Below are 144,179 nucleotides of genomic sequence, written 5' to 3' on the forward strand. Positions count from 1 at the left end.
TCTGCTCCTCCTGCTGACCCTAGGCTCTAACACCGCCAGTTGGTGCCCAGAAGTGCAAGCTGCACAGAGAAAAACACCAGCCAATGTGTCAGTGGGGTTCAGCAACGCCAGCTGTTCCCCTGCTGTGTAGCCAGCAACGTGTCCTGCAAACACCACGCAGACACAAAGCTGCCGCCAGTGCAGGCTTCGACCTACACTCTGCTCCCTCTCCTCCTGCTGTCCCTGGGCTCTAACACCGCCAGTTGGTGCCCAGAACTGCTGGCTGCACAGAGAAAAACACCATCCAATGTGTCAGTGGGGTTCAGCAACGCCAGCTGTTCCCCTGCTGTGTAGCCGGCAACGTGTCCTGCAAACGCCACGCAGACACAACAACTGAAATTGAAGGGAACCTGTCCCCCCCAGGCGTTTGTATGTATAACAGCCACCTTGTACAGCAGTAATGCTGCATTTGTACAAGGTGGCTCATTCAGTTATTCTCCTTGCACACGTCAAACTCAACACGTATAAAATGTGTCCCCTGATACCATTACACCGTCCCTGAGGTGTGACTTTCCTTTGTAATGTCACGCAGCAACCCCCTTGGTAGCGCTGCCCGTCTTCTGACATCATTGGTTGGCTGGCTGCGCCTGTGCGGCCGCCCTGCCCGACACAACGCCCCTCGGTGTCTTATTTCTTTTGACTGAGAGGGTGTGATTGATGGGCATGAGCAGTGCATATGTTTGCCTGTCACTCATCTCCTTCTGCCTTCTTCAGACTGTGCGGCTTCATGGCCATGGCATGCGATAAGGGATCAGCTGACGCCGCACAGTCTGAAGCAGGTGTAAGGACACGAGTGAGAGGCGAACATATTTACTGCGCAAGGCCATGAATCCCAGCCCCGCAGTGTGAATTAATGAAAAGACACTGCGGGGCTGGGATTCATGGGCATCGCGAACCGCACCGGCCGACATGAAATGATGTCAGAAGATGGGCAGCGCTAACAGCGCAGGGCCAAGGGATAACACAACAGCGCAGACTCCTGTACGGCAAAATGCGACGCTCAGGAGGCCGCGCCAAGCACCAAGGTGGTTTTTTTGACAGCTGTGTTGCGTCTCATTAAGAAGGGAACTCACGCCTCCAAGACAGTTTTGACTGTATAAGGGGCTAAATTTTATACGTGTTTCATTCAGCGTGTGCAAGGAACAAAATTAAAAGAGCAACCTTTGACTTGTGCAGCATTACTGCTGCACAAGGTGGCTCTTCTAGTTTGTAACACCTGAGGGGGGTTAAAGGTTACCTTTAAAATTGGTTCAATTAGGCTTCGGCCTACACTCTGCTCCTCCTGCAGACTCTGGGCTCTTACACTGCCAGTTGGTGCCCGGAAGTGCTGGCTGCACAGAGGAAAACACCTGCCAATGTGTCAGTGGGGTTCAGCAACGCCAGCTGTTCCCCCGCTGTGTAGCCGGCAACGTGTCCTGCAAACGCCACGCAGACACAAAGCTGCCGCCAGTGCAGCCATCGGCCTACACTCTGCTCCTCTGCTCCTCCTGCTGACCCTGGGCTCTAACACCACCAGTTGGTGCCCGGAAGTGCTGGCTGCACAGAGAAAAACACCAGCCAATGTGTCAGTGGGGTTCAGCAACGCCAGCTGTTCCCCTGCTGTGTAGCCGGCATCGTGTCCTGCAAACGCCACGCAGACACAAAGCTGCCTCCAGTGTAGGCTTCAGACTACACTCTGCTCCCCCTGCTGACCCTTTGCTCCAACACCACTCTTTGGGGCTCTAGGAAGAAAATCTTGAATAGGTCCCCATCCTGGTTCCAGTACTGTCAGCTGGTTCCGGGTAGAGCCTTTGGCTTAGGTGCCTCCTTCTGGGTATCCGAGTTCCACCAATGTCAGGTGGTCATTGGTAGTGCTTTCAGGCATGGGTACCTCCTGCTTAGTAACCGGGTTCCAGTAACGTCAGCTGGTCCTCGGTAGTTCCATTGGCTCTTGGACCTTCGGCTACCCATCCGGGTTCCAGTACCGTCAGCTGGTTCTCGGCAGTGTCTTTTGCTCCTGTACCTTCTGCTCCCCATCCTGGTTCCAGTACCGTCAGCTGGTTCCGGGCAGAGCCTTTGGCTTAGGTGCCTCCTTCTTGGTATCCGAGTTCCACCAACGTCAGGTGGTCCTTGGTAGTGCTTTGTGGCACGGGTACCTCCTGCTTAGTAACCGGGTTCCAGTAACGTCAGCTGGTCCTCGGTAGTTACATTGGCTCTCGGACCTTCGGGTAGCCATCCGAGTTCCAGTTCCATCAGCTGGTTCTCGGCATTTTCTCAACCTTCTTGTACCTTCTGCTACATTTCCAAGTTCAAGACCCTAAAGACAACGACCCGGAAGACCACCCCTAAGATGACGACGACACCAGAGACGACAACCACTGAGATGACGATGACCCTGGAGACGATGACCCTGAAGACCACCCTGATGACGACGACGACGACCCCGGAGACGACGACCCTGGAGACGACGACATGGAAGACCGAGAAGCAGAAGAACAAGAGGCTGCAGAACAAAGAGCAGAAGAACATTAAGCATAACACTAAATATCAGAGCAAAAGATATTATCTAAATTATAAGCAGAAGAAGACTAAGCAGTGTATGGGGGTGAGTCTGTTCCTCCTCGTGGTGCCCCTGGATAAGCCTGATGCTGCAGGCCAAACTGAACGCGGACAAATGTAACTCTTTTGTGACAGGCAGAACGGAAGATGTAATCTTAAACTTTTATAGATAACAACTACAGGAATGTCGGTCACAAATAAGAATATGATGAAGAAGTAGAATATGAAGAAGAATAATAGTTGAATAAAAAGAATATGAAGAATGTAACAAAAAAAATAATAGGTAGAAGATGAAGAAGAAGATGAATAAGGTGAAGAAGAAGTTGATGTCAAAGATGTTGATGATGATGAAGAAAGTGTGGGAGAAGTAAAAAAAAAGGCGAAGGGCATGGAAGTTGTGAAACATCAATATCTAACAAAATAAAAAAATTCTTAACATAGTCAATATCTTTGTAACTCCGAACATCTTAAAAAAAAAATTAAATTCCTGCTATTCTCTTTGATTGGGCTAAACCTCTATGCCTTTAATGTCTCCGCCACCTCCCCCAATACATCCTACATTATTCTTAGTTGTTTTCCTTCATGTAGAATGAACCTGCAAGGAAAGAAAGGGTTTATTTTAATTCCGATATTTTCGTCCCATTGACTTGCATTGGTATCGGGTATCGGTATCGGCGATATCCGATATTTTGCCGGTATCGGCCCATCCAATCCGATACCGATACTTTCTGATATCGGAAGGTATCACTCAACACTACTCACCACACATCTAGATAAGTTCCTTAAGTGGTCTAGTTTCCAAAATGGGGTCACTTGTGGGTGGTTTCTACTGTTTAGGCACATCAGGGGCTCTCCAAACGCGACATGGTGTCCGATCTCAATTCCAGCCAATTCTACATTGAAAAAGTAAAACGGCACTCCTTCTCTTCCAAGCTCTGCGGTGCGCCCATACAGTGGTTTACCCCCACATATGGGGTATCGACGTACTCAGGAGAAATTGTACAACAACGTTTGTGGTCTAATTTCTCCTGTTACCCTTGTCAAAATAAAAATTTGGGAGCAAAAAGATCATTTTTGTAGAAAAAATGCGACTTTTTATTTTCACGGCTCTACGCTATAAACTTCCGTGAAGTACCTGGGGGTTTAAAGTGCTCATCACACATCTAGATAAGTTCCTTAAGGGGTCTAGTTTCCAAAATGGGGTCACTTGTGGGGGGTTTCCACTGTTTAGGCACATCAGGGGCTCTCCAAACGCGACATGGTGTCCGATCTCAATTCCAGGCAATTCAACATTGAAAAAGTAAAACGGCACTCCTTCTCTTCCAAGCTCTGCGGTGCGCCCAAACAGTGGTTTACCCCCACATATGGGGTATCAACATACTCAGGAGAAATTGCACAACAACTTTTGTGGTCTAATTTTTCCTGTTACCCTTGTGAAAATAAGAATTTGTGGGCAAAAAGATCATTTTTGTGTAAACAAATGCGATTTTTTATTTTCACGGCTCTACTTTATAAACTTCTGTGAAGCACTTTGGGGCTCAAAGTGCTCACCAAACATCTAGATAAGTTCCTTAAGGGGTCTAGTTTCCAAAATGGTGTCACTTGTGGGGGGTTTCCACTGTTTAGGCACATCAGGGACTCTCTAAACGTGACATGGCATCCGATCTCAATTCCAGCCAATTCTGCATTGAAAAAGTCAAACGGCGCTCCTTCTCTTCCAAGCTCTGCGGTGCGCCCAAACAGTGGTTTACCCCCAAATACGGGGAATCAGCGTATTCAGGAGAAATTGCACAACAACATTTATGGTTAAATTTCTGTTTTTACACTTGCGAAAATAAAAAAAATGGTTCTGAAGTAAAATGTTTGCAAAAAAAAGTTAAATGTTCATTTTTGCCTTCCACATTGTTTCAGTTCCTGTGAAGCACGTAAAGGGTTAATAAACTTCTTGAATGTGGTTTTGAGCACCTTGAGGGGTGCAGTTTTTAGAATGGTGTCACACTTGGTTATTTTCTATCATATAGACCTCTCAAAATGACCAAAATGACTTCAAATGTGATGTGGTCCCTAAAAAAAATGATGTTGTAAAAATGAGAAATTGCTGGTCAATTTTAACCCTTATAACTCCCTAACAAAAAAAATTTGTTTCCAAAATTGTGCTGATGTAAAGTAGACATGTGGAAAATGTTATTTATTAACTATTTTTTGTGACATATCTCTCTGATTTAAGGGCATAAAAATACAAAGTTTTGAAAATTGCAAAATTTTAAAAAAATTTACCATATTTCTGTTTTTTCATAAATAATCGCAAGTAATATCGAAGAAATGTTACCACTAACATGAAGTTCAATATGTCACGAAAAAACACTCTCAGAATCAGCAGGATCCGTTGAAGCGTTCCAGAGTTATAACCTCACAAAATGACAGTGGTCAGAATTGTAAAAATTGGCCTGGTCATTAAGTACCAAATTGGCTCTGTCACTAAGGGGTTAAATATCATAATTCTCGGAAGCACATCATCCTGTGTAAACATGTGCTGCAGAGAACAATGCACCACTCCATTTTGGTTTAGTTTTTTTTTTCAGCACTGGACTGATGCTTTTGTTGTAAGGTCACGTCCTCCAGTCTTATACTCAACTTCCGGCATCTTTACTTTTTTTCAGCATCGCTCCGGTCCCTAAGTGTCATCTTGTGCCCACAACTTCTGACTGGCCGGAAGTCAGGAGCTTTGTCAGAAGCTCTCCATGAAAGTCTATGAGAGCCAGAACAAGATTCTCATAGACTTGTATTGAGTTCTGACTTCTTGCTCACTCCAAGAAACACTATAGCAACAAACTACTGGAGCGACAGCGATAGAAGGGGAAGTTGGCAGAGGAAAAATATAAGGGCAGGGGGCGTACATAGAAGTCATTGGGCTCCATAGCAGAAGTTCTAATTGTCCGCCCAACTAAATAAATAAATAAATAATTGCTGGGGCCACAGAAGAGAGTATCTCACAATTTTCCAGCCTTGACATAGTAATTTTCCTACTGCTGCAGTCCTAGTTTTCTCTTTCATTTCCCCCATAAAGTGTGATGGCAACAAAAGTGCCCCCCAAACACATTATGATACCCCCATGGTGAATTCCTCCACATGTACAGTATAATTACCCTACTGTACCCCACCTCAACTCCCAAGGCAAAGTGTAGTGACCCCAACACAGTATGATCCCCCAACTGTAACCCCCCCAAGCAATCCATGCAGTATAATGGGTCCCAACACCTCTCCACACTATATAATGGCCCTCACTAGACACACACAGCATGATGGACCCCACACAAACCTTCATACTATATAATTGCTTGCACACAGTATAATGGCCCCTACATAGCCCTTCAAATAATATAATGGCCCTACATAGTCTTCAATATAGTATAATGAGCCCCATATAGTCCTCCATATAGTATCATTCGGCCCCATAATCCTCCATATAATATAATGCACTCACTCTCCATGGTCCTCCATACAATATAATGTACTCTCTATGGTCCTCCATACAATATAATGCACTCCCCATGGTCCTCCATACAATATAATGCTCTCCCCAAAGTCCTCCATACAATATAATGTAATCTCCATGGTCCTCCATACAACACAATGCATCCCCCATGGTCCTCCATACAAAATAATGTACCCCTATGGTCCTCCATACAATATAATGCACTCCCCATGGTCCTTCAAGCAATATGATGCATCCCCCAAGGTCATCCATACAATATAATGCACTCTCCATGGTTCTTCATGCAATTTAATGCACCCCCATGGGCCTCCATACAATATAATGCACCACACATTGTCCTCCATGCAATATAATGCACTCCCCATGGTCCTCCATGCAATATAATGCACTCCCCATAGTCCTCCATGCAATTTAATGCACCCCCTAAGGTCCACCATACAATATAATGCACTCCCCATGTTGCACCATACACTATAATGCACTCCCCATGATCCTGTCCTGAACATGTGGTGTGCAGCGCCGCACATCTCAGAACAGCTGGCGCGCTGAAATTACATCATTGCGCACACTGCTCTGACATGTCAGACGCCAATGTCAAACAGAAATCAGTCCCAGGAGCGCTGAAGGAAACTCAGACAACATATGTAGTTTACCACAACGCGTTTCGACGGTAAAACACCGTCTTCTTCAGGTGGGAGTGCTTTTACTTATTTTTATGTCAGACGCCAAGGCAGAATGATGGGGGAGGAAGTGTCTGCTGACGAGCGAAGGGGGTGCCTGGTGTGGGCACTGACATCTGGCCTCCCCCGGCTCAGAGGTCCCATCGCAGTCACGTGGCCTGCCTCCATTAAAGGTACGCCACTGTATAAGAGTAGGGTCAGTGACCTTAGATTTAAACCACCACTCCAGTATTAAAGTAAAAAAAGCTGCAGTAGTGCTTTAAATAACTGCTGATTGGCTTCGTATAGCAGATTGGCGGTTGTTTAAAGGCAGAAATTAGCCAATGTTATTGCTCCCTTTCCTATTGGTAACTTATAGGTGACATCTTCTCTGATTAGGGTTCTTCTCTTTAAAATAAGTGATATTATAATGTTCCTGAATAAATATGATCTCCCATGCTGTGCCCTAAACAAGTCTTACACTGTGCCCTGGAATAAACAATTGCCTCTTACTGTGCTCCCTTCACAAAAAAATGACCCCACATTGTCTCTCTTATGTTACATAGTTTATAATGTCCCCTCCTATAATCTATTCCCATCATACTATTCCCCTTTTTTTAATATGACTACCACAATACTGTATGCTCTGATGAACTACAACCACTGTTCTTATGAGTTATACCCCAAACACCTTACTGCATTTTGAACTATGACCTATACAGTGTTTCACCCAATGCTGACCCCTCACTATGCCTCCACTCCATATTGATCCCCCACTTCACACTGTCCCCCCCACTCCATGCTGAACCTCATCTTTACACTGTCCTTCCAATAATATCCCTTCTCCATACTGATCCCTTTACTGCCCCTCTGTCAGAGCATCTGCATAGAATCCTTCCATACTGTCCCATCTTCCAAAAAGACCCCATCGCTGACCCATTTCTATATAGAGCCCCCTATGCTTCCCCATACACCCCCCTATACTGTTGCATGTCCACACAGAATACTCCTATATTGCCCCATCTATATACAGAATCACCCCTATACTGCCCAATCTCCATACAGAACACCTCTTACACTTTCCAATCTACATAGGGACCCTCGCTGTACTGCCCCATCTCCATACAGAATCCCCTATACTGCTCCATCTCCATATAGAACCACCCTATACTGCCCCATCTTCATATTAACCTCACTAATACTGCACCATCTCTATATAGAACACCCACATGCTGCCCCATCTTCATATCAAACTGCCCTATACTGCCCCGTCTCCATTTTTAGCCCATTACACTGCAGCATATCCATACTGACCCAGCTATTCTGCCGCATCCCTATACTGGCCCCTTTCCATATTAAGCCCCTCTTTGCATTATATGCCCATATCTTCAGCTCTGCGAGTGCTTATCATCTCCCAGCTGCTGCTCCCACATTGTTGAGTCCTTTTCAGCGCAGACACTGGAGACACTGTATCCATGGGGAGCCATGTCATCTGCTGGTGTAGATCCAATGTGTTTTATCAAGACCAAAGTCAGAGCAGTTGTCTACAAGGAAATTTTAGAGCACTTCAAGCTTCCCTCTGCCGACAAGCTTTTTGGAGATGGAAATTTCATTCTCCTGCAGTACTTGGCACCTGTCCACACTGCCAAAAGTACCAATACCTGGTTCAAAAACAACAGTATCACTGTGCCTGATTGGCCTGCAAACTCGTCTGACCTTATCCCCAGAGAGAATCTAATGTAATGACTCTATATAATTTATGAGTTTCGCTTTTTATATTGAAGAACTGCTCAGTACAAATGAGTACATCCTCTTTGAAAAGTAAAACTTAAACATTTACCTGAATTTTTGTAATTAAAGTTTATATTATTAACTTTACTTTCATGCTATGTGTTAAAAAACGTTCAATGAAACTCAGTCAGAAATTGTTCTTGGATTCAGTGAGATATTGATTAAAATCTTACTTTTTAAAAGGGGGATGTACTCATTTATGCTGAGCACTATTTACAATCTCTAGACATAATTTAGTTCTCAAATATGAGATATTTCATTGCAATCTAAAAAAAAGCTAAATAAAAGCACTGTACATGTAATATATAAGTATAGCAGGTTGTAAAATAAAATATGAACAGTTGTAAAAAAAAGCCAGCAAATTGCAAGCAGTTGTCATGAGTCTGCCAGACCTCCTCCCCTTGTGGAGATAAGTATCGCAGCACTTACTGGAACTGTATTTGCCAGATAGAGCACACTGAGAACTTTTACAAGTCTTATTTGCTTGACGATGCTGCCTGTCTTTTATACAGAAACATCTGGAAACAGTTATACAGAGGTAAGTGAATACTGAATAAACCTGACAAAGCAATGGAGAGAAAGTAAAGGGTTGGTTAAGGTTAGAGTTAAAGATGAGCAAGCAAAAATAAGCAGAAAAAATGTAATAAACAGAGGAAGCAGGAAGTGAAACACAAACTGAATAAATTTTATGCTGGTAAATGCCTCTGTAGTTAACTTCCAGAAGTACCTGCATAAAAAAAGCCATTAGCATTTGCCTTATTAATATTCCATTTGAAGAAAGGTATAAAAAAAATAGATTTGTGTGGATGCACATTTAGGTTTGGTATAAATCTAATGTATATATATATATATATATATATATATATATATATATATATATATATATATATAAATATATATATACATATATATATAGCAGCACGGTGGCTCAGTGGTTAGCACTGCAGCCTTGTAGCACTGGGGTCCTAGATTAAAATCCCACCAAGGACAACATCTACTAGGAGTTTGTATGTTCTCCCCATGTTTGCGTGGGTTTCCTCCGGGTTCTCCGGTTTCCTCCTACATTCCAAAGACATACTGATAGGGAATTTAGATAGTGAGCCCCATTTGGGAGAGCGATGATAATGTATGTAAAGCAGTGCAGAATTTGAAAGCGCTATATAAGCAAAGCATACTAAATAAAATAATAAATAATAATAATGGAAACATGTCTCCCAGAAATGGTCAGTACTCATTATATAAAGTTCACAAAAAAGTGTACACCACTAATAGATGTATTCGTATATAAAGGGAAACGGAGAAAGGAGGGAAAAGAATAAGAACTTTTGGGAAATTGGGAACTGGCGATCAGTTTGACAGTTTGAGTCTCCTTGACCAGTATAGGGAAAATGACTGTAGTCTCCTATAGGGTGGTAATACAGTCATAAAATTGTCAGAAACTCCTCACCAAATTTTCAGGGCCTATGGAGAGTTATTGGGACAGTTGTTACACAGACATAATCATGATTATAAATGTACCCCTATTTTGAACCACCAAGGCGCTAGCGGCTCCTTTCAATTATAGACAGTAATAGAGATTAAAGTGTGATATTAATATCTGTCACCCACCCTGATCATTATATTTTGTTCTATTGTACAGTACGTGTTTCCCCAATACTGAGCCGCTGCTGCCGTATGTGTCCCTATTACTGCCCCTGATACCCCAATACTGAGCTGCTGCTGCCGTATGTGTCCCTATTACTGCCCCTGATACCCCAATACTGAGCTGCTGCTGCCGTATGTGTCCCTATTACTGCACCTGATACCCCAATACTGAGCCGCTGCTGCCGTATGTGTCCCTATTACTGCCCTGATACCCCAATACTGAGCCTCTGCTGCCGTATGTGTCCCTATTACTGCCCTGATACCCCAATACTGAGCCGCTGCTGCCGTATGTGTCCCTATTACTGCCCTGATACCCCAATACTGAGCCTCTGCTGCTGTGTGTCCCTATTACTGCACCTGATACCCCAATACTGAGCCGCTGCTGCCGTATGTGTCCCTATTACTGCCCTGATACCCCAATACTGAGCCGCTGCTGCCGTATGAGTCCCTATTACTGCCCTGATACCCCAATACTGAGCCTCTGCTGCTGTATGTGTCCCTATTACTGCACCTGATACCCCAATACTGAGCCACTGCTGCCGTATGTGTCCCTAATACTGCACCTGATACCCCAATACTGAGCCGCTGCTGCCGTATGTCCCTATTGCTACACCTGATACCCCAATACTGAGCCACTGCTGCTGTATGTGTCCCTATTACTGCACCTGATACCCCAATACTGAGCCGCTGCTGCCGTATGTCCCTATTGCTACACCTGATACCCCAATACTGAGCCGCTGCTGCCATATGTGTCCCTATTACTGCACCTGATACCCCAATACTGAGCCGCTGCTGCCGTATGTGTCCCTATTACTGCCCTGATACCCCAATACTGAGCCGCTGCTGCCGTATGTCCCTATTGCTACACCTGATACCCCAATACTGAGCCACTGCTGCCGTATGTCCCTGTTGGTACACCTGATACCCCAATACTGAGCCACTGCTGCCGTATGTGTCCCTATTACTGCACCTGATACCCCAATACTGAGCCGCTGCTGCCGTATGTGTCCCTATTACTGCACCTGATACCCCAATACTGAGCCACTGCTGCCGTTTGTGATCCTGTTACTGCATCTGATATCCCAATACTGAGCCGCTGCTGCCATATGTGTCCCTATTACTGCACCTGCTGTGTGGTTCTCTGTGCCCTCTAAATTCTAAAGCAACTCTCTACAATATAGTAATGCCAGGTGCAAGTGCCCTAGAAAACAGTGCCCATATTTTGCCCCTAGAAAGTAATAATGCCCTGCGTGCCCCTTTGATAGCCACAGTAACCTGAGTTCCCCTATAACAATAAGTGCCCACTTTACATTTAATAAAGTCCTGAGTCTCCCCCAGTACAGCTCCCCTTTACACAGCATGATGCTCTCTTTATATTATATATTACGTGGGCTGTGTTATATACTACGTGGGCTGTGCTATATATTATGTGGGCTGTGCTATATAGTATGTGGCTGCTTTATGCTATGTGGCTACTATATACTATGCGGCTGCTATATACTAAGTGGCTGCTATATACTATGTGGCTGTGCTATGTACTATGTGGCTGTGCTATATACTACTTGAACTGCAAAGCATCAGTGCTAACTTATGAGTCACTGTGCTGCCCATGCTGCTTCCTATATTGTATCTTTTATGGCCAATGTGAACATGCGTTTATGTGCTGCACGTATACCAACTCAAACGAAGCTCAATTTTTGTGTTTTTTCTTTGTATTTTTGCATTCTGTGCAAGCTGGGGTGTGACTTCCCTTTCCTGAGCTGGAAATTACATTTAAAGGCTTCCCTGTTGTGATTTTGCTTTTTGCTCCCTCTAGTGGTCATTAGTGATTTGACTCTGGAGCGTCTGTCTTTTCCTATATCCTCACCTGGGCCGTTAGTTCAGGGGCGTTGCTATATAAGCTCCCTGGACCTTCAGTTCAATGCCTGGCATCGTTGAAATCAGAGCTAATCTGTTGTGCTCTTGTCCTCTGATCCTGGTTCCTGTTTTTCAAGCTAAGTCTGCTTCTTTGCTTTTTGCTTTTGTTTTGTTTGGTATTTTTGTCCAGCTTGTTCCTATCTGTATCCTGACCTTTGCTGGAAGCTCTAGGGGGCTGGTGTTCTCCCCCCGGACCGTTAGACGGTTCGGGGGTTCTTGAATCTCCAGCGTGGATTTTTATAGGGTTTTTGTTGACCAGATAAGTTATCTTGCTATATTCTGCTATTAGTAAGCTGGCCTCTCTTTGCTGAACCTGGTTCATTTCTGTGTTTGTCATTTCCTCTTACCTCACCGTTATTATTTGTGGGGGGCTTGTATCTTGCTTTGGGGTCCCTTTCTCTGGAGGCAAGAGAGGTCTTTGTTTTCTTCTCCTAGGGGTAGTTAGATTCTCCGGCTGGCGCGAGTCATCTAGCGATCACCGTAGGCATGATCCCCGGCTACTTCTAGTGTTGGCCTTAGGAGTAGCTATTTGGTCAACCCAGTTACCACAGCCCTATGAGCTGGATTTTTGTATCTTGCAGACTTACACGTTCCTCTGAGACCCTGTCCACTGGGGTCATAACAGTATGCCAGGCCAGTATTAAATGTTTAATGCATTGCAGAAGTGGGATTATAAGAAAGAAAATTTTGAGTTTTTTTCCCTCTCTCATTTTTTTTTTTTTCTTTTCCCCTTTACCTCAGAGTGGCTTAAGCTTGCTGCAGACATGAATGTCCAGACCTTGATTACAAGTGTGGACCAGCTTGCCGCTCGTGTGCAGGGTATACAAGATTATGTTACCAGAAATCCTAGGTCTGAACCCAAGATTCCGATTCCTGAACTGTTTTCAGGAGACCGATTTCAGTTTAGGAATTTCAGGAATAATTGTAAATTATTTTTGTCCCTGAAACCTTGTTCGTCTGGAGACTCTGCTCAACAAGTAAAAATTGTTATTTCATTCTTACGGGGTGACCCTCAGGATTGGGCTTTTTCGTTGGCGCCAGGAGATCCGGCATTGGCTGATATTGATGCGTTTTTTCTGGCGCTCGGTTTACTTTATGAGGAACCCAATCTTGAGATTCAGGTAGAGAAAGCCTTGCTGGCTATGTCTCAGGGCCAGGACGAGGTGTATTGCCAAAAATTTCGGAAATGGTCCGTGCTGACACATTGGAACGAGTGTGCACTGGCCGCTAATTTTAGAAATGGCCTTTCTGAGGCCATTAAGAATGTTATGGTGGGTTTTCCCATTCCCACAGGTCTGAATGATACCATGTCCCTGGCTATTCAAATTGACCGGCGGTTGCGGGAGCGCAAAACCGCAAATTCCCTCATGTTGTTGTCTGAACAGACACCTGATGTGATGCAATGTGATAGAAAAACCGCAAATTCCCTCATGGTGTTGTCTGAACGGACACCTGATTTGATGCAATGTGATAGAATCCTGACTAGAAATGAGAGGAAAATTCATAGACGCCGGAATGGCTTGTGCTACTACTGTGGTGATTCTACACATGTTATCTCAGCATGCTCTAAACGTATATCTAAGGTTGTTAGTCCTGTCACCGTTGGTAATTTGCATCCTAAGTTTATTCTGTCTGTAACTTTGATTTGCTCACTGTCATCTTATCCTGTCATGGCGTTTGTAGATTCAGGTGCTGCCCTGAGTCTTATGGATCTCTCATTTGCTAAGCGCTGTGGTTTTATTCTTGAACCATTAGAAAATCCTATCCCTCTTAGGGGTATTGATGCTACGCCATTGGCAGAAAATAAGCCGCAGTATTGGACACAGGTTACCATGTGCATGACTCCTGAACACCGCGAGGTGATACGTTTTCTCGTTCTACATAAAATGCATGATTTGGTTGTTTTGGGGCTGCCATGGTTACAGACCCATAATCCAGTCCTTGACTGGAAGGCTATGTCAGTGTCTAGTTGGGGCTGTCGTGGTATTCATGAGGATTCCCTGCCTGTGTCTATTGCTTCTTCTACGCCTTCGGAAGTTCCGGAGTACTTGTCTGATTATCAGGATGCCTTTAGCGAGTCCAGGTCCAGTGCATTGCCTCCTCATAGGGAATGTGACTGTGCAATAGATTTGATTCCAGGCAGTAAATTTCCTAAGGGAAGACTGTTTAATCTGTCGATACCTGAACATACCGCTATGCGTTCATATATCAAGGAGTCTCTGGAGAAAGGACACATCCGTCCGTCTTCTTCCCCTCTTGGTGCGGGATTCTTTTTTGTGGCTAAAAAGGACGGATCTTTGAGGCCTTGTATTGACTATCGGCTTTTAAATAAGATCACTGTCAAATTTCAGTATCCTTTGCCGCTGTTGTCTAACTTGTTTGCCCGGATTAAAGGTGCCAAGTGGTTTACCAAGATAGACCTTCGTGGTGCGTACAACCTTGTGCGCATTAAGCAAGGGGATGAATGGAAAACCGCATTCAATACGCCCGAAGGTCATTTTGAGTACTTGGTGATGCCTTTTGGGCTCTCTAATGCCCCTTCAGTTTTTCAGTCCTTTATGCATGACATTTTCCGGAACTATCTGGATAAATTTCTGATCGTTTATCTGGATGATATTCTGGTTTTTTCTGATAATTGGGACTCGCATGTGGAGCAGGTCAGGATGGTCTTTAAAATTTTGCGTGAAAATTCTTTGTTTGTCAAGGGCTCAAAGTGTCTTTTTGGTGTACAGAAGGTTCCCTTTTTGGGGTTCATTTTTTCCCCTTCTGCTGTGGAGATGGACACAGTCAAGGTCCGAGCTATTCTTGATTGGACTCAGCCCTCGTCAGTTAAGAGTCTTCAGAAGTTCTTGGGTTTCGCTAACTTCTACCGTCGTTTTATCGCTAACTTTTCTAGCATTGTGAAACCTTTGACGGATATGACCAAGAAGGGCTCCGATGTGGTTAATTGGGCTCCTGCTGCCATGGAGGCTTTCCAGGAGTTGAAACGTCGGTTTACTTCGGCGCCTGTTTTGTGCCAGCCTGATGTCTCGCTTCCCTTTCAAGTTGAGGTGGATGCTTCAGAGATTGGAGCAGGGGCCGTTTTGTCGCAGAGAGGCCCTGGTTGCTCTGTTATGAGACCTTGCGCCTTTTTCTCTAGGAAGTTTTCGCCTGCGGAGCAAAATTATGATGTGGGCAATCGGGAGTTGTTGGACATGAAATGGGCATTTGAGGAGTGGCGTCATTGGCTCGAGGGTGCTAAGCATCGTGTGGTGGTCTTGACTGATCACAAAAATCTGATGTATCTCGAGTCTGCTAAACGCCTGAATCCTAGACAGGCCCGCTGGTCATTGTTTTTCTCCCGTTTTGACTTTGTTGTCTCGTATTTACCAGGTTCAAAGAATGTGAAGGCCGATGCTCTTTCCAGGAGCTTTGTGCCTGATGCTCCTGGAGTCGCTGAACCTGTTGGTATTCTTAAGGATGGTATTATCTTGTCAGCTATTTCTCCAGATCTGCGACGTGTGTTGCAGAGATTTCAGGCTGATAGGCCTGATTCTTGTCCACCTGACAGACTGTTTGTGCCTGATAAGTGGACCAGCAGAGTCATTTCCGAGGTTCATTCCTCGGTGTTGGCAGGTCACCCAGGAATTTTTGGCACCAGAGATCTGGTGGCCAGATCCTTTTGGTGGCCTTCCTTGTCTAGGGATGTGCGGTCATTTGTACAGTCCTGTGGGACTTGTGCTCGAGCTAAGCCTTGCTGTTCTCGTGCCAGCGGGTTGCTCTTGCCCTTGCCTGTCCCTAAGAGACCTTGGACACATATCTCCATGGATTTCATTTCTGATCTTCCGGTGTCTCAGGGCATGTCTGTTATCTGGGTGATATGTGATCGCTTCTCTAAGATGGTCCATTTGGTTCCTTTGCCTAAACTGCCTTCCTCTTCCGATCTGGTTCCTGTGTTTTTCCAGAACGTGGTTCGTTTGCACGGCATCCCTGAGAATATTGTGTCAGACAGAGGATCCCAGTTCGTTTCCAGATTCTGGCGATCCTTTTGTAGTAGGATGGGCATTGACTTGTCGTTTTCGTCTGCTTTCCATCCTCAGACTAATGGACAGACGGAGCGAACTAATCAGACTTTGGAGGCTTATTTGAGGTGTTTTGTCTCTGCTGATCAGGACGATTGGGTGACCTTCTTGCCGTTAGCTGAGTTTGCCCATAATAATCGGGCTAGTTCCGCCACCTTGGTTTCGCCGTTTTTCTGCAACTCTGGTTTCCACCCTCGTTTTTCTTCGGGTCATGTGGAACCTTCTGACTGCCCTGGGGTGGATTCTGTGGTGGATAGGTTGCAGCGGATCTGGAATCTTGTGGTGGACAACTTGAAGTTGTCACAGGAGAGGGCTCAGCGCTTTGCCAACCGCCGCCGCGGTGTGGGTCCCCGACTACGTGTTGGGGATTTGGTGTGGCTTTCTTCCTGCTTTGTTCCTATGAAGGTTTCCTCTCCCAAATTTAAACCTCGTTTTATTGGTCCTTACAAGATACTGGAAATTCTTAATCCTGTGTCCTTTCGCCTGGATCTTCCTGTGTCGTTTGCTATCCACAACGTGTTTCATAGGTCCTTGTTGCGGCGGTACGTTGTGCCTGTGGTTCCTTCTGCTGAGCCTCCTGCTCCGGTGTTGGTTGAGGGCGAGTTGGAGTACGTGGTGGAGAAGGTCTTGGATTCTCGTCTCTCCAGGCGGAGGCTTCAGTACCTGGTCAAGTGGAAGGGCTATAGTCAGGAAGATAATTCCTGGGTGGTCGCCTCTGATGTTCATGCGGCCGATTTAGTTCGTGCCTTTCACGCCGCTCATCCTGATCGCCCTGGTGGTCATGGTGAGGGTTCGGTGACCCCTCACTGAGGGGGGGGTACTGTTGTGATTTTGCTTTTTGCTCCCTCTAGTGGTCATTAGTGATTTGACTCTGGAGCGTCTGTCTTTTCCTATATCCTCACCTGGGCCGTTAGTTCAGGGGCGTTGCTATATAAGCTCCCTGGACCTTCAGTTCAATGCCTGGCATCGTTGAAATCAGAGCTAATCTGTTGTGCTCTTGTCCTCTGATCCTGGTTCCTGTTTTTCAAGCTAAGTCTGCTTCTTTGCTTTTTGCTTTTGTTTTGTTTGGTATTTTTGTCCAGCTTGTTCCTATCTGTATCCTGACCTTTGCTGGAAGCTCTAGGGGGCTGGTGTTCTCCCCCCGGACCGTTAGACGGTTCGGGGGTTCTTGAATCTCCAGCGTGGATTTTTATAGGGTTTTTGTTGACCAGATAAGTTATCTTGCTATATTCTGCTATTAGTAAGCTGGCCTCTCTTTGCTGAACCTGGTTCATTTCTGTGTTTGTCATTTCCTCTTACCTCACCGTTATTATTTGTGGGGGGCTTGTATCTTGCTTTGGGGTCCCTTTCTCTGGAGGCAAGAGAGGTCTTTGTTTTCTTCTCCTAGGGGTAGTTAGATTCTCCGGCTGGCGCGAGTCATCTAGCGATCACCGTAGGCATGATCCCCGGCTACTTCTAGTGTTGGCGTTAGGAGTAGCTATTTGGTCAACCCAGTTACCACAGCCCTATGAGCTGGATTTTTGTATCTTGCAGACTTACACGTTCCTCTGAGACCCTGTCCACTGGGGTCATAACACTTCCCCTGACTGGTGTCCATAGATTGGGACCCGGTCCTTTTGTCTGCCCTTATTCACACACTGAAGTCAACTTCGACACATGGTAAGGTTTTTAATATTAGACAGCGTAGGACCGTCCCGATCAGAGTCACCTTGAGGATGATGGGATGGCTTTCATGCTATTTTTGATCAAAAACAGTATTATTAAGAACTCTGTGTTATTTAAATGCACTTGCTTTTTACTTATTTAGTTACAGCAGGGTTTTTGCTTGTTTTGTGGTCAATGTGAACATGTGTTTATGTGCTGCATGTATACCAACTCAAACCAAGCTCAATTTTTGTGTTTCTTTCTATATTGATCGCCAGGACACTGTCCTGACGCACTTTTTGCCAGCGTATTGGCTTCTTTCCAGCCTCCTATAACGTCTGAAGAAGCCAATATGCCAGAGAAATTTGCATTAGGACAATGTCCTGGTGATCAATACAGGAACAGTTATGCTATTGGTATACAGAGACACTCTCCTTGTTATGCTGCCCATGTGCCACAGGGCTACCCCTTTCCTTCCCCTCTCCATTTCACTTCATATAAATAAGAATTCTAAAAATATTTATTAACTGACTGTTTTAAATATTAAAGTCCCAAATATTGTGATTGTGACTTTACCTACAAGAGCATCGCAATAATCATATCTCCAATTTGCAATAATTATTTTTCTATTAAGCTCATTTTATTTAAGCACCTATTTTACTAAGAAAAAAATCAATGTAGTCATCAATTTGCCACAACACTGTTGAAGGATATCTCGGGGTTAGAGGCTCCTTCCCTATTCCCAAAGCTAGGGGTGCCCAAGCTATACCTGTTCCCTGTATTACTTCTGATAGTGAAAATGCTGGGGAAATGTGCCTTACTGAGCTCCTAAATCAGCCCTTATCTATTCCCTTCCCCACCCAGGGAAATGGGGAGTTGTAGCATATAATACACAAACTGAACTAACAAGGAAAGACATACAGGGATAAATGAAAATACCAATCATGCTAATTTGCCCTCACAAACAACAGAGTGGAACATCAGGAAGTAAAGGGAGGGAAAACCAAGTAGGAGAGGTTGAGGATATGCACACAGACAATTCACAAGCAACAGTCTTCTGAACAACACTTCAAGTGCCTCCTCAAACAACCAACACCTCCAATTTCAGAACCAAGCAGTATGAAACACTAAACAACTGAGACCATCAAAGGAGGAAAGCTCCAGGAACTCTCAACTGAACAGATTAACCCCTGCATTGCTAGCAGAAACCTGGAGGGGACAATATGGTCTTCTGGCAGCTCTCTGTTGCGGTAAACCAGTGACACAATTTTTATTCTATCAGCTCCCTTGAAGCAATTTGAACTCCATTTCCATAGAATCTCGCCTTGGATTCAAGCCACAGTTGTCTTTTCTGGAAACATATTCTGTTCAGGCAAAAATAATTCCAGTCCCGTGTCAACCAGTGACACAAGTGGAATTTACAAGTGCCTGACTTACTTGATAACTGTAACACAGTGTCCACAGCTTGTTATGGGTTCTTACTGTACCTATCCAGTATAAAATGTCTCCAATAATATGCGGGGAGGAAAGGGAATACAGAGGTATATACACTCACCGGCCACTTTATTAGGTACACCATGCTAGTAACGGGTTGGACCCCCTTTTGCCTTCAGAACTGCCTCAATTCTTCGTGGCATAGATTCAACAAGGTGCTGGAAGCATTCCTCAGAGATTTTGGTCCATATTGACATGGCATCACACAGTTGCCGCAGATTTGTCGGCTGCACATCCCAAAGATGCTCCATACAAGGCAGGATGGATCCATGCTTTCATGTTGTTTACGCCAAATTCTGACCCTACCATCCGAATGTCGCAGCAGAAATCGAGACTCATCAGACCAAGCAACGTTTTTCCAATCTTCTACTGTCCAATTTTGATGAGCTTGTACAAATTGTAGCCTCAGTTTCCTGTTCTTAGCTGAAAGGAGTGGTACCCGGTGTGGTCTTCTGCTGCTGTAGCCCATCTGCCTCAAAGTTCGACGCACTGTGCGTTCAGAGATGCTCTTAGGCCTACCTTGGTTGTAACGGGTGGCGATTTGAGTCACTGTTGCCTTTCTATCAGCTCGAACCAGTCTGTCCATTCTCCTCTGACCTCTGGCATCAACAAGGCATTTCCGCCCACAGAACTGCCGCTCACTGGATTTTTTTTCTTTTTCGGACCATTCTCTGTAAACCCTAGAGATGGTTGTGCGTGAAAATCCCAGTAGATCAGCAGTTTCTGAAATACTCAGACCAGCCCTTCTGGCACCAACAACCATGCCACGTTCAAAGGCACTCAAATCACCTTTCTTCCCCATACTGATGCTCGGTTTGAACTGCAGGAGATTGTCTTGACCATGTCTACATGCCTAAATGCACTGAGTTGCCGCCATGTGATTGGCTGATTAGAAATTAAGTGTTAACAAGAAGTTGGACAGGTGTACCTAATAAAGTGGCCGGTGAGTGTATATTTTTCATTTTGACATTTATGATTGGATATTGTGTTACTTATATATTCCCTAGAAACATGTAGATGTGCAAAAATTGTGAGCACAATTACCCTGCAGGGCCACCGCAGGACAAATTAAAGGGTTGGTCTGCTACCTAAACTACCTCTGTTTACATCCTAACCTCTTTTGTAATGAGATTTATTATAACATATCCTATACTTCTCAGTATCTTCTTAATCTTTAAATGCACTTTTTTTTTACTTCACTTCCTGTGATGTTTCTTTGAGAGGAGTCTCAAACAGGACATCACAGGAGGCTGAAGCTGCACTCACTTCTTTGCAGCACTCATCGCTCCTTCTAGAACTGGATACCATCTGGAGGCAGTGCTGCAGTTTCTTACTAAAGTTTCTTGCATTGCCGTCCTCTGAAGATGTTCTGGATTAATGGACATAGCACCAGCACTCTGCTTCTATTACGGCCGCCACTGCTTCTAACTTCTAACACTGCTTCTAACTGTTCTCACAGTTTTATAGCACCGCCCTCAAAGGAGTTATCAGCTGGGGGCTGTGCTAGTGTTAGTCACTGCTTCCATCTCCACCCCTTGACAATGTATTTTCCACACTTAGGAGCAGCAACTGAGATAGAAGCAGAGTTCCAGCGCTGTGCTCAAATCTTCCTCAGATCCAGGAAGTCTTCAAAGGGTGGCAATACAATAAACTATAGTAAGTAACTGCAACACTGATTCCTAATGACATCTTGTTCCAGGGAAGTGAATGCAGCCCCAGTCTCCTGTGTCATCCAATTTGAGACTACTTTCAAATGAAACATCACAGGAAGTGAAATAAAAAACAACACATTAAGGGAATAGATAGATAGGGAAAAATGTACGATATTGTGTAGTACATCTCATTACAAAAGTGGTTAGAATGTAAACATACGTATTTAGAAAGGACATTTTAGGTTCCGGACCAACCCTTTAAACATTGTACAGTGCTTATTAAAACTTGTGGGTTGTCTCTGTAATACATGGTAGGATAGGTCCTCCAAGGAGAAGGATGGCAAACACCCTATACGCTGACCAAAAAATGCAGATCCTGGATAAAGAACTCCCTCTGTTCACTAAGAATTCCCTATTGAAAAATATTTCAAATGTTTCAAATATGTTTCTAAGTAATTATTTTATTGATCTATGTGACACATTTAAAAATGTGATAATAACCATTTATTTATTTTTTTTCACATTTCTGCTTTCTAGATCTTATAAGATTGAAATATAAATGACCAGAAAATGGTTAATTCATCCTGTCTGGTATTTTTGCTTTTTATGTGGTTTCCTCTTAAAATAGTATGTAATGAAGAAAATACTACTGAAGGTAAGAACATTTTCAGATATAGAATATCTCATGAAAAAAACAATGTGCAGGTACTCTGGTAACCAAATATTAGGGCAGGGCTGATCATGTATGGATTCCAGTAATGCTTCATGGTTGCTGTGGCAATTCAAGGCCAAATAACAGTCTTAAAATTTGTTCAAAACTTAGCGACATTTAGTTGGTAAAAATATTTTTTTTCATTCCTGTCATGCCACTTTGCATTAATTCCTGGAAAGCACCTGAAGGGTTAATAAACTACCTAATAGTAGTTTTGAATATGTTGAGAGGTGCAGATTTTCATATGGTATCACTTTTGGGGACTTTCCGATATACAGGTCCCCTTAAGTCATTACAAAGCTGACTAGGTCCCTAAAAAAATATCTTTTGCAAATTTCCTTGAAAAATGAAAAATTGCTGCTACAGTTTTAAAGCTTCAAATATCCTAACTATTTTGTGTGGTCTAATTATCTGAAATAAAGGGATAATCATTCAAAGTTTGAACATTGCTAATTTTTAGATATTTTTGTAAAATTTCTGATTTTTTTTTTTTTTAAATAAATGCCTAACATATCGACCTAAATTTACATTTCTCATAAAATATAATGTGTCGCAAAAAAACTGTCTCAAAATGATTGGCATATGTATAAATAATTCCAGAGTTGTTACCACTGTGGTAGAGTGGCTCACTCGGCTGAACACAGAGGTATAACCGGAACACTGTCTCTTTAAGAAAATGCTTGGTTTATTGAAGACAGCATAAACCAAGCTTGGGAAAGTAAAACTGCCCTCTGGGCAAAATATCAAAACAAAGAAACACAGTCCTTTTGCTAGCGGGGATCATCCTGCTCACAGGCAGCAATGTCCACGGTTCAGGTCTAGCACACCCTTCCCTGGAGTTCTCCCTCTCCAGGCAGACACTGAACACTCTGGCCTTAAGCCATTTAAGCCCAGACCTTGTGACTCCTCCATCATGTGACTGATCACATGATCTTGACATCACACAGGTCCTGTCTGGACTCTGGAGCATCACTGACGCCATTGTGCGCAGTGACACGTATCTCCCCTCCATCACTTCCCCAGTGACTCTGTCACAGCACATAAAGTGACCATGTCAGATTTTAAAAATTTGGCTTGATCACTAAGGGGTTAAAATGTAATCTTTTTCAATGTACATTTATGTTTGATAGAGATGATGAACGATAAAATTTGCAGAACACTGTTCCAGCAACCACATCAGTACTACTTGCTTATAACAAGAAAAAAGAAAAATTTAGTCAGCTCACTGTCCTCGACTCACTCAAGGGATCCATCCGGCAACCAGGGTCGCAACATAATCCAGATAAAAGATATATGACTGTCATGTCGGACGCTGTTCACACTAGGGCGTCCGATAGACAGCAGTAATTCCACTTATGTCCACTACACGCTCAGTGGCGTCGGCTAGATTTTATCCAGCTTGCTTGGGGTTAATCTAGCTGGTTATCAGGTTGGAGGCTGGGTCACGCTCACGGCCTTTAAATAGTCGCACTGGACTTCGGGCGTCGCCGATTATAGCTTGTGCTTTATGCCTAGTGATTCCGGTCTGGAGTGGTGGTCTTGTTGTAGGAATATCGTATCTGGTGGTGTATAATCCTTTGTCATATTCCTCCTTCCTATTTGTATTTGTTTTGCCCTGTGCACATTATAGCAGAGGTGTCAAACTGCATTCCTCGAGGGCCGCCAACAGGTCATGTTTTCAGGATTTCCTTAGCATTCCACAAGGTGCTGGAATCATTCTGTGCAGGTGATTAAATTATCACCTGTGCAATACAAGGAAATCCTGAAAACATGACCTGTTGGCGGCCCTCGAGGAATGCAGTTTGACACCTCTGCATTATAGTGTATTCCTGTGTGTCTGCGGCGTGGTGCATTTTTCAGTTTTCCCTGTCTGTGCTTTCTGTAGGGATTGGTGTGTGGTCTCTTCACTGAGTGGCGGGTGGTGGTTTCAGCTTAGGGCTGAAACAGGAGTCAGGGTCAGGCCTGGCGGCCCAGACATGCACACCTTTAGTGTAACTTCTGGGAAAGGGACAGACAGGGTATCCCTAGCCTGAGGGATATCGCAGGGGCCCGGGTAAGCTACCTTAGTCTACCCAGTTCCCCCGTGACAATGACATGACGATGTGCAATCCACCCTCAGAGGCCTTATTTGTATAAAACTTTCATTTATTGAGAAATCGTTAAAAAAAATATAAAAAAGCAGAGTTATATGCAGTCAGAGCTAACCAATGGACATCTAGAGCAACAAGTTTTGGCCTATAGCGAGGCCTTAGTCATGGTCCCAGAAACTCACTCAGCTTTTATGCACACACACTGATTACAAGCAAACAGGTCACAGGTGAGGATGTTACCTTTAGTAGCCAATTAAACCCATTTGTGTCACCTTCTGTGCATGTTATCAGGCCAAAATCACCAGGGTATGTAAGCTTTTGATCAGGGTCATTTGGATGTTTTGGGTTGTCATTATGATTTAAAAAGAGAATACACAGTAGTTTGAAAATAAGCGGCTTCACCCAACCACTAACCATGAGTGGAGAGAAAGTTTTTGTGTTATCATTCATATTCTCTGAAAAAAGGCCAAGAAAGCAAAAATTCTGCCGAGGTATGTAAACTTTTGAGCACAACTGTATAGCTGCACTTCCTGTTCGCACTTTAAATTAATGGCTGCTTAACCAGACTAAAGTGAAAAAATCCCTGGCCTGGAACGATCTAGTGTTGGGTGCTAGTGTGTGGGTGCTGGGTAATGTCCCCTCCTTACCCGAGAGCGGAGTACCACACCTCTGGCTGAGGTGCAGTACCTCTGTGGCGACTGGACCCTCAGGAGGGCCACATTAGTGTGCAACTCACATGGCATTAATGTGCCTCTGGCATGGCATTAGTATGCAACTCCCATGGCATTAGTATGCAACTCCCATGGCATTAGTGTGCAACTCACATGGCATTAGTGTACAACTCTGATCAGTGTGATGCATAAGTTTAATTTATGGACCCATAGACTTGAATTGTAAACACGAAAAGTAAATCCAGCACCGAAATTCAAGTCATGATTATATCATCCAAAACAAGTTGAATGTGACGTGTTCTAAATTCACCGTGTTTTTGTAAAGTGTGTTTTTATGGTGGCTACTTTTATGGAAAAGTGATATTTTTTTGCGGACATATAATTAGCATACAAAAACTCAGATATGAGAACAGCACTGTAAACTATACTGGCTATGTTTTCTATCTGTAAAAAACATAGACATGGATGCCTCACTTAGGCCACCATTGTACATGTCTTATTTCACACAGAGTTTCCTTTTTTCCATTATAAATGTTTATTCTCCCAAAAAAGCATTACTTTTGTGAGGTGTAGTCTGCAGTAACATGTACAGTACATCAGGCATGGGTCTGATTCTAAGTAGTGATGAGCGAGTGTACTCATTGCTCGGGTTTTCCAGAGCACGCTCGGGTGACCTCAGAGTATTTATGACTGCTCGGAGATTTAGATTTCATCACGGCAGCTTTGAATGATTTACTGCTACTAGCCAAGCTGAGTACATGTGGGGGTTGTTGTCCAATTTGTCCTGAGTACGCTGATACCCCATATATGGGGGGAACCACTGATTGGGCGCACGGCAGAGCTCGGAAGGGAAGGAGCGCCGTTTTGAATGCAGACTTAGATGGATTGGTCTGCAGGCGTCACGTTGCATTTGCAGAGCCCCTGATGTACCTAAACAGTAGAAACCCCCCACAAGTGACCCCATATTGGAAACTAGACCCCCCACGGAACTTATCTAGATGTGATGTGAGAACTTTGAACCCCCAAGTGTTTCACTACAGTTTATAATGCAGAGCCGTGAAAATAAAAAATCCTTTTTTTTTCCACAAAAAAGTATTTTTTAGCCCCCGGTTTTGTATTTTCCCAAGGATAACAGGAGAAATTGGTCCCCAAAATTGGTTGTCCAATTTGACGTGAGTACGCTGATACTCTATATGTTGGGGTAAACCCCTGGTTGGGCGCACGGGGGAGCTCGGAAGGGAAAGAGCACTGTTTTAGTTTTTCAATGCAGAATTGGCTGGAATTGAGATCGGATGCCATGTTGCGTTTGGAGAGCCCCTGATGTGCCTAAACAGTGGAAACCCCCCAATTCTAATTGAAACCCTAACCCAAACACACCCGTAACCCTAATCCCAACCATAACCCTAACCACACCCCTAACCCTAATCCCAACCCTAATCCCAACCGTAAATGTAATCCAAACCCTAACTTTAGCCCCAACCCTAAGCCTAACTTGAGCCCCAACCCTAACCCTACCCCTAACCCTAACTTTAGCCCCAACCTTAACCCTAACCCTAACCCCAACCCTAATCCTAACCCAACCCTAACCCCAACCCTAACCCTAACCCTAGCCCTAACCCTAACCTTAACCCTAATGGGAAAATGGAAATAAATACATTTTTTACAATTTTATTAATTTTCCCTATCTAAGGGGGTGATGAAGGGGGGTTTGATTTACTTTTATAGCATTTTTGTGGTCGATTTTTATGATTGGCAGCCGTCACACACTAAAAGATGCTTTTTATTGCAAAAAATAGTTTTTGCATCACCACATTTTGAGAGCTATAATTTATCCATATTTTGGCCCACAGAGTCATGTGAAGTCTAGTTTTTTGCGGGACGAGTTGACGTTTTTATTGGTATCATTTTTGGGCACATGACATTTTTTGATTGCTTTTTATTCCGATTTTTGGGAGGCAGAATGAACAAAAAACAGCAATTCCTGAATTTCTTTTAGGGGGGCGTTTATACCGTTCCACGCGTGGTAAAATTGATAAAGCAGCTTTATTCTTCAGGTGAGTATGATTACAGCGATACCTCATTTATATTTTTTTTTATGTTTTGGCGCTTTTACACAATATTTTTCTGCTGATGATGCTGGCAGCTTTTTTTTTGCAGGACAAGATGACGTTTTCAGCGGTACCATGTTTATTTGTATCTGTCTTTTTGATTGCGTGTTATTCCACTTTTTGTTCACCGGTATGATAATAAAGCGTTGTTTTTTGCCTCATTTTTTATTTATTTTGTTTGCGGTATTCACTGAAGGGGTTAACTAGTGGGATAGTTTTATAGAGTGAGTCGTTACGGACGCGGCGATACCAAATATGTGTACTTTTGTTGTTTTTTTATTATTATTTACATAAATAAATGGATTTATTGGGATTTTTTTTTGTATTATTTATTTGGGGATTTTTTATTTTTTATTTTTTTTTATACATTCTATTTTTTTTTTTTTACTTTCTAACATTGTCCAAGGGTGGGACATCACTATATTAGATCAAATCAGCGATCTGACAGGCAGTGCAGGAGGCTTTCCGGGTCCTGCTCTGAGCAGGCGCCAGCTAGCCACCTCACTTCAGGACCCGGAAGGAGCCCCGCGGCCATCTTGGATCTGGGGACTCCTTTCTTGAACACCGAAACAACGCAATCGCATTGCGTTGTTCCGGTGGGGAAACGCAGGGAGCACCTGTCCCTGCGCGATGCCCCTCTATGTCGCTGTCACTACTGACAGCAGCATCAGAGGGGTTAAATGCCCACGATTGGCGCTAGCACCGATCGTGGGCATTGCTGCGGGGTGTCAGCGGTCATATACAGCTGAAACCCGCACGCAATCGCTGAGGCGCTCATCGTGAGGCCACGCGATTGTGGCACCTTACTAGTACTGCGGTTTGCGGGAACTCAGTTCCCGCAGAGCAGTACTAGTACGGCGCATGTCGGGAAGGGGTTAATGGCAAATTTAGGACAATATGATTTGCATTTATTTATGAAAATATTGAAAATTTCTCAAAAAAAGTAAAACTGTTGTAATTTTCAAACTTTGAATTTTTATGCCCTTAAACCAGATAGTCATACCACACAAAATAGTTAGCAAATAACATTAACCGCATGCTTACTTCGCAGCAGAATCATTTTTGAACAATATTTTTTGTTATGAGGTTAGAAGGGTTAAAAGTCTCAGCAATTTCTAATTTTTCCAACAAAATTTACAAAACTATTTTTTTAGGGACCACATTCCTTTTGAAGTTTCTTTGTGAACTCTATGTGATAGAAAATACCCAAAAGTGACACCGTATTTAAAACTATACTCCTCAAAGTGCTAAAAGACCACATTCAACAAGTTTATTAACCCTTTAGGTGCTTCACCAGAAAGAAAGCACTGTGAAAGGAAAAAATGCAAATTTTACCTTTTCCTACCAAAATAAAGATTTAGCCCCAAATTTTGCATTTTAAAAATGGTAACAGGAGGAAAGGAACCATAAAATGTGTTGTGTATCTTCTCCTGAGTACGCCGATACCCCAGTTGCCAGGTCACTTTTGTAGAGCCATTAATGTGCCTAAGCAGTGGAAACTCTCCACAAGTTGCAACATTTTTGAAACTAGACTCTCATGGAATATATCTAGAGGTATAGTAAGCACCTTGAAACTGCAGGTGCTTCACAGAATTTTATAACGTAAGGCCATGAAACTAAAAAATCTCATTATTCCTACAAAAATGTTTCTTTAACCCCAAATTATTCATTTTTACAAGGGTAACAGGAGAAAATGGACCTCAAAACTTGTGCAATTGTCCAATACACGCATATGCAGTGTAAACCTACTGTTTGGGTGCATGGCAGGGCTTGAAAGGGAAGGAGCACTATTTGACTTTGGCTGGAATAGATAGCCAACGCCATGTCACGTTTGCAGCACCTCTGATGTGCCAAAACAGTAAATAGCCCCCACAAGTGACCCATGTTGGAAATTACTCTCCTCGAGAAAGTTATCTACAGGTGCGGTGAGCACATTGAAACGCTAGGCACTTCACAGAATGTTATAATGTTATGTCGTGAAAATAAAAAAAAAATATTTTTCACACAAAAATATTGCTTCAGCCCCAAATTTTTCATTTTCACAAGATTAACAAATAGAAATAGACCATACAATTTTCTGCAATTTCTCATGAGTATGCCGTTACCCCATACGTGTTTGAAAATTACTCTTTAGGCACATGCAGGGCTTGTAAGGGAAGGAGCACTATTTGACTTTTGGAGTGGTAAATTGGCTGGAATTAATGCCATGTCGTATTTGCAGAGCTATTGAGATGCCTACACAATGGAAGCCCCCACAAGTGACCCCATTTTGGAAACTACACCGTAAAGGAACTTATCTAGGGGTGTGGTGAGCATCTGGAGCACCCAGATGCTTCACAGAACTTTATAACATTTTTCCCTCAAAATGTTACTTTAGCCCCAGATTTTTCCTTTTCACATTGGTAACTGCAGAAAATGGACCACAAAATATGTTATGCAATTTCTCCTGTGGATGGAGATATCCTACATGTGGTGGAAAACTACTGTTTGGGCGCACAGAAGGATTTGAAGGGAAGGCGTACCAATTAAATACTAATAATAAGAATTGAAATTGAATTAAAAATTTGTGCTGGAAATTATTCACAAGTCTGTTTGCATTGGATCTCATAGAAATAAAAAAAGTGGACTTGTAAGAAATGTCACGGCATAGTTGCCAGAGATGCCGGGGCTAGGGTAGTCTCCTTCCCTACTCCTAAATATAGGGGTGCCCTAGCTATCCCTGCTCGCCAGACTGCTTCTGATGATGGAGACACTTGGACCATATGCCTTACTTGGCTCCTAAATAAGCCCTAATCTGTCCACTCCCCCACCCGGTGAAGTGGGGAGTAGCAGTTTATACAAATACACAAACCAGACTAAGGGCTCTTTTCCATTTGCGAGAAATACATCCGTGTCTCGCATGTGAAAACCAAGCTCTAGCCCCGGAACTCTGGAGCGGAGCGTGCGGCTGCATAACAACACAGGGAGCTGCTTTCTCCGCTCCGGAGTGCCGGCACAAGAGCTTGGTTTTCACATGCGAGACACAGACGTATTTCTCGCAAATGGAAAAGAGCCCTAACAGGGGAAAAAGTACAGGGATAAATGAGAATATTAATCATACAAATATGCACTCACAAACAGAGTGGAACTCCAGGAAGAAAAGGGAGGGAAAACTGTTGTGAATTTGCTTTTTGCTCCCTCTAGTGGTTACTAGTTTTTTGACTCTGGTTTTTCTGTCATTCCTTTTATCCGCACCTGGGTCGTTAGTTAGGGGTGTTGCTATATAAGCTCCCTGGACCTTCAGTTCAATGCCTGGCAACGTAGTTATCAGAGCTAGTCTGCTGTGCTCTTGTCTACTGATCCTGGTTCCAGTTATATCAGCTAAGTCTGCCTTTTGCTTTTTGCTATTTGTTTTGGTTTTGTATTTTTGTCCAGCTTGTTCCAAAACTATATCCTGACCTTTGCTGGAAGCTCTAGGGGGGCTGGTGTTCTCCCCCCGGACCGTTAGACGGTTCGGGGGTTCTTGAATTTCCAGTGTGGATTTTGATAGGGTTTTTGTTGACCATATAAGTTACCTTTCTTTATTCTGCTATCAGTAAGCGGGCCTCTCTGTGCTAAACCTGGTTCATTTCTGTGTTTGTCATTTCCTCTTACCTCACCGTCATTATTTGTGGGGGGCTTCTATCCAGCTTTGGGGTCCCCTTCTCTGGAGGCAAGAAAGGTCTTTGTTTTCCTCTACTAGGGGTAGCTAGATTCTCCGGCTGGCGCGTGTCATCTAGAATCAACGTAGGAATGATCCCCGGCTACTTCTAGTGTTGGCGTTAGGAGTAGATATATGGTCAACCCAGTTACCACTGCCCTATGAGCTGGATTTTTGTATTCTGCAGACTTCCACGTTCCTCTGAGACCCTCGCCATTGGGGTCATAACAGTTTGCCAGGCCTGTATTAAATGTTTAATGCATTGCAGAAGAGGGATTATAAGAAAGAAGATTCTGAGTTTTTTTGTTTTTTTTTTCTTCTTCCCCTTTACCTCAGAGTGGCTATGCTTGCTGCAGACATGAATGTCCAGACCTTGATTACAAGTGTGGACCAGCTGGCTACTCGTGTGCAGGGCATACAAGACTATGTTATCAGAAATCCTAGGTCAGAACCTAAAATACCGATTCCTGAACTGTTTTCCGGAGACAGGTTTAAGTTTAGGAATTTCGTGAATAATTGTAAATTGTTTTTGTCCCTGAGACCCTGTTCATCTGGAGATTCTGCTCAGCAAGTAAAAATTGTTATTTCGTTCTTACGGGGCGACCCTCAGGATTGGGCTTTTTCGCTGGCGCCAGGAGATCCGGCATTGGCTGATCTTGATGCGTTTTTTCTGGCGCTCGGTTTACTTTATGAGGAACCCAATCTTGAGATTCAGGCAGAAAAGGCCTTGCTGGCTATGTCTCAGGGGCAGGACGAGGCTGAAGTGTATTGCCAAAAATTTCGGAAATGGTCCGTGCTGACACTTTGGAACGAGTGTGCACTGGCTGCTAATTTTAGAAATGGCCTTTCTGAAGCCATTAAGAATGTTATGGTGGGTTTTCCCATTCCCACAGGTCTGAATGATACTATGGCACTGGCTATTCAAATTGACCGGCGGTTGCGGGAGCGCAAAACCGCAAATTCCCTCATGGTGTTGTCTGAACAGACACCTAATTCGGTGCAATGTGATAGAAAAACCGCAAATTCCCTCATGGTGTTGTCTGAACAGACACCTGATTTAATGCAATGTGATAGAATCCTGACTAGAAATGAGCGGAAAATTCATAGACGCCGGAATGGCTTGTGCTACTACTGTGGTGATTCTACACATGTTATCTCAGCATGCTCTAAACGTATAGCTAAGGTTGTTAGTCCTGTCACCGTTGGTAATTTGCAACCTAAATTTATTCTGTCTGTAACTTTGATTTGCTCACTGTCATCTAATCCTGTCATGGCGTTTGTAGATTCAGGTGCTGCCCTGAGTCTCATGGATCTCTCATTTGCTAAGCACTGTGGTTTTACTCTTGAACCATTAGAAAATCCTATTCCTCTTAGGGGTATTGATGCTACACCATTGGCAGCAAATAAACCGCAGTATTGGACACAGGTTACCATGTGCATGACTCCTGAACACCGCGAGGTGATACGTTTCCTGGTTTTACATAAAATGCATGATTTGGTTGTTTTAGGGCTGCCATGGTTACAGACCCATAATCCAGTCCTGGACTGGAAGGCTATGTCAGTCTCAAGTTGGGGCTGTCGTGGTATTCATGGGGATTCCCTGCCTGTGTCTATTGCTTCTTCTACGCCTTCGGAAGTTCCGGAGTATTTGTCTGATTATCAGGACGTCTTCAGTGAGTCTGAGTCCAGTGCACTGCCTCCTCATAGGGACTGTGACTGTGCTATAGATTTGATCCCAGGCAGTAAATTTCCTAAGGGAAGACTGTTTAATCTGTCGGTACCTGAACATACTGCTATGCGTTCATATATCAAGGAGTCTCTGGAGAAAGGACATATTCGTCCGTCTTCTTCCCCTCTTGGTGCGGGATTCTTTTTTGTGGCAAAAAAGGACGGATCTTTGAGACCTTGTATTGATTATCGGCTTTTAAATAAGATCACTGTCAAATTTCAGTATCCTTTACCGCTGTTGTCTGACTTGTTTGCCCGGATTAAGGGTGCCAAGTGGTTCACCAAGATAGACCTTCGTGGTGCGTACAACCTTGTGCGCATTAAGCAAGGTGATGAATGGAAAACCGCATTCAATACGCCCGAAGGTCATTTTGAGTACTTGGTGATGCCTTTTGGGCTCTCCAATGCGCCTTCAGTTTTTCAGTCCTTTATGCATGACATTTTCCGGAAGTATCTGGATAAATTTTTGATTGTTTATCTGGATGATATTTTGGTTTTTTCTGATAATTGGGATTCGCATGTGGAGCAGGTCAGGTTGGTCTTTAAAATTTTGCGTGAAAATTCTTTGTTTGTCAAGGGCTCAAAGTGTCTCTTTGGTGTACAGAAGGTTCCCTTTTTGGGGTTCATTTTTTCCCCTTCTGCTGTGGAGATGGACCCAGTCAAGGTCCGAGCTATTCTTGATTGGACTCAGCCCTCGTCAGTTAAGAGTCTTCAGAAGTTCTTGGGCTTCGCTAACTTCTACCGTCGTTTTATCGCTAATTTTTCTAGCATTGTGAAACCTTTGACGGATATGACCAAGAAGGGCTCCGATGTAGCTAACTGGGCTCCTGCTGCCGTGGAGGCTTTCCAGGAGTTGAAACGCCGGTTTACTTCGGCGCCTGTTTTGTGCCAGCCTGACGTCTCACTTCCCTTTCAGGTTGAGGTGGATGCTTCGGAGATTGGGGCAGGGGCCGTTTTGTCGCAGAGAGGCCCTGGTTGCTCTGTTATGAAACCTTGTGCCTTTTTCTCTAGGAAGTTTTCGCCTGCCGAGCGAAATTATGATGTGGGCAATCGGGAGTTGTTGGCCATGAAATGGGCATTTGAGGAGTGGCGTCATTGGCTCGAGGGTGCTAAGCATCGTGTGGTGGTCTTGACTGATCACAAAAATCTGATGTATCTCGAGTCTGCTAAACGCCTTAATCCGAGACAGGCCCGCTGGTCATTGTTTTTCTCCCGCTTTGATTTTGTTGTCTCGTATTTACCTGGTTCAAAGAATGTGAAGGCCGATGCTCTTTCTAGGAGCTTTGTGCCTGATGCTCCTGGAGTCGCTGATCCTGTTGGTATTCTTAAAGATGGAGTTATCTTGTCAGCTATTTCTCCGGATCTGCGACGTGTGTTGCAGAGATTTCAGGCTGATAGGCCTGAGTCTTGTCCACCTGACAGACTGTTTGTCCCGGATAAGTGGACCAGCAGAGTCATTTCCGAGGTTCATTCCTCGGTGTTGGCAGGTCACCCGGGAATTTTTGGCACCAGAGATCTGGTGGCCAGGTCCTTTTGGTGGCCTTCCTTGTCAAAGGATGTGCGGTCATTTGTGCAGTCCTGTGGGACTTGTGCTCGAGCTAAGCCTTGCTGTTCTCGTGCCAGCGGTTTGCTCTTGCCCTTGCCTGTCCCGAAGAGACCTTGGACACATATCTCCATGGATTTCATTTCTGATCTTCCGCTATCTCAGGGCATGTCCGTTATCTGGGTGATATGTGATCGCTTCTCCAAGATGGTCCATTTGGTTCCTTTGCCTAAGCTGCCTTCCTCTTCCGATCTGGTTCCTGTGTTTTTCCAGAACGTGGTTCGTTTGCACGGCATCCCTGAGAATATTGTGTCAGACAGAGGATCCCAGTTCGTTTCCAGGTTCTGGCGATCCTTTTGTAGTAGGATGGGCATTGATTTGTCGTTTTCGTCTGCTTTCCATCCTCAGACTAATGGACAGACGGAGCGAACCAATCAGACTTTGGAGGCTTATTTGAGGTGTTTTGTCTCTGCTGATCAGGACGATTGGGTGACATTCTTGCCGTTGGCTGAGTTTGCCCTTAATAATCGGGCTAGTTCCGCCACCTTGGTTTCACCTTTTTTCTGCAACTCTGGTTTCCATCCTCGCTTTTCTTCGGGTCATGTGGAGCCTTCTGACTGTCCTGGGGTGGATTCTGTGGTGGATAGGTTGCAGCAGATCTGGAATCATGTGGTGGACAACTTGAAGTTGTCACAGGAGAAGGCTCAGCGCTTTGCCAACCGCCGCCGCGGTGTGGGTCCCCGACTACGCGTTGGGGATTTGGTATGGCTTTCTTCCCGCTTTGTTCCTATGAAGGTCTCCTCTCCCAAATTTAAACCTCGTTTTATTGGGCCTTACAAGATATTGGAAATCCTTAATCCTGTATCTTTTCGTCTGGATCTTCCTGTGTCGTTTGCTATTCACAATGTATTTCATAGGTCCTTGTTGCGGCGGTACATTGTGCCTGTAGTTCCTTCTGCTGAGCCTCCTGCTCCGGTGTTGGTTGAGGGCGAGTTGGAGTACGTGGTGGAGAAGATCTTGGATTCTCGCCTCTCTAGGCGGAGGCTTCAGTACCTGGTCAAGTGGAAGGGCTATGGTCAGGAGGATAATTCCTGGGTGGTCGCCTCTGATGTTCATGCGGCCGATTTAGTTCGTGCCTTTCATGCCGCTCATCCTGATCGCCCTGGTGGTCGTGGTGAGGGTTCGGTGACCCCTCACTAAGGGGGGGGTACTGTTGTGAATTTGCTTTTTGCTCCCTCTAGTGGTTACTAGTTTTTTGACTCTGGTTTTTCTGTCATTCCTTTTATCCGCACCTGGGTCGTTAGTTAGGGGCAGGGGCGTAACGACCGCGGTCGCAGCGGTCGCCATTGCGACCGGGCCCCGCAGGTCAGGGGCCCCGGGCCGGCAGGTCAGGGCAGGGCCGGGCTGGACATCGGGCACTTCTGGCAAATGCCAGAAGAGCCGATGCCAGTAGTGGGCCGCTGCACTGTTCCTCCCCCCCCGCCGCCGCCGCCGCATTTAACTATACCGGCGTCTATGACACCGGTATAGTTCAATGCAATGATGGAGGAGAGCGTCACCTGACGCTCCCTCTCCCATCATTCCCCGCTCTGCCTCTGACAGTACACTGCGGGTGCGCGATGACGTCATATCATCGCGCACCTGCAGTGTCCTGGGCAGACTGCAGCCACCAGGAGCAGCGCGGGCAAAAGGAAAGGTGAGGAGAGTTTTTTTTTTTTCTTTTTCACCGGACTGTGGGGCCATTATCGGGGGGGGGGGGAGATGAGATGCGGGCTGTGCTCTATATACCCCTGTGCTGGCTGTGCTCTATATACCCCTGTGCTGGCTGTGCTGCATATACCCCTGTGCGGGCTCTGCTGTATATACCCCTGTGTGGGCTCTGCTGTATATATCCCTGTGCGGGCTGTGCTCTATATACCCCTGTGCTGGCTGTGCTGTATATACCCCTGTGCGGGCTCTGCTGTATATACCCCTGTGCGGGCTGTGCTCTATATACCCCTGTGTGGGCTGTGCTCTATATACCCCTGTGCGGGCTCTGCTGTATATACCCCTGTGCGGGCTGTGCTGTATATACCCCTGTGCGGGCTGTGCTGTATATACCCCTGTGCGGGCTGTGCTGTATTTACCCCTGTGCGGGCTGTGCTGTATATACCACTGTGCGGGCTGTGCTGTACATACCACTGTGCGGGCTGTGCTGTATATACCACTGTGCGGGCTGTGCTGTATATACCACTGTGCGGGCTGTGCTGGATATACCACTGTGCGGGCTGTGCTGGATATACCACTGTGCGGGCTGTGCTGGATATACCACTGTGCGGGCTGTGCTGGATATACCACTGTGCGGGCTGTGCTGGATATACCACTGTGCGGGCTGTGCTGGATATACCACTGTGCGGGCTGTGCTGGCACCCAACACCATGTTGCAGTGCAGGAGAATCCTGCAACAGTCCGAGGCGTATCTAGGGGAAGGGGGTGGGGGGGCGTCACGGAGGTAGGGGGGGGCCCATTTGGAAGTTCGCACCGGGGCCCATAACTTTGTAGTTACGCCACTGGTTAGGGGTGTTGCTATATAAGCTCCCTGGACCTTCAGTTCAATGCCTGGCAACGTAGTTATCAGAGCTAGTCTGCTGTGCTCTTGTCTACTGATCCTGGTTCCAGTTATATCAGCTAAGTCTGCCTTTTGCTTTTTGCTATTTGTTTTGGTTTTGTATTTTTGTCCAGCTTGTTCCAAAACTATATCCTGACCTTTGCTGGAAGCTCTAGGGGGGCTGGTGTTCTCCCCCCGGACCGTTAGACGGTTCGGGGGTTCTTGAATTTCCAGTGTGGATTTTGATAGGGTTTTTGTTGACCATATAAGTTACCTTTCTTTATTCTGCTATCAGTAAGCGGGCCTCTCTGTGCTAAACCTGGTTCATTTCTGTGTTTGTCATTTCCTCTTACCTCACCGTCATTATTTGTGGGGGGCTTCTATCCAGCTTTGGGGTCCCCTTCTCTGGAGGCAAGAAAGGTCTTTGTTTTCCTCTACTAGGGGTAGCTAGATTCTCCGGCTGGCGCGTGTCATCTAGAATCAACGTAGGAATGATCCCCGGCTACTTCTAGTGTTGGCGTTAGGAGTAGATATATGGTCAACCCAGTTACCACTGCCCTATGAGCTGGATTTTTGTATTCTGCAGACTTCCACGTTCCTCTGAGACCCTCGCCATTGGGGTCATAACAGAAAACTAAATAGGAGAGGATGAACACATACATACAGACAAATCACCAAACAATAGTCTTTAGAATAATACTCCAAACAACTCCTAACAACCAACTCCAGAACCAGGCAGGATAAAACTAACACTGGTAATCACTGATTAACAGTGGTGAGTGGACAACACTGAACAGCTGAATCCATCAAAGCAGGAACGCTTCCAGGAGTTCTCAACTGAACAAAGAAACCTCCACTGTTTAATATGAAGGTGAAGTGCTTCTAATCAGTGCAGAAGTACGAGAAATCAGACACTGCAGTTTTCTGGCCCCTCTCAGTCGCAGTCAACTTGTGACAAAATGGTTACATGGATGCAAACAATTCCTAATCCGAACCCCAAGTTCCCAATATTAAACTGATCAGTTAAAAGAATTTGATTGCTGTCCGTTCAAATTTAAGGTAAAAAAAAGTTAAACAAACTACTTTTTGTCCTTCAAAAACACGGGTAGCAGATGGAACATTCACTATTAAATTCTATGGGAAACGGATCATAATGGATAAATGTATCAGTCCAAAATGATGACCAAAATAAAACCAATTCAAATAAACCTGTAACTGAATATATAATTCCATTGTTATGCTTCTCAAGCAAATAATAAAAAACAAATATTAACTGGCAAGTGAACACTGCCTTACAGGAAATTATTTTTTTTTCTTGTTTGTTTTTTTAAAATTTACAGAAGAAAATACTGTTCCATTATTAAGGGATTTCTCAGTTAACATTTCTCCTGCATTCATCACTATTGCCTGGAACTGCAATATAACAAAGTCTATGAAGAAATACAAGTATCATGTTAACATTGGAAAAGTAATTTTTGAAGATCTGACAGTAAGAATATAACACTTTATTTTTTAATGTGTTAAGTACACACTATGCTTCCTAAGAGTGATCTTTACTATTAGGGCATGTTTATGCAAAGAGGACTTTATTATTTTGCATCGCTTTATTCTGAGAGCTATAACTTTTTCATTTTTCCACTGATGGAGCTGTATGGTTGCCTGTTTTTTGCGGGACAAGATGACGTTTTCAGCAGTACCATGTTTATTTATATCCGTCTTATTCCACTTTTTGTTCTGCAGTATGATAATAAAGCATTGTTTTTTGCCTTGTTTTTTTAACATAGTGTTTACTAAAGGGGTTAACTAGTGGGACAGTTTTATAGGTTGGGTCGTTCTGGACGTGTCGATACCAAATATGTGTACTTTTATTGTTTATATTTTTTTTTTCATACCAATATTTATTTATTGGTACATATATTTTAATTTTTTTTATTATTATTTTGTTATATCTTTTTAAATATTTTTACAATTATTTAAAGAAAAGTTGTAATTTCTTTTACTTTTTTTTAGTTTGTCCCACTATGGGACTATCTTTTTTTGCAGGCTGATCGCTTGTATAGCATGGGGATGCAGGAGCATCCCCATGATATGAAAACTGTCAGCTCTGCACTGAAAGAGAAAGTTGATCATGCACTGCACATGAGTAAGCAACTTTTCCTAGCTCTTCATAAAATCCCATGCACTATGCTGTAACATCTGGCCGCTGCAGATTGGACAATGCGGCTGTACTCAGAGTCCAATCCGCAGTATTTACTGACTGTGGAAACATACCCTCACTGACTATGTCAGCAAGGGAATAAGATTCATGTTCCTCCTAAAGATAATATTAGGATTTGAAAGAATATTTCCCTTTAATATGGGATTATTGGTGAGTATCCCCCTTTGTTCTGATAATACACCTCATATCAGTTTATGAGACTGATTGAAGGTGGTTATCAAACAATATTTGATTTTGTTCTCCATTCTATTTGGATTTAAGATTGGGGATGATGTTGCATTTTTTTCTGATTTTTTTTATAGAGTCTTCCTGTTGCGTGTTTACCGTCCATTTGAAGTCATCAGCTATGAGTTTTTTAGGATAATGCTCCTTTTAAAGCCTTTTTTTAAAATGCTGGCCTCTTGGAGAAAATCGACCTTTTCTGTACAGTTTTTTCTTATCCTTCTGTATTGCCCATATGGAATGTTTGTGATCTATTTTGGGTGATAACCGCTGCTGAACTCTAACTATTCACATTGATACTTTTTAAAAATGTTGAAGTGAGAATAGTGTCCTGTGGACCCTTAGATCTTAGATCTACATTTAAGAGCTCAATGCTTGTAGAGGAAATCGTATGTGAAAAATTGAGTCCCCAGGTGTTTCTATTGAGATTCTGAACAAACAGTTTTGCCTCAAGTGAAGTACCTGTCCATATGATGAACAGGTCATCTATACTTCTTTTATATTAGAAAATGTGGCCTACCGGCGGGGAGGGGGTCGAGTGATGTGGACCGATTCAAAACAACCCATGAAGAGTTTCGCATAACTGGGTGCAAATCTCGTCCCCACCGCACAGCCCCTCAAATGTCGGTAGGCCACACCCTCAAGAGAAAAAACATTATGTTCCAATATAAACTGAATGCCTTTCAGGAAAAAATAGGACTGGATATCAGATATTGATGAATCTTAGGTTAAATAATGTTGAACTGCTTTGAAGCCCAGTCCAAGTATGAAGTTGGAGTAAAGGACTGCTGCGTCCAATGTCATGAATGCAAAAACTTTAGGTAATTTGAGTTTCTTGAGATCCATAATGAGATGAGTGAAATCTCTCAACTGAGAGGGCAGCTGTAGTACATATGACTGCAGAAAGACATCAACATAATGGGATAAGTTGGCTGAGAGTGATTGGATTCTCAATATAATTGGATGACCAGGGGGATTGGTAAGGCTCTTTTGTACCTTCGATAGGTAGTAGAAAAATGGCAGCTGGAATTGCTTGAAGTCAAGAAAATACCTTTCCTTTTTATTCAACAAGTTGTGGCAGTTGGCTAACTGGATCAAGGACATATATTCAGCATGATGTTGGGAGGTGGGATCAGTTTTTAGTTGGACATAGTATTGCTTATCAATTTCACCGCACTTGGAATTTTTTTCCCATTTTCCAGCAGGATATGTTAAAACCAATGGTGTTGTTCAAAACTACAAGTTGTCCCTCAAAAAATAAGCCCTCACATGGTCATATTGACTGAAAAATAAAGAAGTTATGGCTCTGGAAAGGGGAGCGAAAAATGAAAATGCAAAAACGGAAATACCTCCGGTCATAAAGGGGTTAATAATCTTCTTTGGGGAGTTGCAGACTTAGGGACTTGAACCGTTCGATCATTTCTGCTATGTATAGAGAAAGTCATAATCTCCTATGAATGCCAGCCATGAGGTTGCTTTCACAGAATGATCATAATGAGAGTCCCTGGGGTCATCAGCAACTCATCTGCATCCCACGATAGAATCACGGGTGCTTCGATGAGAGCACTGTGCAAAAAATTGACATGTTTGTAACAAATTCTGCAAAGTAAAAGTGCTTTTAAAAATGGAAGTGTTAATTGTAATTTTTATTAACAAAATGCAAAATAAATTAACAAATAAGGAATCAAGATCAAATCAATATGTGGTGTGACCGAACTTTGCCTTAAAATAGCATCAAAACCTCAATTATTATTGTATTGCACACAGTTTTTGAAGTAACTTGTCAGGGAGTTTGTTCCAAACATCTTGAATAACTAACCACAAATTTTCTCTGGATGCAGACTGCGCAAATCCTTCTTCCCTTTAAATAATTTCATACAGACTCAATGATTGTGAGATGAGTGTGTTGAAAAACAAGGAGCCCCGGAAGGCATGATATAGCCCCAATAGAGCCTCAAATATACACTGCTCAAAAAAATAAAGGGAACACTAAAATCCCACATCCTAGATATCACTGAATAAAATACTCCAGTTGTAAATCTTTATTCATTACATAGTGGAATGTGTTGAGAACAATAAAACCTAAAAATTATCAATGTAAATCACAACTAATATCCCACAGAGGTCTGGAGTTGGAATGATGATCAAAATCAAAGTGGAAAATGAAGTTACAGGCTGATCCAACTTAATTGGAAATGCCTCAAGACAAGGAAATGATGCTCAGTAGTGTGTGTGGCCTCCACGTGCCTGTATGACCTCCCTACCACTCCTGGGTATGCTCCTGATGAAGCGGCAGATGGTCTCCTGAAGGATCTCCTCCCAGACCTGGACTAAAGCATCTGCCAACTCCTGAACAGTCTGTGGTGCAATGTTATGTTGGTGGATGGTGCGAGACATGATGTCCCAGATGTGTTCAATTGTATTCAGGTCTGGGGAATGGGTGGGACAGTCCATAGCTTCAATGCCTTCATCTTGCATGAACTGCTGACACACTCCAGCCATATGAGGTCTGGCATTGTCCTGCATTAGGAGAAACCAAGGGCCAACCGCACCAGCATATGGTCTCACAAGGGGTTTGAGAATATCATCTCGGTACCTAATGGCAGTCAGGCTACCTCTGGCGAGCACATGGAGGGCTGTGCGGCCCTCCAAAGAAATGCCACCCCACACCATTACTGACCCACTGCCAAACCGGTCATGCTGAAGGATGTTGCAGGCAGATCGCTCTCCACGGCATTTCCAGACTCTGCCACGTCTGTCACATGTGCTCAGTGTGAACCTGCTTTCATCTGGGAAAAGCACAGGGCACCAGTGGTAAATTTGCCAATCTCAGTGTTCTGTGGCAAATGCCAATCGTCCTGCACGGTGTTGGGCTGTGAGCACAACCCCCATCTGTGGACGTCGGGCACTCATACTATCCTCATGGAGTCGGTTTCTATCTGTTTGTGCAGACACATGCACATTTGTGGCCTGCTGGAGGTCATTTTGCAGGGTTCTGGCAGTGCTCCTCCTGTTCCTCCTTGCACAAAGGCTGATGTAGTGGTCCTGCTGCTGGATTGGTGCCCTCCTACGGCCCCCTCCACATCTCCATGTGTACTGGCCTGTCTCCTTGGTAGTGCCTCCAGCCTCTGGACACTACGCTGACAGACACAGCAAACCTTCTTGCCACAGCTCGCATTGATGTGCCATTCTGGATGAGCTGCAGTACCTGAGCCACTTGTGTGGGTTGTAGAGTCCGTCTCATGCTACAACGAGTGTGAAAGTACAACCAACATTCAAAAGTGACCAAAACATCAGCCAGAAAGCATTGGTACTGAGATGTAGTCTGTGGTCCCCACCTGCAGAACCACTCCTTTATTGAGTGTGTCTTGATAATTGCCAATAATTTCCATCTGTTGTCTATTCCATTTGCACAACAGTATGTGAAATTGATTGTCAAACAGTGTTGCTTCCTAAGTGAACAGTTTGATTTCACAGAAGTTTGATTTACTTGGAGTTATATTCAAAAGGGTGTTCCCTTTAATTTTTTGAGCAGTGTAGTTCTTAATGTTAATTTCTGTATGTTTGGGGTTCTTGCTGTAGATTAAATTTGGAGCCATACAGACACCTCCCTGATAGTATTGTATAATAGATAAATATCTTCCTATATTTCTCAGCATCGAGGACACTATTTATCCTGATCTACTCTTGTAGCTTGTTCAAAAATGTAACATTTTTCCATTAGTACAGAACACCTGTTGACATTTTCATGCATCCCAGTTCTTATGTTTAAAATGTATAGTTTAGTTGAGTCAATTGGCCTTCTATATGTTGAACATATGTCCTTTTGGTTACAATTCTTTCATGTAGACCACATCTGGCTAGACCCCAACAAACAGTAGATGGGTGTAGCTGGGTTCAACTAGTTTTTGTCAGTCCTGAGCTGATAGCACTGCTGTACATCTTCCAATTTCAAAGGTAAGTGTTATGTGTCTTTTATCTGCTGCACTGAGTTTCTTTGGCCGACCATTAGATATATAGTCCTCAAAATTGCCCATTTCTTGGTGTCTCTAATGCTGAGATATACAGGCTGATAATTATCCGTCATGCAGTACCATCTGTCAGGCATCTTTTATCTCCAATTTTATTCTGTAACAGTATCACCACCCCAAACATACAGCCAATGTCATTAAAAACTATCCCCAGCATAAATAAGAACAAGGCGTCCTGGAAGTTATGATATAATTCCCACAGAGCCCTGATTTCACCATCATTGAGTCTGTCTGGGAATAAATTTGGAGGTACAAGGATTTGGACCAACATACATCCACAGAAGATACGTGACTAGTTCTCCAAGATGTTTGGAGCAAGCAATCAGTTCAAAAACTGTACCTAGAAGAATTGTTGTTGTCTTGAAGGCAAATATTGGTCACACTAAATATTTATTTTAATTTAGATTTCTCTTTTATTCATTCAATTTACATTTTGTTAAATGACAAAATTTATTTTTTAACACTTCCTATTTTCTTAAATCCTTCTACTTTGCAGCAAGTTTTCCACACCTGACTAAAACTTTTTGACAGAAGGCTAAAACATGACTAATTTCCCCTTTGCGCCTAACTTTCCTTTTCTTTTTAGATTGATACAATAGATAATTGTAAATATCCTCTTTCGAGGTAAGTAATTTATCTTCAAAACTGTGCCTAATGGGATTCTCCAAGACATCTAATAAGATAAATAAAATAAATAATGGACATTTAAATATTAAACATTTTTCAAAATATAACTGCAACTACTAGTATACACAGCAGGTCGGACTGCGTGAAGCATGAGCAGACGCACTAAAACTGTCATTCAGTTCAGCTTTAGTTCAGCTCCACTCAGTGTCCTGTCGGGCAGAACAGAGTAATATGCTTTCAAGATGACTGACTTGACTGTGACCCCTATCTCATGCTTCACACAGCCAAGAATAAAACTCGACGCGTTTCCCCTCTTGTATGAGGTTCATCAGGAGTGCATGAATATGTTAGAAGGACTACTTGGTGATACAGAAACATAGATGAAGTCCTCAGCGCACAGGGAGAGTCCCCTCTGGCACTATATCCAGAGGTCTTCATCTATGTTTCTGTACCACCAAGTGATAAGATAAGTAGACCTTCTAACAAGTTTATGCATTCCTGATGAACCTCATACAAGAGGGGAAACGTGTCGAGCTCTGTTCTTCGCATACATGGTTTTTTTTACTTTAGGGACTCTTTTCTTCCCTAAGGATGAGCTCACTAATTTATTTGTTTTTCTATCTATGATGTTAATATTGGCTCCACGTATGGGGAAATGGCCCGGGGAGCTGTATAGATAATATTTCTGTAGATAATCTCTGGTATATTATAGTTTATACAATTGTAAAGTATCGATATCTGTTATTTGCATCTAGTAAATCCATTGTATTGTTATAGGAATCTACACCACATGCTTTCCTTAGATGAGCTCTCCCTCATAATATCATGTTTTGCATTTATCACTTGCCCAACTCAACAGTCTATGTATTCTGTTGATGTCTTGCGGAAGCACTCTAGCAATTTATATGTTACAAAATTCCCCTTATAATTAACTGGCTAGGGTAATTTGGGACAGCTGTTGAGGAGCAGGGGTGCCAAGTTTGTTATTAAAAAGGGAGCCAACCTCCGCTGACAGGCAGGGTCAGGACAGGGATAGCTATATCCTGTGTCCAGAATATACTTTACACTGACTGTCAGCCCCTTTTTTTTCTCTCCCCTTTTTACTGAAAAGTTTTAATTTTTTAGTGTATCTACATTGCTGGAGACACTTTATTCTTACTAACAGTTTTTCATCCTATCCGTAGAGGGCCTTCAAGGGGTAGAAGGAATAGTCAACAGTGAGCTGGGGCGCCATCTGCGCAGGAATAAGGTGCCAACCTCTGCTAATTGGTAGGGCGGATTCAGTTAGGGGCAGGCATCCCCTTCGCCCTTTCCTATCCAGTGCCTTTAGTATTTGGTGATGGAATTGGTTTGATTTGCACTGGTTGTCAATTATAGATTGAATAATAAAAGTTATCTTTTAACATAGTGATTTAGTTGGGATCTTTTTCTGTGAATTTGTTAATACTGCATACTCCCAAAATTATCGTTTTTGTGCTGTGATTATTTGAATTTTCGAAAAAATGTTTAATATTTAAATGTTTATTATTTCCTTTATTTATTTATTTTATTACATTTCTCAGAAAATCCCTTTAAGAACCTAAATCAGACATTGTAAGTGACGGAAATGCTATATAATACTTTATATTGCATCCTGTATGTGTTCTACATACTTGATTATTTTTTGGCTTTGAAAATGCAACTCATCCATGGGATCAACATCCTCTATTCTGGCTGTACAGAAGTGTTCAATTTCAGCATATGAGTATAGTTGTTTTGTGATATAAGACAGGTAGATTTTTATATTGATGTAAATCAATAATAGATGTGCATACATTAAAAAGAGACAAGTTAACAGACTATATCAAAGGGGTTGTCTCAACTTCTTACATAGGTAAAATTGCAAGGTGCTTTTAAATAGAAGCATCTTTGCTATTCAATTCCTATAAAATATTTTCTCCATTAAGAATGGAGAGATTTTTTATTCTATTGTGTAGGGTTAATTGTGACGTCCTCTGCATCCTACTGTTTGACATACATCTTGCATGCTCAGCTCAGCTCAGCTCTGAAGCTTGTCTTATCATCAGATCCAGCTAGGATCAATAGTCCTGTGCTCCCCTGATGCCACGGAGGCAAGTCTACCTCTGCATGCAGCATCGTAGAGTATTTCGTCCAGACCAGTGGTGAGATCTTGATACTGGTCCGCATTGTCAATCTTCTTGAGCACAGGAAGTCAGAAGACAAAGGAGAGGAAGGCTCCTGAAGAAAGAAAATTCAAGATTAGACAACTCTTTTTTAAAACATTATCTTCTACGTCTTGCAGGTTACCGATTGTTCCTATGTATATGAAGTTTTTCACGAAATGTCACTCACATTACACACAGGAGTAAGTGTCCAACTTTCTGTATGTAATTCCTTGAATAAGGAAGTGCATAGTGGTAAGGAAGAAACATACCTGCCTGAAGGTAAGGGTCTTTTACTTGGTACTCAGCATACTATACAATAGCTTTGTATACATGTATGTAGATGGTGAAAGAAGTGTGTTTGTATTACTGCATTTAGTCTACAGCCGTTCTGTAGTGTGTGACCTCTGCTTCAAAACTGGCTTTACAGTATATACTTATCTACCACAGGGAGACGCAAACAGAAAAGATCCCCCATCAAAGAATAGTATCAGGACCATTTACAGTCCACTCTGCAGCTCACTCTGCTGTGAATTCAGTTAGGCATAGGACGCTGTGTTCTGACTGAGGGCCAGTTGAGATAGCGATTTGCTTCTTTGTGCTTTTCCCAGGCTAATTTAGCAACCGCTGTGTGTTCACCTTGCTTTTGCCTTGCAGCGCTGTTTTCACAGCGATCTGCAAGGTCTCTGTGTGTGTGTGTGAGTGCAGCCCACTCTGTAGTCTCTGTGCAGCCATAGCCGGTTATATTCAGCTCAGGGTGGTTCACTGTCTCATACTGTTCTATCCATTCCATTGTCCTTTTTTGCAAATAGTGCAGCCCGCTGCACATTTTTTTCAAATAGTTCCTATTAGTGGCTTTCCACCCGTATCCAGCTAAATTGTCGAAAAACACTACATAGGATAACGTAGAGGAGGTTTTTTGGGCCTTGCAGTGCCGTTAATGGCTGTCTGCACGGTCTGCGTGTGAGTGCAGCTCGCCCTGTAGTCTGTGTGCAGCCACAGCCGGTTGTATCCAGCTCAGGGTGCGTCACTGCTTCATAGCGTAAAATACATTGTCGTTTTTTGCATATAGTGCAGCCCACTGCACATTTTTTCAAATAATTCCTATTAGTGGCTTTCCACCCGTGTCCAGCTAAATTGTGGAAAAACACTACATAGGATAACGTAGAGGAGGATTTTGGGGCCTTGCAGCGCCGTTTATGGTTGTCTGCACAGTCTGCATGTGAGTGCAGCTCGCCCTGTAGTCTGTGTGCAGCCACAGCCGGTTGTATCCAGCTCAGGGTGCGTCACTGCCTCATAGCGTAAAATACATTGTCCTTTTTTGCAAATAGTGCAGCCCGCTGCACATTTTTTCAAATAATTCCTATTAGTGGCTTTCCACCCGTATCCAGCTAAATTGTGGAAAAACACTACATAGGATAACGTAGAGGAGGTTTTTTGGGCCTTGCAGCACCGTTTACGGCTGTCTGCACGGTCTCCGTGTGAGTGCAGCTCGCCCTGGAATCTGTGTGCAGCCACAGCCGGTTGTATCCAGCTCAGGGTGCGTCACTGCCTCATAGCGTAAAATACATTGTCCTTTTTTGCAAATAGTGCAGCCCGCTGCACATTTTTTCAAATAATTCCTATTAGTGGCTTTCCACCCGTATCCAGCTAAATTGTGGAAAAACACTACATAGGATAACGTAGAGGAGGTTTTTTGGGCCTTGCAGCGCCGTTTACGGCTGTCTGCACGGTCTCCGTGTGAGTGCAGCTCGACCTGTAGTCTGTGTGCAGCCACAGCTGGTTGTATGCAGCTCAGGGTGCGTCACTGCCTCATAGCGTAAAATACATTGTCCTTTTTTGCAAATAGTGCAGCCCGCTGCACATTTTTTCAAATAATTCCTATTAGTGGCTTTCCACCCGTATCCAGCTAAATTGTGGAAAAACACTACATAGGATAATGTAGAGGAGGTTTTTTGGGCCTTGCAGCGCCGTTTACGGCTGTCTGCACGGTCTCCGTGTGAGTGCAGCTCGCCCTGTAGTCTGTGTGCAGCCACAGCCGGTTGTATCCAGCTCAGGGTGCGTCACTGCCTCATAGCGTAAAATACATTGTCCTTTTTTGCAAATAGTGCAGCCTGCTGCACATTTTTTCAAATAATTCCTATTAGTGGCTTTCCACTCGTATCCAGCTAAATTGTGGAAAAACACTACATAGGATAACGTAGAGGAGGTTTTTGGGGCCTTGCAGCACCGTTTACGGCTGTCTGCACGGTCTGCGTGTGAGTGCAGCTCGCCCTGTAGTCTGTGTGCAGCCACAGCCGGTTGAATCCAGCTCAGGGTGCGTCACTGCCTCATAGCGTAAAATACATTGTCCTTTTTTGCAAATAGTGCAGCCCGCTGCACATTTTTTCAAATAATTCCTATTAGTGGCTTTCCACCCGTATCCAGCTAAATTGTGGAAAAACACTACATAGGATAACGTAGAGGAGGTTTTTTGGGCCTTGCAGCGCCGTTTACGGCTGTCTGCACGGTCTGCGTGTGAGTGCAGCTTGCCCTGTAGTCTGTGTGCAGCCACAGCCGGTTGTATCCAGCTCAGGGTGCGTCACTGCCTCATAGCGTAAAATACATTGTCCTTTTTTGCAAATAGTGCAGCCCACTGCACATTTTTTCAAATAATTCCTATTAGTGGCTTTCCACCCGTATCCAGCTAAATTGTGGAAAAACACTACACAGGATAACGTAGAGGAGGTTTTTTGAGCCTTGCAGCGCCATTTACGGCTGTCTGCACGGTCTGCGTGTGAGTGCAGCTCGCCCTGTAGTCTGTGTGCAGCCACAGCCGGTTGTATCCAGCTCAGGGTGCGTCACTGCTTCATAGCGTAAAATACATTGTCGTTTTTTGCATATAGTGCAGCCCGCTGCACATTTTTTCAAATAATTCCTATTAGTGGCTTTCCACCCGTATCCAGCTAAATTGTGGAAAAACACTACATAGGATAACGTAGAGGAGGTTTTTGGGGCCTTGCAGCACCGTTTACAGCTGTCTGCACGGTCTGCGTGTGAGTGCAGCTCACCCTGTAGTCTGTGTGCAGCCACAGCCGGTTGTATCCAGCTCAGGGTGCGTCACTGCCTCATAGCGTAAAATACATTGTCCTTTTTTGCAAATAGTGCAGCCCGCTGCACATTTTTTCAAATAATTCCTATTAGTGGCTTTCCACCCGTATCCAGCTAAATTGTGGAAAAACACTACATAGGATAAAGTAGAGAAGGTTTTTTGGGCCTTGCAGCGCCGTTTACGGCTCCCTGCATGGTCTGCATGTGAGTGCAGCTCGCCCTGTAGTCTGTGTGCAGCCACAGCCGGTTGTATCCAGCTCAGGGTGCGTCACTGCCTCATAGCGTAAAATACATTGTCCTTTTTTGCAAATAGTGCAGCCCGCTGCACATTTTTTCAAATAATTCCTATTAGTGGCTTTCCACCCGTATCCAGCTAAATTGTGGAAAAACACTACATAGATAACGTAGAGGAGGTTTTTGGGGCCTTGCAGCGCCGTTTACGGCTCTCTGCACGGTCTGCGTGTGAGTGCAGCTCGCCCTGTAGTCTGTGTGCAGCCACAGCCGGTTGTATCCAGCTCAGGGTGCGTCACTGCCTCATAGCGTCAAATACATTGTCCTTTTTTGCAAATAGTGCAGCCCGCTGCACATTTTTTCAAATAATTCCTATTAGTGGCTTTCCACCCGTATCCAGCTAAATTGTGGAAAAACACTACATAGGATAACGTAGAGGAGGTTTTTTGGGCCTTGCAGCGCCGTTTACGGCTGTCTGCACGGTCTCCGTGTGAGTGCAGCTCGCCCTGTAGTCTGTGTGCAGCCACAGCCGGTTGTATGCAGCTCAGGGTGCGTCACTGCCTCATAGCGTAAAATACATTGTCCTTTTTTGCAAATAGTGCAGCCCGCTGCACATTTTTTCAAATAATTCCTATTAGTGGCTTTCCACCCGTATCCAGCTAAATTGTGGAAAAACACTACATAGGATAACGTAGAGGAGGTTTTTTGGGCCTTGCAGCACCATTTACGGCTGTCTGCACGGTCTGCGTGTGAGTGCAGCTCGCCCTGTAGTCTGTGTGCAGCCACAGCCGGTTGTATCCAGCTCAGGGTGCGTCACTGCCTCATAGCGTAAAATACATTGTCCTTTTTTGCAAATAGTGCAGCCCGCTGCACATTTTTTCAAATAATTCCTATTAGTGGCTTTCCACCCGTATCCAGCTAAATTGTGGAAAAACACTACATAGGATAACGTAGAGGAGGTTTTTAGGGCCTTGCAGCGCCGTTTTCGGCTGTCTGCACAGTCTGCGTGTGAGTGCAGCTCGCCCTGTAATCTGTGTGCAGCCACAGCAGGTTGTATCCAGCTCAGGGTGCGTCACTGCCTCATAGCGTAAAATACATTGTCCTTTTTTGCAAATAGTGCAGCCCGCTGCACATTTTTTCGAATAATTCCTATTAGTGGCTTTCCACCCGTATCCAGCTAAATTGTGGAAAAACACTACATAGGATAACGTAGAGGAGGTTTTCGGGGCCTTGCAGCGCCGTTTACGGCTGTCTGCACGGTCTGCGTGTGAGTGCAGCTCGCCCTGTAGTCTGTGTGCAGCCACAGCTGGTTGTATCCAGCTCAGGGTGCGTTACTGCCTCATAGTGTAAAATACATTGTCCATTTTTGCAAATAGTGCAGCCCGCTACACATTTTTTCAAATAATTCCTATTAGTGGCTTTCCACCCGTATCCAGCTAAATTGTGGAAAAACACTACATAGGATAACATAGAGGAGGATTTTAGGGCCTTGCAGCGCCGTTTTCGGTTGTCTGCACAGTCTGCGTGTGAGTGCAGCTCGCCCTGTAATCTGTGTGCAGCCACAGCCGGTTGTATCCAGCTCAGGGTGCGTCACTGCCTCATAGCGTAAAATACATTGTCCTTTTTTGCAAATAGTGCAGCCCGCTGCACATTTTTTCGAATAATTCCTATTAGTGGCTTTCCACCCGTATCCAGCTAAATTGTGGAAAAACACTACATAGGATAATGTAGAGGAGGTTTTTGGGGCCTTGCAGCGCCGTTTACGGCTGTCTGCACGGTCTGCGTGTGAGTGCAGCTCGCCCTGTAGTCTGTGTGCAGTCACAGCCGGTTGTATCCAGCTCAGGGTGTGTCACTGCCTCATAGCGTCAAATACATTGTCCTTTTTTGCAAATAGTGCAGCCCGCTGCACATTTTTTCAAATAATTCCTATTAGTGGCTTTCCACCCGTATCCAGCTAAATTGTGGAAAAACACTACATAGGATAACGTAGAGGAGGTTTTTTGGGCCTTGCAGCGCCGTTTACGGCTGTCTGCACGGTCTCCGTGTGAGTGCAGCTCGCCCTGTAGTCTGTGTGCAGCCACAGCCGGTTGTATGCAGCTCAGGGTGCGTCACTGCCTCATAGCGTAAAATACATTGTCCTTTTTTGCAAATAGTGCAGCCCGCTGCACATTTTTTCAAATAATTCCTATTAGTGGCTTTCCACCCGTATCCAGCTAAATTGTGGAAAAACACTACATAGGATAACGTAGAGGAGGTTTTTAGGGCCTTGCAGCGCCGTTTTCGGCTGTCTGCACAGTCTGCGTGTGAGTGCAGCTCGCCCTGTAATCTGTGTGCAGCCACAGCAGGTTGTATCCAGCTCAGGGTGCGTCACTGCCTCATAGCGTAAAATACATTGTCCTTTTTTGCAAATAGTGCAGCCCGCTGCACATTTTTTCGAATAATTCCTATTAGTGGCTTTCCACCCGTATCCAGCTAAATTGTGGAAAAACACTACATAGGATAACGTAGAGGAGGTTTTCGGGGCCTTGCAGCGCCGTTTACGGCTGTCTGCACGGTCTGCGTGTGAGTGCAGCTCGCCCTGTAGTCTGTGTGCAGCCACAGCCGGTTGTATCCAGCTCAGGGTGCATCACTGTCTCATAGCGTAAAATACATTGTCCTTTTTTGCAAATAGTGCAGCCCGCTGCACATTTTTTCAAATAATTCCTATTAGTGGCTTTCCACCCGTATCCAGCTAAATTGTGGAAAAACACTACATAGGATAACGTAGAGGAGGTTTTTGGGGCCTTGCAGCACCGTTTACGGCTGTCTGCACGGTCTGCGTGTGAGTGCAGCTCGCCCTGTAGTCTGTGTGCAGCCACAGCTGGTTGTATCCAGCTCAGGGTGCGTCACTGCCTCATAGCGTAAAATACATTGTCCTTTTTTGCAAATAGTGCAGCCCGCTACACATTTTTTCAAATAATTCCTATTAGTGGCTTTCCACCCGTATCCAGCTAAATTGTGGAAAAACACTACATAGGATAACGTAGAGGAGGTTTTTAGGGCCTTGCAGCGCCGTTTTCGGTTGTCTGCACAGTCTGCGTGTGAGTGCAGCTCGCCCTGTAATCTGTGTGCAGCCACAGCCGGTTGTATCCAGCTCAGGGTGCGTCACTGCCTCATAGCGTAAAATACATTGTCCTTTTTTGCAAATAGTGCAGCCCGCTGCACATTTTTTCGAATAATTCCTATTAGTGGCTTTCCACCCGTATCCAGCTAAATTGTGGAAAAACACTACATAGGATAATGTAGAGGAGGTTTTTTGGGCCTTGCAGCGCCGTTTACGGCTGTCTGCACGGTCTGCGTGTGAGTGCAGCTCGCCCTGTAGTCTGTGTGCAGCCACAGCCGGTTGTATCCAGCTCAGGGTGCGTCACTGCCTCATAGCGTAAAATACATTGTCCTTTTTTGCAAATAGTGCAGCCCGCTGCACATTTTTTCAAATAATTCCTATTAGTGGCTTTCCACCCGTATCCAGCTAAATTGTGGAAAAACACTACATAGGATAACGTAGAGGAGGTTTTTGGGGCCTTGCAGCACCGTTTACGGCTGTCTGCACGGTCTGCGTGTGAGTGCAGCTCGCCCTGTAGTCTGGGTGCAGCCACAGCCGGTTGTATCCAGCTCAGGGTGCGTCACTGCCTCATAGCGTAAAATACATTGTCCTTTTTTGCAAATAGTGCAGCCCGCTGCACATTTTTTCAAATAATTCCTATTAGTGGCTTTCCACCCGTATCCAGCTAAATTGTGGAAAAACACTACATAGGATAACGTAGAGGAGGTTTTTTGGGCCTTGCAGCGCCGTTTACGGCTGTCTGCATGGTCGGCGTGTGAGTGCAGCTTGCCCTGTAGTCTGTGTGCAGCCACAGCCAGTTGTATCCAGCTCAGGGTGCGTCACTGCCTCATAGCGTAAAATACATTGTCCATTTTTGCAAATAGTGCAGCCCACTGCACATTTTTTCAAATAATTCCTATTAGTGGCTTTCCACCCGTATCCAGCTAAATTGTGGAAAAATACTACATAGGATAACGTAGAGGAGGTTTTTTGGCCCTTGCAGCGCCGTTTACGGCTGTCTGCACGGTCTGCATGTGAGTGCAGCTTGCCCTGTAGTCTGTGTGCAGCCACAGCCGGTTGTATCCAGCTCAGGGTGCGTCACTGCCTCATAGCGTAAAATACATTGTCCTTTTTTGCAAATAGTGCAGCCCGCTGCACATTTTTTCAAATAATTCCTATTAGTTGCTTTCCACCCGTATCCAGCTAAATTGTGGAAAAACACTACATAGGATAACGTAGAGGAGGTTTTTTGGGCCTTGCAGCGCCGTTTACGGCTGTCTGCACGGTCTCCGTGTGAGTGCAGCTCTCCCTGTAGTCTGTGTGCAGCCACAGTCGGTTGTATCCAGCTCAGGGTGCGTCACTGCCTCATAGCGTAAAATACATTGTCCTTTTTTGCAAATAGTGCAGCCCGCTGCACATTTTTTCAAATAATTCCTATTAGTGGCTTTCCACCCGTATCCAGCTAAATTGTGGAAAAACACTGCATAGGATAAAGTAGAGGAGGTTTTTTGGGCCTTGCAGCGCCGTTTACGGCTGTCTGCACGGTCTGCGTGTGAGTGCAGCTTGCCCTGTAGTCTGTGTGCAGCCACAGCCGGTTGTATCCAGCTCAGGGTGCGTCACTGCCTCATAGCATAAAATACATTGTCCTTTTTTGCAAATAGTGCAGCCCGCTTCACATTTTTTCAAATAATTCCTATTAGTGGCTTTCCACCCGTATCCAGCTAAATTGTGGAAAAACACTACATAGGATAACGTAGAGGAGGTTTTTTGGGCCTTGCAGCGATGTTTACGGCTGTCTGCACGGTCTCCGTGTGAGTGCAGCTCGCACTGTAGTCAGTTCAGCCAAAAAAAAAAAAATAACTAATAAAGTTCACCAAACACCACTTTACAGTTGTGTAGGCCACATTATCTCATATTAAAGTCTAGTCCACACTTTAGAAAATTAGTGTTTCTTATACCTGTTAGGAGCTGTTCAGGAATAAGCACACTAAGCCGTTAGTACTTTTCTGCTTATCTTTATCAGTCAACCAAGATGAAGAAGGCAGGGAGTAAGGCATGTGGGCGTGGGCACGAAGCAGGGAGAGGACGTGGGGATTCTGTGCCTGCTGCGGGCACCGGTGACTCATCATCACCCAGTTTCAGCAGAGAACAGTCCTTCATGCGCAGCTTTGTCGGAGATCGCCGTACACCGCTGCTGCGTGAAGACCAAATTGAAGCCGTTGTCGGATGGATGGCAGCTAACGCATCGACTTCAATTAGTACCACATCCTCTCAGGTACAGAGCACTGGAGAGCACCCATCTGTCTCTTCACCACTTGCCAAATTGCCCAGGCAGTCAGAGAGCCCAGGACAGGAGCCATCTCTACTTCTGTTCTCTGACTCTCTTGGCTTGGAAACAGGGGGCCAGCCAAGCAGCATTGGAGAAATGGAAGAAGAGGCAGTGTGCAGTGATGCCCAACAGCTTTTTCTCTCTGAGTCTGAAGAGGCGGGTGGGCCAGTGCCTCCGGTCACCACACCGCAGTATGCATCCGCTGATGATGACACTCAGGTGCCACTTTCTGGTGCGTGCTGTGCTGCTGAGACTACCCAGGAGGAGCAGTTGGTGGCAGAGGGTAGCGTAGATGATGAGGTCCCTGACCCATTGTGGCGTGAGGGACAGGAAGGTGGTGGGAGCAGCTCTGAGGAAGAGATTCCCCGAACGGGCCAAAGAGGGACAGGGAGGGGGAAGACTGCGGAGCCTGTAGCCTCCACTTCGGCACCCGTTGGGAGCATGTCTCTTCCAAAAGCCAAAAAGGGCACTCCCAGGACTTGCAGTGCCTGGTCCTTTTTTGACACAGTTGCAGATGACATTTGCTTTGTCAAATGCAAGGTGTGTCATCAGAAAATCAAAAGAGGGAGAAATGTCAGCAGCCTCAATACCTCAAAGATGTGGAAACATGTGCGGACCAGGCACGCGGCGGAGTTACAAAAACACACTGAAGAGCTAGGCCAACCAACAGCGGCAGCTACCACTTCTTCAGCTCGTGTTGCCTCTTCCTCCAGCTCACACACAGCTGGTTCGGCTTCCTCCCAGGATCGCCATGGAAGAACCTCTGGCACTGTTGTCCAGAGACCCACTGTAATTCCACCCGCAGCACCACGTTCCCAGTCATCCTCGCACTCCCAGGCCAGTCTACAGCCATCGGTAGTACAGGCATGGGAGAAAAGGCGGCCATTCTCGTCAAACCACCCACGAGCACAGGCTCTGAATGCAGGCATTGCCAAACTTCTGTCACTGGAAATGCTATCATTCAGGCTGGTGGAGACTGACAGCTTCCGTGACTTGATGGCATTGGCAGTCCCACAGTACAATGTTCCCAGCTGCTTTTATTTCAGCAGGCAAGCCGTCCCTGCCCTGCACAAGCATGTGGAGGGACACATAAAACACGCGCTACTGAACGCCGTCAGTAGCAAGGTCCACCTCACCACAGATGCGTGGACCAGTCACCATGGACAGGGGCGATACCTTTCCCTCACTGCCCATTGGGTTAATGTTGTTGAGCCAGGTACAGATCGTGTGAGTGGCGCAGGACGTGTCCTTCCCACTCCAAGGATTGCAGGAAACCAGTCTGTACGCATTGACTCCTCCTCATACACAAGTTCCTCAGAAACATCGCTGCAGGAGCCGTCACAGTCCACCTCCACATGGACCCGTGAACGTTTACCTGTTACGACCGACATGAGCACAGCCATGGCCAAACGTCAACAGGCCGTCTTGAAATTAATTTCTTTGGGGAATCGAAGCCACACAGCGCAGGAGCTCTGGAATGTCATCAAGCAGGAGAGCGATGTGTGGTTTGTGCCAGCGAATCTCCAGCCAGGCATGGTAGTGTGTGACAATGCCCGAAATCTGGTGGCAGCTCTGGGCCTTGGCAACCTCACTCATATCCCATGTCTGGCACATGTGCTCAACTTGGTCATGCAGAGTTTTTTGAGGGACTATCCGGATCTTGATGCACTGCTGCACAAGGTCCACCTAGAGTGTGCTCACTTGCGGCGTTCCAGCATGGCAAGATCTGCAGCGCCGATTCCGCCTTCCGGAACATCGCATCATATGTGACCTACCTACCAGGTGGAATTCCACGTTACATATGTTGGAGCGGTTGTGTGAGCAGCAGCAAGCAGTAATGCAGTACCAGCTGCATCAGGCGCAAAGAAGTCGCACTCCGCGCCGTTCAGACTTCACAACCACAGAGTGGGCCACTATGAAGGACGTCTGCCAGGTTTTTCGTCCCTTCGATTATTCCATGCGGATGGCGAGTGCAGATGATGCACTAGTCAGCATGACTGTCCCCCTTATCAGCTTGCTTCATCAAACACTGCAAGCGCTAAGGGATGATGTTGTGGAAGAGGTGGAGGATGAGGACTCACCATTTCCATCAGCTTCTGGACAGTCAGCGCCACGTGGTTCCTCACAAACGCGTAGGCAGGGGACACTTTGTGAGGAGGATGAGGAGGAGTCAATGGAGGAGGAAGACATCCGTCCAGAGGAGGGAGTTACACAATTGTCCAGTAGTCAGTGTGTACAGCGAGGGTGGGGTGATGAAGAGCGGGCAGAGCTCACGCCTCAAGCAGGGGATAGCGTTTCCTGGCCAGTTGGCAGTCTGCAGCACATGGTTGATTACATGCTGCAGTGCCTGAGAAATGACCGGCGCATCGCCCACATTCTCAACATGGCTGATTATTGGGTGTACACCCTCCTCGATCCTCGCTACCGGGACAACGTACAAAGCCTCATCACACCGTTGAACCGGGATCGTAAAATGCGGGAGTACCAAGACACACTGGTGAATTCCATCATCTTCTCCAGTCCAACTGAGAGAAGTGCTGCTAGTGCTTTACAAATCAGCTCAGTGCGTCCTGGCAGTGGAGGAGGCTCTGCACAAAGAGGGAGCAGAAGCAGTGCCTCTGCCCAAGGCAAGACCAGTATGGCCCAACTGTGGCAGAGTTTTGTGTGCCCACCACAAATGTCTACACCATCACAGGCGGCTCCAGTCAGCAGGAGGCAACGGTTCCGTCAGAGGGTGACAGACTACATGTCTTGCCCTCTTACTGTACTCCCAGACGGCTCTTCCCCTTTCAAGTTTTGGGTCTCTAAGCTGGATACATGGCCAGAGCTAAGCCAGTATGCATTGGAGATGCTGGCTTGCCCTGCGGCTAGTGTATTATCGGAACGCGTCTTTAGTGCTGCAGGTGGTGTACTAACAGACCGTCGCATGCGACTATCCTCCGATAACGTTGACCAGCTTACTTTCCTGAAAATGATCCAGGCCTGGATCTCGCAGGAATTTGCCACTCCTCTTCCTGATTAAATAATTGGGTGACTGTCTACAGTATCCAGGTCTCCTGTTGTGTTCATCTTTCTACCACCTGAACTGTAATTCCTGGGCTCCAACAACGCCAGTTGAGGCTCAGAAGTGCCGTCTGCACAGTCAAAACATACGATCCAGTGTTATTGGGTGTCAGTAACGTCAGCTGATCCCCAGCTGTGTAGTCGGCAATGTGTCCTGCGACCGCCACGCTGACACAACAACTGAAATTTAAGGGAACCTGTCCCCCCCCAGGCGTTTGTTACTGAAAGAGCCACCTTGTGCTGCAGTAATGCTGCACAAGGAAAAGGTAGCTATTTTTGTTTAGCTCCTTGCACACGCAGAACTTAACACTTATAAAATGTGTCCACTGATACCGTAAAACCCTCCCGGAGGTGGGACTTTCCTTCGTAATGTGACGCAGCACAGCCGTCATTCCTACCCCCTTGGTGCCGTGCGCCGCCTCCTCAGTGTTGTTTGATTCTGTCCCGGAGCCTGCGCTGTTATGTTATCCCTTGGCCAGGCACACTTAGCACTGCCCGTCTTCTGACATCATTTGGTATCAGGCTGTCTGCGCCTGTGCGGCCGCGCTGGCCAAGATCCCGCCTCGCAGTGTCTTATAATTTAATAACACTGCGGGCCTGGGATCCATGGCCATGCGCAGTGCATATCTTCACTTCAGGCTGTCACTCATCTCCCTCCGCCTTCTTCAGACTGTGTGCCGTCAGCTGATCCCTAATAGCATGCCACGGCCGTGACGGCGCAAAGTCTGAAGAAGCCGGAGGGAGGGGAGTGAGAGGCGAGGATAAGCACTGCGCATGGCCACGGATCCCAGGCCCGCAGTGGGATTACATTAGATGACACTGCGATGTGGGATCTTGGCCAGCGCGGCCGCACAGGCGCAGCCAGCCTGACACCAAATGATGTCAGAAGACGGGCAGCGCCAAGTGCGCCTGGCCAAGGGATAACATAACAGCGCAGGCTCCGGTACAGAATCAAACAACACTGAGGAGGCGGCGCACGCCACCAAGGGGGTAGGAATGACGACTGTGCTGCGTCCCATTACGAAGGAAAGTCCCACCTCCGGGACGGTCTCACGGTATCAGGGGACACATTTTATAAGTGTTTAGTTCTGTGTTTGCAAGGAGCATAATTAAAAGAGCCACCTTTTCCTTTTGCATCCTTTGTGCTGCACAAGATGGCTCTTTCAGCTACAAACGCCTTGGGGGGGGTTAAAGGTTCCCTTTCGACTTGCTCCAATCAGGCTTCGGCCTACACGGTGTTCCTCTGCTCCTCCTGCTGTCCCTGGGCTCTAACACCGCTAGTTGGTGCCTGGAAGTGCTGTCCGCACAGTCAACAGTCGCTCCTCTGTTATTTGGGTTCAGTAACATCAGCTGCTCTCCAGCTGTGTGTGCGGCAATACCTCCAATCTGCTCCTCCTGCTGTCCCTGGGCTCTAACACCGCTAGTTGGTGCCTGGAAGTGCTGTTCGCACAGTCAACAGTCGCTCCTCTGTTATTGGGGTTCAGTAACGTCAGCTGCTCCCCAGCTGTGTGTGCGGCAATACCTCCAATCTGCTCCTCCTGCTGTCCCTGGGCTCTAACACCGCTAGTTGGTGCCTGGAAGTGCTGTCCGCACAGTCAACAGTCGCTACTCTGTTATTGGGGTTCATTAACGTCAGCTGCACCCCAGCTGTGTGTGCGGCAACGTGTCATGCGACCACCACGCTGGCACACTAACATACATTTACATGCCTCCAGTGCAGACTTCGGCCTACACTCTGCTCCTCCTGCTGTGCCTGGGCTCCAACACTGCTGGTTGTTGCCCGGAAGTGCTGTTTGCACAGAGCCAAACACCTCGCCAATGTGTTAGTGGGGTTCAGTAACTTCAGCTGCTCCCCTGCTGTGTATCCGGCAACGTGTCATGCGACCGCCACGCTGGCACAACAGAAATTTAAGGGAACCTGTCCCCCCCAGGCGTTTGTTACTGAAAGAGCCACTTGTGCAGCAGTAATGCTGCACAAGGAAAAGGTAGCTCTTTTAGTTTAGCTCCTTGCACACGCAGAACTTAACACTTATAAAATGTGTCCACTGATACCGTAAAACCGTCCCGGAGGTGGGACTTTCCTTCGTAATGTGACGCAGCACAGCCGTCATTCCTACCCCCTTGGTGCCGTGCGCCGCCTCCTCAGCATTGTTTGATTCTGTCCCGGAGCCTGCACTGTTATGTTGTCCCTTGGCCATGCACACCTAGCGCTGCCCGTCTTCTGACATCATTTGGTGTCAGGCTGACTGCGGATGTGCGGCCACACTGGCCGAGATCCCGCCTCGCAGTGTCTTCTGATTTAATCACACTGCAGGCCTGGGATCCATGGGCATGCGCAGTGCATATCTTCACCTCAGGCTCTCACTCATCTCCCTCCGCCTTCTTCAGACTCTGCACCGTCAGCTGATCCCTAATAGCATGCCACGGCCGTGATGCCGCACAGTCTGAAGAAGCCGGAGGGAGGGGAGTGAGAGGCGAGGATATGCACTGCGCATGCCCATGGATCCCAGGCCCGCAGTGGGATTACATTAGACAACACTGCGAGGTGGGATCTCGGGCAGCGTGGCCGCACAGGCGCTGCCAGCCTGACACCTGAATGATGTCAGAAGACGGACAGTACTAAGTGTGCCTGGCCAAGGGATAACATAACAGTGCAGGCTCCAGGACAGAATCAAACAACGCTGAGGAGGCGGCGCACGCCACCAAGGGGGTAGGAATTACGGCTGAGCTGCGTCCCATTACGAAGGAAAGTCCCATCTCCGGGACGGTCTCACAGTATCAGGGGACACATTTTATAAGTGTTTAGTTCTGTGTTTGCAAGGAGCATAATTAAAAGAGCCACCTTTTCCTTTTGCATCCTTAGTGCTGCACAAGATGGCTCTTTCAGCTACAAATGCCTTGGGGGGTGTTAAAGGTTCCCTTTCGACTTGCTACAATCAGGCTTTGGCCTACACTGTGTTCCTCTGCTCCTCCTGCTGTCCCTGGGCTCTAACACCGCCAGTTGGTGCCTGGAAGTGCTGGCTGCACAGTTAACACTTGCTGCCGTGTTATTGGGTTTCAGTAACGTCAGCTGATTCCCAGCTGTGTATCTGGCAAAACAAATCTGCTCCTCCTGCTGTCCCTGGGCTTCAACACTGCCAGTTGCTGCCCAGAAGTGCTGTCTGCACAGTCAACAGTTGCTCCTCTGTTATTGGGGTTCAGAAACGCCAGCTGGTCCCCTGCTGTGTTGCGGCAATACCTCCAGACTGCTCCTCCTACTGTCCCTGGGCTCTAACACCGCCAGTTGGTGCCCGGAAGTGCTGGCTGCACAGAGAAAAACACCAGCCAATGTGTCAGTGGGGATCAGCAACGCCAGCTGTTCCCCCGCTGTGTAGCCGGCAACGTGTCCTGCAAACGCCACGCAGACACAAAGCTGCCGCCAGTGCAGGCTTCGGCCTACACTCTGCTCCTCTGCTCCTCCTGCTGACCCTGGGCTCTAACACCGCCAGTTGGTGCCCGGAAGTGCTAGCTGCACAGAGAAAAACACCAGCCAATGTGTCAGTGGGGTTCAGCAACGCCAGCTGTTCCCCTGCTGTGTAGCCGGCATTGTGTCCTGCAAACGCCACGCAGACACAAAGCTGCCTCCAGTGCAGGCTTCGGCCTACACTCTGCTCCCCCTGCTGACCATTTGCTCCAACACCGCTAGTTGGGGCTCTAGGAAGACAATCTTGAATAGGTCCCCATCCTGGTTCCAGTACCGTCAGCTGGTTCCGGGTAGAGCCTTTGGCTTAGGTGCCTCCTTCTGGGTATCCGAGTTCCACCAACGTCAGGTGGTCCTTGGTAGTGCTTTCAGGCACGGGTACCTCCTGCTTAGTAACCGGGTTCCAGTAACTTCAGCTGGTCCTCGGTAGTTCCATTGACTCTTGGACCTTCGGCTACCCATCCGGGTTCCAGTACCGTCAGCTGGTTCTCGGCAGTGTCTTTTGCTCTTGTACCTTCTGCTCCCCATCCTGGTTCCAGTACCGTCAGCTGGTTCTGGGCAGAGCCTTTGGCTTAGGTGCCTCCTTCTGGGTATCCGAGTTCCACCAACGTCAGGTAGTCCTTGGTAGTGCTTTCTGGCACGGGTACCTCCTGCTTAGTAACTGGGTTCCAGTAACATCAGCTGGTCCTCGGTAGTTCCATTGGCTCTTGGACCTTCGGCTACCCATCCGGGTTCCAGTACCGTCAGCTGGTTCTCGGCAGTGTCTTTTGCTCTTGTACCTTCTGCTCCCCATCCTGGTTCCAGTACCGTCAGCTGGTTCTGGGCAGAGCCTTTGGCTTAGGTGCCTCCTTCTGGGTATCCGAGTTCCACCAACGTCAGGTAGTCCTTGGTAGTGCTTTCTGGCACGGGTACCTCCTGCTTAGTAACTGGGTTCCAGTAACGTCAGCTGGTCCTCGGTAGTTCCATTGGCTCTTGGACCTTCGGGTAGCCATCCGAGTTCCAGTTCCATCAGCTGGTTCTCGGCATTTTCTCAGCCTTCTTGTACCTTCTGCTACATTTCCAAGTTCAAGACCCTAAAGACGGCGACCCGGAAGACCACCCCTAAGATGACGACGACACCAGAGACGACAACCACTGAGATGACGACGACCCTGGAGACGATGACCCTGAAGACCACCCCGATGACGATGACGACGACCCCCGAGACGACGACCCTGGAGACGACGACATGGAAGACCGAGAAGCAGAAGAACAAGAGGCTGCAGAACAAAGAGCAGAAGAACATTAAGCATAACACTAAATATCAGAGCAAAAGATATTATCTAAATTATAAGCAGAAGAAGACTAAGCAGTGTATGGGGGGGAGTCCGTTCCTCCTCGTGGTGCCCCTGGATAAAGCCTGATGCTGCAGGCCAAACTGAACGCGGACAAATGTAACGCTTTTGTGACAGGCAGAACGGAAGGTGTAATCTTCCAACTTTTATAGATAACAACTACGGGAATGCCTGTCACAAATAAGAATATGATGAAGAAGTTGAATATGAAGAAGAATAATAGTTAAATAAAAAGAATATGAACAATGTAACAAAAAAATAATAGGTAGAAGATGAAGAAGAAGATGAATAAGGTGAAGAAGAAGTTGATGTCAAAGATGCTGATGATGATGAAGAAGAAAGTGTGGGAGAAGTAAATAAAAAAGGTGAAGGGCGTGGAAGTAGTGAAACATCAATATCTGACAAAATTTAAAAAAACTTAACATAGTCAGTATCTTTGTAACTCCGAACGTATTAAAAAAAAAAAACATTCCTGCTATTCTATGTGATTGGGCTAAACCTCTATGCCTTTAATGTCTCCGCCACCTCCCCCAATACATCCTACATTATTCTTAGCTGTTTTCCTTCATGTAGAATGAACCTACAAGGAAAGAAAGGGTTTATTTTAATTCCGATATTTTCATCCCATTGACTTGCATTGGTATCGGGTATCGGTATCGGCGAGATCCGATATTTTGCCGGTATCGGCCGATACTTTCCGATACCGATACTTTCCGATATCGGAAGGTATCGCTCAACACTATTCACCACTGCACCTGTCGTTGACCGCCGAGGTGACATGTCTATAGGAAGAGAATAAGATGTAGAGAGAGAGTAGTCACATGTTGGCATGTGACCACGGCAATAATTCGTCACAAAATTGACATGCATTGCCGCTGCAGGCAGTGATTGGCTTCAGTGATTATGGTAAAGTTGCTTATCCTCACCAGAAGAGGAAGCTTGGAGGCAGGGATTTAAGCATTGCAGGAAAGGAGTAGCAGTGGATTGGTAGGAATGTTTAATTTCTCATCACGCTGCAATCTCTTTTAGAAAAATATTATAACAATGCAAATAACATTGCTGTCAGTACAATATATTTCTTTGCATTTTTGGACTGACCTAAAAGGGTATCATTAGATCCTCTGGTAGACTTAAAGGGGTTTAAAAATATATATTTTACTCCACAGATTTGCCAAGGTTTCAAATATTTAATTAAATGTTGCTCCCCACCTATGTTCCATCATTAGCGCCCTGCTGCTGACTCTGTATTTTGTTAAAATAAAATCCAGCTCACCATGGTTACATGTTGAGCATGTTCAGAGCCCGGAAGTGCCTTATCAAGGCGTGGAAAATGCAAAAATGAAGAGACTCCAGCTCCATGAACTGTAATTCTTTATTCACATACACAATTCGGTGGACATACACAGCCAGCGATGCAAAATCACATGACCCGCATCAACGTGTGTCAGGTGCCTGCGCACCCTTAATCATGACTTTTGTTGTCCAGCTGTGACGTCACGACATCAGCACATTTCGCTGCTGCAGTCATTCACTGGGTTCAGCAGTAGTTGACAAGAGACAACTAAGAATAGTGTTTGGTTGTCAGCCAAGACCAGTAGCAGCAGCAGAGAGCCGGCACTGGGGCAGAGATGGGTGAGTAATGTTCATATTGTTGTTTTTAATTTTAGAAGTCCATTTATTATTGGAAAAACCTTTTCAGCTGTAACAAATTAATGAGCCACCAATTTTGTATATTAAGGATCCAAGCATCTAGCAGAAGACCGGGTCTTTGGGAGCAGGATTTAAAGACAACTATTTATTAGATCTTTCACTGACCTGTCCTGTATTTGCAACTAACCAAGAATTTAATTGACTTAAAGGGCCACTGTCACCCCCCTCCAGCCGTTATAAACTAAAAGAGCCACCTTGTGCAGCAGTAATGCTGCATTCTAACAAGGTGGCTCTTTTAGTTTTTGGTTCAAGTATTCCGAAAATAAAGCGTTTTGAAACTTAGTCAAACTACCTGTCTTTAGACAGGGAGGCGGGTCCTCACTCCCCAGCTTGAACCGCTACTCTGCCGTCACTCCAATCTTCAGTGGCTTTCGGGACCGCCCCCTCAGCGCTGTTTACGCTTCAAAACCAGCGCCTGCACTGTGTACTACTGTGCTGCGCAGGCGCAGTAAGCTCTGGCCGTCTGACGTCCCAGCCAGGCTTGCAGACTGCGCCTGTGTGGGCATTACGGCCACCCACCTTGGGAATCCCAGCCCCGCAGTGTGTTATGCATTATGCAGAGTGCGGGGCTTGGATTCACAAGCAGGGCGGCCGCACAGGCGCAGTCTGCAATCCTGGCTGTGACGTCAGATGGCCAGAGCTTACTGCGCCTGCGCAGCACAGTAGTACACAGTGCAGGCGCCGGTTTTGAAGCGTAAACAGCGCTGAGGGGGTGGCGCCGAAAGCCACTAAAGATTGGAGTGACGGCAGAGTAGCGGTTCAAGCTGGGGAGTGAGGACCCGCCTCCCTGTCTAAAGACAGGTATTTTGACTAAGTTTCAAAACGCTTTATTTTCGGAATACTTGAACCAAAAACTAAAAGAGCCACCTTGTTAGAATGCAGCATTACTGCTGAACAAGGTGGCTCTTTTAGTTTATAACGGCTGGAGGGGGGTGACAGTGGCCCTTTAAAAGTACAGGTTGCTTCTCAAAAAATTAGAATGTCATCAAAAAGTTAATTTGTTTTAGTTCTTCAATACAAAAAGTGAAACTCATATATTATATAGAGTCATTATAAACAGCAAGGTCGCCTGACCTTATCCCCATAGATAATCTATTGGGTATTGTCAAGAAGAAAATGAGAGACACCAGATTCAACAATTCAGACAAGCTGAAGGCTAGTATAAAAGCAACCTGGGCTTCCACAACACCTCAGCAGTGCCACAGGCTGATCGCCTCCATGCCACGCCGCATTGATGCAGTAATTGATGCAAAAGGAGACCTGACCAAGTACTGAGTGCATTTACTGAACATATATTTCAGTAGGCCAACATTTTAGATTTTAAAATCATTTTTCAAGCTGGTGTTATAAAGAATTCTAATTTACTGAGATAATGACTTTTGGGTTTTCATTGGCTGTAAGCCATAATCATCAACATTAACAGAAATAAACACTTGAAATAGATCACTCTGTAAGACTCTATATAATAGATGAGTTTCACTTTTTGTATTGAAGAACTGAAATAGATTAAGTTTTTGATGATATTCTAATTTTGTGAGAAGCACTTGTAGATGTGCACATGCAGGAGGCGATATTATATGTTAAGAGGGTACTGAGAGGGCATTATTAATTAAGATGCCACTCAAAAAACTGTTAATAGGGCACTCAGAAGCATGATTAATTGTAAAGGGCCACACAAGGGGCGTCTTTATTTATGGGGGTCAATCAATGAGAATTATTTCATTTTGGATGTATTATTTTAGGCTAAAGGGAACTCAGAGGGTATTATTAAATTTAATTGATCAGAATAATTTTCAATAGTAGATTCTAGAGACACAGTCTAATGTTAAAGGACTTTTTCTCTTTTTCTCTAAATGACAGTACCTTATTATAGGGGGTGTCTGGTCTAAAACTACAACTCTGTGACTGCACTGCAAACTTGGGAATCCTCAGATTGCGCACTCTGCGTGCTGTGAGGGTTTTCCTTTGTCAGCGCCTGGAATGGCGGTCATGTGAATACAAGTATGGGATATATCGTAGCCTATGAGGTCTAACCGAGGCGTGATTATTGCTAATTGAAAACAAGTATGGGATATGCATACAGCTGGCCACATTCTGACAAGATGGGTGCATCCTTGTTCAATGCAAGTGTGTTGTGCAAGGCCAGAAACAGTCTAGTGGGATTGTGTCCATGAATATCCATATCACATACATCCAATCACATGACCGCCATCCCAGCACTGACACTGGAGAATTCTCACAGCATGCAGTATGTGCACTCATTTAATTGCTCCAGTGTGCTGCATAAATAGAAAAAAAAATGCATACTTACTTCCACTTTTACTAGTGCTGCATCTCTAAAGGTACCGTCACACTAAACGATATCGCTAGCGATCCGTGACGTTGCAGCATCCTGGATAGCGATATCGTTGTGTTTGACACGCAGCAGCGATCAGGATCCTGCTGTGATATCGCTGGTCGTTGATTAAAGTTCAGAACTTTATTTGGTCGTCAGATCGCCGTGTATCGTTGTGTTTGACAGCAAAAGCAACGATACCAGCGATGTTTTACAATGGTAACCAGGGTAAATATCGGGTTACTAAGCGCAGGGCCGCGCTTAGTAACCCGATGTTTACCCTGGTTACCAGTGTAAAATGTAAAAAAACAAACAGTACATACTCACCTTCGCGTCCCCCGCCGTCCGCTTCCTGCACTGACTGAGCGCTGGCCGTAAAGTGAAAGCACAGCACAGCGGTGACGTCACCGCTCTGCTGTTAGGGCCGGCACTCAGTCAGTGCAGGGAAGCGGACGCCGGGGACGCGAAGGTGAGTATGTACTGTTTGTTTTTTTACATTTTACACTGGTAACCAGGGTAAACATCGGGTTACTAAGCGCGGCCCTGCGCTTAGCAACCCAATGTTTACCCTGGTTACCCAGGGACCTCGGCATCGTTGGTCGCTGGAGAGCGGTCTGTGTGACAGCTCTCCAGCGACCAAACAGCGACGCTGCAGCGATCGGCATCGTTGTCTGTATCGCTGCAGCCGTCGCTTAGTGTGACGGTACCTTTAGTCATTGCTCCAAAAGAAAACATACTGTAGTTACAGTCCTTTTAATATATTAAGCTTGCTGGGAGATAGTGAAATATGTATACTGCATCTCTTGGGGATCTATTTAGGGAGCTGAATGTTTTTTTGTTTTTGTTTATGAAAAGCCATGTGTCATCTATATAATTATTATTTATTTTTAGAGAACCATTGATTTAATGGTGCTGTACATGAGAAGGGGTTACATATATGAAACATTTATCAAATACAGTGAATAGTATGAGTGTGAAAGAGTGATGGAGGTCTTGGGAGGATCGGAGGTTGCATGTTGAAAGATATCTGGGAATAAGTTCAAAGATATATGGAGGAGACAGATTGTGGATGACTTTGTAGGTCAGTGTTAGCAGTTTGAACTGGATGCATTGGGGAATTGGGGGCCAATGAAGGGACACTCAAGGGAGAGGAGCAGCATGGAGGTGGATTAGCCGAGTAGCAGAGTTAACGACGGACTGGAGAGATGCAAGAGTGTTACCCGGGATGCCACAGATGAGGATATTGCAGTAGTCGAGGCAGGAGATGATGAGGCATGCTCTACCATTTTAATAGATTTGGGGTTGAGGAAAGGACAGATTATGGAAATATTTTTTTGTTGGAGGCGGCGGGAGGAGGCAACAGCGTGGATGTGCGGTTTGAAGTACAGAACACAGTCGAGGGTTACTCTGAGACAACAGACTTCCGGTACTGCAGAATACTCAGTTCTACTAAACGTTTGTTTTTCAGGAAAGAAATACACAGCTGCAGAGAATTTTTCCTGTGTGATTTACAATGTTGACATTGTGAACTGTTCATGGTCTGTGGGCAGGGAAGCCCCTGAAGATACTCAATATTCTTTGGTTTTCAGGTAAAAAGTAAGATTAAAGGGGTACTCCACTACTTTTACTTAGTGTAAAATCATATATTCCCCTATAGCATACCTTCTTCTTCTAGTGGGATGTATTAGGTGACCACTTCAAGTGGCCACTGATTGTTTGAAGCATTCCTCTTCCACCATAACTAGGAGATTGATTCTTCCAGCTCACATGGAAGATGACCACTGCAGTCAAACAGTGGCCACTGATTGGCTGCAGTTGTCACCTAATGCTCCCATGTCGGAAGACAAAGACAAGATGGGATACACAAGTAGCCAGGACCGCATTTAGAGTTTGTGCTGCACCTAGGCACTTTTAGTGCTACCTCCCCAATTGATATGACTAAGGGCTCATACTCACATGCAAGAAACTCGGATGAGTGTCGCACGTCAATACCCGACACTGAGATCGGAGCCTGTGCCCGCATAGCAGTACACGCTCCGCTCCTGAGTGCCAGGTATTGATGTGCAACACTCATCCGAGTATCTCGCATGCTACAGTGTCTGCATTAGGCTGATTTCACACTAGCGTCGGCACGGGGCCGTCGCTATGCATCAGCCCGACGTGCCGACGCGCGTTGTGAAAATAATGCCTGACGTGGGCAGTGGAAGCAGTCTTACGACGCTTCCGCTATCCCATTGTAAGGTCCGGGGAGGAGGGGGCAGAGTTTCGGCCGCGCATGCGCGGTCGAAAATGGCAGACAACGCGCAAAAAAAGTTACATGTAACTTTTTTTGTGCCGACGGTCCGACAAAACACGACGCAACCGTCGCACGACGGTTGCGATGTGTGGCCATACGTCGCAATGCTTCGCTAATGTTAGTCTATAGGGAAAAAACGCATCCTGCAGACAACTTTGCAGGATGCGTTTTTTCTCCTAAACAACGCATTGCGACGTATTCAAAACGACGCTAGTGTGAAAGTAGCCTTAGGCTACTTTCACATCAGCGATTTTTGCCTTTCGCGGCACACATACATACAGCCCCGCACACACACATACAGCTCCGCACACACACACACATACAGCCCCACACATACAGCTCTGCACACACACACACAGCACCCCACAGACACACACATACATACAGCTCCACGCACACACATACAGCTCCACGCACACACATACAGCTCCGCTTCGCACACACACACACATACAGTGCCGCACACACACAGCTCCGCACACACATACAGCACCGCAGACACACACATACATACAGCTCCACGCACACACACATACAGCTCCGCTCACACACATACAGCTCCGCACATACACACACATACAGCGCCGCACACACAGCTCCGCACACACATAAAGCACCGCAGACACACACATACATACAGCTACACACACACACAGCTCCGCACTCAAACACACACACAGCTCTGCGCACACACACATACAGCTCCGCGGCCCACACATACACACACATACAGCTCTGCACACACACAGCTCCGCACACACATACAGCCCCACACACACATACAGCTCTGTGCGCACGCACACACATACAGCCCTGCTGCCCGCACACACACACATGCAGCCCCACACACACAGTTCCGCACACACAGCACCCCACAGACACACACATACAGCTCTGCACATACACACACATACAGCGCCGCCACACATACAGCTCTACACACACACATACAGCTCCACACACATACATATAGCTCCACACACACACACAGCTCCGCACACAGCTCTGCACACACACACATACAGCTCCGCTCTGCACACACACATACAGCTCCGCACATACACACACACATACAGCGCCGCACACACACAGCTCTGCACACACATACAGCACCGTAGACACACACATACATAGAGCTCCACGCACAGACACACAGCTCCGCACACAAACACACACAGCTCCGCACACAGCCCCACACACAGCTCTGCGCATACACACATACAGCTCCGCTGCCCGCACACACACACAGCTCTGCACACACATACAGCCCCACACACACATACAGCTCTGTGCGCATGCACACACATACAGATCTGCTGCCCACACACACACATGCAGCCCCACACACATACAGCTCTGCACACACAGCACCCCACAGACACACACATACAGCTCTGCACATACACACACACATACAGCGCCGTCACACACACAGCTCCATACACACAGCTCCGCACACACAGCTCTGCACACACAGCTGTGCACACACACACACATATAGCTCCGCTGCCTGCACACACACACACACATACAGCTCTGCACACACACAGCTCCGCACACACATATAGCTCTGCGCACATGCACACACATACATACAGCCCCACACACATACAGCTCTGCACAGACACACACATACATACAGCTCTGCGCACGCACACACACACACACATATACGATACAGCCACACACACCAGCACTGGCAATGTTTGCTCCCAGGACCCAGATAGAGTGAGTGGGGGTGTATTATACCCCACCCCCACCACTCACTCTCTGGGTCCGTCTGCCGGGAGCAAAGATCAAGCATCAAACATTAAGGGCTGCTGTGTTTTCATGGCTCCTCCAGCCTCAGGCACTACAGGCAGAAAAGAGGCTGAGGAATATGAGGGAAGGGGTGAGCACCGTGAGGTGAGTCACAGACAGAGCCATGCAGCAGGCAGCACGTGGGCAGGAGCCAGGAGGGAGATCATTACAGACAGAGACAGTACACTGCTTACTGTGTATGTACTGCTCTACTGTCTGTGAGTCCTCCAGGCCAGCAATGTGAGTCCAGGACACGACCCAGGGTCGGGACACAGGGCGCTGCCGCTCAACCTCAGCAGTCAGTCACAGTTACATTCCGGCCGGGCACCAGTGAGGCTATGAGCAGGGGCATCACTGTCTCAGCAGGGGGAGTAGGGAGAGTCGGCACCAGCACCACGTGTTCTGGCTTCCACTCTGCCGCCCCCTGTGTTCAGGAAGGGATGCACAGCCAGGACTGGTATAAAAAAACAAACAAAAAATCTTGCTCAGGTGCCGACCCCCCCGCTTTTTCCCGCCCTAGGCACGTGCCCTCAAGTGCCTAGTGGCAAATACGGCCCAGCAAGTAGCAGTAAAGAGAAGTATGTGTTTTGTTTTGTTTTTTTCCTAAAAGTTAGTTTATATTGGTGCCATGTCTTAATCCTGCTCACGATGCACAGATCGGGATGTTTGTTTTTTAATGGGTAATCCAAGCTCAAGGATAATGGACAGCACAGAAAAATAAAAATTATCAAACAAAACATCCTCAGAGATTATTCCTTTGCATTTCAAACCTTATAGATTCTTAGTCTGAGCATACATGATGGGCTAAGTCTCCCAATTTAGAACAGAGTGTGAAATTACTAAACACCATGCCACGATTCCACAAATCAGTGTGTCTTGAATGCAGTGATTGACAGCTCAGCCATCCAGTCTGGAGCTGAAGAGTGCCGAGCTATCTGTGTTTTGATTGACAGCTCTGCCGTCCAAGCTGAGACTTGGAAGTGCTGAGCTTCAATCAGGTTTTCCCTGTTCCTTATGATTCCTCAGCTACTTAACTTGGCTGGCAGTCCCAGATTGCTGTCGGTCGTAGCTTCAGATCAGTATGGATTGTTTCTCTGTGCCTTGTGCTTTGCTTGTAGATCTATTGCTGCCAGACCTTGGATTTCATTATGACCATCTGCCACTTTGCTCTGATCCACTAACTTCCTGATATTCTGACCTCGGACCATTACCTGACTACACCTCTGTCTTTTCCCTCTGTTTTTGACTTATTCTCTCGGCTCTTGACCTCGGACTCCTTCACTTAAGGCTTGTCTGTGAGAAGTGACTCAGCGTCACACACCAACTGACTTTTGCTAATCACCTATGTGCAATACTGAATATATACTAATCAATATATAATATCATCCACGATATAAAACAAGAGTCATTCTGTGGTATCATAACATGTTAGAAAAACTGCTAAAATAGATATTCGTGAGTTAAATCACTTAGATAATGAACATAATACAGAATAAATTGTATTGTGATATGGCTAGATGTATCTTTTAGTATCTTTTAGTAAATATTTAACTAAATTAAGTCAATGAAGAACTACAACGAATATAGCAATCAGGCCTCATTCTGACATATTATATTTACGTATGTGTTGAATCCACAGTTTTCATGGAATTAAACATAGGGTATCTGCAAAAATATCATGGAGAGATGTGCAGTTTTGATTGGAGTTATGAATCAAAATTCCCCATACAAGTCTATGGGTGTGTGAAAATCATGAACAGCACACGGATGGCATCAGTGAGCAGTATGTGTGCTCTCTATGGCAATTTATTTATTTATTTTTTCCATACAAGAAAATCACTGATGAAAAACTGATGGCAAAAACTGACAAATTGACCAAACACTGAAAATCTGATGAAAAACACTGATGATACTTGTGTTTTGTTACTGTTTTTTGTGTATGTAAAAAATCACTGATGCCTCAAAGAGGTCTTAGACTATATGAAATCATTGATTATATGGCATTTCCTGAGCTAGAAAAACATAGTAATGGATAAATTGGTACTGATGGAAATAACATTTACACTCCCTGACAGAAGTTATGTCCATGTTATGTAAATAAAAGCTTATAACCTGACATTAAATTCATCCATTGGTTGTATAAATTATTCTTGTGAAAGCTGAAACCCTCCGAAATGTGGTTTAGGTTAAGAAAATAAATTGGCATCAATGCAGAAATATTGATCAGTTAATGGACACAGAATGGTCAGATTTTGGCAAGACAAAAGTTTTGTCGCCCACAGAAAGTAATGTGATATTCAAACAAATAATTAACTTAAAATACAAATATATGTTGCATAACATTGGTGAATGAAGTTGCGGTGCTATTAGAGTCATATTTAACATTTTGTGAGACTTCCATGAGCTTGAAGGACTGCATCCCTGCCGTTCAACAATGATTCATACAATTTATTAATGAAGTTATCAGGAATAGCAAAGAATGCAGTCTTACATGCCTCCCAGAGTTCATCTAGATTCTAGATTTGTCTTCCAAGCTTCCTCTTTTCATCCTACCCAAAACATGCTCAATGATGTTCATGTCTGGTGACTGGGCTGGCCAGTCCTTGAGCACCTTGATCTTTTTTGCCTGGAGGAACTTTGTTGTAGAGATGGATGTATGAGATGGAGCACCATCCTACTGCAGAATTTGATCCCTTTTATGATTTGGAATATAAGAGGTAGCTAATATTTCTTGATATTTTAGGATATTGATATTGCCTTTCACCTTGCAAATGTTTCGCACACTCCCATACTGAATGTAATCCCAGACCATGATCTTTCCACCACCAAATTTAACTGTTTTCTGGGTGTATTTTGGTTCCATACGGGCTGCAGTAGGTCTCCTGCAGTATTTGCAGTGGCTGTGGTGTAATTCTACTGAAGATTCCATAGAGAAATCCACCTTCTGCCACTTTTCCAGCGTCCATCCATTTAGCAGGCTGTGGGACTGTGCAAATGCCACATGGTTTTTTATTTGCCTTTTGTTTAGTGCTGGCTTCTGGGCACTGATTCAACCATGAACGCCATTTAGAGACAGAATCCTACAAACTGTTCTAGTTGACACAGGGACTTGAGGTGACCAGGCCTGTTGGAGCTCTGCTGCAGTGGAAGAGGGGCTTGCTTTGGATTTTCTAACCAACAAACGTTCCTCCTGAGCAGTTGTCTTACGGGGTCTGCCAGACCTAGGCTTGTCAAACACATCTCCAGTCTCTTCAAATCTATTTTTAATTCTTTGTACTTGATGCTGAGACACATTAAAGGTGCCAGCTCCAGTGGATCTGTTTTTTCAGCCTCTTGATAATCCAGGCTTTGGTCGCAGGGTGGATTTTTGGCATGTTGTCAGAGCTCAAGTTGCAGTTCAAGTGAAGGTCTGGGGTGCTGAGTTTCTTTTTATACACACACTAATTAACCGAGCACTTACTGAGCACAGGTGAGGATGTAAACTAGGATTGGGTGCATTATATGACCATGCAACAAAACTTTTGCCTTGCCAAAATCTGACCATTCTGTGTCCATTAACTGATCAATATTTCTACATTGATGCCAATTTATTTTCTTAACCTAAACCACATTTCAGAGGGTTTCAGATTTCAAAAGAATAATTTATACAACAAATGGATGAATTTAATGTCAGGCTATAAGCTTTTATTTACCTAACATGGATAAGCGACATAACTTCTGTCAGGGAGTGTATAATAATAGGAAAATCAGCCTTATGTTATAGGCCAAACATTAGATGGAGAGGTAAATGTTTCGCAGGTGATATTCTTTCATTTTTCAGCTTATGTCTTTTTACTTTTCCCATCTTTTCTATCTAGCCAGGACTAGTATAAAAACTTTTTCTTCCAGCCATCACTAATACCTGCCGAGTTTGCACCACACGAATTTGATGTCTCACATTTCCAGTGGCTTCCACAGGCTGAGGCTAACACTGCCCGCATGTAAAGCCAGTGCAGGTGAGCCCCTGCAGATTGGCTAACTCTGCTGGCAATCGGCAGGTAGGGAGCGCTCTCTGCAGCTTGGCAGCGGAGTGGAGCTGCAGGGATCCGATGCTGTCCTGCTTCCTTCCCACCGCCCAGCGCTTCCTGTCTGACACAGCACAGCTGGATGACATCATCAATAAGGGTACGGCTGTTTCAGACAGAAAGCTGCCGGTGACAGAGATGCTGCCTGGGATGTTCTGCGGCTGTGGGAAACGTTCGGAGAGGTGAGTGATGCTGTGTGTTTGTCTGCGTGCATGTGTATGTGGTGTGGTGCGGTGCTTTGTGTGTGTGGGTGTGTGTGTGTGTCAGAGTGGTGCGGTGCTGTGTGTGTGGTGCTGTGTGTGTATTGGAGATGTGTGTATTGGAGATTGGCAATGATGTAGGTGATGGAGAGAGCAGTGGTGGGGAGAAGACAATTTCGGACTGCCAATCATTTTTTATTTTTGGAAATAATCATTTGCCAGACATGTTTGGTGGCACCTCTCTCAAAAAGAACACAGAAGCGGTCCTGTGTATATGAGAGCAGCCATATGCCATATAATGTGTATGGCCTAATTTATCTCCCAGGAATAACTATTTAAGCAATTTCATTCTCTAAAACATGATGCAAAACATAAAAGAGTTCTGCAGGCAAATGATATTGATGACTTCTTCGATACCAGCACCCAAAGCTGTCATTATAGCTCCAACAGTGGACAGATAGAAATATTGAATGGAGATGCACTTTGCCGCTTCATTCAATATGTAACCTCAGGGTGGCCAATCATACAGAAATTCCTGGACAGTCAGTAAAGATAGGGCACTTTTTGCCTTGTCTGTGAAAAAAAGTGATGGGTCCAAGATTTTTACAAAGCTCGAGAAACTTGTATGGATTATTTTGACTGTAATTATCATCATTTTACAATTTACAGTAAATGCTGCTAATATTTTCATGTCAGTATTATGGGTAGTGTTGAGCGATACCGTCCGATACTTGAAAGTATCGGTATCGGAAAGTATCGGCCGATACCGGCAAAGTATCGGATCTAATCCGATACCGATACCCGATACCAATACAAGTCAATGGGACTCATGTATCGGACGGTATCCCTGATGGTTCCCAGGGTCTGAAGGAGAGGAAACTCTCCTTCAGGCCCTGGGAACCATATTAATGTGTAAAATAAAGAATTAAAATAAAAAATATTGCTATACTCACCTCTCCGACGCAGCCTGGACTTCAGCGAGGGAACCGGCAGCGTTGTTTGCTTAAAATTCGCACAGATAACTCCTGCCATTTTCATTAACCCTTGCACATCTCAAACAAAAGAAACAGAAGTTAGTATTAATACTTTGTTTAAACAGCATAAGTCCTGTACTCCCATGAGCCCCCTTTATCTTACAGGTTGGAGGCAAACATTTTTACAGTGGAAACGCACTAAAAATGCATTTTTTGCATGTGGATTTTTCAGATCTAATGCAATGTAATGGAGAAAATCTGCACATAAAGCTCAACATAACCACTAGAGAAATTGACATGTTGCAGATCTCAAACATGCACCGCAGGTCAATTTACATTGCATAAGACCTCCTTAACGTGTCCGTATTTCCAGTACATGTGGAATTGTTTTTTTTTCACGGATACCACATGTATCCATTATAACTTATAATGCTATTCACATGTCCGTGTTGTTACACAGACTGTGTATCTGTGCAAAACACACAGATATCCCTGTTTTTTTCCAGACGCATGGATGACAAAGGCCAATTCAAGTCTATAAGACCATAAAAAACACATACAGCACAAAGATGGAATGTTTGTCCCATCCTTGTGCTGTCCATGTTTTACATTGTAAACTGTATGCGAAGTTTTGTAATTTATTTATTTCTTTATCCATACTGGAAAGACACTGATGGCACACATGGTAAAAACGGACCCACTGATGACACACTGATGGGAATCACAGGTGACGCTGGTATCGTTTATTCATGTACATGTTTTATATGGAAGTGGGAAGAAGGCCTAAAAGGATTTCATGTGCTGGATCCATATTCCCTGAAGTATAACTGTAATCTCCTATCTCAGTAATGGAAAAATTTGTCTTCACTGAACACAGAATTTACATGTTAATTGAGAATTTTGAAAATGAATAATTAGTCCAGGTACAGAAAAGCAGATTTCTCTGATAAGATATATTACAAAGTTTCTTCTTTTGATGTGCACTATTAGTTTATTAAATAAAAATTAAAACAGCGATTACTCTGTAAAGACGCACTCTAAGTAAAATTGGCATGGTTTCTTCTGCTAGTAATGTACATGACATAAATATTAGGCTACTTTCACACTAGCGTCCTTTGGCCTCCGTCGCAATGCGTCGTTTTGGAGAAAAAACGCATCCTGCAAAAGTGCTTGCAGGATGTGTTTTTTCTCCATTGACTTGCATTAGCGACGCATTGCGACGGATTGCCACACGTCGCATCCGTCGTGCGACGGATGCGTCTTGTTTTGGCGGACCGTCGGCACAAAAAAAGCTACATGTAACGTTTTTTTGTGCGACGTGTCCGCCATTTTCGACCTCGCATGCGCGGCCGGAGCTCTGCCCCCTCCTCCCCGGACCTTACAATGGGGCATCGGATGCGTTGAAAAACTGCATCCGCTGCCCCGTTGCGTGGCGCTTTCAACGCTAGCGTGAAAATAGCCTTAGAGATTTATTTTCCTACTAAATCCTTAATCTGTGATTTATCATCTCTGTTCCAGTCCTTCAGTTGCACCATAGTATTCGGGCTCTCTGAATTATCCAGGCTCATATGTGCTGACTGTAATTCACTTTCTCTACTCATTAATATGAGAGTCACATCAAGGCTCTCATAAGACTGTATAGAGAGAATGGCTTTAGGCTATGTGCACATGATGCGGATTTAGTGCGGATCCACAGCAGATTTTTCCACACAGAAACGCTGCAGATCCGCACTGTGATTTACAGTACAATGTAAATCACTAGTGGAAAAAAAAGCTGTGCTAATGGTGCAGAAAAATCCGCGCGGAAACGCCGCAGATTTAAAAGAAGTGCATGTCACTACTTTTGTGCGGATCTGCAGCGTTTCTGCACCTTCCATTATAGAAATCCGCAGTGGTAAAAAACATAGAAAATCCGCACAAAATCCGCATCAATTCCGCATAAAAACCGCACAAAATCCGCTGCAAATCTGCACCTGCGGTTTCTGCCAGGAGATGCGGATTTTGTGCAGAAAATTCTGCACCCCATTCCGCAACGTGTGCACATAGCCTTGCAAACTGTCAATGTACAATTCAGAGAGTCAGAGTCATGTCTTACAGCCGACGGATAAGGCAAGGCTAGGAAACCAAGAATAGAGTGTTAGGTAAGAAAATGTACAATATTATGCTTACATCATGTACTTTACAAATGGAGGATACAATAAAACATTTACCCTAAGTGTTTATTTCAAAACAAATATGCAATTCTTTTTTCTAAGTGCTTTTTTTCATTTTGGAATAGGCAGCTGTCTGTATATGACAAGTGCCAAGACTACAGATATGATTCCTTTGGAAGACAAGTAGGATGTGTATTGAGAAAGCCAGACATTTCTTTCAAAGAAAAAGTTTATGTGGCAGTGTCGGGATTAAGCAATCAAACTTCAGTCCAGTTCTTTGATGTCCTGTATTGTCCCATTGATGATGGTAATAAGATGAGCTTCTTATATCATTTGTTTCAAACTTTACTGTTTATTCTTATTACAGTCAATTCATTAAACTTAAAGAAAGCCAAGTATTTTTATATCCGTGTATTAATACACCCTAGCGCTGCTAACATTCAATGACAGGGCAGCAGTGTGAGGTGTCTGTTAAAGAATAAAAGCCAATATATAAGAATGTAAACCTCCTATACTAATGTCTGAACAACATGAAGAGACAGCCATAAAATGTTACCAAATAACCCTAATATATTATCCAAATACTATATGCCCTGATTTATCAAGACTGCGAGTGTTTGATGAGAGTATGTGCTGCAGTCAAAGGTGCCTGATTAATTAAAGGGTCTGGTCTTAAGCTACAAATCTCCAGTCACTCATTGTGATGCAGACTTTTTAATCCTCGCATTCGCGCACTGTGGGGATTATAATATGATCGCAAGTATGAGATATGCCACATTCCGACTAGACTATTTCCAGCCTCGCTCAATACACTTGCATGGAACGAATCCACTTCCATCTAGTCGGAATGTGGCCTGGAGTATGCATATTGCATACATGAGTACACATGACCACCAACGCCGTCACAGGAGAATCCTTACAGTGTGAAGTGCAAACAATGCGAGGATTCACCAATCTGCGTTCATAGAGTGACTGCAGACTTGTAGTTTAAAACCAGACAAACTCTTTAAGAGAATGTATTGGGTATGCCACAAACGTTGTGAGCACTTACGTGCACCTCTCCACAAATATTATTGAAGTCAAAGACTGGAGTAAGATTTACAGCATTAAGTACACCACAGGTCATCATGAATTAGATTAGCTGTGGTGTCACACCACCATTCAACACTCAACTTGCCCCAGCTTTAGCCAGTGTGCCAGTGCAAAACTGGTGTGGAAATTCCAAAATTCATAACATTTTTGAACAACTTCGAGTAGCGCAAAATCTTACGATTCCTCAAAGTGTTTAACACCTAATTTCTGGCAAAAACATTTTCATGAATCTAGGCCTATGCCTGTGAATGAACAGGTAAAATACAGCATGATAACGAATATTAAAAATGCAAGAAATATTTATATGAAGGAGCAATGATCGACTGGAACTAGTTAAAACAAAGGAATGGGTAGGGAAATAGACAGATGAAATCGTATCAAAGCAAAGCAGGCGCAATAGTAAGGTTATAACAAAGAGGAACATTTTAAATGTGTCACACTACTGAATACAGGTTTATGTAAAAAAAAAATTAAAAACACAGGGGTATACTGGGTCAGGATAGGTTAGAACAGAAACTGCTTCCAGTACACCTTAAGTTTGTTTTTTTATAAAAGCTAAAATCATTCGTAATATTGTAGCATTGACAGTACAACAATTTATGGGGAAAAAAGAATATTATGTCGTTAAGGGCAGGTGCAAAAGACCGTATATTCTCTCATCTGAGAGAATCGGGTTGATAATGCAAATGACACTCTGATCAAACTCTGATCAGTCTGATCAGAGTGTGATCATAGTGTGACCCGATTTTCTCAGATGAGGAGAAGATGGAGAAAAAACATCACCATTGTGACCACCAGAGTGCACAGAAATTGGATTGCACCAGTTCAGTGGTTCCCACACACTCATTGACTGCATGGCTGAATGTGATCCGAAGTAGGATCAAAATTGGGCATGCAGTGTTCTTCACCTTGGACAGTGTCTGTCCAAGGAAAAAATTGTACCTGTGCATAGCCCTATAGACTAACATAGGTGCGGGTGCAATACCATGTTTTGTCTGATTGCATTTGGACGGCAAATATGCTTGTCTGCATCCGCCCTTAAGAAAAATGTTTGGGCTTTTTTCCTGTGTAAAGGCCATCGAGAGAAATAACTGTGTAGTCAGCATCACAGATCATTCACAATAAAAAAAATAAATATTACATTATTACATGATCATGTTCCCTTGTCACAATAATCATGAAGGATTTTACAAAACACCTTTCCTTTACATGTAAGTGTGAGCAGGTGCGCAGGATGCAGTGACGGACAGGAAGCAGAGCAAGGGATAACAAGTTTAATAACGGGAATACTCCACAAAGGGAGGTAAAGGGTTAAATAGGGGATTAAACAGTTTAAATGGCAAAGGATACTGTGAGTTGAAGAACAACAGTTCAGATAGTGGCATTCCTGATGAAAGTCAGTGGTTCCTAAGTCCATGAAATGAATAGCGCTGACAACGGCTGGCGTGGTGTCTTTTCCTATGGGGTCCTGTGGACAACAATGTCTCATCTTCTGGCGGCAGTGGTCAGTCTCCGGTACCTTCCACTGAGCCTAGTCCATATCCTGCAGTGGCTGACAAGGGTACGGGCCACAGTCCTACATGAGCCCAACGTGGCTCTGCCAATATACACTGCTGAAGTCAGGGTCTCCCGTGAGCGGGAAACTATGAGCTTGTAAGGTGGGTTATGCAAGTCTATCCAGCACTCGGTTCATTCTTTGCTGTATCTGCACTGTACTCACGGTGATGAAGCACACGGCACCTCGATCTCTGTCAGCTACAAGGCATGCTGCACTCTTCTCTCTATGCTGCGTGCTGCCTGCTCCTGCCAAGACTAAAACACTAACAACAACTGGCGCTCTGCCTCTCCGGCAGTGTGCTGCACCTGATCTCTCTCTGGCAGCACGCACAGCACTCACTAGCCCGGAACGTTTCACACCTTGCTCCGTGACCAACGGGCACCCTGCATGTCTCTCCTCACAGTCTCTATAAGTGGCACCAGGGATAATATAGCGTGGGCCTGCAGTGTATGAATGCTCCGAGGTCGCAGCACTCACTGAGCCCTGCTGTGCACTATCTGTTCCCGCCAAGTCTTTCTCTGAGCTGCAGCTGAGAGCACGGCTCCCCTCAGCACAGTGGTCCCTCTCTCTGGACTGCTGCAGACTGCCCAGTTTCTCTCCTGGCAGCGGTCCCCCTGTAGACGGTGGGCCCTGTTGCAGCGCCGCTGCTCAGTGGAGGAGAAGCGGAGCGTGCAGCTCGCCTAACTGCGCGCTGCCCTCTGTTCACGCCAAACTCCTCTGCTGCGCGTGCTTTCTCCGTTTATACCCTCGCCCCTCTAGGACAGGAGGAAGGTCCCGCTCACTATTGCTTTCCTCCGGGAACAGGAGATGCAGCCTCGACAGTTCTGGCCCCGCCAAGCAGATACCTGCGGTGCGGTCATCCCCCTTACATAAGGATGAGAGAACATTTCAAAAATATTATTAATAAATACTGTAGAACATACCTAATTAACAAATTAAGGTACTTCGCTCACAAATTGACAAATTCATGTTTGCCATCAAGCCATTACAATGTGACCATTCTTTGTTACAACACTAAACCTAATATTTAGCAAACATGCCTCTCTGGACTAAAAGCCTACAAATGTAAAGCAAAAGTAGAATCTATCACTAATTAAAAACAGCTTGAGGGCTCGCTCAGTCTAGCGTATAACACTGAGGACGCACTCTGACCAATGTTAGTAAATGAGTCAGTGCTCTTCTGCAATTTTTTTCTAAGCGCAGATCGGACTAAGGCCTCTTTCACACTTCAGTGTTTTTGTTTCAGTCAAAATCCGTTGTTTTGTGAAAAAAACAGATCCAGCGAATTTGCCCAGTGGGTCCGTCTTTTTCTCATAGACTTGTATTAGCGACGGATTACGACGGATGGCCTCACATTTAATCCATCGTGCGCTGGATCCGTCGGAATTTGTTTATCCGTCATCTGGAGAGGACAGACAAAGTAACATTTTTAGTTTGCGTCGAAAGTCGACAGCGACGGATCCAACGTCGTCCGTCGTTGGCTAGAATGGAAGCCTATGGTCCCAAGATCCATCGCTGTCCAACAAATGACAGAATCCAGCGTCAGATTCCGTTTTTTTACACTGAGCATGCTCCAAAAGCAAAATCCGCACAGATGGTCACAATATTTGCTAGAACTCCTTCCATTTCTGCCACTTGCTCTACAACCTCTCAAAGATGGGGTGTTAAAACACTCAATATATAGGTTTCCATTATTTTCCAGTAGCCAATCACGTTTGGGAGACTCCCATTTAGAGATATGAAAAAACGGATCCGTTGAAAAAACAGAAGAAACGGATGAAAAAATGGATGTAATGGATCTGGTTTTTCGACGGATCCGCTATATGGATCCACCGAAAAAACGGATCCGGTGTTTCCGTTTTTCACTATTTTTGACGGATCCGTCACGACGACAGATTTTGACTGACGCCAGAAGACTGAAGTGTGAAAGAGGCCTAAAAACAGAAAAAATTGCGTCATGCTGCAATTGTCTGCAAGAATGGGATTGCACTCATCAATGAATGTGAGAAAACAATTACACTGCACGCGGACCATGCATGTGCTGTCCAATTTTTTCACACACGTCTCATAGAAAACCTGACATTTCATCAGCCAAGTACAGTAAATTCACAGTCCAAATTGTCAGAATAGAAAAGATAGTATAGACAGATAGATAGACAGACAGAAAGATAGAAATATGTCAGTGAACTATATTATCAGTGCTTTATATACATAGTTTTCTGTACTTATATTTAGCAAAATATATAAATGAAAAAAATGGCATGGGGATATCCCCTATTTTTAATAACCATCTAAGGAAAAACAGACAATTGAGAGCTGGTCTTATTAGTCAGGGAAGTGGCAATAACCATGGAACACCCCAGCCTATTAATATCAGCCCCCAGCTGTCTGATTTGCCTTTACAGGTTAATAAAATGGGCTAACCTAATAAAATGACATGGGGTCCCCCCTATTTTTAATAACCAGCAAAGGCTAAGTAGACAGCTGCAGGCTGATATTAATAGGCTGCGAAGGTCTATTTTTATTGGTTTCTTCCCAGACTATTAAGACCAGCTCACAGCAGTCTGCTTTCCCTTAGCTGGTTATTAAAAATAGGGGGAACCCACACCAATTTTTTTACATTTATTCTTAGAAATCTGCTGAATATGCTCCACAGAGCTTAACCAATATTTGACGGCTATCTATATCTTTCTCTATATCCTATTTATTCTATTTACCTATATCTGTATATAACATTGCCTTATTCTTTAGAAAACTAGCTTTAAATTACATAGAGGTTACCTCATGCTCTTATGGTCAACTCGGTTCTCTCTCTCCTCTCTCGCATGTGCATTTTCCTTTGTGCTCCTTCTACATCCTGTTTGAATGTAACAAATGTGTATTCTATCACTGTAGGGATTATATAAGCCAAGTAAAGAGTGGTCTCCAATTTTCATAATGCTTGGAATTCAGCCTAAAGAATTTAACATTTATTTTTTCACTAGAACATACTTTTTGTAGTCTTTTGAGCAACTTTTTACAAACTTCAAATATGCTGTCAAATACATGTTACTGAGGAGATGCTTCCATAAAAACACAGGATTATAAAGGCCTCATTGGTTCTCAAACCTTGATAGTGGCTGTTTGAAGCTCTGCCATATTGATCAAGATATTTTGGTCACATCTATAGCCAAGGACTTTCTTCAAATTGCTGTGGTGGTTCTGGTGTTTCTGAAGTTCTTAGCTTTAATAAAAATGACAAAGTGTTTTTCAGGACCTCCAATACTACAGCAATACTGTATCTTGACACAGTCATGAGAGATAGACCCTTCACGTGGGTTTGTTCATGTCAAAGTAATTTTATATGCCCAATTGATTAAAGTTGCAATAAGATGATTCAACTAGAGTTATAGAAACATCTCAAAGATTGCTCCTGGAAACAGGATGCCCCTGAGCTCAACTTTCAGTCATACAGCAGATAGATTGGATACAAAGTATATACAGTAAAAACGCAAAAGTTGAGCTTGGTTTAAGTTGGCCATTGCATCTTCATTTTTCCTCAGGATTACACGTGTCACAGCCTGGCCATCTTCTATGAACCTCAGGTCTCACTACACTTCCACTTCTTGTATAGATAAGGTTTGATGTAGGCCCCCACTTGTCTGAGATAAGGAATCCTTCTGTCACTGAATTTTTGTTTACTACAGAATGTGTTACCCGAGTATGGTCCCCCTCCTTTGCACACAACGCCATTTTCAATGCAGGTCTCTGAACAATGGGACATAGGTCCTTCCCTTTTCAGTAATTTCCACTAACTGCCTAACAAACAGGAGGCTGGATTTCTTGTGCCCACCCAGCTCCTCCCACTATGGGTTGGCCCCAATAATTAATCCTCTCCAATGGTTAGGCAAGTGCCGCATGCCACAAAATAAATATTACAACATTCAAAATATGACAATGCATTAAATCACTATAAGATCTTCAAGGGGGGTGTAGACAGCTTCTGCACTTCGTTATATTTGTAATTGTACAAATAATGTTATTACTATGCATTGGGTAACAGTCAGCAATTCAACATTGTTTCATTTTTTACTTAATATTTTTTTTACTTATATGAAATATGTGTGTGAATAATTCTACAAAACTTAATTTCAGTCATTTTAGATCCTCCAAGGAGCATAACATTAACATACAAAGGAGATGATCTTGAAATTAAATGGCAGAAGCCAAAAACGCATGACGAGATGCAAGAAACCTGTTTTTTCTACAATATCAACATCACACACAAAGAGGTAATCATTTTACATTCAATTAATATTTAAATGTAAAACTTTATTTATACTAAGAAATAATGTAACACTTAGTATTATTAATGAATATTACAAATCATAATATTATTTTTTTTAAATGAAAGACAGTCCTATGTAAACTCGTGTATCTGCATGGCTACATGTGTAATCTGACCTTGATGTAATGTCAAGTCTCTACCGCCTCTTCTTAAAGTGTAACCATCGTTTTCATTTTTCTTTCATATCTTAATAGTACACACGAAAATAAGAAACGTTGTTATATATCTTATTAGAGAATGTAGCCAAATAAAATGGGTCTGTTTCTACGTATAACCTGGCCAGAACAAAGCATATTGCTGAGAATGTGTAATTAGTGCTCCCTATCAGGGATGATAGACAACCAAAAACACATGGGGATACATTTGGAAACATTTATTGAACAATACTTATATACACATGCAATAATAAAGTGAAAAGTATAAGGACGGCTAAAATTAGATATGGAGAATGATGGAAAAGGTCACATATCAAGATAAGAGACAACAAATCCCTTGTGAAAAATGGCTCTTTTCTTGATATGGTGACCTTTTCCATCATTCTCCATATCTAATTTTAGCCGTCCGTCTCACCTTATATTTTTCACTTTATTTATGTGTATATAAGTATTGTTGTGTTTTTGGTTCTCTATCATCCCTGATAGAATATGTAATTAGTATGACCTAAGTACTATGATTTGTTCTGGCCAGGTTATACGTAGATAGAGACCCAATTTATTTGGTTATATAGTTTAGTTCAAGGGCATGCTCCTCTTTTCAGTGGGACTTCTTTTATAGGTTAAGATATCTTCATAGAGAAATCCACCTTCTCAAAGTTCTCAATTCACAGGTAAAATCTGTATTCAGTGACTACAGAGTCTCCCATTATTGAGATAGGAGATGGCAGTTGGTGTTAATAAAGTTCTATGAAGAAATGTAACTGATGTTTCAGGTGAACTTGCAGCAGAATATCTGTGTCTGCCTCTAGCTCCTCCCAATCTCCATAGAAGTGTGAAAGCACCAACTGTCATTTTTTATCTCAGTAATGAGAACGTATTCACTAAATACAGATTTTACCGATGAATTGAGAGTGAAAGATCAGTCCAGGAGGAGAAAGAAGCTGATCGCTCAGATGAGGTATATTGCAAAGTTGCTTATTTTCAGGTGTACAAATGATTTATGAGATGAAAATTAGAATGACAGTTACACTTTAAAGTACAGAATAATTTCAACAGCAGTAGAAAAAAAAGTAAAATATGATTGGAGAATCACATTTTATAATCTGTAACTATTGAGACACATAAATCTCCATAGGTGCTATATACACAAAATAATGTTATTAAAATAACAAAATAAAATGACTGCCATGATGTACACACCCTTTAACCAGAATGTTAGTAGGTGGGATAAATATCAAGATCAACTTCCAAAATCAAAATGTATAAATGTTTGTAGTTAACTGTTAAGTTTTTGTGGAAAATATCGGTCTAAAGTTGCGCTCTTGAGAAGAATAAACCACATCTTTTATGGGAAATTACAAGCAATGGGGGGAAATGTATCCTCTGACAGGAGGGTCCAGCTGCTAATGTAACATTATGAAGTGAGAAGACTTTCCTGTAGAGCGCTAGGGCAAAATGACATCTCCGTTGCCTGCAGATTTTTGGGGATGATGCAGCTTGCTCTTCTCGAGAATGTCATTGTAAGAAAACGTATTACATTGTTTCATCGTAACACCATATAAGATGAGAACTAATTCCTTTATTTCTTTTCAACTTTCCATTTATTTAATTTTAGGAAACCAACAGTAAGGGGAGCGAGGGAAATGTTTATAAAATCACTAGATTCCATCCAAATGAAAAAGCTACTGTAACCATGAGAGTAAAATGGCAAAAACGTTGTTCACTTAATCATGAGTGGAGTGCATGGAGCAAACCACAGACAATAGGCAAGTAACAGTTTGTAAAAAGGGTGGAAATTTAGGCCACGAGCACACGTTGAGTATTTGGTGAGTTTTTTACCTCTGTATTTGTAAGCCAAAACCAGGAGTGGGTAAAAAATGCAGAAATGGTGACATTTCTATTATACTTTTTCTCTGATTGTTCCAATCCTGGTTTTGGCTTACAAATACTTAGGTAAAATACTGACCAAATACTCAACGTTGCTGTAGGGTTATAATCTATAAACAGTGGTATTTTCATCTGTCTGCAGCTATTAGGCTAGGTTCCCACGATGAGCTTTTGGTGTGTTCTTGATGTTGCACCTCTGACACTTCTGAGTTCATGCACAGTTCGCCTTACAGGCACAGGTTGTAAAACCACCTGCAATATCTAGATATCTAAATTTCAGGACTCTAAAAGCAATCAGTGACCTTCATAGGGATGTTTTAAAGAGAGTACACAAAATCAGATGCCAAAAAAACATTAAATAAGCATAAACATATTAGGACAAAAAGTACCAAATTTCTCAACTACCGCCAAATGGTCTCCAGTTTTCATGGCATAACTATTACTAAACATTCAAATTGTGAAAAAAAACTTAATGGTGATGCACTTAGATGCTACTTGATTACCATTCACTCAGATTCAGAGGTTACATGTTCAGCAGAAGAAACACAGTTACACTTAGAGAAGCAAGACAGGCAGATTATATTTGCATGGGACAGGCAGATCGCATTGTGACATTTTTACATTCATAATTTGACATCCTTCTGCCACCAGTTTCAACAGTGCAGATGGTGCATCTGTGTCTTTTGGAAGGTGGGAGAGTTGGTGATTTTTCTCGATCATCTTTGAGATGTAATCTTTTTAGCTGGATTTGCAGGCTAGAGGGGATTCCACTCGTCTTCAGAGTTCTTCGTCATAGCTCTCCACACACCAGTTCATTAGCCAATGTTTTCAGGTAAATTCTTCTACGCAGTTGTTCCAGTTAATTGCCAAGGTTAATCACTTGTGAGTTGATACCACCAACATTCAACATCGCAGAGAAGACGACCATTGGCCAGCGCTTGGTATTTCGGTTAATGCTGTAAGTGGCTTCTTGCTCTACATGGTCTTTTTAACTTTGCCCAAATAATAGGTGTTATCTGTATCTTGTTCATCTGTATCAGTTCCTTCACCATCCTGCTATGTTACTGAATCAAATTTATATGCTTCCACCTCAACTTGAGATGTTACTATCTTCCCCTAAATCTTCACTCAGAATGGGGTCTCCCTCATCATCATTTACGTCTAAGGCCGCTTTCACATTTGCGGTTGTGTCCGCAGCGTTTCTTCCGCAAATATCTGCATGCGTTGTGTATTCCTATCTTTAACATTATGGACGCATGCGTTTTTCTATGTTCGCGTTTTGCCGCGTTTGACGACGCATGCGTCGTCTAGCCGTCTGCGTCTTGGCGCGGAAATGCAACATGTAGTAATTTTTAGAGGCGTCAATTTGCCGCCTGGAAACGCATGCGGCTGATTGCGCAAGGTTTGCGCCCAAAAAACGCATTGTAGTCTATGTAAACGCATGCGTTTTCCAGTACATGCATTTGCTTGCGTTTGCCGACGCATGCGTCTCAATTGAGAAAAACATGTCTAGACACTGATAAGCCACCCCCCACATAGAAGGTGATAAAGGGAGGAAGTGGACATTTGCAGGTCACTAGTCAGCAGACTGCCTTGCAGACGAGACGCCCCACAGCCCCTTGGATCAGCAAACAAGCCTCAGAACTATGTGAGTATATCCTATCCAAAGCATTTCTTTTCTATAATCTGTGTCTATGTGCCCTAATTTCTGTCATTCCTTTCTTTCTGCACACATCAGAATGTCTTCTGCTTCTGATGAGGAAACGCCTGGGCCTGCACAAGGGGAACATGTCAGCAAAGTGAGTATTCACCTCCTCAGATTGGTAAGTATTCACTGTCACATCTACACATATGACAATGTATATTTTCCCTTTTTCAGACCACTTCTTCTACAGCGGAAGACACTGAGCAGGAGACTGGGCAGGAGCAGCGTAGTCACGGCCGGGCAACACGGCGGCATCGTGTAAGTATAGCTGGCTGAATGTGTATTGTATCCTCACTTTATAATTCTGGAATCTTCATTTCTTTCTACTTCTCTCTTTCTTTCCCTTTGGCTTCAGCACCAGTGTTTTTTTTTATTTCAATATTCATGCCATTCCTCTGATTCTGTTTTCTGTCTTCCGTATGTGAATGCCTCCAATATTAATGTCCTTTTTGTTGTTAGGTTCCAGAGGAGGATGAGGACCTAATTGAGAATGAACACCTCATCTCCCTGGTTCACGAGCGAGTCGCATTGTGGGACACCAGGGATCCACTGCACGCCAACAATGTGACGATCCGGAGGCTTTGGAATGAGGTGGCCGCAGCGTTGTGGGATGGCTGGGCCAATGCCCCGGCTCGGGTCCGTTCTGCATTTGGTAAGTATCGCAATGCAGTGTGATGTAGTCAATACCTTGGCCATGCTCACACAACTGTGTATGATGTCAGAAAGTCATTACTTTTTCACAGCACATACAGTTGTGTGACCATGGTCAAAAGACCATTGTCCTAACTATTATGTTTTGTTTTGCCAACAGTGTCAAAAGTGAAAACACGTTGGAGATCGATGAAGGACCGCTTCAACAAGGACCTGCGCCAAGAGAGCCGGCTTCCAAGTGGTTCTGCAGCAAGGATACGCAAATACAAGTACCACCGCATCCTTGCGTTTTTGAGACCAGTCCTTGCACGAAGAACGTAAGTATATTGGTTAAAAAAGAAAAAAAAATGGTGTATAATGCAATTTGTTGTTGGTCATTATTTCCCATCAGTATTTGTAATCCGAAACCTTGATTGATTGATAGATGCAGCAGTGGGGTACGTGTTCTTTGAATACTTTCCCTCACATAGTTCCTCTCCAGGTTTTGGCATACCAATACTGATTTGAAATACTGATCAAATACTGAGAGTGTGATGGCAGCCTGCACAACAGATCTATACTCAGCAAGTTAGGTGTCAGAAATAATGAATTCAGGATGCCAATGGCTCATCAATTCATTTTTCCTGACACTTGTCCTGGTGAGTATACAGGTGGCTTGTATGTCCTCTGTCGTCAATTCGTATTTCCCATCAGTATTTGTAATCCGAAACCTTGATTGATTGATAGATGCAGCAGTGGGGTACGTGTTCTTTGAATACTTTCCCTCACATAGTTCCTCTCCAGGTTTTGGCATACCAATACTGATTTGAAATACTGATCAAATACTGAGAGTGTGATGGCAGCCTGCACAACAGATCTATACTCAGCAAGTTAGGTGTCAGAAATAATGAATTCAGGATGCCAATGGCTCATCAATTCATTTTTCCTGACACTTGTCCTGGTGAGTATACAGGTGGCTTGTATGTCCTCTGTCGTCAATTCGTATTTCCCATCAGTATTTGTAATCCGAAACCTTGATTGATTGATAGATGCAGCAGTGGGGTACGTGTTCTTTGAATACTTTCCCTAACATAGTTCCTCTCCAGGTTTTGGCTTACCAATACTGATTTGAAATACTGATCAAATACTGAGAGTGTGATGGCAGCCTGCACAACAGATCTATACTCAGCAAGTTAGGTGTCAGAAATAATGAATTCAGGATGCCAATGGCTCATCAATTCATTTTTCCTGACACTTGTCCTGGTGAGTATACAGGTGGCTTGTATGTCCTCTGTCGTCAATTCGTATTTCCCATCAGTATTTGTAATCCGAAACCTTGATTGATTGATAGATGCAGCAGTGGGGTACGTGTTCTTTGAATACTTTCCCTCACATAGTTCCTCTCCAGGTTTTGGCTTACCAATACCTTGTATAGAGATATGGCTTGTATTGCCTCCATCGTCTCTTCATAGTTTACATCAGTTTTTGTAATCCCCAAGGACTGGTCGATGCATGCAGAAGTATAGCATGTTGTTTTATGAAACTTTTATTCCTACTGTTGAACTCCTGGCTTGAAAATTCTGATGTAAAATTCACTACAAATAGTAGTGTGACCTTTCCCTATCTGAATGTGTATCTAACTGTTCAGTTATCTTTTTGTAAATGTTTTGTAATATTTTTTTTTTTTTTCCGCAGCACTTGGAGCTCCACTGTTGGCCCAGGTTCTGGAGCGGTCCTTCATCAGTCAGCCACGGACCCGTCCCAGCCATCCTCCAGCGCTGCAGCAAGTGGGCCTGCCACACAACCTGGAGACCAGGAAGCTGGTCCATCAGATGTTCCCCTTCCCCAGTCCTCTGCCTCTAGCCAATTTTTTATGGGCTCCTCCCGGCAGCGGCAGAGGGCCGCGGACAGGTCACTCATGCCCGAGTTTTTGCACTTGAGCTCGGTCTTCCATGAGGGACTCAAGGCGATGGGTGACCGACTGGATACTGCCATTCGTCATATGAGCACATGTATCCAGGAGGTAACCACAGCCCTTGCCCAAGTGAAAGCCGACCTCCAGAGGCCAGCACATCATTTTTTTAATCAGATAGAACAGGGCATGTTGGAACACCTTAGTCCTGAGCTCCAGATTACTATTATGCAGGCCTGCAATGCTGCTTACGTGCAGGCTATGCAGCAGAGTCGGTATTTTCAGCAGACAGTGGGGGCATTTCCAACAGTGCCCACACTGTCACGCTTTACATCAATGCCGACATCTGCTGCATACCACTGCACGGCCACCTCCATTCCAAACACTTCCGGACCGTATTATAGCACCACCACCATGCCCAGTGCAGTGGGTCAGCCCACCGCCACCACCATGACAACTGCTGCTCCTGCTTGGGCCTCCTCCACTGCCACCAGCATGCTGCTGCCGCCGGACCCTGCCCTGGTGTTTCCTGGCACCACCACTACCAGACTGCCGCCGCCGGACCCTGCCCTGGTGTTTCCTGGCACCACCACTACCAGACTGCCGCCGCCGGACCCTGCCCTGGCGTTCTCTGGCACCACCACTACCAGACTGCCGTTGCCGGACCCTGCCCTGGCGTTCTCTGGCACCACCACTACCAGACTGCCATTGCCGGACACTGCCCTGGCGTTCTCTGGCACCACCACTACCAGACTGCCATTGCCGGACCCTGCCCTGGCGTTCTCTGGCACCACCACTACAAGACTGCCATTGCCGGACACTGCCCTGGCGTTCTCTGGCACCACCACTACCAGACTGCCATTGCCGGACCCTGCCCTGGCGTTTCCTGGCACCACCACCACCAGACTGCCGTTGACGGACCCTGCCCTGGCGTTCCCTGCCACCACGACAACGTGCCCGCGCAAAACAAGAAAGGGGAAAGGCAAAAAAAAACAAAAAACCATAGCTATCCCTCCCCCCTCACCTCCCAATGTGTCTGTAATGTCTGGTTTGTCTCACCCTTCCAGTGTGTCTCAACCCTCTCATGTGTCTAGCCCTATCCCTGAATATCCTGACCCCAGTAGTTTCATAGCGCCTTCTCCTGCCACCCCTATGTCGGCTACAGTAATAAGCCAGACCTCACTACTCAACACCCCACAATATCGGCACTCAACCCCAAGCAGGCGCAGTTAATTTTTTGGTTTGTGTGTGTTTAATAAACCTGTGTTTTTTGCCCCAATAAGGTTTGGTTAATTGTGTATTTCGCCACCGTCACCACACAGCCTGCGCCAATAACAAATTATGCGTCAAACACATTTTTGGGGGCCACCTCCAACCTCCAGTACCTACTTAGCAGAACACTGAAGCTTGGTGTGTTTGGTTGAGAGATATGAGGTTGCCCCCAAAAATAACACTTGTATTTTCTCCAAAAACAGTTCTTTCTGTTTACGCCGTGACTTTTGGTCGCACACAGAAGACAAAATGGTGGTAATACACAGCACAACTATACTCAACAGGTCCTTTCTTATCCGAAACATTATTTATGACCCCTGACCTGCTGATTTTAGAAATGCATTGTATTACCTCCATTTTATCTTATTGGTACATATACATATATTTCACACAAAGTGAAGGAACAATGTACATGGCATATCTATACTCACCCGGACAAGTGTCAGGAAAAATGAATTCAAGAGCAAATAGCATCATGAATTCATTAGTTCAGACACGTGACTTGATGACTATAGATCTCTGGTGTAGGCTGCCATCACACTGTCAGTATTCGCTCTGTATTTTACAGCACTATTTGTAAGCCAAAACCTGGAGTGGAACTATGTGAGGAAAAGTACATTAAACAGATATGCACCACTAAAAGCATTTAACTACCGCTCCTGGTTTAGGCTTACAAATACAGATGTTAAGTACTGGACAAATACTGCGACAATAACGGACATCGTCTATACAGTCTGCGGCAAAAAGCTAATGGTGAACCAAGACAGGACTCACGTCAACAACCTAAGCCCAAAAACCCAAAGTGGTTTGTTAAGGAAATAGATAGGAGACATGGTGAAGAAAGTAAAACACAATTATTTTATTTGAAAAAACATTAACATTCCAAACATAAATTTGCAGACCCGAAACCAGCAGTACATTTTACACCATATTGTCCTGCCATGGCACACGTCCAATGTCAGAATCAAAAAACGCTGCAAATTGGTCCCGCATGTGGCCTACTTCAACTGTTGACCGCAGCGGATGATGACGGTAATCAGGCAAAGGGTTGGCAACAGGTTCATCAAGTTCTATGGTGGGTCGCTCCTTAGCCAGAATGAAATTGTGGAGAACCACACAGGCTTTAACTACCTCATCCACTGTCTCCATTTTTAGATTTATTGCAGTTGCTAGAATGCGCCATTTGGACACCATAATCCCAAAGGCACACTCTACTGTTCTGCGTGCCCTGGTTAGTCTGTAGTTGTAGATCCGTTTTGTGCGGTTCAAGTCCCGACTTGAATAGGGCTTCAGGAGATTTTCACTCATCTGAAAGGCCTCATCCCCAACCATTACAAATGGCAGCGGTGGGCCTTGAGTGTAGGGGAGTGGTCGTGGCTGTGGGAAATTAAAATTTTTGCCATAAACACGTCGGCCCATATCAGAGGTTTTAAAAGTCTGTGAATCGTTGCCACGGCCAAAAGCACCAATGTCCACAGCAATGAAGCGACAGTCCGCATCGGCTATTGCCATAAGAACTACAGAAAAATATTTTTTGTAGTTGAAGAACTGTGATCCCGTTCTGGCTGGTTTGGTAATCCGGATGTGCTTCCCATCCACCGCACCCAAACAGTTGGGAAAATCACAAACAGTCCAAAATTTGTCAGCAATTTCTTTCCACATGTCCTCCGTGGGTATGGGTATAAATTCCTCACGGAGAATGGTCCATAAAGCCCGGCAGGTTTCAAAAACAATTCCGGACAGCGTGGAAATCCCAAGGCGGTACTGGAAATGAAGGGATGACAAGCTCTCTCCAGTTGCAAGAAATCTGTAGTAAGAATAAATAATTTACAAAATAGGCAAAAAAACATCAGACCTGCAAAAAATTTTGGTTAGCTTTTGTTTAGAATTATTACGTACCTTAAGGTAACCAGGAGACGTTCCGCTGGTGGAATGGCTCTACGGAGCTGTGTGTCCTGTCTCCGGATGGCTCCTTGGACACGATCAAGCAAATCCCGGAAAGAGTCTTGTGACATCCTGGTATATTCTGGGAATTTTTCTGGGTTCTCATTGAGCTCGCCATACAGGGTGTGATATGTACCACGGCTCTCCCGCAGTTCTACAATGGGGTGTTGCCAAAACCGCCTACGCCTTGTCCTTCTCTGTCTTTCCCGGTTTCGGTGTTGCTCCCAAGCAAACGCACATGCCAGAAAAATCTTGATGCTCAGATCCAGTTTAAAGTAATAGCTATCCATGTGAAGATCCATCTTCTCACAGGACACAGGAGCAAAATCTGAAGATTTCAGCTGTCCTAGGGTCTATATATAGATTTCACATAATACACGCCCTCTGTAGTCTCATTGGCTGGTTCTTGCATCTAGAATTTTTCTCTGGTGAAATTTTGCGCCATGCGCACAAAAAACGCAAACGCATAGAAAACGCAAGCAAAAGCATGTAAACGCTGCGTTTTAATGACGCATGCGGTAACCGTAAGCGTTTTAAAAACGCTGCGTTTACACGCGTTTTCATGCGTTTTTCGTGTCCTTGCGTTTGCGGATTAAACGCTGCAGATTCAAACGCTAATGTGAAAGTAGCCTAACACATCTCAATTCGCAATAAGGGTATCGAAAACAAGTTAGCAAAACAAATCCATTTAAATCAGTTTTATTTAGTAAAATTAAAATGAACCTATAAAGTGCCAAATCACCAGAAGATACAAACAACAGATATAACAAAGATAACATATATACACTTAATAAGCCCCTTCCTTCTAAATCAAACGTAGGGGAATGTTACTAGAAAGTGGTCAATATTAATTCTGTTAGTTCTCAAAAGACAGAGAACGAAACGGGTCACTGTTCCTGATGTTTAGCCCCTACCTACGCAACAAAGATCGGCAACCTAAAATGTCAACAATGGTGCCCCGCTGCCTGATCCACAGGCATGTACCAGCTGTTAATTTAACTTTAAGGAAATTTGTATCTGTCAGATATCTGTAGTGGGACTTATGTTGTGGAGGAAATACAAAGCAAAAAACATATTTCCTCCTAAATATGTCATTATTAGTGATGAGCGAGTATACTCGTTACTCGAGATTTCCCGAACTTGCTCGGGGATTTAGTTTATGTCGCCGCAGCTGCATTATTTGTGGCTGCTAGCGAGCCTGAATACATGTGGAGATTCCCTAACAAACAGGCAACCCCCACATGTATTCAAGCTGTCTAGCAGCCGCAAATCATGCAGCTGTGTCAACATAAAATAAATCTCTGAGCATGCCAAAATACTCGGAGACCACCCGAGCATGCTCGGGAAATCTCGAGTAACGAGTATACTCCTCATCACTAGTCTTTACACTTGACAATATTTTGAAACTATTGGAAAAAACTCAAAAAAAAAAAAAAGCGCATTCATAAGCATCCCATCATTTTTAATGCATTCCGTAATTTTTGTGCACATGCTGCATTTTTTTCCATGAAGAAAACGCATGTAAAAAATGCAGCATGTTCATTAATTTTGCGGATTTTTAGTGTTTTTACCGCTATTATTGCATTGGGAAGCCGCAAATAAAACGTGCAAAAAAACGCAATAAAAACTCGAAAAAAATGCATGCGGATTTCCTGCAGAAAAAGTCCAGTTTTGTTCAGGAAAATTCTGCACGCTTTCCTGAACGTGTGCACATAGCCTTACCCTTTGATATCTTTGGTGATTTAACTATTAATCTGCATCCTGTGCACTAATAAGAGTTAATGTGACATGGAAACTAGAGTGTTCCTGCCCTCTAATTACACAAAAACATACAAAAAATATTGTCAGCTGAGTCTGATGTGACATATTCTAAAACCCAAGATAAAAAAGAAGATAGGCAGTGTAAGTAGTACGATGTATATATTTTTAAATATTATATTTCATATGGCATTTTTAGATTAAGGGTTCGCTCACATCTGCATATAAAATCATCCAATGCAATGTGAGAAAAAAACCACATTGAACTCTCCACAATGTTATTCAATTAGGCAGTGTTCATCTACGAGTTTTTAATCACCTGTAATTGAGGTGATTACAAATTTGCAGCATGCTGCGTATGGCCTTGTAAAATGGCTGAGATTTAGTAATGCAAGTCAATGAGTGTGAGAAAAAAAGGGATTTTTATGCACCCATCTCATAGGAAACCCACCATTTCATCAACCTTAAATGTTAGTAAGTTAAAAAGATATGGTAAACTCATTGCCTGGGTGGTTCAGGGTACCGAGTGTGGCACACACCCCAATGCACTTTTTTTTTATTATTTACCATGTTCACTATATGGTAAACTGACATGGTAATATGATTTTTTTCATTTGAGTGGTAAAAAAAAATTGGAAATTTGTAAGATCAAAAAAATTAGCTTTTGTCGACATTTTCCGAGACCCATAACATTTTCAATTTTTGTGATATGGGGCTGTGTGAGCTGTGATGTTCTGATCACCTCTTATTGCATTTTATTGTAATGTTGTGTCGACCCCCAAAAAAACATAATTCTGGCATTTCTACTTTTTTTTCTAGTTATGCCATTTACTGATTGGATTAATTAAGTTTATATTTTGGTAGAGGGCAGTTTTCCGAATGCAACTATACCAAATATGTGTTTTTGGGTTTTTTTAATTGTTTTATTTTTAAGGTGGCAAAAGGGTGATTTGAACTGTTGTAATTTTTTCATATTTTGAAAAACATTTTTTTATCACATTTTACATTATTTTTAGTCTCCGTAGGTGAATTGAATATGTGATCACCTGGCTGCACTCTGCTCCATCTGCAGCTGTTAGAGGAACATGATGGAGGAAGTCATTATGCCATGACAATAATTATACAACATGAATATATTAAATTTTATATGTATTTCAATCTTTCCTAAATAGCTTTATTCAGTGGATGATCCATGAGGCTTAATGGTGATGGAAACTTCTATAACATTGGTCAAGACTGACATGGTATTAGGGAATCTGTAGGAAGAAAGATGTCCACTCCACCGACTCCGTGAAGATAAAATTTCTTTATTCACAAAACCTGTAATATAGAGGATACTAACTTAGGGAATTTGTCACCAGATTTTTGCTATCCCATCAAAGATCAGCATAATATAGGGGCAGAAACTATTCTTCCAGCAATGTGTCACACTGGGCTGCTTGCTGTCATTTTGATGTTTTCTCAGCTGCAGATCTACCAGTTCTCTGAATGCTGAGCTCTGTATAACCCCGCCCACACCACTGATTGGCAATGTTGTGCCCATGTACTTTGAACCACAATTGTACTGGGCGGGGTTACACAGAGCTCATGAATATGGAGGACTACCTGGCAGCAGGTTTCCTAGTCCTCTAGTGATAATCTCCTGCTGTTAAAACAGTGATTTATGAAAAGTACAATAAGCAGCCCAGTAAGTGAGACATCACTGGAATCAGTGTCTCTATCTATACATTATGCTGCTCTCAGATTAAGTGGAAAAAAAACTGTTGATGGATTTGTAGCACCACAGGTAACCGGTTGCTACAGTGATGTTGCCTTTCCTTCGGGGAGGGTAATATCATGCTTAGAGGCAATGCAGTTCTCTTTCCCAGGTAAGGCACCCACACACAGCACATTCCAAATCCAAGCCAGAAGGGGGAGCTCAGGACCCGAATTCAGGGGAGCTTCCCTAAGCTATAAGTATCCTGACCAGGAGGAGGAGCTAGGCAGTTGGTCCAGGGAGACCAAGGAAAGCAGACGTCTAGGAGAGACACAGAGCAGACAGAGAGGCCTGGCAGCCACATGGGAGCTGCAGCCTCTAGAAGGAGTGAGAGAACCTGAAGGGTTGTATGTGGTGGAGCTACAGAGGGAAGGAGCAAAGGAGAGAAAAAGGGCTCAGAGGGGAACTGTGATTGGACACCCTCAGAGCCAGAGCGCAGCAGCCAGGTACCGGGAGCCAGAGGCTTTTGTGGGACTCTAAGACACAGAGCAGAACAGGAGGGCCAAGAACTGTATGTAATTGGCCCACACCACACCTGAGACGCAGCAGCACCTGAAGAGCCCCGGGCATGATAGAATCCCTGTAAAATGGCTCAAGTTGCCTGTCATGCAGGTACCTGTCCCAGGACAGGGGAAAAGAACGAGGACCTTGTTTTAAAGCTTCAGGCAGCAGGGACCTCATACAACAGCACAAGGAAGAAAGGCTCACGGACCTCAACTGAGAAGGAGATTCTCCCATTGCCTCTGAGCCGGCCGGACCACAGGACACCTATGCCTGGTACCCTAGACTGTGGACTACTACATCTTCAGTAAACGAGGTAGAGACTTTACAACTTGTGTCCTCCACTTATTCGTTGACAATCACCACCTTCCCACACCTTGGAAGCCCTGGGTACCCCGCTTCACCTGTGGGAAGCGTTACCATCATTGCTGCAACAACATCCCCCAGAGGACCCCTTTAAAGCAGCATCGGTCCCCACTGACCGACCACCACAGTTGGCATCATGACAGACTTATTCACAATTCCCCTTTAAAGACAGGCCCCTTTTATTGGATGGCCAAGGCCACAGACCGGGTCGCAGCCGCCGTGACATCCCTTTTAAGAGAGACAGGTCCCGATGCCGAATACCCCACTGCCCTGGTAGGACTCTCCAGATTCCCTTTAAGATAGCCATACTCATGAGACAACTATTATTCTTTCAGAAGACATATCTCACCTGAAACCAAAACAGTAGGCCATGAAAATACCAATGGTGCGATCCTCTTCTCCTTGATGTCATCTGTTGGGGAATCAGGAGGCCCCCATAGTTTTCTCTTACAGTCATGTTAAAATTGACCACCATTCCACCTGGTGTTTCTAATTAAGTTGCTTTTAGCATTCCTTGTAGCATTTATACTATAAACCTATATTTGTGAAGCTAATATTCAAAGTGTTTATACTGATTTACATGATGTGCAGTAAATTTTTTACCATTAAGGTATATTTTATTTCCCTTAGGAGAAGATTTTTTCGAGTTCTCAATATATCACATTTTGACAGTAGTAGGAGTTTGTACAGCAATTTTTATTAGTGTCCTCATTTTCCTGTGTTACAGGTAAAGTATTACTTAGTCTTGAATATTGTCTTTTTAGTAAATGATGATTTTAGAGGCTATTATATTTCTGTTCAGCCCAGAGATGTCTTAAAGAAGATGTCATCAGAAAATGACTAATTGTCTAAATCAAGTTTTTATATTAAATGTATTTTTATAAATTTGTAATAATATTTTAGAAAATTTCCATATGGCTACCTGTGTAAAAAAGGATATTTTGCAATTTTTACACTTGCCACTAAGCCTACAAGACTCCTTATTTTTCTGTACAGATGACATTTCAGCAGTCAGGTAGGATTACAATGTAAAGGTACCTTCACACTGAGCGACTTTACAACAAGAACGACAGCGATCCGTGACGTTGCAGCGTCCTGGATAGCGATCTCGTTGTGTTTGACACGCAGCAGTGATCTGGATCCTGCTGTGATATCGCTGGTCGGAGCTAGAAGTCCAGAACTTTATTTGGTCGTCAGATCGGTGTGTATCGTTGTGTTTGACAGCAAAAGCAACGATGCCAGCAATGTTTTACAATGGTAACCAGGGTAAATATCGGGTTACTAAGCGCAGGGCCGCGCTTAGTAACCCGATATTTACCCTGGTTACCATTGTAAAAGTTAAAAAAAAAACAGTACATACTCACATTCTGATGTCTGTCACGTCCCCCGCCGGCGTCCACAGGGTTAAAACTGCTTTCGGCAGGAGCGTTGCTAATGCTGCGCTGCTGCCGAGAGCTTCCCTGCACTGACTGTCAGTGCCGGCCGTAAAGCAGAGCACAGCGGTGACGTCACCGCTGTTACTGCCGGGTGCCGGCACTGACACATTCAGTGCAGGGAAGCTCTCGGCAGCAGTGCAGCATTAGCAAGCGCTCCTGCCGAAAGCAGTTTAACCCTGTGGACGCCGGCGGGGGACGTGACAGACATCAGAATGTGAGTATGTACTGTTTTTTTTTTACTTTTACAATGGTAACCAGGGTAAATATCGGGTTACTAAGCGCAGCCCTGCACTTAGTAACCCGATGTTTACCCTGGTTACCCGGGTGCTGCAGGGGGACTTCGGCATCGTTGAAGACAGTTTCAACAATGCCGAAGTCGTTCCCCTGATCGTTGGTCACTGGAGAGAGCTGTCTGTGTGACAGCTCCCCAGCGACCACACAACGACTTACCAACGATCACGGCCAGGTCGTATCGCTGGTCGTGATTGTTGGTAAATCGTTTAGTGTAACGGTACCTTAACACCCAGCTCCCCAGCGAAGGATTATCTTGCTGAGGTTTTTTCTATTGCTTCTCCTGTAGTTTATGCAGATATTCCCCTTCTCGGAACTTTTCCCATTTTGATACATTCAGGGCCTGGGGTTTTCACATATACCAAAGGTCTTTCTGGGTTCCTTTCTTTGTTTTCTGTCTTTCATGTATGACAGCGTGAACACATCTTTAGCCCTGTGTCTCACCCTCTGTGTCCACTACATTCCGTTGGTGTTGTTTTGGGTTACACTTTGTGTATAGTAAAGGGTGCAGTTAAGGACACTCATGGTCAGCAAACGTTGAGTGGGGGCGCCATTGCATAAATTTAGGGTTTAACATCTCCCACAGTTTGTTCATTCACATTTGAGTGTTAAGGCTCAATCATAACAAAGACACTCCTAAATCATTAAGAAGTGCACTGCATTTAATGAACTGGGTGCATCTTATCAGTGTTGTGCACCTCCATGGCCTTGCCAGAAATGTTGGGCAACATTTTTGGCATAAAGAAAGTCTCTCTTTTTAATGAGTTTGTCGGACAGACTTTGACACAGCCTGTCCTGCCCAAGCTCTTTTCCAGTTCTACCCATCTTGGCAGAGCTGCCCAAAATCACGGAGCCACAAAGTTGCAAATGTTCTGAGACATATGAAGGTGTTTTACGACATAATTCTGGCATAAACACAGTGATAAATCAGCCCATAAGAGTTTAGATTTAGACTTAGTGGCCAGTGTGAAATTTGCAATATATTTCAATGTAGATATGGAAAATAAAAGTAAACTTTATCAAACATATTTTAAAAAATACAATTAAACTGTACTTGTTGTTTGTATGAATTTTGTGATTTTCAAGTTCTTAAGCTATTTTAATTCTTTAGACAGCATGCAAATAAGCACGTTTGCAATTAACTTGCTTTTTCTACTTGCTGTTATTCTCCTGTTATAAAAACTTCACCCTTTACAGATCGCTAATTTCCAAGGAGCCTCACTTCTACAGCTAGGCTGAGTGTGTGCAGTAGTTACAGGGCAGGAGAGAGGTTAACTCTTATCATACTAGCCACCTGTCTCCAACTCGCTCAATTCTATACAGCAGTTTCTGCTCACCTCCCTCACCCTCTTTTGCAACTTCACCAGTCCAGACCACAGCCTTCAGTGCAAATTTAATCACATCTCTCTTGCTGTCAAGAGCTATGTGCTTGCTGAAATGCCTTGTTATCTCTATATGAAGAAATAGTATTAGCAGACGTAGAACAACCATTGGTCGCTGAATGTGTTACAACAGTAGTTGTGGTGAGCATTAGTTCTACTAATACTGTAGCTTTACTCTGTCACTCAAGGTAGAGTGCCCATCCTGCTAGAAACCAGGAAGTAAGGAAACTGCACTGCTATTAGCTGCTCAACAGACAACTTGAGGATAACCCTTTATTTGCAGGATCCTATATAGCATATGATACCTGTGCTAGTATTCAATGTTTTGATCCTCCTAGTTGTACTTAATGACCCGTGCATCTGTCATTACAATGGAATCCCCTTTTCTTTTTCTCTGAAGAGTAGAGAGTGTGTGTTAGGAGTCGAGTTCCTGCTGCTGCACAGGGGGAATCTCGAGCCGTGTCTGCTGCAGTCTCCCATTCTGCATCGGCCGCAGTGGAGCCTGCTCAGCGGAGACGTCGGTCCCAGCGTCTGACTGAGTCTGATATTGTGCAAAGGGTTACTGCTGCCTCTCCAGGCTCTGCTGTTGTACCCTGCACTGATCTGCGGCGAGCAGGCTTTTCTGGGACTAAGTCCTGCTTTGCACACACTGAGCATGCCCAGGGTAAGATCTCTCAGTGGAGATCAAGGGTCACATGCTCAGGTACTGCAGCAACATCCATTGGTCCTCCAGGAAGGTCCTGTAACTGATCTAGTTCTGTGGCAGCCTTCCATTGGTCCTTCTTGGAAGGTCCTGTAGGTGCTGCAGCTATATAAGGTTTTCATGACCGCACGGCCATGTGCTAGTGTCAAATAAGTACAAGCTCAGCGCCAGTGTGGTCGTGTGTGTGGTCAGGGACCCAGCTGAAATAAGCCCCTAGAATGCTGGCACCTCCGGCGAGGAGTTTTGTGTATGCAGTCAGGGACCCGGCTGAAATAAGCCCCTAGAATGCTGGCACCTCCGGCGAGGAGTTTCTCATGAGTGAATTCAGGGCTGGCTAATAGCCATTAGAATTCCGGCTCCATCAGAGAGGAGCTGCGTGTTGGTTGGGACTGCATGACCACTGTCGGCTCTACTCAGTAGCTGTGTTCCCTGTGAGCTAAACAGGGCACAGCGTTCTCTTTACTATGGGCTCTGTGAAGTAACAGAGTTTGTTTATTCTATATTGCTTCGCCGCCTTACTTAGCAGCAGGTTCTTTTCTGCACGGTGGATCCCGGGTTGCGAACGCACCTATCCCATCTAATAAATATATTCGGTGCGTTCCGCCAACCCTAACAGTGTGTGCTATGCTCATTAAGATGCCAGTAATATGAAGACCTGCCTACGTCTCACTGTCTTCCACAAAGCATTGCATTATTGTAATAAATTAGGAACACTGCACATAGTCCTATCTACAGTGGGGAAAATACAGTAAACATTTGATACAATCCCAATTTTGCAAGTTTTCTCAATTAGAAATAATGGAGAGGTCTGTAATTTTTACTGTAGGTACACTTCAACTGTGAGAGACAGAATCTAAAAATAAAAAACATAAATAAATCATATTGTATGATTTATAAATAATTAAACTGCATTTTATTGCATGAAATAACTATTTGATGCAAAATAAAAACAGAACTTAAACCATTTACCTCCGAGGGTGGTTTGCACGTTTTTTGCAATTCTGACCACTGTCCATTTATGAGGTAATAACTGTGGAACGCTTCAACGGATCCCGGGGATGCTGAGATTTTCTTTTGTGACATATTGTACTTCATGATAGTGGTAAAATTTATTTGATATGACTTGTGTTTATTTGTGAAAAAAAATGGAAATTTGGAGAAAATGTTGTAAATTTCTCAATTTTCCAACTTTGAATTTTCATGCCCTCAAATAACAGAGATATGCCACACAAAAGACTTAATGAGTAACATTTCCACATGTCTACTTTACATCAGCACAATTTTGAAACCAAACTTTTTTTTGTTAGGAAGTTATAAGGGTTAAAAGTTGACCAACGATTTCTCATTTTTGCAACACCATTGTCTTTAGGGACCACACCACATTTGAAGTCACTTTGAGGGGTCTATATGATAGAAGATAACCAAAATTGACACCATTCTTAAAACTGCACCCCTCAATGTGCTCAAACCCCTCATTTAAAAAGTTTATTAACCTTTCAGGTGCTTCACAGGAATTTTTGGAATGTGGAAAAAAAAATCACTTTTTTTCACCAAAAATTTTATTCAGATTCAATTTTTTTTTATTTTGACAAGGGTAACAGGAAATAATGGACCCCAAAATTTGTTGTACAATTTCTTCTGAGCATGCCTATACCCCATATGAGGGAGAAAACCATTGTTTGGGTGCACAGCAGAGCTCAGAGGAGAAGGAGTGCCATTTTGAATGCAAAATTTGCAGGAACAATTGGCGAGCACCATGTTGTGTTTGGAGAGCCCCTGATGTTTCTAAACGGTGAATATCTCCCACAAGTGACACCATTTTGGAAACTGGATTCTTCACGGAACTGATCTAGATCTGTGGTGAGCACATTGAACCCTCAGGTGCTTCACAAAAGTCTATAAAAATTAAAAAAAAAATCATGGTATGGTAACATTGATAAGGCAGTTTTATTCTTCGGGTCAGTACGATTACAGCGATACATCATTTACATAGTTTTTTATGTTTTCGCGCTTTTATACAATAAAACCTTTCACTGAAAAAATAATTATTTTTGCATCGCTTTATTCTTATTATTTTTCTGCTGATGGAGCTGTATAGCGGCTTTTTTGTTGCAGGACAAGAAGTTTTCAGCGGTACCATATTTATATACTGTATATCTGGGTTTTTTACCGCGTTTATTCCACAGTTTAATAGGTTCGGACACGGCAATACCAAATATGTGTACTTTTAATGTTTATATATTTTTTACATTCAAAAATCTATTTAGAGATACAATAACTTTAGATTTTGTTATTATTATTTTTTTATTTTTTTTACACATTTTTACAATTATTTAAGAAAAGTTTTTACTTTTTTACTTTGTCCCACTATGGAGCAATCATTTTTTCAGGCTGATCGCTTCTACAGCATGGAGCAGCATTACCATGCTGTAGAAACTGTCGGTTCTGCACTGACAAGACAAACTTGCTCATCATGCACTGGGCATGATCAGCAAGCTTTCTAGGTATGGTGACCCGTATGTCATCATGACATCAGCTCACCATGGCAATGATAAGGACCCCGCGTCACGCCGCAGGGTCTCCAATCCAAAGGCAGAGGGGCTATCATCCCTGAGTGGATGATTTACTGATACTATTTTGGGGTAGATACAATGTTTTGATTAGTTCTTATTCAATTTTAACCCCTTCCCGACCTTTGACGCCACGTGGGCGTCATGAAAGTCGGTGCCAATCCGACCTGTGATGCCTATGTGGCGTCATGGAATGATCGTGTCCCTGCAGATCGGGTGAAAGGGTTAACTCCCATTTCACCCGATCTGCAGGGACAGGGGGAGTGGTACTTCAGCCCAGGGGTGATGGCTTCACCCCCCCGTGGCTACGATCGCTCTGATTGGCTGTTGAAAGTGAAACAGCCAATCAGAGCGATTTGTAATATTTCACTATGAAAACTGGTGAAATATTACAATCCAGCCATGGACGATGCTGCAATATCATTGGCCATGGCTGGAAACACTGGTCTGCACCCCCCCACCACCACCGATCACCTCCCCAGTCCTCCATCCTGTGCTCCGCTCCCCTCCGTCGTCCTGTCCGCTCCCCCGTCCTCCTGTCCGCTCCCCCCGTGCTCCGATCCCACCCCCCCTGCTCCGATCACCCCCCATGCTCCGATCCCCCCCCTCATACTTACCGAGCTTCCCGGTGTCCGTCTTCTCCACGGGTGCCGCCATCTTCCAAAATGGCGGGCGCATGCGCAGTGCGCCTGCCGAATCTGCCGCCCGGCAGATTCGTTCCAGCTACATTTTGATCACTGTGATAAACCTATCACAGTGATCAAAATAAAAAAATAGTAAATGACCCCCCCTTTATCACCCCCATACGTAGGGACAATAATAAAATAAAGAAAATATTTTTTTTTTCAACTAGGGTTAGAACTAAGGGTAGGGTTAGGGGTAGGGTTAGGGGTAGGGTTAGGGGTAGGGGTAGGGTTAGGGGTAGGGTTAGGGTTAGAACTAGGGTTAGCGTTAGAATTAGGCTATGTGCACATGGTGCGGATTTGGCTGCGGATCCGCAGCGGATTGGCCGCTGCGGATTCGTAGCAGTGTTCCATCAGGTTTACAGTACCATCCGCTGTGCCCATGGTGCGGAAAATACCGCGCGGAAATGCTGCGTTGTATTTTCCACAGCATGTTAATGCTTTGTGCGGATTCCGCAGCATTTTACACCTGTTCCTCAATAGGAATCCGCAGGTGAAATCTGCATAAAAAACACCGGAAATCCGTGGTAAATCCACAGGTAAAACGCAGTGCCTTTTACCTGCGGATTTTTCAAAAATGGTGCGGAAAATCTCACACGAATCCGCAATGTGGGCACATAGCCTTAGGGTTGGAATAAGACTTAGGGTTGGAATTAGGGCTAGGGTTGGAAATAGGGTTAAGAATAGGCTTGTCGTTAGGGTTATGGTTAGGGGTGTGTTGGGGTTAAAGTTGTGTTTGGGGTTAGGGTTAGGGTTGGGATTAGGGTTAGGATTAGGGTTAGGGTTGGGATTAGGGTTAGGGTTGTGGTTAGGAGTGTGTTGGGGTTAGGGTTGTGATTAGGGTTATGGATAGAGTTGGGATTAGGGTTAGGGGTGTGTTGGGGTTAGTGTTGGAGTCAGAATTGAGGGGTTTCCACTGTTTAGGCACATCAGGGGTCTCCAAACGCAACATGGCGCCACCATTGATCCCAGCCAATCTTGCGTTCAAAAAGTCAAATGGTGCTCCCTCCCTTCCGAGCCCTGACGTGTGCCCAAACAGTGGTTTACCCCCACATATGGGGTACCAGCATACTCAGGACAAACTGGGCAACAACTATTGGGGTCCAATTTTTCCTGTTACCCTTGCAAAAATAAAAAATTGCTTGCTAATACATACTTTTTGAGGAAAGAAAAATTATTTTTTATTTTCACGGATCTGCCTTATAAACTTCTGTGAAGCACTTGGGGGTTCAAAGTGCTCACCACATATCTAGATAAGTCCTTGGTGAGTCTAGTTTCCAAAATGGGGTCACTTTTGGGGGGTTTCTACTGTTTAGGCACATCAGGGGCTCCGCAAATGCAACGTGACGCCCGCAGACCATTCCATCAAAGTCTGCATTTCAAAACGTCACTACTTCCTTTCCGAGCCCTGACGTGTGCCCAAGCAGTGGTTTACCCCCACATATGGGGTATCAGTGTACTCAGGGCAAACTGGGCAACAACTATTGGGGTCCAATTTCTCCTGTTACCCTTGTGAAAATAAAAAATTGCTTGCTAAAACATCATTTTTGAGGAAAGAAAAATGATTTTTTATTTTCACGGCTCTGTGTTGTAAACTTCTGTGAAGCACTTGGGGGTTCAAAGTGCTCACTACACATCTAGGTAAGTTCCTTGGGGAGTCTAGTTTCCAAAATGGGGTCATTTGTGGAGGGTTTCTACTGTTTAGGCATATCGTGGCTCTGCAAACATAACATGATGCCCGCAGACCATTCCATCAAAGTCTGCATTCCAAAACGTCACTACTTCCCTTCCGAACCCCGGCATGTGTCCAAACAGTGGTTTACCCCAACATATGGGGTATCAGCGTACTCAGGAGAAACTGGACAACAACTCTTGGGGTCAAATTTCTCCTGTTACCCTTGGGAAATTAAAAAATTCTGGGCTAAAAAATATTTTTGAGGAAAGAAAACACATTTATTATTTTCACGGCTCTCCGTTATAAACTTCTGTGAAGCACTTGGGGGTTCAAAGTGCTCACCACACATCTAGATAAGTTCCTTTGGGGGTCTAGTTTCCAAAATGGGGTCACTTGTGGGGAGTTTCTACTGTTTAGGCACATCAGGGGCTCTGCAAACGCAACGTGACACACGCAGAGCATTCCATCAAAGTCTGCATTTCAAAACATCACTACTTCTCTTCCGAACCCCGACGTGTGCCCAAACAAGGGTTTACCCCCACATATGGGGTATCAGCGTACTCAAGAGAAACTGTACAACAACTTTTGGGGTCCAATTTCTCCTGTTACCCTTGGGAAAATAAAAAATTGTGGGCTAAAAAATAATTTTTGAGAAAAGAAAAATTATTTTTTATTTTCATGACTCTGCGTTATAAACTTCTGTGAAGCACTTGGGGGTTCAAAGTGCTCAGCACACATCTAGATTAGTTCCTTGGGAGGTCTAGTTTCCAAAATGGGGTCACTTGTGGGGGATCTCCAATGTTTAGGCACACAGGGGCTCTCCAAACGTGACATGGTGTCCGCTAATGATTGGAGCTAATTTTCCATTCAAAAAGCCAAATGGCGTGCCTTCCCTTCTGAGCCCTGCTGTGCGCTCAGTCAGTGGTTTACCCCTACATATGGGGTATCATCGTACTCAGGACAAACTGGTCAACAACATTTGGGGTCCAATTTCTCCTGTTACCCTTGGGAAAATAAAAAATTCCGGGCTAAAAATCTTTTTTTTTTTTTTCACGGCTCTGCGTTATAAACTTCTGTGAAGCACCTGGGGGTTTAAAGTGCTCACTATGCATCTAGATAAGTTCCTTGGGGGGTCTAGTTTCCAAAATGGGGTCACTTGTAGGGGAGCTCCAATGTTTAGGCACACAGGGGCTCTCCAAATACGACATGGTGTCCGCTAACGATTGGAGCTAATTTTCCATTCAAAAGTTAAATGGTGCGCCTTCCCTTTCGAGCCTTGCCGTGCACCCAAACAGTGGTTTACCCCCACATATGAGGTATCGGCATGTACTCAGGAGAAATTGCCCAACAAATTTTAGCATCCATTTTATCCTGTCGCCCATGTGAAAATGAAAAAATTGAGGCTAAAAGAAATTTTGTGTGAAAAAAAAGTACTTTTTCATTTTTACGGATCAATTTGTGAAGCACCTGAGGGTTTAAAGTGCTCACTATGCTTCTAGATAAGTTCCTTGGGGGGTCTAGTTTCCAAAATGGGGTCAATTGTGGGGGAGCTCCAATGTTTAGGCACATGGGGGCTCTCCAAACGTGACATGGTGTCCGCTAAAGATTGGAGCCAATTTTTCATTCAAAAAGTCAAACCGCGCTCCTTCCCTTCTGAGCCCTGCCGTGCGCCCAAACAGTGGTTTACCCCCACATATGAGGTATCAGCGTACTCAGGACAAATTGGACAACAAAGTTCGTGGTCCAGTTTCTCCTTTTACCCTTGGGAAAATAAATTGTTGCTAAAAGATCTTTTTTGTGACTTTTAAGTTAAATGTTCATTTTTTCCTTCCATGTTGCTTCTGCTGCTGGGAAACACCTGAAGGGTTAATAAACTTCTTGAATGTGGTTTTGAGCACCTTGAGGGGTGAAGTTTTTAAAATGGTGTCACTTTTCGGTATTTTCAGCCATATAGAACCCTCAAACTGACTTCAAATGTGAGGTGGTCCCTAAAAAAATGGTTTTGTAAATTTTGTTGTAAAAATGAGAAATCACTGGTCAAATTTTAATTTAATTCCTAGCAAAAAAAATTTTGTTTCCAAAATTGTGCTGATGTAAAGTAGACATGTGCAAAATGTTATTTATTAACTGTTTTGTGTCACATAACTCTCTGGTTTAACAGAATAAAAATTCAAAATGTAAAAATTGCGAAATTTTCAAAATTTTCGCCAAATTTCCGTTTTTTTTCACAAATAAACTCAGAAATTATCGACCTAAGTTTACCACTAACATGAAGCCCAATATGTCACGAAAAAACAATCTCAGATTTGCTAGGACCCGTTGAAGCGTTCCTGAGTTATTACCTCATAAAGGGACACTGGTCAGAATTGCAAAAAACGGCCAGGTCATTAAGGTCAACATAGGCTGGGTCATGAAGGGGTTAATGCAATGTTGCGGTGCCCATTTACTTATCAGATTAATTTATTTTATATTTTCATAGTTCAGATGTTTATGAGTTCATCGATATCAAATATGTGTACTTTTGTTATTTTTAATGAGGCCAAAGTGGGATGAGTTGAACTTTTTTTTCATATTTTCAAAAATATGTTTTCACTTTTTATTGTATTTATTAGTCCCCTTATTGGACTTAAAGCTGAGATCACCTGATCACTTGTACTATACACAACAGTGCCAGAGACTGCCATGTACAGCAAAAATCATGATCTCCTATCTGCACCAGCCAAACGCTGGCTTTCACAGAAGAATCGTCAAGACAATGTCACACACAGTGTTGGAAAGACTAAGTGCAACACGAAGGGATGAGGGGAAGGGAGCCCAACTCTAGGGAAGGGTGGAGTGGAGACCCCTAGGCAGATCTAAAGTCACCTTGTCTATCCTAAACATCTCTGTATAGGTTCTGCACCTATCGCCGAACAGGAACCTAATCCCTGGCAATAAACCCTACCTAGGGAAAGTCAACGCACTAGTCAATCTCCACTACCACTAAATACAGCTGGGATAGATGAACAAGGGGATCATTCATCTTGAGTAGACTCAGAGATGTAACACAGAAGTCCTTCAGCAACACCAAAGAGGAAGATAGCCTACTGCTATAGCTCCAAGCCTCAACAGGGGGAAAGGAAAATATCACTGGCAATTCTCAGCAGCTGGCTGGGAGTCTATAAGCAATGGAGAGAAAATAATTGGGAAAACATCAGCTCACCATCTGTTGCAGCACCTTGCCGGATGAGGTAACATCGTCCGGAGCTGTCTTCCCCCACCTTTTTGTATTTGCCAGGAGCCTATAAATACCCAGGTCCAGGTGTGTCAATTAGAGCTAAAGAGAGTTTGTCACAGGGTCAAAGAGTCAGAAGGGTTAAGAAGGTGTCTGCAAAGCCCAATGCAGAGACCTTCTGCAGCTAAATGCAGTGCGACTGTCTGCAGCTTCTAACATACCCATGACAGACAAGCACGGTGGTCTTCTGTAGACCCCCAGATGTCATGGCAAGCCATCAGCATCCCTCGATCACGTCATTGATGTGCTCTTGGAATGGCACGCCCCCTGCCAGAGCGCCCCCAGATGTCATGGCAAGCCATCAGCATCCCTCGATTACGTCATTGATGTGCTCGTGGAATGGCACGCCCCCTGCCAGAGCGTGTTAGAAGCTTGGAAAACTGTTAAAGGCAGACGATGGCTGAATAAAAAATGCAGACATGAAGGGGCTTAATTTACGAAGAAATTCCTCTTGACAGAGTCCCTTTAAAGAGACATTTTAAACAAATCACTGTTTAAAAACTAACCTAGAAACTAAGACTCTGTTCAGACTTGAATTGAGATTTTTGGTTTATAACAAAAACCATGATGTTTCCCAGATTTATCGACAGATACTGTTCTTTCCGATGGTGTACTTTTAATCAATTAAGTAGTGTTTATTTTTTCATTAACCTCTATATGTGTAATGGATTTTCCATCACAATTTATTTAACAGAATTAATGGTGACACTACATTTACTTAGCTTCTTTTAGATGGCACTAATTGCAGTGAAAGTAAGAGCATGACTTGCATATAAAAAAAAGCTGATATAAACCTACGATCCATTGTTTGAATATAAGTATTTGCAATTTAATTGACTATAAATTTATGAGAGACTGATCTAAGTCATATCAAAAGTATTCAATATAGTTCTGCTTGTCTTTAAGGTTCAAAATATGGAAGAAACTGTTTCCGCAAGTTCCTAGACCATCAACGAAATTGTTTGATCAAGTTCAGCAAAATGGAAAATCAGTAAGTAGATTTTAACACTTTTAATTTTGGTTGCTTTTAACATTATACTATATTTTTTCTTTTGAAGTACAGTGTTATAATACTGTAGAGATTCAATTTACTATTTTTAGAATGTATTCTCTGACAATTGAATTTACTTTATTATGTTTTCGGATTCGGTGAGATCCAAGTACATAATAAACGTAAAAAAGTAGAAAAAAAAATGAAAGAATACTTAACTCATTACCCAACTTCGCTGCTCACTGTCCACCATATGGTAAACGCCACCTCTTCTTACCACCACCATGCACTGAATCTCCAGGCATCTTTAAGCTGTGCTGGATCTTCTGGACATGACTAGGCCTTAGACGTTCTTTTGCTTGTGCAGGGATGTGTAGTGCCTAGTTATGGCTGGAATTCCTAGCCTAGAGAGTACATTGTAAGGTCACGGCACATGTCATGAAGTCAAAACATCACCTCAACTTTGCAACATGCATGAGCAAAGACGTCCCAAGCCCAGTCATAGAACAGGAGATCCAGCCTAGCGTACCCATGATAAGATCACGTAGCATGTCATGACATAATCACAACACCCAACCTTTCAACGCATATATACTAAAACGTCTCATCAGACCTAGTGGCGGACAGAAGTCCTGCCTTAGAATGCGCATCCTAAGGAACAGCAAATTTCTGCTCATAACAAGGCATGTGCAGGGACATCCCTGACCTGCTCATAGAAATCACAGCCTAGTATGAAGCTCTCCAGTGGCAGTGGTAAGAAGAGGCATCAGCCAGCCACCATTTTGATGAGTAACCATGAAGCGAATTACAAAAATCTGGAGAATATGGATTTGTGCAGAATGTGGTAAAGAAGCTTTACCTTGGCCATGTCTTAGAGCTTGTGCTCTATAGCCTGGTGCTTCTTGGCACTCCAGGGAGGTTGCAGTTCTGGAATATATCAGCCCTGGAGAATAATGGGATGGTGGTCGATTCTCATTTGATTTTTCTGAAATCTTTGTCAGTTAATGTGTAAACAGATGATGTAAAAAATTAATTAACCAGAACCATTTTATTGCATGATGTCCTCTGTAAAATAAATAATGCCATAGTCAGCTCACTATTGTCAGAGAATTTTGAACTCCAACATTAATATCCCACAGAGCAATTGGTCATGGTATCAGAAACATTGAGGGGAAAATCCAGCAACACAAAATTTCTGTGCAATGATTATTTGGTGAAGCATAATTCCATCTTGGATGGCTATTCGGGGATAAACCCAAATGTGCTATAGCACTTTAGTTGATATACTGTAAGAGTATCATAGCATAGTATTTGGTCATATTTTGTTATGGAGCTAAGACTTTGTTCACATGTGCATCATGGTTTGTATTGTACAATGAAAGTCAACATAATTTGTTTACAAGTATATACTATCTACTGTATCATCGAACATGGTAGAAACTGAGTCTGAAAAGATCTTATACAGTAGAGTCTAACCTGTACATAGGTGTAAGGGAATCTGTGTCCATAAAAACATTTATTGAAACCATACATACAGTGTAAGTCCTTACAGTTGTTATAAGCACTTCAATAGTTTCATCAACTGATTGCAACAATTTGTATCATATAGCGCATGTTAGCGCTATACACGTAACTAAAACTGTCTTCTTTGGTTTCAGGTGCAAAAAGAGTCTGAAATGAAAATCAAATTCATGGAAAAAGATGAAGAAGAATTTATATGCACAGATGTGACTGAAATGCTAGAAAATCTTTAAGCCTTGAATAGAAATTAAAAAATGTGTGCGAGATTTGAAAAGACTGGTAATAAACTGGAATTTTTTCTTAAAAAGTCAGTTCTTAAGGTATATAATGTTCTGGAAAGTTTACAAAAATAAAACCATAAAGCAACCATTTCAGTTTTTATCAAAAAACTCTGCCTTTAAAAAAGGGAGAATGGAGTCTGCTGAAGTGCGGTTACCGCAGAGGAGCCGAGAACTGCAGCATCTGATTGCTCCTACTCCTGCGCTGAAAAGAAGCACAGCACCTTCTTTTTAAACAGGCAAAGGAAAAAGGTGGCCTCCAGCGATGAATAGCTCAGCTTCAGAGGTAGAGTAAAAAGACTTAGCTTTTAATTAATCCATTAAAATCAGACAACCAGTGTAGGTAACAGTACAGATAGTCCACATAAATGAAACCAACGCATTTCAGCAACAAGCCTTAATTACACCATGATTAAGGCTTGTTGCTGAAACGTGTCGGTTTCATTTGTGTGGACTATCTGTACTGTTACCTACACTGGTTTGATCAGATTAGTCTGACATGAACGGTCCCTAGTAAACCCATGTTGATATTCGGTCATGAGGTTATTCCTCTTCAGATACTCCAGCATAGCATCCCTTAGAATGCCCTCCAGGATTTTACCCACAGTAGAGGTTAAGCTTACTGGCCTATAATTTCCAAGTTCAGTTTTTGTCCCTTTTTTGAATATTGGCACCACGTTTGCTGTACGCCAGTCCTGTGGTACAGATCCTGTTATTATGGAGTCTTTAAAGATTAAAAATAATGGTCTATCAATGACTGTACTTACGGTAATTCCTGCAGTACTCGGGGGTGTATCCCATCCGGGCCCGGAGATTTGTCATTTTTAGTGATTTTTAGACGCCGCCGTACTTACTGCTGGGTTAAGCAGGTGACATTTAATGGGGAATTTTTTTTTATCACTGATCATATTGTCTGCCATGGGATTTTCTTGTGTAAATACTGTTGAAAAAAAAAGTCATTTAGCATATTGGCTTTTTCCTCATCCTCATCCACCATTTCACCCAGTCTATTTTTAAGGGGGCCAACACTATCATTTTTTAGTTTCTTACTATTTGTGTAGTTATAGAATATTTTGAGATTATTTAATGGATTAACTAAAAGCTACGTTTTTTTACTCTACCTCTGAAGTTGAGCTATTCATTGCCTGAGACCACCTTTTTCCTTTGCCTTGCTGATTGCGTCCTAGACTGGGACCGCTCCGTGCAGATGATTGTGAGAAGGTGCACAGCATTTTCGTGAGCTGACTTTCCTTTTTTTTGTCTCGTTTTTGTGCTTCTTTTTAAATGGTGTAAATTTATTTTGGCAGAACAGGGGTTAATTGGCCATGTTGGGAGCTCTGGGAGTTTAAGCTCTCAGCTGAACTTGGATAGCCACTTCTATCCCCTTTATAATCTGGGTCCTGATTGAAACACATCGTCAGAACTAGCTTATGCTGCATGGCTTGGAGGAGAGGTGTTTTGGTTGTTATATGAGAAAGAGTTTTGGAGGAGTTATATGTGACTGTTGCATTGGTTTGTGTGAAAATTTCCTTCTCTCCTCTTACTTTGTTTTTTTCCCTGTCCTCCTCTCCCCGGTGCATTCCTCTGTTACCCTTGTTCGTGTTGCCTTGTTCGTCGGGTTGGTGTACTGCGGTGCATGGCAGTTCCCCTCTTCCCTGAGTGGGGGAAGAGAACAGACAGAGGACTGATTCAGGAGATAAGGCAAGGGTGGAGGTCCCGCACCTCCACCTTCAGACGTATCCCAGGAATGCGGCGCACTAGGGTGCCCCCTAGTTAGGCACAGGGAAAAAGCCGCTGTACCGGGTCACCCGTCAGTTGAGTCTTAACAGTAAGGCTCTCCACAGACAGCAGAGTAGTCTCACTAATTCTGCAGCTTTTTGAGACTTCCTGCTTCTGAGATGAGTGATACAACTGAAAGGAGAACTGTCAGTATGGAGCATGTGAACACGGTAGATTTCTGCTATCTAAGGTCGTGCTTGATATAGCTATATATGCGGCTTTACACAGAGTAGATTCAAGAAAATGTAACCATCTGATGTATATCGGGGCCTTCAGACTACCACCACACCCATCTCCATAAATACTGTATATACTCGAGTATAAGCCGACTCGAGTATAAGCCGACCCCCCTAATTTTGCCACAAAAAAACTGGGAAAACTTAATGACTCGAGTATAAGCCTAGGGTGGGAAATGCAGCAGCTACCGGTAAATGTCAAAAGTAAAAATAGATACCAATAAAAGTAAAATTAATTGAGACATCAGTAGGTTAAGTGTTTTTGAATATCCATATTGAATCAGGAGCCCCATATAATGATCCATAAAGTTTATGATGGGCCCCATAAGATGCTCCATATTAAAATATGCCCCATATAATCCTGCATAAAGGTTAATAATGGCCCCATAAGATGCTCCATAAAGATATTTGCCACATATAGTGCTGCACAAACGTTGATTATGGCCCTATAAAGACACTTGCCCCATATAGTGCTGCACAAACGTTATTGCCCCATAAGATGCTCTATACAGACACTTGCCCCATTATAGTGCTGCACAAACGTTATGGCCCCAGAAGATGCTCTATACAGACACTTGCCCCTTTTGCTGTTGCTACAATAAAAAAAATCACGTACTCACCTCTCCGTCGCTCAGGCCCCCGGCACTTTCAATATTCACCTGACTTCGTTCCGGCGCCGCTCCATTTTCAGCGTCTTCTGCACTGACGTTCAGGCAGAGGGCGGGCACTAACCACATCATCGCGCCCTCTGACCTGAGCGTCACTGCAGAAGACGCTGAAGATGGAGCGGCGGCTGGAACGGGGAACAGGTGAATATCGCGCAGCACTGCGCTCCCCCTCCCCACTATACTCACCTGCTCCTGGCGCTGTGCAGTCCCTGGTTCCCCGGCGCTGCTGCTTCTTCCTCTACTGAGCGGTCACCGTTACCGCTCATTACAGTAATGAATATGCAGCTCCACCCCTATGGGAGGTGGAGCCAAATATTCATTACTGTAATGAGCGGTACCATGTGACCGCTCAGTACAGGAAGAAGCTGCCGGCGCCGGGGAAAAGACGTGCAGGGACCGCGCCAGGAGCAGGTGAGTATAATTAGACAGCCCCCGCTCCCCCTCCCCTGCCGACCCCTGGGTATGACTCGAGTATAAGCCGAGAGGGGGACTTTCAGCCCCAAAAAATGGGCTGAAAATCTTGGCTTATACGCGAGTATATATGGTAGTTAATTTCATAAAAGAAAGATCAGGCATTTTGAATTAAAGCTTCCCATTCCTTTATTCTCCATGTAGATCGGTGTCTTGCAGTGGCCTACTCCTCTCTGTTCATACAGAACATATGCCTTGTGTTAATGTGAATGGGAAGGGTGATCCAAAAAGATAGCTTTCAATCAAATGATTAGTCATCCATAAGTTAACTGATGTGTACAACCACTTAGACTCCTGTGAATTATGAAGCAGCAGGAGGAGGATAGCTGGAAGCAGCAATTTCCTCTTTTAGCACATTAATATATTGTAGGCAGCATTGTCTTCTTCTTTTATGTGAGCTGCACAATACACATGGACTTCTTATTTCGTAGCTGATAAGTAACAACATTCTGTATTTCATACAGGTACCTGGCTAGAAGTGGGCAGAATTTTAACCTATTTGTGAAATATTTATGAAAGTATTTGAATTAAAAAGGAGCATTGTTTGGGCTGGGAGTGTCACACTGTCATTCTTGTTAGCCAAGTGGGTGGCGTTTTTTTTTTTTTTTTAATAGTATTTATGTAATACAACAAAACACTTTCTCTAACATAAAATGCAAAATCTTTCACAATTCATTTATTAAAGCTGTTCAACATGTAAAATGGTTTTCATAGTTTGATAGTCATAGTAACCAATCAGACATCACCTATAATTCCTGAAACTGCTGTAAAACAGTAAAAGAAAATTGCACTGTGGTTAAGGACAATCCCAAAAGGCTTGTGAATAATGAACATGTTATTGAAAATAAATCTGAAAATCCGTTGTGTATTCATTAACCCACGCTGCTTTTTACGTACAGTGTTAATAGCAAATAAAAACACATTTACTTGCATTACTCCAGAATCCTAGTGGATCTTTACAGACTTCAATACAGAATCAGAGTGTAAATCTAGGATCAGAATCCTCAATTTGTGTTTATAGCTTCATTTATCATATGCACTATAAAACAATATTATGAATTCTATTTTTGGCTTCTGAGTGTACAAAAATTCTATTTTAAAGGGAACATGTCTGCAGCAGCGTGCAAATAATTCATGGGGCGCCAAACAGAAGTCCTATTTTTGAACCCACCTTCACTTTCATAAAAAGAAATTAATGGAATAGGTGGGGACACTGGGCATAGTCAGTCACAGAAGAGTATTGCTCACAACTTTTATAAAAGGACATATGACAGTGAGAGGGACACTAAACTCTGCAGGGTAATCAATACAGAGGAGGACAATTTTATATTACAGGATGATTTATGTAAACTAGAAGCTTGGGCTGATAAATGGCAAATGAGCTTTAATGAGGATAAATGTAAGGTCATGCACTTGGGTAGAGCAAATAAGATGTATAACTATGTGCTTAATTCTAAAACTCTGGGCAAAACCGTCAATGAAAAAGACCTGGGAGTATGGGTGGATGACAAACTCACCTTTAGTGGCCAGTGTCAGGCAGCTGCTACAAAGGCAAATAAAATAATGGGATGCATTAAAAGAGGCATAGATGCTCATGAGGAGAACATAATTTTACCTCTATACAAGTCACTAGTTCGACCACACTTAGAATACTGTGCACAGTTCTGGTCTCCGGTGTATAAGAAGGACATAGCTGAAATAGAGCGGGTGCAGAGAAGAGCGACCAAGGTTATTAGAGGACTGGGGGGTCTGCAATACCAAGATAGGTTATTACACTTGAGGCTATTTAGTTTGGAAAAACGAAGGCTAAGGGGTGATCTTATTTTAATGTATAAATATATGAGGGGACAGTACAAAGACCTTTCTGATGATCTTTTTAATCATAGACCTGAGACAGGGACAAGGGGGCATCCTCTACGTCTGGAGGAATGAAGGTTTAAGCATAATAACAGACGCGGATTCTTTACTGTAAGAGCAGTGAGACTATGGAACTCTCTGCCGTATGATGTTGTAATGAGTGATTCATTACTTAAATTTAAGAGGGGACTGGATGCCTTTCTTGAAAAGTATAATGTTATCGGGTATATACACTAGATTCCTTGATAGGGCGTTGATCCAGGGAACTAGTCTGATTGCCGTATGTGGAGTCGGGAAGGAATTTTTTTCCTCAATGTGGAGTTTACTCTTTGCCACATGGTTTTTTTTTTTGCCTTCCTATGGATCAACATGTTAGGGCATGTTAGGTTAGGCTATGGGTTGAACTAGATGGACTTAAAGTCTTCCTTCAACCTTAATAACTATGTTACTATATATTGCAGTTACAGAGTCATTTTCCTCTTATTCAAGCCCTCTCACACAGTATAATAATTTCACTTCCCTATAAAGTATGATAACAACAAAAATACCCCCAAGCACAGCATGATACCCCTATAGAGAATTAGTCCAAAGTACCCTCCACATGTACAATATGACGACTGCACAGTACCCACAGCAAAACATGATGCCTCCATAGTTTTCCCCAACACAGTATTATGTCCCCACAGTCAGGGCCGCCATCAGGGCATTACTGCCCTGACTGGTGTATGGGGCCCGGTGGGCAGAGCTAAACTGAGCCCTTAGCGGCGCTGCGGCAACACTATTGACATGCAGGTGCAGGCCCGCACGTCAATAGTTAACAGCCGCCAGCCAATCGGAGGCTGGCAGCTGACGTCAGCCGCAGCGCGCACGTTGCCGGCGTCTGACGTCAGTGTCAGTTGCCAGCAAGTGTGCGCTTCAACTGAGTGGAGGGAGCTTCGCCTTCGCCGCAGGAGCGTGGCCAGGTAAGAACTTTTTTTATTATTGAGAGCGGCGATCCGGGGGGCCCGGGGCTAAATGCTAGACACACTGGGGGCTGAATGCTGGACACACTGGGGGCACAATGCTGGACACACTGGGGCAGAATGATGGACACACTGGGGGTAGAATGCTGGAGCACTGGGAGCAGAATGTTGGAGCACTGGGGCAGAATGCTGGACACACTGGGCAGAATGCTGGACACACTGGGGGCAGAATTCTGGAGACACTGGGGGCAGAATGCTGGAGACACTGGGGGCAGAATGCTGGAGACACTGGGGGCAGAATGCTGGAGATACTGGGGGCAGAATGCTGGACACAATGGGGGCAGAATGCTGGAACACTGGGGCAGAATAATGGACACACTGGGGCAGAATGCTGGAGCACTGGGGGCCGGAATGCTGGACAAACTGGGGGCAGAATGCTGAACACACTGGGGGCAGAATGCTGGAGCACTGGGGGCAGAATGCTGGACACACTGGGGCAGAATGCTGGAGCACTGGGGGCAGAATGCTGGAGACACTGGTGGCAGAATGCTGGAGACACTGGGGGCAGAATGCTGTATACACTGGGGGCAGAATGCTGTATACACTGGGGGCAGAATGCTGGAGACACTGGGGGCAGAATGCTGGACACACTGGGGCAGAATGCTGGACACACTGGGGGCAGAATGCTGGACACACTGGGGTCAGAATGCTGGACACACTGGGGCAGAATGCTGGAGTACTGGGGGCAGAATGCTGGACACACTGGGGCAGAATGCTGGATCACTGGAGGCCAGACGCTGGACACACTGAGGGCAGAATGCTGGGCACACTGGGGGCAGAATGCTGGAGCACTGGGGCAGAATGCTGGACACACTTGGGAAGAATGCTGGAGCACTGGGGGCAGAATGCTGGACACACTGGGGCAGAATGTTGGACACACTGGGGGCAGAATGCTGGACACATTGGGGGCAGAATGCTGGGCACATTGGGGCAGAATGCTGGACACACTGGGGCAGAATGCTGGAGCACTGGGGCAGAATGCTGGAGCACTGGGGGCAGAATGCTGGAGCACTGGGGCAGAATACTGGACACACTGGGGGCAGAATGCTGGAGCACTGGGGCAGAATGCTGGACACACTGGGGCAGAATGCTGGACACACTGGGGGCAGAATGCTGGAGCACTGGGGTCAGAATGCTGGACACACTGGGGCAGAATGCTGGATACACTGGGGCAGAATGCTGGACACACTGTGGCAGAATGCTGGACACACTGGGGCAGAATGCTGGAGCACTGTGGGCAGAATGCTGGACACACTGGGGCAGAATGCCGGACACACTGGGGGCAGGACTGGAGACAGGTGGAGCATGAATGGAGATACGGGGCATGATTGGAGACACGGGGCAGAATGAAAGACATGGGGGCAGGATTGGATCATGGGGCAGGATGGATACGATGGAGACAGATGGGGCAGGATCGGGAGATCATATGGGGCAGAATGGATACTCATTGTAGCGATCTAGCGGAAAACAGGAGTGGACCCTCTGGACCGTGGGGAGCCCTACCCCTGGGCGAGCGACCTAGGAGAAAACGACCCCTATACAGGGACCGCAAGGAGCAAGCCCAGAGGTCACTTACCCACGGTGAGATACCAGCAGGGACGGCTCCAGAAAGAGAGACAAAAGAAGGCAGGGTAACGAAACGAAATCCGGGAAGCAGACGAAGATCCTAGAGGACGAGGAGACGGGAACGGAGGGAACCTGAGGAAAGGAAAACAACCAAGGATCAGAGGTATAACAACAGGAGTAATAGAGCAGGACCTGAAGGGAAACTAGCCAGGGAAGGAGGGGAACCGGAGGGTAGCACGGGTTAGCACGAGGTACAAGCACAGAGTATTGAGCAATACGAAGGGCCAAACGCAATAGCAAAATGCTAAAACAATCAGGCACCAGGAAGCAGGAGGAACTAGCTTTTATAGGAGGAGCAGGAACGGAATTGGACAGAAAGGAACACATGACTTCAGGAGGAGGAGGCAGGGATGCAGAGCCTGCTTCCTATAGGAAAGCTGGAGCGCCTGCGCAGGGAAAGAACACCAGCCGAGCCGGACGTTGCAGCGGTAGCTTGAGAACGCAGGAGCGCAGCGCTGGAGCGGTGAGAACGGGGACGCTGGAGCGCAGCGGTGGAGTTCGTAACAGTACCCCCCTTCTTATGCCCCCCTTTACGAAGAGTAGCAAAAAATTTATTTAAAATACGAGGGGCATCAATGTTCTCCAAGGGTTCCCAGGACCTCTCCTCCGGACCAAAACCCTTCCAGTCCACCAGAAAAAACTGCTTTCCCCGAATTGTTTTAACAGCCAAAATGTCCTTAACCTCAAAGACGTTATCTGTGCTGGCTAGTTGAGAAGAAGTACAAGAGGGAGAATGAAAACGGTTAAAGACGGCTGGTTTGAGAAGAGAGACATGAAACGTATTGGGTATTCGGAGCGAGGCAGGCAATTTCAGCTTGTAAGCGACTTCGTTGACTCGACGTAAAATCTCAAAAGGACCGATGAATCGTGGACCAAGCTTGTAGGAAGGAATCTTGAGTCTGATGAATCTTGAAGAAAGCCATACTTTGTCACCAGGAGAGTAAGGAGGAGAATCTAGACGTCTCTTGTCAGCTTGTCTCTTCATTCTAGAAGAAGCTAGTTTTAACATCTCTTTGACCTCGCCCCAGATGGAGGAGAAGTCGAGAGCCATCGAATCAGCAGCTGGAACACCAGAAGCAGGAAAGACTGGTAAGGGAACACTAGGATGCCGTCCAAAAACAACAAAAAATGGAGACTTAGAAGAGGACTCGCTGGAATGGTTGTTGTAGGCAAACTCCGCCCAAGGAAGTAGTTCGACCCAGTCGTTATGGTGAGCATTAGAAAAATGTCGAAGATAAACAGCCAGAGTTTGGTTGGTACGTTCTGCCTGACCGTTGGTTTGAGGATGATAAGAGGAAGAGAAGTCCAGATTTACCTTTAAAAGCTTACACAAGGCTCTCCAAAAGCGAGAAGTGAATTGAACCCCTCTGTCTGAGACGATGTGCTGAGGGAGACCATGGAACTTGAAGATATTCAGAATAAAAATGTTAGCCAATTCAGGAGCTGAGGGTAAACCGGTTAAAGGAATGAAGTGAGCCATTTTAGAGAATCTGTCCACAACAACGAGGATGACCGTGCAGGCCGAAGAGCAAGGTAGATCGGTGACGAAATCCATTGCGATGTGTTGCCAGGGTGCGGACGGAACCGGAAGAGGAAGGAGAGCTCCATGTGGCAGTCGTCTGGGTACCTTGTTTCTGGCACAAGAAGGACAGGAGGCCACAAAGTCTTCTACGTCTTGACGTAAGGTAGGCCACCAATAATAACGTGAAATGAGAAGGATAGTCTTTCTAACACCGGCATGACCAGCCAATTTGGAAGAATGTCCCCAAGATAAGACTTTCTTAGTGTCAACATCCAAGACTAGAGTCTTACCCGGTGGAGGCTGAAGCATCTGTAAAGGAGCTACGGTGACCATTTTAGTAGGGTCGATGATGTAAGCAGGCTCCTCCAAGACATCAGAAGATTGGAAGGACCTGGACAGAGCGTCAGCTCTTATGTTTTTGTCGCCGGGCCGAAAACGAAGCTCGAACTCAAAGCGGGCAAAGAACAAGGACCACCTCGCTTGTCGTGGATTCAATCTTTGCGCAGTCTGCAAGTAAATAAGGTTTTTGTGATCAGAGAAGATTACAAACGGGTGCACCGAACCCTCCAGAAGGTATCTCCACTCCTCTAGAGCCAATTTGATGGCCAGCAGTTCACGATCACCAATTGTGTAATTTCGTTCAGAAGGTGAAAAGGCTTTAGAGAAGAAGCCGCAAGGAGCTGTTAGACCCTCAGGAGTCTTTTGTGAGAGCACCGCTCCAGCCCCGGTAGAAGAGGCGTCAACTTCCAATATAAAAGGCTTGTTCACCTCAGGGTGATGCAAGAGTGGAGCAGAAGAAAAAGCTTCCTTAAGTTGAAAAAAAGACTTCTCGGCCTCAGGAGACCAGTCCTTGGAGCTGGAACTTTTGCGAGTGAGAAAAGAAAGAGGACGAATCATGGAGGAGAAGTGTGGAATGAATTGCCTGTAGTAATTAGCGAATCCGATGAAGCGTTGGATGGCTTTCACACCGCAGGGTCGTGGCCAGCTAATAATGGCATTAACCTTCTCAGGATCCATCTTAAGGCCGGCGTCTGAGACAATGTATCCGAGGAACGGCAGTGAGGTTTGCTCAAACAAGCATTTCTCTATCTTGGCATACAGGTGGTTATCTCTTAAACGTTGCAAAACCTCGCGAACACTTCTGCGATGTGACGGAAGATCAGAAGAAAAAATAAGGATATCATCCAAATAGACCAAGACGCTCGAGTAGAGGAGGTCCCGGAACACATCGTTGACGAACTCTTGGAAAACCGCGGGAGCGTTGCAAAGACCGAAAGGCATGACTAAGTACTCGTAATGGCCATCCCGGGTGTTGAAAGTAGTTTTCCATTCATCGCCAGAGCGAATCCGGACCAGATTGTAAGTGCCTCGTAAGTCCAACTTAGTGAAAACTCGAGCGCCTCGGAGGCGATCGAAGAGCTCCGGAATAAGGGGCAGTGGATACCGATTCTTGATAGTGATGTTGTTCAAACCCCGATAGTCTATACAAGGTCTTAAGGAACCGTCCTTTTTCTTCACAAAGAAGAACCCTGCACCAGCAGGAGAGGAGGACTTCCGGATGAAACCTTTGGCTAGGTTCTCTTGTATGTATTCCGACATAGATTTGGTCTCGGCAGCTGAAAGCGGATAAATCCTTCCCCTAGGTGGAGAACGACCCGGAAGGAGCTCCACAGGACAATCGTAAGGACGATGGGGAGGAAGATTCTCAGCCTCTCGTTTGTTGAAGACATCAGCGTAGGACCAGTAAGGAGAAGGTAATCCATCTGGAACCTCAGCAGGCTGGGTACGAGAGACCGGACATATAGACTGAAGACAACGAATATGGCATGAAGGGCCCCACCGAAGTACGTCTCCAGTGCGCCAATTCAGTGTAGGCTCATGTAGACGAAGCCAGGGAAGACCTAGTAGAAAGGCGTAGGAAAGGTTAGGCAGAACATAAAAAGCGATCTTCTCGCGATGAAGGGCCCCAATCTGAATCTCCACTTCTTCAGTGACGAGAGAAATCGCATCTTGTAAAGGTCTTCCGTCCACGGAGGCGAGTAGTCGAGGAGTGTCCAAAGAGATTACAGGTACGCGAAGCCTCCGAACCGCTTCAAGGCTGATAAAATTGCCTGCCGCTCCAGAATCCACATACGCTACCTCGGAAGATTGATGCTGGTTAGAGGAAAAAAGAATGGAAAGGGTCAGGGGTTGAGAGGAACCGCAGGCGCCTAGGGAGGCCTCTCCTACCTGTCCTAGGCGGAAGAGTTTTCCGGACGATCTGGACAACTGCGGAGTAAATGGGTTGCACTGCCACAATAGAAGCAGAGACCCTGGGTGCGCCTCTCCTTGCGACGTAGCTCTGCCATTTTAACTCGATCTACTTGCATGGGTTCAGAGGATGGAACCGAAGAGGAAACGGAAACGGGAGCACGAGAAGTACTAGGCTGCCGGAAGGTAGCGGAGACAGGCGGGGATCTCCTCTCTCTCGCAGTCTCCCGCGAACGCTCCTGGAAGCGGAGGTCGATCCGAGTGGCGAGAGAGACAAGGTCCTCAAGAGTAGTTGGGGTGTCACGACCGGCGAGCTCATCTTTAATACGGCTGGACAGACCCCGCCAGAAGGCACCCACAAGAGCTTCGTTGTTCCACCCTAACTCCGAGGACAAAGTACGAAAGCGGATGGCGTATTGTCCAACGGTAGAAGAACCCTGACGTAAATTGAAAAGAGATTCGGTGGTAGAGGCCAAGCGTCCGGGCTCATCGAAAACTTTCCGAAAGGTCTCCAGAAAGTCCCCCAGGTGGCAGACAACGGGATCGTCACGTTCCCACAGGGGATTCACCCAGGCTAACGCCTCTCCCTCAAGATGGGACACAATGAACGCCACTCTCGCCCGATCAGAGGGGTACTGAAGTGGCAGAAGTTCAAAGTGAAGGCGGCATTGGTTTAAAAATCCCCTACAAAGTTTTGGATCGCCTGAGTACCTGGGAGGTTTACCCAAACGAGGGGGAGGGTGAGCGGGAGACGGAGGAGTGAGGTCAAGAGAAGAGGCTTGCGGGAGCACAGCTGGGGCTGACTGAAGACTAAACAAACGGTCGTCAATGGAGGCCATATAACTAAGCATGCGGGACTGGGTATCGCGTTGCTGGGCGAGCTCCTGTTGGAGACTAGCCAACTGGGCGGTGTTAACTGGGTCAGAAGTCTGAATCGAGGAAAGGCGAGACTCCATAGATTTCAAAAAGGCCATTATGCGCTGTTGGTTATCGCGCAAATGGGTGAGCTCTTTCTGGGCCGAGAAAGGGGTACCTGCGGGATCCATGGCCTGATTGTACTGTAGCGATCTAGCGGAAAACAGGAGTGGACCCTCTGGACCGTGGGGAGCCCTACCCCTGGGCGAGCGACCTAGGAGAAAACGACCCCTATACAGGGACCGCAAGGAGCAAGCCCAGAGGTCACTTACCCACGGTGAGATACCAGCAGGGACGGCTCCAGAAAGAGAGACAAAAGAAGGCAGGGTAACGAAACGAAATCCGGGAAGCAGACGAAGATCCTAGAGGACGAGGAGACGGGAACGGAGGGAACCTGAGGAAAGGAAAACAACCAAGGATCAGAGGTATAACAACAGGAGTAATAGAGCAGGACCTGAAGGGAAACTAGCCAGGGAAGGAGGGGAACCGGAGGGTAGCACGGGTTAGCACGAGGTACAAGCACAGAGTATTGAGCAATACGAAGGGCCAAACGCAATAGCAAAATGCTAAAACAATCAGGCACCAGGAAGCAGGAGGAACTAGCTTTTATAGGAGGAGCAGGAACGGAATTGGACAGAAAGGAACACATGACTTCAGGAGGAGGAGGCAGGGATGCAGAGCCTGCTTCCTATAGGAAAGCTGGAGCGCCTGCGCAGGGAAAGAACACCAGCCGAGCCGGACGTTGCAGCGGTAGCTTGAGAACGCAGGAGCGCAGCGCTGGAGCGGTGAGAACGGGGACGCTGGAGCGCAGCGCTGGAGCGGTGAGAACGAGGACGCTGGAGCGCAGCGGTGGAGTTCGTAACACTCATGAGGGCAGGATGGGAGAACATATGGCTGATGCCAGGAATGAGACACACAGGGGCCAGGATGGGGAATATTATTACCATAGGGGCTAATTAAGGGATGTTATTACTGCAGTGACGTATTTATTTTATTTTTTGAGGATACTGTTTTAAATGGGGGGGCAGTCCTGTTACTGTGTAGAGTGACACTATGTAGCCTTTTTTTCTTCTTGTGGTGTAATGTAGAAGTTGGGAAAAATTAAGTAATGTGTTCTGCAAGCGGAGCTCGAGATAACTGTGTTATTTCCTGCAGAGACAAGTACTGGCTGGAAAAAGAGATGGTGGTCTGTTAAGGATGAAAGATGGAGGACTTCACCTAGAGACGTCACTGGTGAGTCAGTGTGTTACCTATGCACTGACACTTTACACTGTATACTATATACAGAGCTCCTGTATAATGTCACTAGTGATCACTGTATAACTTCTACACAGACTCTGCATACTAAGTACAGATCTCCTGTATATAATGGCACTTATGGTGATAGTATTGTGTTTTTTTATTACTGATCAGTATTGTAGTGTTCAGTCACTATGTGGTGGTAATATGTGGTCTGGTCATGGTGCGGTGGTATTTGTCCCTTGTATGTGCTATTTGGTCACTTTGTGGTGGTAACATGGTGTCTGATCATAGTGTTGTGGTATTTGTTCTTTGTATATGATATTTTTTGGTCACTGGTGGTAATATGTGGTCTGGACATGATGCTGTGGTATTTGTTCATTGTATGTGATATTATTGGTCATTTTAAAAATTGAAAAATAAATAAAAATATACCTAAATTGTATTGCATATTTTAACAAATATTTAGTAGGTTACAGTAGAGTAGGGCCCAGCCAAAAGTGTTTACCGTGTTATGGTGGTGGCTTAAAAAATCTTTTGGCCAAATCAAAAGCTGCTGGCTATATGTGTGATCTGGTAATGGGAACTGTTAATGTGTGATAGGTGAGAAGTGGAATTTTTCCAAGAAAGAGTGGGGGTACTGTGGACAGTTCGATGGGTGGAGGTGGGGCTGGGGTGGAGCCTGGGCGGAGTCTCAAGGGGGCCCCGAAAATTTTGCCAGTATGGGGCCCCGAAATTTCTAGTGGCAGCCCTGCCCACAGTATCCACACTTACATTATGAGGCTCCAGTGATCCCATCACAGAATTATACCACAGTTCACAACAGACAATATTATGGCCCTCGCAATCACATGACACAATATGATGGCACCCACATTCCCACAACACATAATGATGTCCCCCCACATTCCTACACACATTATGATGGCCCCTACAGCCCTCCACACAATATGAGGGCTCCACAGGACCCACACATGATGATGTCTCAGCGCACAGAGTATGATGACCCACCTCAGCCTTCTATACACTATAATGGACCTCAAATCAAAGCCTTCTACGCACAATTATGGCCCCTACATATCCTCATGCAGTACGATGGCAGCAACAGTCACTCCACACTGTTTGATGCTTTCCACACAGAATCCAGGATGCAGATACAGTTGAAAGTGTGACACGGTGTGGGAGCAGTGTCGGCACCTGGTCCTCCCCGACTCATGGGCCACATAATGGCAGTATGGTCTGCTGTTATAAGTGTTACCAATGGTGTATTATGTCAGCCATGTGTGTTCTACCCTTAATTGCTGTGATCTTTCAGATGGCTTACTTTGAAAAGGCCAGTGGTAGACTTTGTGTCTCAGAGGGCTAGTCTATTGCAGGTCCCATCGGCTTTTCTCCCCCTCTCCCGTTCTCCATGGCTGACTATATACAGTACAGACCAAAAGTTTGGACACACCATCTCATTTTAAGATTTTTCTGTATTTTCATGACTATAAAAATTGTACTTTCACACTGAAGGCAGCAAAACTATGAATTAACACATGTGGAATTATATACTTAACAAAAAAGTGTGAAACAACTGAAATTATGTCTTATATTCTAGGTTCTTCAAAGTAGCCACCTTGTGCTTTGATGACTGCTTTGCACACTCTTGGCATTCTCTCGATGAGTTTTTCATTATTTCGCGTTTTTTTCCCTATAAAAATGCGATAAGACCGCAAAAAAGATGCATACATTAAGCATCCTATTATTAGAATGCAATCCACAACTTTTGGGCATATGCTGCGTTTTTTTCCGCAGCGGAATCGCATTTTGGAAAAAAACGCAGCATGTTCATTCTTTGTGCAGCTATGCCCACCATGTGGGAAGTAAGCGGATAATGTTCGGTTGGTACTCAGGTTGGAGGAGAGGAGACTCTCCTCCAGGCCCTGGGAACCATATAATTGTTAAAAAAAAAAAAGAATTAAAGTAAAAAATCGTGATATTCTCACCTTCCGGCGTTCCCGGCAGTCTTCCCGCTCCTCACGATGCTCCCGTTCCCAATAATGCCTTGCGGTAATGACCTGTCATGACGTAGCGGTCTCGGGAGACCGCTACGTCATCACAGGTCATTCTCGCAATGCATTACTGGGAACGGGAGCATCGCGAGCATCGGGAATGCTGCGGGGGACGCTGGAAGGTAAGAATATCACAATTTTTTATTTTTTTTATAATTTTTAACATTCTATCTTTTTACTATTGATGCTGCATAGGCAGCATAAATAGTAAAAAGTTGGTCACACTTGTCAAACACTATGTTTGACAAGTGTGACCAACCTGTCAATCAGTTTTCCAAGCGATGCTACAGATCACTTAGAAAACGCTAGCATTCTGCAAGCTAATTACGCTTGCAAAACGCTAGTGTTTAGCAGTAAAATGCATGCCAATTCCACATGCGTTTTTCCCGCAGCAGGGAGTTCCGGAATTGCTGCGGAAATTAAAGCCTGTTTTCACCTTCTTAACCAGGCCATTTTTTTTCAATTCTGACCAGTGTAACTTTATGAGATAATAACTCAGGAATGCTTCATCATATCCCAATAATTCTAAGACTATTTTTTGTGATATGTTGTGCTTCATATTAGTGGTAAATCTTGGTTCTCATGACTTGCATTTTATTATGAAAATATCAAAAATATTACAAAAAAATTGAAAATGTCATAATTTTCAAACTGAAATTTTAAAACTTGATGCCCTTAAACAAGCTAGTTATACCACACAAAATAGTCATTAAACAACATATACTATGTTTACCTTATATCAGTATCATTTTTGAAAAATATAATTTTTTTGTTACAAAGTTAGAAGAGTTAAAGATTTATCGGTAGTTTCTCATTTTTCCAACAAAATTTACAAAGCCAATTTTTTTAGGGACTATATCATGTTTGAAGTGATTTTGACAGTGGCTTTTAACAGAATTACGCCGGAAGCAAGTCACTAATCACACCCATCGGTACCCGTGTCATATGATCATGGGTCGCTGATGGGTTGGCTTGACAACGCAGGATCTGCTGGAGACCTTAGTGGTTGTCATTGCCGGATAGCTGTGAGCGCCACGCAGCGGTCGGCGCTCATGGGAAGTGAGCATTTCTGCTACACTGAGCAGCTCTGAAGCCCTGCTGTGTCTAGCATAAGCAAATAGATGATCGCAGCTGCAAGTCTCCCAGGGAGACTATTGAAGCAAGTGTAAAGTTAAAAAAAGGTTTTTTTAACCACTTTCTGACATTAGACGTACTATCCCGTCGAGGTGGGGTGGGCACGTATGACCACAGATGGGATAGTGCGTCATAGCGATTGGCCGCGCTCACGGGGGGAGCGCGGCTGATCGCGGCCGGGTGTCAGCTGACTATCGCAGCTGACATCCAGCGCTATGTGCCAGGAGCGGTCACGGACCACCCCCGGCACATTAACCCCTGGCAAACTGCGATCAAACATGATCGCAGTGATCTGGCGGTATAGGGAAGCATCGCGCAGGGAGAGGGCTCCCTGCATGCTTCCCTAAGATCACCGGAGCAACGCCTCTCTTACCTCTCTTACCTCCTCCCTGCAGCAGGCCTGGATCCAAAATGGCCACGGGGGGCCTTCCAGGTCCTGCAGGGAGGTGGCTTACGAGCGCCTGCTCAGAGCAAGCGCTGGTAAGCCTGCAGGAGTGCACGTCAGATCGCTGATCTGACACAGTGAACAGCAAAGTGTCAGATCAGCGATCTTACACTATATCATGATGCCCCCCGGGACAATGTTATAGTGTAAAAAAAAAAATATTCACATGTGTAAAAAAAATTTAAAAATTCCTAAAAAAAATATATATATATTTGTCCCTATAAATACATTTCTGTATCTAAATTAAAAAAAACAATAAAAGTACACATATTTAGTATCGCCGCGTCCGTAACGACCCAGCCTATAAAACTGTCCCACTAGTTAACCCCTTCAGTGTACACTGTGAAAAAAAAGAGGCAAAAATAACGCTTTATTATCATACCGCCAAACAAAAAGTGGAATAACACGCGATCAAAAAGACGGATATAATAACCATGGTACCGCTGAAAACGTCATCTTGTCCCGCAAAAAACGAGCCACCATACAGCATCATCAGTAAAAAAATAAAAAAGTTATAGTCCTCAGAATAAAGCGATGCAAAAATAATTATTTTTTCTATAAAATAGTTTTTATCGTATAAAAGCGCCAAAACATAAAAAAATGATACAAATGAGGTATTGCTGTAATTGTACTGACCCGAAAAATAAAACTGCTTTATCCATTTTACCAAACACGGAACGGTATAAACGCCTCCCCCAAAAGAAATTCATGAATAGCTGGTTTTTGGTCATTCTGCCTCACAAAACTCAGAATAAAAATATTTTTTGCAATAAAAAGCGTCTTTCAGTGTGTAACGGCTACCAATCATAAAAATCCGCTAAAAAACCCACTATAAAAGTAAATCAAATCATCATCACCCCCTTAGTTAGGGAAAAATAAAAAAAAAATAAAAAATGTATTTATTTCCATTTTCCCATTAGGGTTAGGGCTAGGGTTAGGGTTAGGGTTAGGGCTAGGGCTAGGGTTAGGGCTAGGATTAGGGCTAGGGTTAGGGCCAGGGATAGGGCTAGGCTTAGGGTTGGGGCTAGGTTTAAGGCTACAGTTAGGGTTTGGGCTAAAGTTAGGGTTAAGGTTGGGGCTAAAGTTAGGGTTAGGGTTTGGATTACATTTATGGTTGGGAATAGGGTTGGGATTAGGGTTAGGGGTGTGTCAGGGTTAGGGGTGTGGTCAGGGTTACCATTGGGATTAGGGTTAGGGATGTGTTTGGATTAGGGTTTCAGTTATAATTGGGGGGTTTCCACTGTTTAGGCACATCAGGGGCTCTCCAAACGTGACATGGCGTCCGATCTCAATTCCAGCCAATTCTGCGTTGAAAAAGTAAAACAGTGCTCCTTTCCTTCCGAGCTCTCCCGTGCGACCAAACAGGGGTTTACCCCAACATATGGGGTATCAGCGTACTCAGGACACATTGGAAAACAACTTTTTGGGTCCAATTTCTCCTGTTACCCTTGGGAAAATACAAAACTGGGGGCTAAAAAATCATTTTTGTTGAAAAAAAAGATTTTTTATTTTTACGGCTCTGCATTACAAACTGTAGTGAAACCCTTGGGGGTTCAAAGTTCTCACAACACATCTAGATAAGTTCCTTGGGGGGTCTAGTTTCCAATATGGGGTCACTTGTGGGGGGTTGCTACTGTTTAGGTACATGAGGGGCTCTGCAAACGCAATGTGACGCCTGCAGACCAATCCATCTAAGTCTGCATTCCAAATTACGCTCCTTCCCTCCCGAGCTCTGCCATGCGCTCAAACGGTGGTTCCTCCCCACATATGGGGTATCATCGTACTCAGGACAAATTGGACAACAACTTTTGGGGTCCAATTTCAACTGTTACCCTTGGAAAAATACAAAACTGGGGGCTAAAAAATAATTTTTGTTGAAAAAAAAGGATTTTTTATTTTCACGGCTCTGCGTTATAAACTGTAGTGAAACACTTGGGGGTTCAAAGCTCTCATAACACATCTAGATGAGTTCCTTAGGGGGTCTACTTTCCAAAATGGTGTCACTTGTGAGGGTTTTCAATGTTTAGGCACATCAGTGGCTCTCTAAACGCAACATGGCATCCCATCTCGATTCCAGTCTACTTTGCATTGAAAAGTCAAATGGCGCTCCTTCCCTTCCGAGCTCTGCCATGCGCCCAAACAGTGGTTTACCCCCACATATAGGGTACCAGCATACTCAGGACAAATTGTACAAAAACTTTTGGGGTCCAATTTCTTCTCCTACCCTTGGGAAAATAAAAAAATTGGGGGTGAAAAGATCATTTTTCTGAAAAATATGATTTTTTATTTTTACGGCTCTGCATTATAAACTTCTGTGAAGCACTTGGTGGGTCAAAGTGCTCACCACACATCTGGATAAGTTCCTTAGGGGGTCTACTTTCCAAAATGGTGTCACTTGTGGGGGGTTTCAATGTTTAGGCACATAAGTAGCTCTCCAAACGCAACATGGCGTCCCATCTCTATTCCAGTCAATTTTGTATTGAAAAGTCAAACGGCGCTCCTTCCCTTCCGAGCTCTCCCATGCTCCCAAACAGTGGTTTACTTCCACATATGGGGTATCAGCGTACTCAGGACAAATTGTACAACAACTTTTGGGGTCCAATTCCTTTTCTTGTCCTTGGGAAAATAAAAAATTGGGGGCGAAAAGATCATTTTTATGAAAAAATATGATTTTTTATTTTTACGGCTCTGCATTATAAACTTCTGTGAATCACTTAATGGGTCAAAGTGCTCACTACACATCTAGATAAATTCCTTAGGGGGTCTACTTTAAAAAATGGTGTCAATTGTGGGGGTTTCAATGTTTAGGCACATCAGGGGCTCTCCAAACGCAACATGGCATCCCATCTCAATTCCAGTCAATTTTGCACTGAAAAGTCAAATGGCGCTCCTTCCCTTCCGAGCTCTGCCATGCGCCCAAACAGTGGTTTACCCCCACATATGGGGTATCAGCATACTCATGACAAATTGTACAACAACTTTTGGAGTCTATTTTCTCCTGATACCCTTGGTAAAATAAAATAAATTGGAGCTGAATAAATTTTTTTGTGAAAAAAGTTAAACGTTCATTTTTATTTAAACATTCCAAAAATTCCTGTGAAACACCTGAAGGGTTAATGAACTTCTTGAATGTGGTTTTGAGCACATTTCAAAACGTCACTACTTCCTTTTCGAGCCCCGACGTGTGCCCAAGCAGTGGTTTACCCCCACATATGGGGTATCAGTGTACTCAGGACAAACTGGGCAGCAATTATTGGGGTCCAATTTCTCCTGTTACCCTTGTGAAAATAAAAAATTGTTTGCTAAAACATCATTTTTGAGGAAAGAAAAATGATTTTTTTATTTTCACGGCTCTGCGTTATAAACTTCTGTGAAGCACTTGGGGGTTCAAAGTGCTCACCACATATCTGGATAAGTCCTTGGTGGGTCTAGTTTCCAAAATGGGGTCACTTTTGTGGGGTTTCTACTGTTTGGGCACATCAGGAGCTCCGCAAACGCAACGTGACGCCCGCAGACCATTCCATCAAAGTCTGCATTTCAAAACGTCACTACTTCCTTTCCGAGCCCTGACGTGTGCCCAAGCAGTGGTTTACCCCCACATATGGGGTATCAGCATACTCATGACAAATTGTACAACAACTTTTGGAGTCTATTTTCTCCTGTTACCCTTGGTAAAATAAAATAAGTTGGAGCTGAATAAATTTTTTTGTGAAAAAAGTTAAATGTTCATTTTTATTTAAACATTCCAAAAATTCCTGTGAAACACCTGAAGGGTTAATGAACTTCTTGAATGTGGTGTTGAGCACCTTGAGGGGTGCAGTTTTTAGAATGGTGTCACATTTGGTTATTTTCTATCATATAGATCCCTCAAAATGACTTCAAATGAGATGTGGTCCCTAAAAAAAAATGGTGTTGTAAAAATGAGAAATTGCTGGTTGCTTTTAACCCTTATAACTCTCTAACAAAAAAAAATTTGGTTCCAAAATTGTGCTGATGTAAAGTAGACATGTGGGAAATGTTACTTATTAAGTATTTTGTGTGACATATCTCTGTGATTTAATTGCATAAAAATTCAAAGTTGGAAAATTGCGCAATTTTCAAAATTTTCGCCAAATTTCCGATTTTTTCACAAATAAACACAGGTAATATCAAAGAAATTTTATGACTATCATGAAGTACAATATGTCATGAGAAAACAGTGTCAGAATCACCAGGATCCGTTAAAGCGTTCCAGAGTTATAACCTCATAAAGGGACAGTGGTCAAAATTGTAAAAATTGACCTGGTCATTAACGTGCACTTACCCTTGGGGGTAAGGGGTTAAATATTTAAAAAATAAAAAAAATATAAAAGATTAAATTACCCCCATTCAAAATAAAACAATATTTTGTAAAAAAATTAAAAAAATACAGTATATCAGTGAGGCACATATATATATATATATATATATATATATGGTGTGTCCAAACTTTTGGTCTGTACTATATGTACAGACTTTTAGTCTGTACTATATATGTTCAAATTCACACTGAAGGCAGCAAAACTATAAATTAACACATGTGGAGTTATATACACTCACCGGCCACTTTATTAGGTACACCATGCTAGTAACGGGTTGGACCCCTTTTGCCTTCAGAACTGCCTCAATTCTTCGTGGCATAGATTCAACAAGGTGCTGGAAGCATTCCTCAGAGATTTTGGTCCATATTGACATGATGGCATCACACAGTTGCCGCAGATTTGTCGGCTGCACATCCCAAAGATGCTCCATACAAGGCAGGATGGATCCATGCTTTCATGTTGTTTACGCCAAATTCTGACCCTACCATCCGAATGTCGCAGCAGAAATCGAGACTCATCAGACCAAGCAACGTTTTTCCAATCTTCTACTGTCCAATTTCGATGAGCTTGTGCAAATTGTAGCCTCAGTTTCCTGTTCTTAGCTGAAAGGAGTGGTACCCTGTGTGGTCTTCTGCTGCTGTAGCCCATCTGCCTCAAAGTTCGATGCACTGTGCATTCAGAGATGCTCTTAGGCCTACCTTGGTTGTAACGGGTGGCGATTTGAGTCACTGTTGCCTTTCTATCAGCTCGAACCAGTCTGCCCATTCTCCTCTGACCTCTGGCATCAACAAGGCATTTCCGCCCACAGAACTGCCGCTCACTGGATTTTTTTTCTTTTTCGGACCATTCTCTGTAAACCCTAGAGATGGTTGTGCGTGAAAATCCCAGTAGATCAGCAGTTTCTGAAATACTCAGACCAGCCCTTCTGGCACCAACAACCATGCCACGTTCAAAGGCACTCAAATCACCTTTCTTCCCCATACTGATGCTCGGTTTGAACTGCAGGAGATTGTCTTGACCATGTCTACATGCCTAAATGCACTGAGTTGCCGCCATGTGATTGGCTGATTAGAAATTAAGTGTTAACAAGAAGTTGGACAGGTGTACCTAATAAAGTGGCCAGTGAGTGTACTTAATTTCAGTTGTTTCACACTTTTTTGTTATGTCTTATATTCTAGATTTTTCAAAGTAGCTACCTTTTGCTTTGATGACTGCTTTGCACACTCTTGGCATTCTCTTGATGAGCTTCAGGAGGTAGTCACCAGGAATGGTCTTCCAACAATCTTGAAGGAGTTCCCAGAGATGCTTTGCACTTGTTGGCCCTTTTGCCTTCACTCTGCGGTCCAGCTCACCCCAAACCATCTCGATTGGTTTCAGGTCTGGTGACTGTGGAGGCCAGGTCATCTGGCATAGCACCCCATCACTCCCCTTCTTGGTCAAATAGCCCTTACACAGCCTGGAGGTGTGTTTGGAGTCATTGTCCTGTTGGAAAATAAATGATGGTCCAACTAAACGCAAACCGGATGGAATAGCATGCCGCTGCAAGATGCTGTGGTTGCCATGCTGGTTCAGTATGCCTTCAATTTTGAATAAATCCCCAACAGTGTCACCAGCAAAGCACTCCCACACCATCACACCTCCTCCTCCATGCTTCACGGTGGGAACCAGTCATGTAGAGTCCATCCGTTCACCTTTTCTGCGTCGCACAAAGACACGGTGGTTGGAACCAACGATCTCAAATTTGGACTCATCAGACCAAAGCACAGATTTCCACTGGTCTAATGTCCATTCCTTGTGTTCTTTAGCCCAAACAAGTCTCTTCTGCTTGTTGCCTGTCCTTAGCAGTGGTTTCCTAGCAGCTATTTTACCATGAAGGCCTGCTGCACCATGTCTCCTCTTACCAGTTGTTGTAGAGATGTGTCTGCTGCTAGAACTCTGTGTGGCATTGACCTGGTCTCTAATCTGAGCTGCTGTTAACCTGTGATTTCTGAGGCTGGTGACTCAGATAAACTTATCCTCAGAAGCAGAGGTGACTCTTGGTCTTCCTTTCCTGGGGCGGTCCTCATGTGAGCCAGTTTCTTTGTAGCTTGTGATGGTTTTTGCCACTGCACTTGGGGACACTTTCAAATTTTGTCCAATTGTTCGGACTGACTGACCTTCATTTCTTAAAGTAATGATGGCCACTCGTTTTTCTTTACTTAGCTGCTTTTTTCATTGCCATAATACAAATTCTAAGTCTATTCAGTAGGACTATCAGCTGTGTATCCATTAGACTTCTGCACAACACAACTGATGTTCCCAACCCCATTTATAAGGCAAGAAATCCCACTTATTAAACCTGACAGGGCACACCTGTGAAGTGCAAACCATTCCCGGTGACTACCTCTTAAAGCTCATCAAGAGAATGCCAAGAGTGTGCAAAGCAGTCATCAAAGCAAGAGGTGGCTACTTTGAACCTAGAATATAAGACATAATTTCAGTTGTTTCACACTTTTTTGTTAAGTATATAATTCCACATGTGTTAATTCATAGTTTTCATGCCTTCAGTGTGAATGTACAATTTTCATAGTCATGAAAATACAGAAAAATCTTTAAATGAGAAAGTGTGTCCAAACTTTTGGTCTGTACTGTATATATATATATATATATATATATATATATATATATATATATATATACACACACACACACATACACACACACACACATACACACACACCTTGTGTACAAACATAACTTAAATGTCTTGTCAGAAAATATACCCAGTGCAGGGTTAAAGGGAACCTGTCAACCCCAAAATCGAAGGTGAGCTAAGCCCACCGGCATCAGTGGCTTATCTACAGCATTCTGTAATGCTGTAGATAAGCCCCTGATGTATCCTGAAAGATGAGAAAAAGAGGTTAGATTATACTCACCCAGGGGCGTTCCCGCTGTGGTCCGGTCCGATGGGTGTCCGGTCCAGCACCTCCAATCTTCTTACAATGACGTCCTCTTCTTGTCTTCACGCTGCGGCTCCGGCGCAGGCATACTTTGTCTGCCCTTTTGAGGGCAGAGCAAAGTACTGCAGAGCGCAGGCGCCGGGAAAGGTCAGAGAGGCCCGGCGCCTGCGTACTGCAATACTTTGCTCTGCCCTCAACAGGGCAAAGTACGCCTGTTCCTGAGCCGCAGCGTGAAGACAAGAATAGGACGTCATCGTAAGAAGTTGGAAGGCCCCAGATCGGACCGCCCGCCCAGGTGAGTATTACCTAACCTCTTTTTCTCATCTTTCAGGATAAACCGGAGGGCTTATCTACAGCATTCCTGAATGCTGTAGATAAGCCCCTGATGCCGGTGGCCATAGCTCACTTTCAATTTTGGGGGTGACAGGTTCCCTTTAAGAGTAAAAAAATGAATCACCCAATTAATATTTAACTGCTACTTGCTTGAAACACAGGCCTTGGAGATTAAGGAGGATCTTGTGGATTATGAGGCCTCCTTTTTTCAGAGCTCTTGAGGGACTAGTACAGTGGAAGCACCCCACAATTTACACCATTTTAAAAACTACAACCTACCTATGAATCATTTCATAAGTGTTTTCCAGAAATTAGTGCATAATACAGTAGATGTTGCAGAGTGAAAGTTGCAACTTTTCTCTGCAGCAATGAGTAGTGCCAATATTAGAACGGATTCTGACAATTAAACACTTTAGATACCGTGGTCAATAGTGAATGTGGTGTCTAAGGGGTTGAGAGAAGGAATAGCTCCCTCTGTACCCCATCGGTGTCTTGAAAAGTGGCAAGGTTTTCTACAGAAAAGTGACATAAAAATGGTTTTAAGGTCTGAGGGCAATGGAAGGCAATTGGGCCCTGACGACAGAATGGTCTAATAAGCTGAATTTCAGTGTGAAGTTGACAGGTACAATGTACAATAATAAATTTGTATTGTGAACATACCACAGTCATTTTTGTGAGTGATGCAAGCATCATAAGAAGATACAGCTCTGTTAACGGCACTGTATATATAAAAATGATAATTTCAATATGTTATATCAACACGCTAGCAATAACCCTTGACAAGTTGCAGACTACAGCACAACCACTGGGTGGCCACACATAAACATATTTAGCATATAATCTGAATGCATAATATCATAAAATCGTGTTTCTGTTTTTCTTTATGCTGATAACCTCACATCATATTTTTTAGGATATCTTTAGCCAATACAAAAGGTAAAGGAGATACCTGTACAATGTCTGTGCTGCGCATGACAAGTACAAACTTTTATTCACTGGCAGGAGACAATAATTGCTCCTTCAATATGGTAGCAAGTTAAAAGCTTAAAGCCTGTAGGGACTGGATACAGTTATTAAAAAGTTGGATCATTTTTCATTATATAATGACTAACCTTTATTTGCTGATCACATCTTTAACCAGTATTTCATACTTTGTTCTAGTGCTCCTGTATCATGCAGGCGAACCATGAAACCTTTTACCGTAATTAACCTATATGCCTATATTACTTTTTTTTCCAAATGTAAATCTTTCCAGAACACTGAACATTTATTTCCCCTATAGGATGGATATACTTATTTCTGGTCATATAGGTACACATTTTGGTAAGTGTCCAAAGTTTAGCATTCATCTAATAAAATTGCCTGAAACTGTCAAAGTAAGACCGGCGTCACACTCAGCGTAAGGAAATATGGTCCGTATTTTACATGCGTAATACGCAGAAATTATCCCAAAGCAGTGATCCGTATGTCATCCATAGGCAGGGTGTGGCAGCATATTTTACGCATGTCATCCTCCGTATGTAATCCGTATGGCATCCGTACAGCGAGATTTTCTCGCCGGCTTGCAAAATGGACATAGAATGGATCCATGGGCTCAAATATTCGTGAAAACATATATACAGTCTATATATATATATATATATATATATATATATATATATATATATATATATGTATATATATGTCAGTGAGACACATTATATATATATATATTTATTTATTTATATTTCATACAGCGCCAGATAGCAGAAAAGCCGGTAATTCAATTGCCGGCTTTTGCTATCTCCTTCCCAAACCCGACAGGATATGAGACATGGATTACATACAGTAAACCATCTCATATCCCTTAATTTTTGCATATTCCTCACTACTAATGTTAGTAGTGTGTGTGCAAAATTTGGGGGCTCTAGCTGTTAAAATAAAGTGTTAAATCGCGGAAAAAATGGCGTGGGCTCCCGCGTAATTTTCTCCGCCAGAGTGTGAAAGCCAGTGACTGTGGGCAGATATTAATAGCCTAGAGAGGGACCATGGATATTGCCCTCCCCCCGGCTAAAAGCATCTGCCCCCAGCCACCCCAGAAAAGGCACATTTGGAAGATGCGCCTATTCTGGTACTTAGCCACTCTCTTCCCACTCCCCTGTAGCGGTGGGATATGGGGTAATAAAGGGTTAATGCCACCTTGCTATTGAAAGGTGACATTAAGCCTGGTTAATAATGGAGAGATGTCAATAAGACACCTATCCATTATTAATCCAATAGTAGTAAATGGTTAATACCACACACACATTAGGAATAAAGTATTTTAATGAAATAAAGACACAGGGTGTTGTAATAGTTTATTATACTCTTAATCCAAATGACAACCCTCATTCTGTAAAAAAGGAAAAATAAAAAAACAAAAATATCCCATACCTTTCCGCCATTACAGTCATGTCCCACGATGTAAATCCATCTGAAGGGGTTAAATAATTTTACAAGCAGGAGCCTGCTAATGCAGCTGTGCTCCTGGCTGTGAAATCTGGGGAATGAATTGAGCGAGCGTGAGAAAATATTCAGAAAAATTCCCACACTCGAGTTCATATGAGGTTATGCCAGCAGGAGGCGCAGCACCGCAAGTCTAGGTAGCTACGTTCCCCTGCTTTCAATTCATTCCCCAGATTTTACAGTCAGGAGCACAGCTGCATTAGCAGGCTCCAGCTTGTAAAACTATTTAACCCCTTCAGATGGATTTACATAGTGGGTCATGACTGTAACGGCAGAAAGGTATGGGATATTTTTGTTTTTTTATTTTTCCTTTTTTACAGAACGAGGGTCATCATTTGGATTAAGAGTATAATAAACTATTACAACACCCTGTGTCTTTATTTCATTAAAATACTTTATTCCTAATGTGTGTGTTTTATTAACCATTTACTTCTATTGGATTAATAATGGATAGGTGTCTTATTGACATCTCTCCCTTATTAGCCAGGCTTAATGTCACCTTACAATAGCAAGGTGGCATTAACCCTTTATTACCCCATATCCCACCGCTACAGGGGAGTGGGAAGAGAGAGGCTAAGTACCAGAATAGGCACATCTTCCAGATGTGCCTTTTCTGGGGTGGCTGGGGGCAGATGTTTTTAGCCAGCGGGGGCTATATCCATGGTCCCTCTCTAGGTTATTAATATCTGCACTCAGTCTCTGGCTTTCCCACTCTGGTGGAGAAAATTGCACGGGAGCCCACGCCAGTTTTTTCCGTGATTTAACCCTTTATTTTAACAGCTAGAGCCCCCAAATTTTGCACACACACTACTAACATTAGTAGTGAGGAATATGCCAAAAAATAAGGGATATGAAAAGGTTTACTGTATGTAAACCATGATTCATATCCTGTCAGGTTTGGGAAGGAGATAGCAAAAGCCGGCAATTGCATTACCGGCTTTTCTGCTATGTAGCGCTGTATGAAATATACATATATAATTATATATGTGTGTCTCACTGATATATATATATATATATATATATATATATATATATATATATATATATATACACTCACCGGCCACTTTATTAGGTACACCATGCTAGTAACGGGTTGGACCCCTTTTGCCTTCAGAACTGCCTCAATTCTTCGTGGCATAGATTCAACAAGGTGCTGGAAGCATTCCTCAGAGATTTTGGTCCATATTGACATGATGGCATCACACAGTTGCCGCAGATTTGTCGGCTGCACATCCCAAAGATGCTCCATACAAGGCAGGATGGATCCATGCTTTCATGTTGTTTACGCCAAATTCTGACCCTACCATCCGAATGTCGCAGCAGAAATCGAGACTCATCAGACCAAGCAACGTTTTTCCAATCTTCTACTGTCCAATTTCGATGAGCTTGTGCAAATTGTAGCCTCAGTTTCCTGTTCTTAGCTGAAAGGAGTGGTACCCGGTGTGGTCTTCTGCTGCTGTAGCCCATCTGCCTCAAAGTTCGACGCACTGTGCGTTCAGAGATGCTCTTAGGCCTACCTTGGTTGTTACGGGTGGCGATTTGAGTCACTGTTGCCTTTCTATCAGCTCGAACCAGTCTGCCCATTCTCCTCTGACCTCTGGCATCAACAAGGCATTTCCGCCCACAGAACTGCCGCTCACTGGATTTTTTTTCTTTTTCGGGCCATTCTCTGTAAACCCTAGAGATGGTTGTGCGTGAAAATCCCAGTAGATCAGCAGTTTCTGAAATACTCAGACCAGCCCTTCTGGCACCAACAACCATGCCACGTTCAAAGGCACTCAAATCACCTTTCTTCCCCATACTGATGCTCGGTTTGAACTGCAGGAGATTGTCTTGACCATGTCTACATGCCTAAATGCACTGAGTTGCCGCCATGTGATTGGCTGATTAGAAATTAAGTGTTAACAAGAAGTTGGACAGGTGTACCTAATAAAGTGGCCAGTGAGTGTATATATCTACAGTACCTATACTATGTGTAGACATTAATTTTATCTGTTCTATTCTAACCTGTCAGTGTGATATTACTGTACACCGCACTGAATTGCCGGCTTTTCTCTAGAACACCTGTGCGTATTTCTCGCAAGTCACACTGCTGGTCCGTGTGTAATCCGGATTTTTCTCGCCACCATAGACTTTCATTGGCATATTTTTTGCGCAATACGCTGACAAATGCAGCATGTTGCGATTTTGTACGGCCGTAAAATACGGATGCGTAATATATGGCAGATAGAAGCTGCCCAATAGAGAATCATTGGTCCGTGTGCAATGGGTAGTTTTTGCGCATCTCATACGTTCGTAAAACTCTCTAGTTTGATGCCGGCCTAACACTACCTAGAAATGCTGAACATTTTTTACAACTGGTAACCAAACAATTTGTCCTGGATATATTTGACCTAAGAAATGCTTCTTTTATTATATTTGACTCCCTGTGCTATTTTTATAACCATGAGATTATGCCATGAAATTCCCAGACTTACATTGCTTTTCATAAGACTGTAAATGTGAAATATATGTTTTAGAAATACATTTTACCAATTATTTTGTGTTGGGAATATCTAAATGTCTTTATTCTAAGCAGTATGACTTGTAAAATGAGTGCATTGGATTGCACAACTGCAAACAGTCTGTGGGAATTATTTTAAAATGTTGCTGCTTGACAGCTATGGACCCTAATTGTGGAAAGCAAAGCCTGATTTAGAAACCAATATGTAGATATAAAAATTAAAAAAGTTTAAAGTATTATTTTAAGGACATAATGAATACAGAAAAATATAACTACGGGCTGTCCCACACGTCCAGATAATTCCGGTACCGGAATAAATCGGTACCGGAGTTATCCGTGTCCGTGTGCCTGGGAACTCACGGAGGCCATACCTGCGGCACACGTGTGCCGCCCGTATGGCGAGTGGGTACCACACGGAGCGTGTGGTACCCACTCTGCATGGTGCTGAAGCTGCGATTCATATCATCCCTGCAGTAACGTTTGCTGCAGGGAAAATATGAAGAATAGTGTTTAAAATAAAGATCCATGTGTCCGCCGCCCCCCCACCCCCTGTGCGCCCCCCCCCGCTGGTCAGAAAATACTCACCCGGATCCCCCGTCGGCAGTCGCTCCTTCCTGGTCTGGCCGTGGCTTACTGTATGCGGTCACGTGGGGCCGCTCATTTACACTCATGAATAGGCGGCTCCGCCCCTATTGGAGGTGGAGCCACATATTCATGAGTGTAATCGGCCGCATACAGTAGGAGGCGCGGCCAGACCAGGAAGGAGCGACTGCCGACGGGGGACCCGGATAAGTATTTTCTGACCAGCGGGGGGGGGGCGCACAGGGGGTGGGGGGGCGGCGGACACATAGATCTTTAGTTTAAACACTATCATTCATATTTTCTCTGTAGCAAACGCTGCTACAGGGAACATATGAATGGCGGCTTCAGCACCATGTGGGGGGGACAGCGCTTACTGTAGCGCTGTCTCCGGCACGCCACACGGACCCCAGACGGAGAATGTCCGTGTGAGGTGCGTGTTTTACACGGACCCATTGACTCTATTGGGTCCGTGTAATCCGTGCGCTCCCACGAACACTGACATGTCTCCGTGTTTGGCACACGGAGACACGGTCCGCACACGGTCCGCACAAAATCAATGACATCTGAACAGATGCATTGATTTTTATGGGTCTACGTGTGTCAGTGTCTCCGGTACGGGAGGAAACTGTCACCTCACGTACCGGAGCCACTGACGTGTGAAACCGGCCTCACACAGATA

The 144,179-nt window shown here is 44.3% G+C and overlaps 1 protein-coding gene and 1 pseudogene across 2 annotated transcripts; both read left to right on the forward strand.

Moving 5' to 3' along the window:
• The first annotated feature begins 8,972 nt into the window (after positions 1 to 8,972).
• On the forward strand, positions 8,973 to 113,310 carry LOC143818011 (granulocyte-macrophage colony-stimulating factor receptor subunit alpha-like). Of its 2 annotated transcripts, XM_077299462.1 has the most exons (12): positions 8,975 to 9,061; positions 20,844 to 20,939; positions 21,473 to 21,590; positions 37,394 to 37,542; positions 45,454 to 45,595; positions 67,416 to 67,536; positions 77,560 to 77,741; positions 84,219 to 84,355; positions 86,182 to 86,332; positions 98,928 to 99,024; positions 111,218 to 111,302; positions 112,961 to 113,310. In XM_077299462.1, the coding sequence occupies exons 3-12, from the start codon at positions 21,506 to 21,508 to the stop codon at positions 113,054 to 113,056; spliced, it is 1,245 nt and encodes a 414-aa protein (XP_077155577.1). In that variant the 5' UTR covers positions 8,975 to 9,061; positions 20,844 to 20,939; positions 21,473 to 21,505; the 3' UTR covers positions 113,057 to 113,310. The 2 variants fall into 2 exon arrangements, with proteins under 2 accessions (XP_077155575.1, XP_077155577.1); XM_077299460.1 differs by lacking the exon at positions 20,844 to 20,939 and having other exon boundaries at positions 8,973 to 9,061.
• LOC143763269 (U4 spliceosomal RNA) lies at positions 65,606 to 65,725 on the forward strand (annotated as a pseudogene).
• Positions 113,311 to 144,179: the final 30,869 nt, after the last annotated feature.

The sequence above is a fragment of the Ranitomeya variabilis genome, chromosome 3 (assembly GCF_051348905.1).
Source record: "Ranitomeya variabilis isolate aRanVar5 chromosome 3, aRanVar5.hap1, whole genome shotgun sequence".
Lineage (NCBI taxonomy): Eukaryota > Metazoa > Chordata > Amphibia > Anura > Dendrobatidae > Ranitomeya > Ranitomeya variabilis.

Excerpts from the sequence above, each read along its gene's own strand:
- LOC143818011 (XM_077299460.1), top strand. The coding sequence starts at position 21,506 with ATGGTTAATTCATCCTGTCTGGTATTTTTGCTTTTTATGTGGTTTCCT. Across the intron at positions 67,537-77,559 it reads CAATATTCTTTGGTTTTCAG|GCAGCTGTCTGTATATGACA; the intron begins GTAAAAAGTAAG and ends ATTTTGGAATAG. Across the intron at positions 99,025-111,217 it reads CTCATTTTCCTGTGTTACAG|GTTCAAAATATGGAAGAAAC; the intron begins GTAAAGTATTAC and ends CTTGTCTTTAAG.